Source organism: Mauremys mutica, chromosome 7, assembly GCF_020497125.1.
Source record: "Mauremys mutica isolate MM-2020 ecotype Southern chromosome 7, ASM2049712v1, whole genome shotgun sequence".
Lineage (NCBI taxonomy): Eukaryota > Metazoa > Chordata > Testudines > Geoemydidae > Mauremys > Mauremys mutica.
The window spans coordinates 128,041,092-128,152,811 of NC_059078.1; the positions used below are offsets into that span (position 1 = coordinate 128,041,092).

At 55.9% G+C, this 111,720-nt stretch overlaps 3 protein-coding genes across 6 annotated transcripts; all 3 read right to left on the reverse strand.

Moving 5' to 3' along the window:
* Positions 1-203: 203 nt before the first annotated feature.
* On the reverse strand, positions 204-58,218 carry ARHGAP19 (Rho GTPase activating protein 19). 4 transcript variants are annotated; one of them, XM_045025678.1, is made up of 12 exons: positions 58,133-58,218; positions 25,819-26,084; positions 8,303-8,383; positions 7,761-7,970; positions 7,157-7,383; positions 6,526-6,612; positions 5,459-5,524; positions 4,471-4,659; positions 4,153-4,251; positions 2,435-2,527; positions 1,072-1,146; positions 204-270 (listed from the first exon to the last, which is right to left on the reverse strand). In XM_045025678.1, the coding sequence occupies exons 1-12, from the start codon at positions 58,201-58,203 to the stop codon at positions 214-216; spliced, it is 1,521 nt and encodes a 506-aa protein (XP_044881613.1). In that variant the 5' UTR covers positions 58,204-58,218; the 3' UTR covers positions 204-213. The 4 variants fall into 4 exon arrangements, with proteins under 4 accessions (XP_044881613.1, XP_044881614.1, XP_044881615.1 ...); XM_045025679.1 differs by lacking the exon at positions 58,133-58,218 and adding an exon at positions 38,875-38,941 and having other exon boundaries at positions 208-270; XM_045025680.1 differs by lacking the exon at positions 58,133-58,218 and adding an exon at positions 32,265-32,299 and having other exon boundaries at positions 208-270.
* Positions 58,219-62,779: 4,561 nt separating this feature from the next.
* LOC123374545 (neurotensin receptor type 1-like) lies at positions 62,780-71,428 on the reverse strand. The gene is made up of 3 exons (XM_045024614.1): positions 71,411-71,428; positions 67,622-68,747; positions 62,780-63,186 (listed from the first exon to the last, which is right to left on the reverse strand). The coding sequence occupies exons 2-3, from the start codon at positions 68,550-68,552 to the stop codon at positions 62,780-62,782; spliced, it is 1,338 nt and encodes a 445-aa protein (XP_044880549.1). The 5' UTR covers positions 68,553-68,747; positions 71,411-71,428.
* Positions 71,429-97,711: 26,283 nt separating this feature from the next.
* Positions 97,712-108,695, reverse strand: RRP12 (ribosomal RNA processing 12 homolog). Its single transcript, XM_045022676.1, has 20 exons — positions 108,293-108,695; positions 107,590-107,654; positions 107,293-107,455; positions 106,783-106,937; positions 106,234-106,301; positions 105,837-105,930; positions 105,328-105,486; positions 105,084-105,164; positions 104,781-104,886; positions 104,330-104,437; positions 103,739-103,896; positions 102,623-102,714; positions 102,305-102,457; positions 101,858-102,027; positions 101,318-101,434; positions 100,773-100,822; positions 100,504-100,582; positions 100,082-100,149; positions 99,394-99,476; positions 97,712-98,171 (listed from the first exon to the last, which is right to left on the reverse strand). Exons 3-20 carry the CDS (start codon positions 107,444-107,446, stop codon positions 98,069-98,071), a joined length of 1,998 nt encoding a protein of 665 aa, XP_044878611.1. The 5' UTR covers positions 107,447-107,455; positions 107,590-107,654; positions 108,293-108,695; the 3' UTR covers positions 97,712-98,068.
* Positions 108,696-111,720: the final 3,025 nt, after the last annotated feature.

The following is a 111,720-nucleotide window of genomic DNA, read 5'->3' on the forward strand; positions in this document are numbered from 1 at the left end:
TGGATAGTGGTTTGCCCATATTAACATAAGGAAGTCAGAGTCCTCACTATGCTCGCAGCAGGCCCCGTTGCCAGCCAAGCCTGTGAGCTGAGTTAGAGGGATCGCCGGAGGCTGCAGCACTCAGTCCTCTCCCAGCTGGAGATGCAGCAGGCATTATTCACAGCTTACAAGTCCAGACGTCTGCCGCACACACGGGCTGGTGGGCCTGGCTGCTCAGATGGTTGGCTCCTTGGTGGAAGGCGCAAGGGCCTGCAGATGTTTACGGGAGTCCTAGGCCAGAGGAATTACAGCGGTTAATACGCCCGAAACGCTGAGTAGAACTGAGCGTGAAGAGGTCGTGTTTCTCTCCCCACAAGCCCAGGTCTCAGGGCAGCCCCAGGGGTGGGTCTCTCAGCTATTCAGGGTCTCCTGCAAGCTGCACACTGTATGAACAATCCCTACAGGGTTAGTGACTGGTCATCCTCCTTTCTCCTCCCCTAGGACCCGCCAAGCCAGCACCCATCTCCTAGCAGGCCCCATCTCTACCACCACCATGCTGCTGCTGCGTGTCACTCTGCGCCTCCCTCTGACACCCGCTGCCAGCCCAGCATGTTCAGACAGTGTGTGCTTTCTGACAGCCCCCGCCTGGGAAGCGCCTGGCTGGGGCTGACATTCAGCCCTGGGAGCTGGGATGAGCTCCCTTCCCAGGGGCCTTTTCACCAGGCCCCGACTTTACCCACACCAGCTGCACCTGGTCAATGTGTTCAATCCTCCCCACTCATTCTGGGGGACGACATTTGGAAGCCCAGTGTGAGACAGTCCCGCCCTGACGTCCAAAGGGGCCACGCACCCAGCAGACTGCAGCAACCCTCATCTTTAATTCAGAGAGAAAGCCCCAGGGCACTGCAGCTCCCAGTACGCAACAATCCAGGCCACTTAACTGGAGATGGAGCATTGCATGCTGGGATCTGTCATCCTGCAGGCCTCATGCCCATAGGCAAGATGAAGATGGGCTGCAGGGGTTTACACGTGCTGGAGTGGTGTGGAGGACAACATGTGTGTATGGTACCTGGTGTGTGCAGAATTTCTCACCTCTTTCCTGCCCTCAGACAATTTCAGCTTTGCTCGGGTGCCATGACTTGCTGGAGAATCAGGCAGTCTCTGTAACTGGACACGGTTTAAATAGTGAGGCAGAGGCAGAAGGGTCAGAGGGAGCAGGGACTGGCTGGGGGAGGAACTGACACTCCAAGATCTTCCTTGCAGGCAGACCATGCTAAGTACATGGTTAGTCTCCTACCCAAGTCCAAATTCACCCCGACGGGCACTGGACATGGTGTTACCGCACAAAGGACAACGATCTCCTCTACAGGGAGCAGATGCCTTTGCCTTTAGCTGCTGGTTAGTCTAGATTAACCCACCAAACTGACCTGGGCCTGGCACTGATGGAGTGAGAGGAAAGATGCAGGGCTGGTCTGGAGGCCAATATGAAAATAATCTGAATTCAAATTGGAACGGTGCAGAGAAGGGCTCCTAGGATGATCAGAGGAACGGAGAGCGAGCGTCCAAGAGGAGACTGGAAGACGGTGGCTTGTTCAGCCTAGCACAGTGCAGGCTGAGAGGGGATCAGTTGCTCTCCATAAATACCCTGGGTGGGAGAAGAGCTGCTGCAGCTAAAGGACACTGCTGGCACCAGAACAAATGGAGCTAAGGCTGGAAATGAGAAGGTGGTTTCTAACCCTCACAGGGAAGCCATCTGGAGCAGCCTCCCAGTAGGAGCAGTGGAGCAAACAACCTACTAGTTTGAAGATGGAGCTTGATAAGTCAATGATGGGGACAATCTGTCAGGGTCTTCCCTGCGATATCAGGGACTGGACTCCATGGCCAGGAGGTCCTGTGCTCCTAACATGAATCTTAAGCTCAGTCCCTCAGAGGGAGGGATAGCTCAGTGGTTTGAGCATTGGCCTGCTAAACCCAGGGTTGTGAGTTCAATCCTTGAGGGGGCCACTTAGGGCAAAAATTGGTCCTGCTAGTGAAGGCAGGGGCTGGACTTGATGACCTTTCAAGGTCCCTTCCAGTTCTAGGAGATTGGTATATCTCCAATTATTACCTTAGAGCGCCATGGCAAAGATCCAGGGGAAGTGGGAGAAGCAGCTTTAGGAGGAGTGAGAGAGTGAGGCTGATATAATGGGATAAACCGGAGGGCAGAGAAGCCAGGAGAGAACTTCCACAGCACGACTGGAGCCAGAGGAGCACCGCCCAGGCGAGAACCAGCACTGAACTCCACGGCTGTCTCCATTCCTCAGAATGGCATCTTCTGGCCTCGTGTCTGATTGCAGACAGATCGTCCACAGGCCCAGACTCCAGCAGAGCGCAGCCAACACTCCCCCGGAGAAGTGAAGTCCCATGTACCACCTCCCCTCCAGGAAGCACACGCGGCCCCAGGCACAGCTCTTACCAGGTGGAGGTTCTCTTTGCTGGCTCCCTCCGATTCCGGTGTGGAGTCCCTGCTTTTCCTTTCCAAGATCAGTGGGTTCCCCAGCATCCTCCGCTGAGTTAGAAAGAAGAGAGGGTTGTTGGTAAGTGCGGAGAGAGGCCTTAACGGGGGAAGGGAGCGCTGGGACAGGATGAGGATTCTGGGCTGAAGTCACAGCCTCACATGGCCAGCAGCTGGATGTTGGGAAAAAAAGCAAAGGATTCCCCGCAAACAGGACCTGCCTGAAATCCGACCCGACGAGGAAGGTGTGGCAGGGCACCTCCTCCCAGCCCTTCCCCCTCTGGCCGTGGCAGGGCCTGGGGAAAGCAGCCACACTCCGGTCCGCTGGGTTTCCTTATCAGGATTTTGGAGGTAGGCCTCGGGGCCGGCCCTAGAAGTGCTCCTCCACCAAACAAAGAGAAACCAATTCCCAAACCCAAACCTCCCCCTGCCCCCTGGCTGGGGGGTGTCAGGCCTTCAGCTCTCCTCTCCCTCTCTCCAGCAGCCCTGAATAGGACTCAGGTGTCCTGAACTGACCTGAGTAACCCCTTCTCAACTGGTAGGGAAAAGGGTCTTTATCATTTTAGGGCTAACAGGTCTGTCTTCCATGCAGCCATCAGACGGCCTGCGTCGCAGAAGGATGAAAGACACTCACTTCACTTTGCATGGGCACAAACACTGGGCCTGAGACCGGAATGGGCCCATTTAGCCCGATCTCCTGCCTCGGACAGTGGCTGACACAAGCTGTCCAGAGGAAGGTGTGAAACACCCCCGAGGGAACTGGGGACTTGCCCACCACGAGGGAAGTTTCTTTCCCCAGCTGTCAGGTGGTGGCTGCCTCATGCCCTGGTGCAGGATGTTTCTAGCCTCACACTGATACTATTGTTACCCTTTCTAATGTGCCTGCATTGGAGAAGCAGCTAATCCCATATCTTACTAGCTAGGACAGCCTGGGGCAGTGAGTTCCCCAGCTCGTTATGCGTGGTGTAGAAAGGTCTTAGCAGTTTTACATTTAAATTAAAGCTCAGAAAGAACTTTAAGAGCAGTAGACCAATGGCACAGCCTGCCTAGGGAGGTCGTAGAAGCCGCTTCATTGGAGGTTTTCAAAAGGAGGCTAGATAGCCAGCTCTCTGGGATGGCTTAGACACAAGAAATCTTGAATCTCAGCTAGGGCTTAGACTAACTCAGTGTTTCTCAACGACCAGTCTGTGGACCGGCACCGCTCCCTGAGATTCCCTGACACAGGTTAGGAAGGCAGCAAGCCAGTCCCTGGTATCAAAAAGGTTGAGAAACACTGAACTAGATGATCCTGGCAGTCCCCTCTAACCCTATGATTTACATGGGTTGTCTCCAATATCATTGCTCTGCCGTTCTGCAGGGTAACTAGAGCACAGTCTGTTTTCTCTGCACCATTCAGTATTTCATATCCCTCTCCTGGCCCCTCCTCCAACAAACTGTCCCAGGCTTTCCAGTCCCTCCAGAGCTTGTCGCCTGTTCCTGGGCCCCTTTCAGGGCTGTTCTGGAGCCGAGTGACCTGTACACACACGCGTACGCCCCGGGGCTGATGCAGAGGTTTGGAATAGTCTCCATTTTGTTCTCTACCCCTTTCCTCAGGCACCTCAACTCTTGGTTTACTCTTCTGACCACTGCACATGAGCAGGGGGCTTCAGCAGACAGCTTCTGAGGGGAGCTGCAGTTACCTTAATGAGGCCGCTGAAGGAGCGGGAGCGGGTGCGCCTCTGTACCGGGGGTGTCGGTGCATCGGGCCCAGGAGTGAGAGTGCCGGGATGCTTATGGAACTAGAGAGAACACGCAGGGCACCATGTTAGGTGTTAAACCAACAACTCCACTATCTTCCAGTCACCCCCGCCAGCTACCCGGCTCAGCTCCAGGGCACAGCACCCCAACCCCCACACGTGCTCAGGATCTGTGGGTGGCTTTGTGGGTGAGCCCTGCCTCTGGGAGTCTGCAGCCAGTGGCGTGCTCCCTCGGACTAGCCCCTGCTCCCTGAACACTACCTGCCGGATGAGCTTTTTCTTCTTAGCAGAGTCTGGCATGCTGTGGATGTGGTGGAAGAGCTCCTTCAGCGCCTCCTCCGTGTGCTGCTGCGTCTCCTCTCGGTGGGACGGATCCAGCCTGCTCCGCTTCTGAGACTTCAGGGGCTGGAGTTCCTTGGACCCGGCAGATGTCAGCAAATCCAGGTCGTCCTGGGAAAGTTCAGAGGGGCACACTCATGTTCCCACGTCACTCCCTGCCCTAGTGCCAGCCCGCTGCACTCCACAGGGTGGGCATGCTGGCAATGCCAGGAGCAACGCGACTCGTTACAAAACCCAAACCAGCCATTGCATCTCGGGGCCCGCAGGAACAGCTGTGCCAGCTCCCGTGCAAGACCCATTGCTGTGCAGCAACAGTCCCCTAACAAACCCATGGGGGCGGGGGCGGCAGTGAGAAGGTGACCGGACACCACAGGGCAGCAGCTCCCCCAGGCTGACATGGGCTTGGTGCAGCGTTCCCTCCAGTGCATCACGGGGAAGAGCTGGCTTGCTGGAGAGCAAGGGGAGAAATTCTCTTTCCCCATCTAGTGGAGGGTCTGATCTCCAAGCCCCCCTTGCTGCGGCAGCTTGTGCAGCCCCCAGACCAAGAACAGCCTGACCGCAGTGGCTAATGTGAATGGCTCAGGTCGGTTTGAACACGGCAGCCCAGCCAAGAAGTATCTAGTCACTACACGTACTGTGCCTGGGGACAGAGAATAGGCCTAGTGTTAGACCTGGGGCTGCCATGGTGTCCATGCTCCAGCTCCTCCCTCCAGTGCCATCATCCGGGTGATCCTGAATCATGGTCCCATGGCGGCTCCCCCTCCGGTCTCTGGGCAGAGCCTGTTCTTGGCACTGTTTCAGTTTTCAGCTTCTCTCACTTGTAAAACCCTCCGAACAGCACCAGAGCGACACACCTTCCTCCCAGCACCTGCCCCTTCCCCGTGGGCAGCCACTCATCTGCTGTCCTCACCTTTGACGCGTGCACTCGGGACCCCAGGTAGTGCAGCCTGGCACATTCGCGAATGTATGCCGGAGCCTGGGCAGGGAGGGAAGGCAGGCAGTGAGCACAGACGAGAGCTGGCGTTTCCCATGGGCCCTGAACCACACTGCACACCCCACCAGCCCCTCTGCACTCAAGGAGCCGGTGGCTTCACAAGCGCTTTTCTCTGGCCAATGCAGTGACAGTGATTGTGGTACAATGAGTTTCTGCTGAGACACAAAACCAAGCCCAGTGGAACAGAGAGAGTACAGCCAGCCCAACATATCCTGAAAAGGGTCTAAGTGCTTTCTCCATTTGCAAACAATTCAGCCAGCCGCGGACCCCGAGCCGGAGCCTGACTAAGAGAGGAGGAAATGCTCATCTAGAGACGGTGAGGCCTTGCAGAGAGAAAATGGGCATGCTGAGAACTGCTTTCCTGAAAACGGCAGCTCCAGGCCTTGGAGACCCTTAGCATGACTGGCGAGCGTGCTGGATGGCCAAGACGCTACTCTGCAAATGAAATCTGTCCTCCCCGAGAGGCCCTGGACTGGGACAGAGAGCCCCTCAGCAATGTCCCACCAACCCACCCTGCACCTGGAGTATGCAGTGCTGGGCCTCTCCTCTGGTCACAGCCTACCAGCTCAGCCCCAGCCCTGGGAGAGGCTTCGCCATGTGCACGAATATCTATGAGACCGAGGGCATCCCACTTGCACACAGATTCAACTCCTATCAGCACTCCCCACGGGAGAGCCCCAGGAGATGTTCTCCCGCACATAGGGACCCTCAGTTCCCCAGAAATGGCCCTTGTGAACGTCCCCTATGAAACAAACATGCTTTGGAGCCTGCCAAAGCCAGTGCCTGAACTGGCCTGCAGAGGGTGCTGTCAACCAGCCAAAGGAGGAAGCGCCAAGTTCAGGCATCGCAGACCTGTGCCCTTCGCTTCTGCTGGGTCACTGGCGTGGCACTTCTCAGGCAGTGCCACCAGCCAGCCGCAGCACCCTGCGAGCCCCTGCAGGAAGGGAGAGCTGGGGTACGAGGCCCCCATGGGGCGCACTGACCTTGAAGAGTTTCTGCGAGTGTTTGATCATGAAGGCCACGCTGTCATTCAGCTTTGTGATATTCTCCTGCAGGTCGTTTGCTGTCACCTGGGGAGGGGACGAAGGCCAAGCACGAGCATCAGAAGGGGAGGAGGCTGGGTGTGCTGCCCGACTCCCCGGGGAGTTCCTGTCCCTCTGCTCAGGCCTCTATTGCACTGGACACACAGCACGCCCATAGGCAGGCTGCACAGATCCACAGCCTGCGCCAGGACAGCCCACGCTCTCTGCACCTGCACCTCAGAGCAGACGTTTAGCAGCAGGCTCGGGTGGCCTGCACAGAAAGGGCTGCGGTGCGTCCCCCAGGCCTCGTGCATCGCTCACAAGGCAATTCTTAGAAACAGCAGGAGTTTGGTCACTTTTCAGATGCATTGAAAAAGAGGAAGCAATATACACGGCTGTCACTCCTATGGCAGGCAGCAGCCTCCCCCAACACAGCTCTGCCAAGGCCCCTGAATCTTGACTGTCAGCCCCACCCTCTCCCACTCCTGTGTTCCCCACTCAGCCTGGCCAGCACCCTCCTGTCCTGGCCCACGGCCCCAGTCCCACTGTTCTGCCCTGCAGTATAACCCAGCTGCTGCGAAGCGTTGCTTACATTTCTGGGCCACAGGATGTGGGGTGCAAACATGAGAGCCAGGTTGTGGGCAGACATCTTGTTCTTGTCCTGTTTCTTGGCCGTTTGGTAGAGCAGGTCCAGCAGCAGCTTGAGCAGGTTGCGATTGGGCGGGGGGAGGATCAGGAAGAGCAGCTGCAGGGCTTCAATCTGCCGCTCCTTATCCGGCGTGCTGGTCTTGTTCCCCTTGTCATCAAACTGCATCAGGCCTGCAAGCCAGAGGGCGCAGGAGCTGAAGCCACCTGGAGCCCCTCAGGTCTCCGTAACCAGGAAGCTAGGTCCATACTGGCCAATCCTCCCCCCCATATATTGTACTTCTCCAGACATGCCTACCCTGGCTCCATCACCCCCGGGAACCCTCCACCTCCCCCAGGTGGGTATGGTTAACTCCTGCCCCCAGGGCTGAAACGTACACAAGAAAAACATCCTCAGGGTCATTCACCTTTTGGGTCCCTCCCCTGTCACAAGACCCAGGTCCCGAAAGAGACGAACATCCCAGTGTGTGGCCAGTTGACATAAGCTGCCCTCGAGGAGGCTCGCTCAGCTCCCATCCCTTGTGTCTATCACTGCCCTGTTGCCTACTCACCTGCAATTTTGAGGTGGGCTTGGAAGTGCTTGTGTGTCAGCAGGGGCTCAGGTAATTCACCCAGGAACATCTTCAGCAGAGAGGCCACATCGTTGGAGTGAAACTCGCCCGATTCCAGGTCAATATCGGCCCCGCTGTTCAGGGCATCCTTCAGGATCTGCTGCCTGAGACTGTTCCCTGGCACTCGAAACAAGCCCTCCATTCGCAGATCTGCTCGGCAGGGAGTAGAGAGAGATCACTCATCGTCAGGAGGGGGCTCCCGACCTTTGACACAAGGAGCCCTCTCCCAATTTCCCTTCTAGCCACCTGCATGGGATCCCATAGAGAAAACCTTACTCAGCAGGCTATATACAACCCCAAGGCCCAGCATGCGCCCTACGGCTCTGTCAGAAGGAATGCCTGCAAAATCAGAGAGGTGAGAGAAGGGCTAGAAGCTGCCACAGGTGACTCTGGGTCACAGCACCAGCACACAATCCAAGCAAAACATTCAGGTTTGGAGCCCTGGGAATGGCAAGCTGGCAAGAGAGCTGAGAGTCACTTACGCTTGTGCAAGTATTCGATGAGCTGCGAGACCTGGGCGATGCCCTCCTCGGTCAGCGGGGAGCCAAACACCACCCCTTTATCTGGGGAACAAAGCGATCCAGTCAGCACACATGGGACAGGAGCAACTCAGGCCTGGCACCTCTGGGTGCAGGAGCCACAGAGCTTAGCAGGCATTTTCCTACTGTGAGACCAGGATTTCCAGCAGGGGGTTCTGTTGCTGGGAAATCAGTGACCAGGAGAGTTGGGGTAAAGGTCAGAGGAGAACCCTACTGCTCTGACATCACAAGCACCCCAAACCAATACTTTTACCTTGCAATGGCCATGCTCCAAGGGGCTTTCATCAATTTGCTGTTTATAGCAATGCAACTGCAGAGTCTTTCTCACCAATGTTCTAAATAAACCATATTACTGTGGAGGCAGGGAAAGAATTAATAAGGATTTGAAGGGGATTTTAATGCATGTCAGTCAGTTAGCAAGAGTTAGGCCAGCTGTGACCCTAATGACGTGAGCTTTATAGAAGCAGGATAGTGTGAGGCAGAGGACAAGAACTGTGTAAAAAGTTATTACGACCTTGCAACTTGATAACCAAATATGCAGGCTGGCGTCTTTTAGGAGTGAGACAAATAAGATAGCAGAAAGGCTTATGTATAAACAAAATGTATTTGTTGCTTTTTACCGTCTGTATTATTGCTAGAAATTGTCTGTAACAAAGGTATAAAGCTTGCTGTAATTGTTTACCAGTTGAGAGACCTGTCCGGGACTGGAGCGACCCTGTGTCCTAGGGCTCTCTCTCCCTCCATTGTAATTACTGGAGAAATAATAAAGTATTTGATTTTGCTGCACCCAAACAAAAAGCGAGAACTGAGTTTTTCTCCGACATTACTGAACCCCCGTAAGAAAAGCCATGTCAGGGCAGGGACACCTCAGCCTTACAAGATGTGCTAGCTACAGCCCAGACCCATTGGGAGCAGGCTCCCTAGTGGAGCGGGAAAGTTAAGACACAGTTTCCCCTCCAATTCCATGTGGAGCTTTAGAGCAGAGGTTCATTTTTAGAAATCCCCAATTTTGGAATATACCATGGAGAATCTGAGAGTCTAGCTCCCATTCATAATCCTGGGAGAACGCCTGCTGAGAGTATCGGCTGGAGGGCTCTGAACGCCAGGGAGGTAGATGGCTGAAATTTGGATCTGATGGGCTATACACCAGATTCACAACATTATTGCTTTGGTGCACAGGGATACAGAACATGCAGGCCATGTTGTCAGTCATCAGCCTGATAGATTTGCCCCTGAGGAGGGGTAAGAAATGAAGGCAAATTCACAGCTCTGAATCCCAAGCAGAGGTAAATGCCTCCCGCCAGCCCTGAGTTAGGAACCTAATTACACCTCTACCCGCTATAACGCGGGTTCGCATACAACACGGTAAAGCTCTGATACCCTGCTCTGAGCAGCATGTTAAGGGTGCCAGGCCGGGGTCAGGGGGTTGGATAAGGGGCAGAGGGTCTCGGGAGCAGTCAGGGGCTCCCCTCCCAGGGTCTGGGAGGCAGGAGCTGTGGGGGGATACCTTTGGGGACCCCGCAGTCCCAGAGTGGCCCTGGGAATTAGCAGGGAGCTGGTAGCAGCCCACTCTGCTTCCCTCGCCCCAGCCCCAACCATGTCACTCGGGGGAGGGGGCTTGGGGGAAGGGATCCCCCCCACACTCACCAGCAGCGGTGGAAGCGGAGCAGCCTGGCCCCAGCCAGCTCCACTCCGCCAGCTCCCAGCCACAGCACTCCGCTTCCCGCTGCAGGTGAGTACGGGGGAAGGGGCGTCCTTTCCCCAACCTCCCCGCACTCACCTGCGGCAGGAAGCGGAGCAACCCAGCCCCAACCAGCTCCACTCCGCCAGCTCCCAGCCACAGTGCTCTGCTTCCCGCTGCAGGTGAGTGCGGGGGGCATCCTTTCCCCAACCTCCCCGCACTCACCTGCGGCAGGAAGCGGAGCAGCCCAGCCCCAGCCAGCTCCACTCCGCCAGCTCCCAGCCACAGGGCTCCGCTTCCTGCTGCAGGTGAGTGCGGGGGGCGTCCTTTCCCCAACCTCCCCGCACTCACCTGCGGCAGCAAGCAGAGCAGCCCAGCCCCAGCCAGCTCCACTCCGTCAGCTCCCAGCCACAGCGCTCAGCTTCCCGCTGCAGGTGAGTGCGGGGGGCGTCCTTTCCCCAACCTCCTCGCACTCACCTGCGGCAGGAAGTGGAGCGCTGCGGCTGGGAGGTGGCAAAGTGGAGCGGGCTGGGGCCGGGCTGCTCCATGTTAGGGGGCTTATTCCTTCACCCTCTCACTTCCCTGGGCCTTCTCGCATGAACAGAGAGCAACAATACCCAAAGTCCAAAGGCGCAAACAATTCGATGTTTATTGGGGTGAACTTCCAGCAAGCAGGATTCCAGTTTCCTTCCTCAGTGTCTCCCTTCCCAGCTCTGACACCACAGAGCCTTGCCTGTGTCCCTGTTCCTGTTTCCATCCCCCGTTCCCATTCCCCCCTTTAGCAAAACATGATCCCAATTCCCCCACCCCCAGTCCCTGTTCCCAACCCACCCCCCTTACTTCCTGATTGACTGCAGACTATATAGTAAAAGTTGAATTCTGCTTAGCTATACCTTCACCAATCATTTTACTGAAATTTAACTAACCAATCCTAACATCCTGTAACATGGTTATTTAACCAATTATATCCCACCACTTTAACTGGTTTACACCCAACAAAATTAATTACACAGCAGACAAACACACTCAGAACCAGACGAGATTATACAGCCAACCAATAGGGAAGTGAGACTGCAGCGACAGAACAACACAGAAATGAGGATTTCACATCCCAGCTATTGATAAGTGAGTTCTTGCCTGGCAGGATGCTATCAAACTAAGTTTCCTTTTACATCTTCTAGGCTCTTCCCTTTCTCTGGAGGTGATAGATCGGCTCACCTTCCTAGCAGCCCCAGATTGCCTGATTTCAATATGACTAAACCGGGCCTCAGACTGTCACAGTGAGAGAAGGCCCTTACACCGGCAGACAGTGATTTTCATTCTTTCTTTTATATCTCTATAACTAGCTAAGTGATAAGAATACACCTAAATTCTTAAAGTATAGGCCTTTGCAGATAGGCCTGAATATCTATATCCTAACACTCCACTTCCCGCCGCTGCCGGTGAGTACCTGTCAGGGCACGGGGAGGGGTGGATAGGGGTCGGAGCAGTCAGGGAACAGGGGGGTTGGGTAGGCAGTGGGGTCCTGGGGGTGATTAGGGACAGGGGTCTCTGGAGGGGGCGGTCAGGGAACAAGGAACAGAGAGGGCTAAAGCAAGTTTGGGCGGGAGGGATAGCTCAGTGGTTTGAGCATTGGCCTGCTAAACCCAGCATTGTGAGTTCAATCCTTGAGGAGGCCACTTAGGGATCTGGGGCAAAAATTGGTCCTGCTAGTGAAGGCAGGGGCTGGACTCAATGACCTTTCAAGGTCCCTTCCAGTTCTAGGAGATTGGTATATCTCCAATTATTACCTTAAGTTCAATATAACGCAGTCTCACCTATAACACAGTGAGATTTTTTTGTCTCCCGAGGACCGCATTCTATCGGGGTAGAGGTGCACCTTGTCAGGGTGGGATTGAGGCTTCACCCCTCTCCTGGGCATTCCCTAGTGGCTAGGGTAGGCTGAGGTCCTCAGCTTGCTGGCGTCTGTGAATCCCATTCTTAGGCACTGATATCTCCCCATGCATTGTATAAGTGCAAAGTAATGCACACTGGAAAACATAATCCCAACTCTACATGCAAAATGATGGGGTCTAAATCAGCTGTTACCATTCAAGAAAGATCTTGGAGTCATTGTGGATCGTTCTCTAAAAACATCTGCTCAGTGTGCAGTTTCAGTCCAAAAAAACCTAACAGAATGTTAGAAACCATTAGGAAAGGGATAAATAATAAAACAGAAAATATCACAATGCCTCTGTATAAATCCCTGGTACGCGCACCCCTTGAATACTGCAGTTCTGGTCGCCCTATCTCAAAGAAGATAGGAGGAGCAGAGGAGCGTGTGGATCAGACACAGACTTCTCTTATGGGAGAGTCTGATGATAGAGAATCTCCAGGTTATAGTCAGGAGCAGAGGAATGAGAAGTATAATGTAAGGGCCGGATCAGATGATAAACAGTCACATAAAAAAGAATCTGGCACATCAGAAAAAGGCAGGCTAATAAACAGGGACAAGTTTTTAAAGTGCTTGTACACAAATGCCAGAAGTCTAAATAATAAGATGGGTGAACTAGAGTGCCTTGTGATAAAGGAGGATATTGATATAATAGGCATCACAGAAACCTGGTGGACTGAGAGCAATAAATGGGACACAATCATTCTGGGGTACAAAATATATCGGAAGGACAGAACAGATCATGCAGGGGGAGGAGTGGCACTATATATGATAGAAAATGTAGATTCAAATGAAGTAAAAATCTTAAGCGAATCCACATGTTCCATAGAATCTCTATGGATAGAAATTTCATGCTCTAATAAGAATATAACATTAGGGATCTATTATCGACCACCTGACCAGGATAGTAATAGTGATGATGAAATGCTAAGGGAAATTAGAGAGGCTATCAAAATTAAGGACCCAATAATAGTGGGGGATTTCAATTATCCCCATATTGACTGGGAACATTTCACTTCAAGACAAAATGCAGAGATAAAATTTCTCGATACTTTAAATGACTGCTTCATGGAGCAGCTTGTACGGGAACCCACAAGGGGAGAGGCAACTCTAGATTTAATCCTGAGTGGAGCGCAGGAGCTGGTCCAAGAGGTAACTATAGCAGGACCGGTTGCAAATAGTGACCATAATACAGTAGCATTCAACATCCCTGTGGTGAGAAGAACATCTCAACTGCCCAACACTGTGGCATTTAATTTCAAAAGGGGGAACTATACAAAAATGAGGGGGTTAGTTAAACAAAAGTTAAAAGGTACAGTGACTAAAGTGAAATCCCTGCAAGCTGCATGGGTGCTTTTTAAAGACACCATAATAGAGGCCAAACTTCAATGTATACCTCAAATTAAGAAACACAGTAAAAGAACTAAAAAAGAGCCACCGTGGCTTAATAACCATGTAAAAGAAGCAGTGAGGGATAAAAAGACTTCCTTTAAAAAGTGGAAGTCAAATCCTAGTGAGGCAAATAGAAAGGAGCACAAACACTGCCAACTTAAGTGCAAGAGTGTAATAAGAAAAGCCAAAGAGGAGTTTGAAGAACGGCTAGCCAAAAACTCCAAAGGTAATAACAAAATGTTTTTTAAGTACATCAGAAGCAGGAAGCCTGCTAAACAACCAGTGGGGCCCCTTGATGATCAAAATTCAAAAGGAGCGCTTAAAGATGATAAAGTCATTGCGGAGAAACTAAATGGATTCTTTGCTTCAGTCTTCACGGCTGAGGATGTTAGGGAGATTCCCAAACCTGAGCTGGCTTTTGTAGGTGACAAATCTGAGGAACTGTCACAGATTGAAGTATCACTAGAGGAGGTTTTGGAATTAATTGATAAACTCAACATTAACAAGTCACCGGGACCAGATGGCATTCACCCAAGAGTTCTGAAAGAACTCAAATGTGAAGTTGCGGAACTATTAACTAAGGTTTGTAACCTGTCCTTTAAATCGGCTTCGGTACCCAATGACTGGAAGTTAGCTAATGTAACGCCAATATTTAAAAAGGGCTCTAGGGGTGATCCCGGCAATTACAGACCGGTAAGTCTAACGTCGGTACCGGGCAAATTAGTTGAAACAATAGTAAAGAATAAAATTGTCAGACACATAGAAAAACATAAACTCTTGAGCAATAGTCAACATGGTTTCTGTAAAGGGAAATCGTGTCTTACTAATCTATTAGAGTTCTTTGAAGGGGTCAACAAACATGTGGACAAGGGGGATCCGGTGGACATAGTGTACTTAGATTTCCAGAAAGCCTTTGACAAGGTCCCTCACCAAAGGCTCTTACGTAAATTAAGCTGTCATGGGATAAGAGGGAAGGTCCTTTCATGGATTGAGAACTGGTTAAAGGACAGGGAACAAAGGGTAGGAATTAATGGTAAATTCTCAGAATGGAGAGGGGTAACTAGTGGTGTTCCCCAAGGGTCAGTCCTAGGACCAATCCTATTCAATTTATTCATAAATGATCTGGAGAAAGGGGTAAACAGTGAGGTGGCAAAGTTTGCAGATGATACTAAACTACTCAAGATAGTTAAGACCAAAGCAGATTGTGAAGAACTTCAAAAAGATCTCACAAAACTAAGTGATTGGGCAACAAAATGGCAAATGAAATTTAATGTGGATAAATGTAAAGTAATGCACATTGGAAAAAATAACCCCAACTATACATACAACATGATGGGGGCTAATTTAGCTACAACGAGTCAGGAAAAAGATCTTGGAGTTATCGTGGATAGTTCTCTGAAGATGTCCACGCAGTGTGCAGAGGCGGTCAAAAAAGCAAACAGGATGTTAGGAATCATTAAAAAGGGGATAGAGAATAAGACTGAGAATATATTATTGCCCTTATATAAATCCATGGTACGCCCACATCTCGAATACTGTGTACAGATGTGGTCTCCTCACCTCAAAAAAGATATTCTAGCACTAGAAAAGGTTCAGAAAAGAGCAACTAAAATGATTAGGGGTTTAGAGAGGGTCCCATATGAGGAAAGATTAAAGAGGCTAGGACTCTTCAGTTTGGAAAAGAGAAGACTAAGGGGGGACATGATAGAGGTATATAAAATCATGAGTGATGTTGAGAAAGTGGATAAGGAAAAGTTATTTACTTATTCCCATAATACAAGTACTATGGGTCACCAAATGAAATTAATAGGCAGCAGGTTTAAAACAAATAAAAGGAAGTTCTTCTTCACGCAGCGCACAGTCAACTTGTGGAACTCCTTACCTGAGGAGGTTGTGAAGGCTAGGACTATAACAATGTTTAAAAGGGGACTGGATAAATTCATGGTGGCTAAGTCCATAAATGGCTATTAGCCAGGATGGGTAAGAATGGTGTCCCTAGCCTCTGTTCGTCAGAGGATGGAGAAGGATGGCAGGAGAGAGATCACTTGATCATTGCCTGTTAGGTTCACTCCCTCAGGGGCACCTGGCATTGGCCACTGTCGGTAGACAGATACTGGGCTAGATGGACCTTTGGTCTGACCCGGTACGGCCTTTCTTATGTTCTTATGTTAAGACATTTTAGAACTGGAAAAGGTTTGGAGAGGGGCAACAAAGATGATTAGGGGACGGAATAGCTGCCATCTGAGAGATTAAAAAGGCTGGGACTGTTCAGCTTAGAAAAGAGACGACTAAGGGTGTCGATATGATAGAGGTCTATAAAATCATGGCTGGTGTGTTATTGTCCTATTCATATAATTCAAGAACTGGGGGTCACCTAACTAATGACATGAATAGGCAGCAGGTTTAAAACAAACACAAGGGAGTATTTCTTCACATCACACACAGTCAGCCTGTGGAATTTGTTGCCAGAGGATGTTGGGAAGGTCAAAAATATAACTGGGCTCAAAAAGAATTAGATACATTCATGGAGGACAGGTCCATCAAGGGCTATTAGCCAAAAAGGTCAGGGAGGGAACCCTATGCACCAGGTGTCCCTAAACCTCTGACTGCCAGAAGCTGGGACTGGGCAACAGGGGATGGATCACTTGAAATTTCCCTGTTCTGTTCATTCCCTCTGAAGCACCTGGCACTGGCCACTGCCAGAAGACAGGATACTGGGCTAGATGGACCATTGGTCTGACCCAGTATGGCCGTTCTTATGCTCTTCTTGTATAAGTAGCCTGGGCACCTAACTCAGAACCGAGTTTTCCCAGAGAGGTGCTTGCTAGTGTCGGGAAAGGCTAGATATCTTAACATGATGAGAGACTTCTCCTCTAGCCTAGAATTGCAGCTCTGAAACACCTGCCTACACAGCTGTAGTATGGATGTGAAAACACTTCTAGATTGCATCAAGAGAGGTCAAGCTCTCTGAGCTATTCTTAATGGAACCTGGGCTGGTGGAGACATCACTTCTGAAAGCTATTAAAAAAACGGTTACCTACCTTTCGTAATGGTTGTTCCTTGAGATATGTTGCTCATGTCCATTCCAGTTAGGTGTGCACGCGCTACGTGCATGGCAGCTGGAAGGTTTTTCCCCTAGCAGTACCCGTTGGGTCAGTCCAAGCGCCCCCTGGAGTCACGCCTCCATGGCGCCAAATATAGGGCCCGCCAACCCGCGACCACCTCAGTTCCTTCTTGGCAGTTTGCTCTGACAGAGGGGTAGGTGGGTGGGTACTGGAAAGGTAGGTAACTGTTTTTTCTTCTTTGAGTGATTGCTCATGGCAATTCCAATTAGGTGATTACCGAGCCTAAATTTTGGAGGTGGGGTTGGAGCTCAGAGGTTTGCTGACTGTAGCACGGCTCTGCCAAAGGCTGCATCATTTCTAGCTTGCTGGGTAATGGCGTAATGCGAGGTGAAAGTGTGGATTAAGGACCATGTCGCAGCTCTGCAGATTTCCTGGGTCAGAACCTGGGCCAGGAATGCCCTTGTGGAGCATGCTGTAAGTGGAGGGGCAGGTATCTTCGTCCGATTGTAATATGCCCAGATACAGGATGTGATCCATGGCGAAATTCTTTGGGAGGAGACTAGAAGCCCTTTCATTCCATCTGCTACTGCGACAGACAGCTGAATGGACTTCCAGAGTGGTTTCATCCGTTTGATATAGAAGACTAATGCGCGGCGAACGTCCAATGAGTGAAGTTTTTGCTCCACGCTGCTTGTGTGCAGCTTAGGATAGAAAACTGGAAGATATGCTGGTTAACATGAAACCGGGAGACAACCGTAGGCAGAAAAGCCAGATGTAGTCTAGGTTGAACCTTGTCCTTATTGATGTGAAATGAGAACTCCGCTTAGGACCAGAGGCCCTGAGACCTGTGGTCTCCCAGGTGCGCGCCCCAACCCAACACTGATGTGTCTGTCACCAGCGAAAGCAATGGCTGTGGTCTGGCAAAGGGGACACCCGCACACACCACCTGCGGATCGAGCCACCATAGGAGGGACTTGAGGACCGGTCGAGGTAAAGTGATGATTTTGTCTAGACTGTCCTGAATAGGCCGATACACTGAAGCCAGCCATGCCTGAAGAGGTCAGAGTCTCAGTCTGGCGTGCTATACTTGTAGCAGGGTGGACCCCTGCTCCTGGTTTTGAAGAAGTTTAAAAGCGGCCTGGCAGGGTTTGAGAGCTGCTGCTCTCAAGCTGGGCTGATTGGGGGAAGTGGCTGCAGCTGGGCCACACCCCAATCAGGCCACAGCTGGCCCTTATAAAGGCTGTAAGCCAGAAGCCCAGACAGTCTCTCTCTGTTTCTAGAGGGAGATGGGCCTGGCTGCAGGGAACTGAGACAAGGTACCTAGGGTGAAGCAGGGCTGGGGAAAGGCTGAGGAGCTGGGGAAGCTCCAGCCTAGAAAACCCCAGGCTGCGGCCTAGCACAGGGCAAAAGGTACTGGCAGGTTGCAGGGGGCAACCTAGAGGTAGGCCAAGGCAGCAGGTCCAAACCCCCTTTGCCGATGATGAGTGCTGGCTACTGCAGTCTGCCCCAGCGAACGGGGGCTAGATAGCGACTGAGCAATAGCCACTACTGAGGCGAAGTGGGGATAGTAGGGTGGGGGATCCCCTGGGAAGGGGAAACCCAGGGGATTAAAGGTTAAAGGGGCACCGGGGTCCTGGGAGGGACACGGGGGCCAGGAGATGACAGGGGGATCACCGGCCTGCAGAGGGCGCTCCGAACGCTGGAAAGAGCTAATTCCCCAGAGTCACCAGCAGGAGGCGCCACAGGGGTGAGTCAGACCCGTTACAATACTACATAGGTATAAGCAGCTAAGTGGTCCAGAAGCTTTAGGCAATTCCTTGCTGTGATGGTAGGGAACTGCCTGAGACTTCGTATGATGTCACACAGGGACCGGAAACACGACTCCGGGAGGTATGCCCTCGCCTGTGTAGAGTCCAATACTGCCCCTATGAACTCCGTCCACTGAACGGGGGGGTACGGTTGACTTCTGTACATTCAGTAGAAGGCCCAGGTTGTCAAAAGTAGCCCTTATGAAGGTCACTTGCACCTCCACTTGCGCCCTGGAGCCGCCGTTGATTAGCCAGTCATCGAGGTACGGGAACACCTGCACCTGATGCTAGCGTAAGAACACAGCCACAACTGCCATACACTTAGTATCAGAGGGGTAGCCGTGTTAGTCTGGTTCTGTAGAAGCAGCAAAGAATCCTGTGGCACCTTATAGACTAACACTTAGTAAACATTCAAGGAGCTGCTGACAGGCTGAATGGAAGGACTGTGAACTGATAACGACTGTGGTTCACCACGAACCTGAGGTACCTCCTGTGGGATGAAATTACTGAAATCTGAAAGTAAGCATCCTTCAAGTCAAGGGTGGCGTACCAGTGCCCCAGATCCAAGGGATAATGGAGGCTAAAGAGACCATGCAGAACTTCAGTTTCTTTATGAACTTGTTGAGCTCTTGCAGGTCTAGGATGGGCCTGAGGCCACATTTGGCTTTCGGTATTAGGAAATACTGGGAATAGAAGTCCCTGCCCTTCAGCTCCTGAGGAACCTCTTCCACTGTCCCCAGCGCTAGGAATGTGCACCTCCTGCGTGAGGAGTTGTGCGTGAGAAGGGTCCCTGAACAGGGGTGGGAGGGAGGGAGAACTGGAGGGAGTATCCCCTTTCTACTGTGCGGAGTACCCAGTGATCCGATGTAATCTGCGCGCACGCAGGACAGTCGGCACAAAAAGGTAAGGGGGGAATGGACCCAGAGTCCAGACTGGTGTGTCGCCCCCGGGCGCACCTTCAGAAGTTCTGCTTCTGGCCTGAGGATGTTTTGCCTGCCCAGAGCTGACGAAAGGGGAGGCCTCTTTCTGTTGTTTCTATTATGCCGCTGAGAAAAATCCTGCCTGTTTTGTGGGTGGTAAAAACGAGGCGGGGGTTGCGACTTAAAGTGCCTCCATTGTGTAGCCAGAGCGTGCAGGCCCAGGGACTTGAGGGTGGCCCTCGAATCCTTGAGGCTATGAAACTGAGAGTCAGTCTTTTCTGAAAAGAGGGCCGAGCCCTCAAAGGGGAGGTCCTGTATAGTCTGCTGGACCTCATATGAGAGCCCTGAGACTTGCAGCCAGGAGCTCCTCCTCATGGCTACCCCAGAGGCCATGGTGTCGAGGGCTGCTTGGAGCAAGGTGCGGGCAATGAGCTTACCCTCCTCTACCAAGGAGAACTCTGCCCTGGAGTCCTCCGGGAGAAGCACCATAAACTTCACCATCGCTCCGCACGAGCTGTGACTATACCTACTGAGGACAGCCTGATGGTTAGAAATTCAGAGCTGGAGCCCCCCGTGGAATAAATTTTCCTCCTAAAGAGGTCCAGCTTTTTAGCCTCCCATTTTTTTGTGGAAGGGCCCTGATATCCTTGGTGCTCCCGCTCATTCGCCGCGGCTACTGCTAGAGACTCTGGCGAGGGATGGGTGTACAAATGCTTGAACCCCTTAGAGGAAACAAAGTATTTTCGTTCATTCCTCTTCACTGTGGGTGGTAAGGAGGCAGGGGTCTGCCACAGTGTCTTAGTGGTGTCCTGTATGGTCTTAATAAGTGGCAGGGTGATACGGGAGGGACCAGAGGGGGCGAGAATGTCCACCACGGAATCTGATGTCTCAGCGACCTCCTCCGCCTGGATCCCCAGGTTCTGCGCCACCCTGCTGTCCTCCACAGCCGGGGTCATCGACATTCCTGCCATCGCCTCATCAGGCGAGGATGAGGACGAGGACCTAGATGGGAGCAGGTCCTGTTCTCTGCCCTCGGCAACAAGGGGATCCCGCAGTGCCTGGTCTTCCGGCGCATTCAGTCCCGGCATGGCAAATGATTGGTCCTGCCCCGGGTGAGGTGTCAGAGGCACGTATGATGCTGAGGCCACCGACGCTGACCTCGAATGGGACCTCTGGCTCTGGCAGAACACCCAGGGGGTCCAGAAAGACCACTGGGCGGGAGCCTGCCACTGACCAGGCTCCAGCCCTGGATGAAGCTGCTGCCTGCGTCTATCAGACCTGGACCGCCTGCTTTTCCTGGACCTATAGAACTCCACTTCCGACTCCGAGGACTCACTGTAAGATGACCATGGAGAAGCAGTGCCCAGCGGTGCCTGGAACTCGGGGACCAGTGCGGCTCCCCTATCCGTCCACTGGTGGATGGTACCAGTGATTGGTGCCATGGGGATGGCGACTGGCGCAGTACAATCACGGCTTGCCTCTGGATGGCACTGAGGGTCTCACAGGTGCTGCTGAGACGGAGCTCGCCTAGGAGGGGAAGGCGGTGACGGGAAGGTGATGAGGTCCTTGGCAGTCTCGAACGCCTCCAGCGTGGAAGGTAACTGTAGATCGCAGCCTTCTCGGAGAGGGGAGTGTTGGGGGCCCAGACTCAACTGGTCCTGTGCTGGGGCAGGAGTCGATGGGACCCTAGCTGGAGGACTCAAACTCACGTGGCCTGCCATGGTTCTCACGGCGGCGGACTTCTGCGCTGGTTTGGGCATGGGAGCAGCCCCTTTTAGGTCTCCTCTTCTTGTGGGGCACTGAGGATTGCGAACGGTGCTGCCCACTGCCCTGCATGGATCCCCTTTGTGGGGAACTGTGCTGGTGCCGAGGGTCTCTGGCAGAGTCCTACCTCGATGCCAACTCACGTATCGGTGGTGCCAGCACACTGCGCACCAACATCGAGGTGCTCAGCGTCGGCTTAGCTGACCCAGGGCCCAAGTGGGGACGGAAGGCAGCCTCCATCAGAAGGATCTTGAGGCGCTGATCCCTCTCCTTCTGAGTCCTAGGACGAAATCCCCTGCAGATCTTGCAGCGTTCCTTTTGGTGGCTCTCCCCCAAACGCTTCAAGCAGGAAGTGTGGGGGTCACTCCTGGGCACAGACTTGCCACATGCTGCACAGGGTTCAAACCCTGGGGAGAGGGGGGGCGTACCCCCAAACCAAAACTACAACAACTAACACTAACTATTTACAGAAAAAGTTCAAGACTGCTAAAGAAGCGCTTGCCGAAGCAAGAGATAACGAGCGCTCCGGCTAACCGTCACAGGCGGTAAGAAGGAGCTGAGGTGGCGGTGGGTCGGCAGGGCCCTGTATTCGGCAGCGTGTCTCCAGGGGGCACCTGGACTGACCCGATGGGTACTGCTAGGGGAAAAGCCTTCCGGCTGCCATGCACACAGCACACGTACGCCTAGTGAGCAATCACTCGAAGAACCAATGCTCCAGACCAGGCATGGCCAAGCTGTGGCTCATGAGCCACATGCGGCTCTTTTACAGCTCCCAGTGCCCCCCACGTATTCCCCCCTCCTACTCTCTGCTTACAAGACTGGGCAGGGGGAGCTCAGGGCTTCTGCCCTGCAGCGGGGTGCTGGGACTAGGGGCTTCTGCACTGCAGGGAGGGGGGCCTCAGGGCTTTAGACCAGCAGTTGGGCATTGGGGCAGAAGCCCCACGCCCCAGCAGGCACCACCCTACGGGGCAGGTTGTGTGTGTCTTGCGGCTCTCGAACATCTGAAGATTATTGTATGCAGCTCAGAGGGTCAGTAAGTTTGCCCACTCCTGCTCTAGGTGAACACAATGAATAAAACCACCAAACAAAAGAAGGAGGCAGCCTCATAAAACCTCCTTAAAAGGCTGACAACTCTTCTCTCAAGAGAGCATCATAAGAGCTTTAAAGAGGCAGCACTGCCTTCAAAGGCAGGTTAATTCAAATCAATTAGGCACAGCTACAGCTGCAGCTACTTGAGAGCAGCAGCCCACAGCTATGCCTTTTCAGTAGGCAGCTGGTCTAAATGGGATGCCATGGCTGATGGTAAGTGGGTATCAGGGGTGCACAGATTGAGTTCATTAGTTTCTGCCCAGCTGGGTGGAGAGAGAAAACTTAGGAGGAATGTCTGGACCTGCCTTGATGCGTGGGAGGGTGACGTGGGCAACAGAGAAATACTTCTGGAAAGGCTGGCAAGTCCAGTAGGACATAGTGCCAAGACCGTGCTGTGGGTGCCAAGTGGCAATGGGAAGAAAAGGCAGAGCATTTAAATAGATCTCAGAACATTTGAAGACTAAGGGCTAGATTCACAAAGGGACTTGGGCACCTACCTGCCTCTCAGGCATATAAGTCCAACATTTTAGCACTACTGGAATTCACAAAACCCCAGCTCTGCTGCCACTTAACCTGTAGGCCCCTCTTTTTCCCAGGCACCTATGTTTCTGCCAGTAAAGTACCCTACATGCCTAAGTTTCCACTGCTGGGCACGAGCAAAGCCGGCTAAGTCCTGATGCTGCCGAGCTGCCCAGAGCCCTAGCTCACGCCTAAGCCGTGATGGGATTCTCAAAGCAGACATTCCCCCACCTGTGGCCTGATACAATAGGTGTGCTCTGAGCAGGACTAACCCCCCCAGAAGACAGCATGGATGAGAGCCTGGGGAGCAGGCATGTATTTCTCCCCCTTTGAGTCAACAGTACAGTGGTTAGGGCACTCACCTCAGATGTAACCCCCCCAGGTCTGTAATCTCCACTCTGCCTGACTTGGAGCAGGGACTCAAACCTGGCTTACCCCAACCCAGCAATCAGTCCCCTGACCATGGGATACGGGGTCAATCTCTCTCCCCCAACGAATGTTTAATTATGTACACAAAGTGGACCAGCATCAACAGGAGAGCTCCAGCCCAGAATGCTCAATAGCCAGATGGTTAGGGCCCTTTCCTGGGGCGTGAGAGAGCTGGCTTCAAGTCCCTGCAGCTACTGGTTATAAAGGGATGGTCTCTCTTTCACTCTGGTTGGTTGTGTTCTGCCAGAAAGGGCTGATCTGGCTTAGGTGCCTAACTCCAGGAATCCTGAGCGGAAACGGGCCCTTCCCTCCAGCCCAGAGTTTGGCACCTGGTGAGCGTGAGAATTATTGTTTCTCGACAAAGCTGGTCCTCTGGCTTTCTATTTCTCAGCCTTTAGTAACGAGCCTCCTGCACCTGGGAAACCAAGGAAAACTCTGCAAGTTCTGAATGGAAGCTCAGAACCCTGAGAGGCAGAAGGAAGGCGCTTGGACCCCTTCAATTTGACTGAATGCGTAGACCTGCCCAAGTCTGATATAACCCACCCAGTTAGAGACTGACCTCGTTCATTCTCAGCCTGCCACTGTGACGTTCCCCTGGTGTTATCTGGACTGGTGATCTGCTAAGCCACTCCAACCCTTAACTCTGGGAGCCAGCCTGACCCTGCTCTGCTGGGAGAACCCCCACCCCTGGGCTGGTCACGCACAGCCTTTGGCGTGTAAACTGCTCCCAGCTACTTGCAACCAAGTGACACTAGCCAATATCTCCGGTCCCAGACACAACCCTAGGAACCTCCATCTTGCAGTGTCCTGTTATGCCCACTGGACGCTGCAAGCTTATATGAGTTCGTCAATTTAACAAAGAAATTGATATGTACCAGGCTTGTTATCCCAAGGGGAGGCTCTGACAGGCTTCATACCAAATGCACTGCTTCAGGTAAAATAAACAGATTTATTAACTACAGAAGATAGATTTAGGAATTATAAGTCAAAGCACAACAAGTCCAATTTGGTCAAATGAAATAAAAGCAGAACACATTCTAAGCTGCTCTTAACACTTTCAGTGCCCTTACAAACAGAAGTTTCTAACCACAGGCTGCCTGGTTGCCCTTCAGCCAGGCTCCCCCCTTTGATCAGCGCTTCAGTCGCTTGGTGGTGGTGTCTGTAGATGGAGGTGGGAGAGAGAGGAGGAGCCTGGCAAATGTGTCTCCCTTTTATCACGTTCTTTCTTCAATCTTGGCTTTGCCCCCGCCCCCCTTTCAGGGTCAGGTGAGCATCACCTCATCGTAGCCCACAACTGACCAATAGCTCAGTGGTTTGAGCGTTGGCCTGCTAAACCCAGGGGTGTGAGCTCAATCCTTGAGAGGGCTACTTAGGGATCTGGGGCAAAAATTGGTCCTGCTAGTGAAGGCAGGGGGCTGGACTCGCTGACCCTTCAAGGTCCCTTCCAGCTCTAGGCGATAGGGAAGGGGGGTGACTCACTCCAGAGCCCAACAGATCCTTTGTTGCTGCCTAGGGGGTAGTCTGCCGTGGCAGCGCTTTATCATGCCGTGTGTGGTTGCAGCTCCCAGCGCTCTAAAAAAACCATCTCAACAAGGGGCGTAGCTCCCAGCGCTGGGGCACTGTTTACACTGGTGCTTTACAGCTCTGCAACTTGCTGCCCTCAGGGGGGTGTTTTTTCACACCCTTGAGCAAGAAAGATGCAGCGCTGTAAAGTGCCAGTGTAGACAAGCCCTAGGCCAGTGTCCTTTGTTCCTGTGAGGCTGGGCTGGGTTTGCCCCGTACATGCCCTGATGAGGTGTGAACTGCCTCTCTGCTCCTGGAGAGTTTTTGCCTGGGCTTGTTTTAAGCCAGGAGGATATATTTTCAGCCTCGTAATTTTATATATGAAATTACAACCTATAACATTACTAACACATTGCCGTAACAACAATTACTATAACAACAATGCACAGTGCATCACGAGCCTTCCGAAGACACCCGACCTGACAAACTTTGCATTGGACACCACACAATCATATTATAAAGATGAACATGGGGGTGCAGGGTATTCCCCCGAGGTCCACAACGTCACACTGGTCCTCTGGCTTTCTATTTTCTCAGCCTTTAGTAATGCCTGGTTGTCAATATGAAAGGCCTCCTGCGCCTGGGAAACTAAACCAAGGAAAACTCTACAAGTTCTGAACGGAAGCTCAGAACCCTGAGAGGCAGAAGGAAGGCGCTTGGACCCCTTCAATTTGACTGAATGCGTAGACCTGCCCAAGTCTGATATAAACCACCCAGTTAGAGACTGACCATGCTCAGCCTGCCAGCTCTTCAGGGCAGGGAGCACGTCTTCCCACGTTTGTACGGACTCTGGCACAAGGGGGCTGCCTTCTCACGGGGGCTTGGGGGAGCAACAGGAATCTGAACACTCAATAAGACGACTTCCCCAAGGCAGGCTGCTGCTTTGGGAAGGACGAGAACAGATGCAGCGATCTCCCTGCAGCTACCCCTGGGGTCAGACACCACAAATCAAGCAGAAACAAAAGAAAGGGTGACCTTGTATTCACTGACTGCTAATTAGATGCACTCTTGGTTTGGCTTCTTCCTTCAGGCTAGGGGCCCTCGTCTGGGATTACAGCCCCAGGGTGCCAGGCAATGAATGAACACAGAGAGACAGGCCCTGTCCTGAAGAGCTTACAATCTAAACAGAAGAGGTGACAACAGCTGGATGCAACAAGGAGCACATGCAAGGTGCCTGGCTCCCAAGAGTGCTTCGAGAGAGGGTGGTACGTGGTATAGCTAATGGAATCTGATCCAGGACCTCGGTGGTCCACATCAGACTATGACGACAGCTGCCAGGCAGAGCACAGTGCCTACCTTTACGCTTCAGAGACATTAGGGACCGAAAGAATCCAGAGGCTGTGCCAATGCCACCAGGCAGCTTGGGGTCCTCCTCCCCCATCAGCTGGGCCAACTCTGCTCCCGGCAGGTCGATGAGCCTGGTGATGCTGCTGACCACCAGCTCTGTGAAGACTTCGGGCTTCTCATGCCGCAACTTCTCCACAAAGAAGTCAGGGTTGAAGATGACTGTTTGTCCACGGAGGGAGGAGTCATTGCAGATGACAAACCTGCAGATGGCATCACTGGGAAATAAAAGGAGACAGGTTGTAAAGCATTTCTTCCAGAATTCACTCGTACAGCCAGTGTCCCCCCCAAATCCCAGATCACAGGCCTCCGGACCAACCTCACTCTGGAAAAGACATCTACTCGCACTGGAGGTGCCAGTGTGTTCTTCAGAACCACTCCTGTCCCATGCTTGCTATGAATCAACAGCATGCGTAGCTTCAGCAGAGCTGGGACAACAGCTCTTCTCGGTTTTGTTTTTTAACATTATAATTAACAACTGTACTCAAGACAAGATGCACAAAACAGTACAACTGTCTCACAACTCTGTCTAATAAACCTTGCCAGCAAGATTTCAGATCACTAAATCTCAGAGAAAGGGGAAAACACCCCAAAGCAGCTATTTTAATCATTAACCAAACTTTAAACCTGAAGGCTCTAGTCACACTACCAGAGCAACTATTACTTGTGTGACAGTGAGCATATCCCCAGCGAACATACACCAGGTAACAGAAGCACAGCCACACATGGAATGCTACAATGTAGCCTGCAACTACCTTTATCTTTAACAGAAAGAAAGGCCCGCAGAAACTGCAGGCCCCAAGTGCACTCAGATCAAGATTAGGAGTGGATTCTCCACTAGCTGCACCTCTTACCAAAGACAAGGGCAGTTGGAATTGGCTTGATTTTATCTCAGGCACTACCTACATGCTCATGGCAAATTCCTAGCGGGGCCCTACATTTAGGCAAAGGCGGGGTGTCTGGGATGTACACACACACCACTGACAGTCAGCATCCAGACAAATATCCACACTTTCCTCTAGCTCTCACAAAGGTTCACACTGGTAGCACAGCGCCAAATGTGCGCAGACATTTAACTCCCCAGTGGGGAGTGTTAAACATATTTTTTCTGCTGTAAACCAATAATTACAAATAGCAACGAATGGAGAAGACAGAAAAAAATCCCATACCACGCATAGAAAGGTAACCTCAATCTACAATCTATTGTCTCCCTGTTATTTGTGAGCTTCAATAACTATGTGAACAACTATATGCATCTGTGACGTTACTGACTTGAACTGTGACCGTAGAGATCATTGTTACAACCAAGGTCCCAGAGTGGCACCAAGTCTTGTACAAAGGAGGTCACGTAAGGTGTCTATGGGAAGGTTATGATTTGCTGGTTATGATGATGCTATCTGTATGTAGGTATCATTTTGTATTTAATGTTATAAGTATTGGCTCTATACTCTCTATATTTCAAACTTGTGCTATGCTTCCGGGTGACACCCCAGACCATTTGGCATCAGCACTGCCTCACCTGCTTGATAGTCCATTAAGAACCATCAGCTATACAACTGACCTATTGAGAGAAGGCAGATACACCTTATGACTCAGCAAGGCAGGCAGGGACATGCCTATGGACAGAACTCGGAGGCTTTCAAGCCATGTGCTGGGCAGCTTGTGTTTGAAACACAGGCCACATGGCAAGAGACTATAAAAGGCAGCTGCATCTTCTCCATTTTGTCTTCAATCCTGCTTCTGACCTCTGGAGGAATTATGCTTGAAACTGAAGCTTTGAACAAAGGACTGAATGACCCATCCCAGCTGGGATGTTTATACTCCAGAGACTTAATTGGTTTAAAATCAACAGTAATCCCATCAAGCCTGAAACAAGTCTGAACTAAGAACTTGGCAATTGTTGTATGTATTTGATTCCATTTAACCAGTTTTAACTCTCATCTATATTTCTTTCTTTTTCTGAATAAACCTTTAGGTTTTAGATTCTAAATTGGCAACAGCGTGATTTGTGGGTAAGATCTGACTTGTATATTGGTCTGGGGCTTGGTCCTCTGGGATCGAGAGAACCATTTTTCTTTTACTGGGGTATTGGTTTTCATAACCATTCATCCCCACAAGGAGTGGTGCTGGTGGTGATACTGGGTAACTGGAGGGTCTAAGGGAATTGCATGCATGACTTCTGGTTAGCCAGGGGGGTGAGACCAAAGTCCTCTCTGTTTGGCTGGTTTGATGTGCCTCAGCTAGTAAAGGAACCTCAGCCTGGGGCTGTGACTGCCCTGGTCTAAGCAATTTGTCCTGAATTGATACTCTCAGAAGTGTCCCGCCAAAGGCAGTTTCGTTACAGCATTTTTGACCTAAAAGGCAGAAAAAACAGTTACCTACCTTTTCAATAACTGTTGTTCTTCGAGATGTCTTGCTCATGTCCATTCCATTCTAGGTGTGTGTGCGCCCACGTGTGGTCATTGGAGATTTTTGCCTTAGCGATATCTGTAGGGCCAGCCATGGCACCCCCATGAGTGCCGCTCTCACGTGCTGGTATATCAGGCACCGCCGGCCCTATGCCCTCTCGGTTCCTTCTTGTTGACAACCCCGACAGAGGGGCAAGAGAGTGGGTAATGGAATGGACATGAGCAACACATCTCGAACAACAGTTATAAAAGGCAGGTAACCGTTTTTTCTTTGAGAGCTTGCTCATGTTGATTCCATTTTAGGCAACTCACAAGCAGCATCAACAGAGGTGGGCTCAGAGTTCACAGGCTTGCAGCTCTGCCAAAGCTAGCGTCGTCTCGAGCTTGCTGGGTCAGTGCATAATGAGACGCGAATGTGTGGACGGACAACCAGGTAGCGTCTCGACAGATCTCTTGGCTCGGTACCTGTGCCAGGAAGGCTGCCAATGATGCCTGTGCCCTAGTTGAGCGTGCCGTTACTATCGCTGGCGGATGCAGGCTGGAACTCGTGATCCAGGATGAGATCCTCTGAGCAGGCATTGGGCAACTCTTCATCTTGTCTGCCACTGCAATGAACAACTGCATTGACTTATGAAATGGCTTTGTTCTATCTATGTAGAAGGCCAGCACCCTCCGGATGTCCAGGGTATGTAGCCTGCATTCCTCATCTGATGCATGAGGCTTTGGAATTAAGACTGGTAAATATATGTCCTGGCCAGTATGAAATTGGGAAATTACCTTGGTCAGAAATGCCAGGTGCGGGCACAGCTGAACCTTGTCCTTGTAGAAGACCATACAGCAGGCGCGTCCTGGCCGGCGGTTGAGCATCCGCTGAAATGCTGCCGAAATTCGGCGGCATTTCAGCGGCACCACCTCTGGATGACGCCACTTGCCGCCGACAAGCAGCATCATCCAGAGGCGTCGCTGCCGAATTTCGGCGGCATTTCAGTGGATGCTCGACCACCGCCACGGTCCTTTGTCTGGCGCCCGCCAGACGAAAAAGGTTGAGGACCACTGCCATACAGGGTGGCTCCGAGGCAAGGACCCTGATCTCAGACACCATACGGGCCGACGTTATCGTGACCAGGAATGAAACCTTCCAGGAGAGAAGCAGGAGAGAGCAGGAAGCCAAAGGCTCAAAGGGAGATCCCATGAGCCTTGACAGCACAAGATTCAGGCTGTGAAGATAGAGGCACTACAGACCCTTCAAAAACCACGCTGTCATATGGTGGGCGAAGATAGACCTGCCTTGGAACAGAGGATGGAATGCTGAAATGGCAGCCAGGTGGACCTTGATCGAAGAGAGGGACACGCCTTGGAGCTTGAGGTGCAGCAAATAATCCAGGATATCCTGCAGCGGGGCCTCCGAGGCCAGAATACGCCACTCCAAGGTCCAACATGTGAACCTTTTCCACTTCTCCAGGTAGGTTGCCCTGGTGGAGGGTTTCCTGATGCCTAGCAAGACCTGCTGAACACGAGCCGAGCATGCCCGTTCGTCCATGCTTAGCCACGCAGTAGCCAAGCCGTCAAGTGCAGCGCTGTCAGGTTTGGGTGCAACAGACTGCCGTGGTTCTGGGACAGCAGATCCGGCCAAAGTGGCAGTTGTAGCGGGGCAGCTGCCGAAGTGGGTATTCACCCACGAAAGCTCATGCTCCAATACGTCTGTTAGTCTATAAGGTGCCACAGGACTCTTTGCCGCTTTTACAGATCCAGACTAACACGGCTACCCCTCTGATACTGAACTATGAACATGTAACAGCTATTGAACACTAACTACTAAAGAATGAACTATTTACAAGGCCCAAAGGCACGAAGTCCGAAGACGAAAACTGCTAGCCCTTGCTAAGCAAGGAAAGGCGCTCTGACTAACCACCATGGGCAGTAACAAAGAACTGAGAGGGCATAGGGCTGGCGGGCCTGATATACTGACGCATGAGCATGGCACTCAAGGGGGCATCACAGCAGGCCCTACGAATACCACTAGAGGCAAAAATCTCCGATGACTGCACACACTTGGAATGGAATTGACATGAGCAAGCACTCGAAGGACTGTGGTGTCATTTCTAGGATATGTGACCAGAATAAGCGACAAGAGAATCATAGAAGATTAGGGTTGGAACGGACCTCAGAAGGTCATCTAGTCCAAACCCCTACTCAAAGCAGGACCAATCCCCACTTGGGACTTAAGACTCCGCAGTGGAAAACACTTGCTGGAATCACTGTAAACCACGGACTTGCAGCCAGCACTCTGCAATTTGTGCTGAGTGAGAATCCCAACAGAAACCCTCTCTGCTGTCACTACTACACAGGCATGATGAGAGCTATTTTGAGAGAATAGTGGAGACTGAAAGGATTCAAGGCAGATGAGACTGGCAGAATCATCTCAAGAGTAACAAGCTGTAAGGAGTTCACAGCTGCATCCTGTAGGGTAGCATAGGCAGCATGCTACTGATTCCAGTATCACCTGATGGGTTTCTCAGACGTTTGTTGCACCTAAGGACTTAAGACCAAGATGGAGCAATTCAGTACCAACTGCCAAAGACACCTGCTGATTGATCTCCCCATACTCACAATGTTACAAGAGTTTAAAACCACACACAAGTGCCAATTCTTCCCAACAATGACAGAGCTCTGTCCTGAAATCCGTAACAACCCACTTTGATCCAACACAAGTCCTCCTACTGAGTGTGAAGAGTTACAAAGGGATCTCACAAAACTGGGTGACTGGGCAACAAAACGGCAGAGGAAATTCAATGTTGATAAATGCAAAGCGATGCACATTGGAAAACATAATCCCAACTATACATCCAAAATGGTAGGATCTAAATTAGCTGTTACCACTTAAGAAAGAGATCTTGGAATCATCATGGATTGTTCTCTGAAAACATCTACTCAATTTGCAGCAGCAGTCAAAAAAGCTAAGAGAATGGTAGGAACCATTAGGAAAAAAGATAGATAATAAGACAGAAAATGCCACTATATAAATCCATGGTACGCCCACATCTTGAATACTGCATGCAGTTCTGGTCACCCCATCTCAAAACATATATTAGAATTGGAAAAAGTACAGAGAAAGGCAACAAAAATGATCAGGGTATGGAACAGCTTCCATAGGAGGAGAGATTAAAAAGATTGGGACTGTTAAGTTTGGAAAAGAGAGGACTGGGGGGGGGATATGATAGTGGTCTATAAAATCATGAATGAGGTGGAGAAAATGTGTTATTTACCCCTTCACATAACACAAGAACTGGGAATCAACCAATGAAATTAATAGGCAGCAGGTTTAAAGATAAACATAAGGAAGTACTTCTTCACACAACACAGTCAACCTGGGGAACTCATTACCAAGGGATGTTAAAGACCAAAAGTGTAAGTGGGTTCACAAAAGAATTAGATAAGTTAATGGAGGATTGATCCATCAATTGCTATTAGCCAAGATGGTCAGGGATGCAAACCCACGCTCTGGGTGTCCTCAAACCTCTGGCTACCAGAAGATGGGACTGGATGACAGGGGATACATAATTCAAATGTCCTGTTTTGTTCATTCCCTCTGAAGCGTCTGGCACTAGCCACTGTTGGAAGACAGGATGTTGGGCTAACTGGACCATTGATCTGACCCAGTCCTGCCATCCTTATGAGATGGTTTCATATTTAGACCCAGCTACCCTGCCTGCAGTGACCCTTGCTCTGTTATTCGCTCACTAGCAGTTTTTGTTCCCCACACAGTAGATATGCAAATACTTTCTAACAACTACATCAAGCAGCACAAACTATCTGCTCCCTCCACTGCTAATTACATCTCTAGATTCGCAAAGAGAAAACCCACTGCGCTAAAATCAAATCTCTCCAACCTAGAGCAACCGACAGGCTCACTAGGCATGTTCCAGAGGTTAGTTTCAGTAAATTCAATAATCCCTAATGCAAAAACAGATAGAAAACCAAATCTCTTACATGAATGCCGAGAGCTTTTGGAGAGGCATTGGGAAGCAAAGACACTGAGAAAAGAACTTGCTCCTTGTTTCCAACAACAAAGACACCCGCCTGCCCCAGCACAGCCTATGCAAATTCCACGCATGCTACAAGACACAAGGGTGCATTATTGGGTCCGAAGGGCCCCCTTGGCACACACTGGGCATCAGCCGTCACACAGAGACAAAAGTGAAAAGAAAAGCTGGACAAACTGATTATGTCACTTCCCAAAGGTCAGTGTAGCTGGAGTCTCATGGCAAACAATTCCATCTGCATGGAAACCAGGGATATGAATTAGGGACACTTTGGGCTTAAGTAATGTAACTAACAGGAACCTACCAAATGGGCCCCAGTTTAACTCATCTACACGACAAGTGAAGCCATGTCACTAGGTCTCCTGTCTGGGCTGAAGCATGGTTCCATTTTGTCGTGATTACAGAGCCGTCACCATGTCTCTCAATCATGCTAAAGCCATATCCTTGGACCAGTGGTGGGCATCCTGCACGCCGCATGCAGCCCGTCAGGGTCATCTGCAGGTGGGGCACGAGACAGTTTGTTTACATTGGCCGTCCGCAGGCACAGCCACCCGCAACTCCAAGTGGCCGCGGTTCGCCCCTTACAAATGTAGATTTTTTTTGTTACATAACTGCTCTCAAAAACAAAACAATGTAAAACTTTAGAGCCTACAAATCCACTCAGTCCTACTTCTTGTTCAGCCAATTGCTAAGACAAACAAGTTTGCTTACATTTACGTGAGATAATGCTGCCCTCTTCTTATTTACAATGTCACCAGAGGGTGAGAACAGGCATTTGCATGGCACTTTCGTAGCTGGCATTGCAAGGTATTCATGTGCCAGATACACTAAACATTCAGTAGGTCCCTTCATGCTTCGGCCACCATTCCAGAGGACATGCTTCCATGCTGACGACACATGTTAACTCTGTTAATTCAATAGTAATTTTATTAAAAACGTTAATGCCAAAGGTAAATTATAGAGTAATTTCTAATGTCTCCATAATAAATGTTCATTAGGGCTTCCCTAACCCTCTCTTAAACAGAGGAGATATATTTAGGTACCAAAGGACTAGAAGATAATGTACTTCACATCATTTCACTACAGGTTCCTCCTTTTCGTTTTGTCCCTCTTTCCCACCCCCCCGAAATCTGGGATGAATCCTGTCTGACCCTGGAACTTTGTCTCCGGACATTCTCATTGATTTTCCTTGATTTTTGTTCTGGCACAATCTCAGTTTTCTGAGATAAAGGTAAAGGTAATAATTGGAGATATACCAATCTCCTAGAACTGGAAGGGACCTCGAAAGGTCATTGAGTCCAGCCCCCTGCCTTCACTAGCAGGACCAATTTTTGCCCCAGATCCCTAAGTGGCCCCCTCAAGGATTGAACTCACAACCCTGGGTTTAGCAGGCCAATGCTCAAACTTCTTAGTCCCTGAAAAATATGCCTTTGTGGCATCTGTGTCCCCATCTTCCTTTGTGAGGACCCAGGCAAAGAATCCATTACATTTTTCTATTTAGTACTGTCTGCGTCTCCCTCAACCCTTGATATCTCCTAGTGACCTCACCGTTTCCTTCATTAACCTTTGTCTCCTATGTTCTAAACATTTCTAATTTATTATTACGTGTGGAGTCTTTCTTCCATTTTCTGCCTAATTGTGTCATAAACGTTAACCCTTTTACTGCTGAATGTTAGGGCGTTCCCACTGTGCAATGACTCTGATGGAACACTGGCACTTCATTAAGAACCTAGGTAGGAGGTACACAGCATAGCACTGGAGATGAACTTTTCCCCATCTGCCAGGTACATCAGAGAGCACTCAAGTGGTTAACTTCCTTCTGGCCTTCCAGCATCCCAGTTTTTACCCCTCCCCCAGCCAGGAGGGTCTGTGCTCCATCACTGCTTGCAAATGGTTCCTCTCACTCAGTTCCTGATTTACCCCCGTTGATGTTCTGCTCTGGCTTTACATTGTCTGGGCTTGCTTCTAACTTCACAAACAAAGATTTTACACTCATGTAACTCCATTAAGTCAATAGAACTTACTTCTCATGTATCCCACTATAATGGCAATGCTCAGTTACACATCCCATCTCTTTCCTGAAGACATTTTCCATTCACTTCCTTACTACATTATCCCATTTGTTTGCTTCCCAAACTTTCTTTCCACAAACTCAGGAACCATAGTTTGCTAGTTGAGGTCTCACTTTAGTCCTGATCTTCAAAGACCTCCATAGGACTGACTCAGGCTACACAAGGGATCAACTCATCTTGCATGATTGTGACCTCTGACAACAGCTGCTCTCCACTGAAATAATGGAACTGTTACCCCTAGAGTGAGCCTTGTGTGCCTGATAGCTTTTTCTGCAGCTTGTCCCTCACTGTGGAACTCACTCCCAGAAGGTGCTAGGCTCACCATGAATCTTCTGAGTAAAATTAGAGCCCACTGCTTTGTCCAAGCTTTCTCCATAACAACAAAACCACCCCCAACCAAACATTAAAACCTTGGGCTAATTAGGGGGAGGGGAGTGGGAAAGGAGAACAAGCCATTTGTTCCTTTGTTGTGTACTTTGATATGATGTAAGGCACTCAGATACCATGGTGATGAGTGGTCTATAAAAGCAGAGATGAAAGAAATCCTAATTAAAAACAAGGCAGAAAATAGAAATAACATGTCTGAGCAAATGCCTGTCTCCCCTTTGCTGCTGTTCTGTGAACTGTGTGTCGGTGGGGCACATCCATTCGCTCTGTTTACCCTGGGTATAGCAGGCAGGAAGACTGGGCTTTGTCTGAAGGTTACACACTCTGCGGTGTTGCAGATTAACAGGATTATTGTGTGAAATGCCTGTGAGGGCTTTATTTCTGTGCAGAAATGGGGTCCTGCTTTACATTTGCATTTTGATTAGCAATAACGATACCTAGGCACCTTTGTGTGCGAGGAAGGGTCACTAATAAAGTTACCTTTATAAATTAAAAGGCCTATTGAAGTGCAGGAATAGGAGACTGGAGGCTGTTTCCAGCTGTGTCAGTCAGAGATGGCCAGGCATCCAGGGAAACATGGAACGGGGAACAGAAAATGGAAGAACTGCAGATGGGTTCATAGGAATAGGTAATAGGATACCGCAAGGGTGTTTTGGGAAGGCCTCAAAAATATGCTGTGATGGGGTATGCAAACCCCACACTGGCCAACAAAGGGTTAAGGAGCTGCTCTGGGCTCAGCCAGCCCTGCCCCACATGCAAGAGATGCTCAGGGAGCAGAGCAGCTCAGCTGGGGGTAGGTCTGGAAACAGAGCCCACCTGCAACTCGCAGCCCCTGAGGGAAGGGGGCACCTTCTTGAGAGACCCCCTGGGAGGGAGGCATTTCCTTCACTCTTTCTCACATTAATTCCCCTTGTGTTGTTTATGGACAACGCTGGATCACTAGGCCAGGCTCCACACGAGCGCAAGCCGCCACCTATCCCAAAAGCCCAACTGGCCACTCTGAAAGCTGGCACTAGGGGAGTCCACTTGCAAAGTCCAAGGCCACACGCAGCCCGTCAGGGTAATCCGCTGGCGGGGCCCGAGACAGTTTGTTTACATTGATCATCCGCAGGCACGGCCGCCCACCCGCAGCTACACTTCTATGATTCTATAGAGCAGGGGTGGCCAACCTGTGGCTCCGGAGCCACATGCGGCTCTTCAGAAGTTAACATGCGGCTCCTTGTACAGGCACCGACTCCGGGGCTGGAGCTACAGATGCCAACTTTCCAATGTGCTGGGGGGGGGGGGGGGGGCTCACTGCTCAACCCCTGGCTCTGCCACAGGCCCAGCCCCCACTCCACCCCTTTCCGCCCCAACCCCTGGGCCTGCCGTGCCCTCGCTCCTCCCCCTCCAGAACCTCCTGCACACAACCAAACAGCTGATCGGGAGGGGTGGGGGGTGCGTGAGGCGCTGGGAGCAGGGGGGAAGCTGATGGGGGGGTTGCTGATGTATTTCTGTGTCTCTTTGGCAATGTACACTGGTACATTCTGGCTCCTTCTCCGACTCAGGTTGGCCACCCCTGCTATAGAATAACTTATTTTTCTATATACATTTAAAATATAAATATTTAGTAATGTTTACATAGATTATATTTATAAGTTCCTTGGGACAGGAACAAGCTTTCTGTTGTGGCCCCCAGATGCCTTGCACAATGGGGTGCCAATCCCTGACTCGTATTTCTAGAGTCTACCACAATATAAATAATACATCATAACGGAAAATGCTTCCTTGCCCTGCTTTCCTCACATTTATTTAGGATACTCTAATTTAAAAGATAAAATGTTGTACAGGCTTCAGATTCACCAGTAACTCATCTTAGCCAACACCCGAAAGTTTACAAAGTCCCAGAATTCAGAATATTCAAGTTATTGCTATAATCACTCATAATCAAATTGAGTTTCATCAATTAAAGCAAACAGACCTGACAAGCATCATCAACCACACTCTGCTGTGGATCTAGAGATGTAAAGAAAAGTGCCCTTACTTGGGAAAGTCAAATTGTCTGTTGCTTTAATCTGCTCTTTAACTACACCACCACGGGGTATCAACTAACACTGCAATGGCAAGACTGGTTATGGCTGACCTCTGCTATTCAGGTGCTTAGAACTTTCTGAAAGAAATTTACATTTTAGAGTGAAGTTGCTCAGGTTTGGTCTGAGCCCAGAAGTTAACTAGTTCTTGAAAAATGTTAATAAAAGTCCATTTGTCCCCAGTGGGAAAAGGCAGCTGCGTTACATCAATAAAGTCTAAGGAAAAGGACAAAACAAGAACATTGGAGGGAACTGCACAGTGCACTGTACTGCTCCTCCAGCCAGACTGACCAGTGAATAATCTGTTTAATGCTTAAACGCTCCCTTTCTATGTAACCTGATGCAGTTCACACAGCACATGCATGTGCTATAATCAGATAATTAAAAACCTTATTGTAACGTAGCCATGCGATGGGGCAAAAATAATGCTACCAGGGGAACCTTAACTCTGACTCCCTAGATTGTTGTGCAATTACAGTCTCACCCTTCATACCACAGTGGTGCAACATTGTGCATTTAAAAATGAAAAACAACAGCATCAATTTCCTCAGCTTTCAGGGCTGCACAATCTTTGTAACTGCCTCTAATTATTTTTATTTAAAACCCTTAGAGAGGCAGAGCTGGGAGGCAGGCTTGGGCCCAATCCTGCTTTCACAGACATCCATCCAAATGTCTCTTTCCATGGAACAGTAGCATTCGCTCCCTCTCACTGTCTAATTGCAAGCTCCAAATGATGTGGAGACACACTGCCTCCTTCAGAAGGGAGCGGCAGGCAGCCAGAGCACTGGGACATGCATCACACACAAGAACCCTGGCTGTTTTCATCAGTCCCAGGATTTAATCTCTCACCTTAGAGAGGCCATTCCTAGGAGGAACAGGATTTCCATAGCTTCAGTGCTGCAACCGCTATGAATAATTCAAGTGGTGAGTTTTTAAAGAAAATATGGTTTGTTCTAGCACTCTCGGGGTGTGTCTACACTCGTGGTGGCACATCGAGTACAGATATTGCATGCCCAACTAGCACGGGTATAAAGAGCAGCGTAGACAGCGAGGCACGGCTTAGGCAAGTAGGGTGTGCTACATGTCTGAACCCACAGGATAAGTTTGTGGAGGGGATCGTATGATTGGATAGCCTAATTTTGGCAATTAATTGATCTTTGACTATTAGCGGTAAATATGCCCAATGGCCTGTGATGGGACACTAGATGGGGTGGGATCTGAGTTACTACAGAGAATTCTATCCTGGGTGTCTGGCTGGTGAGTCTTGCCCACATGCTCAGGGTTTAGCTGATCCCCATATTTGGGGTCAGGAAGAAATTTTCCTCCAGGGCAGATTGGCAGAGGCCCTGAGGGGGGTTTCACCTTCCTCTGCAGCATGGGGCACGGGTCACTTGCTGGAGGATTCTCTGCACCTTGACGTCTTTAAACCACAAGTTGAGGACTTCAGTAGCTCAGACATAGGTCAGGGGTTTGTTACAGGAGTGGGTGGGTGAGAGTCTATGGCCTGCGTTGTGGAGGAGCTCAGACTAGAAGATCATAATGGTCCCTTCTGACCTTAAAGTCTATGAATCTATGAGTCTATACCCTATCCAGCTTTCTACACCTCCAAGCAGCGCCTCCCTCATCTACACTGCTATTTTTAGTAATGTGGTAGTCCGCTACCAGAGCCTGCCATCTCCACCCTGGCAGAGCCTTTCCTCGCCGCAGGGACAGGCTCCGGCAGCTATGTAGACATAGCCTTTGAAAGAAAATGGTGACTGCTCACAGCTCCCCTTCAGGCTCAGAGCTTGAAAACGCTTTCTCATGCAGACAATACAGTATTGTAGGTTTTTCTGCTATAACTATCCTGAAACTACACTTCCACCACTTTGTTTATGCTGGTTTAAGCTACTTCTCATGTGAATAACTGCGTCCACATCATTCTGCACTGCTTCTGAAATAGCCAGTCAGATATCCCATGGTGTAATGTTCCAGTGCTAGAGTCTATGCATTCTGGGATTTTTCTTGCAGTGTATTGTGAGATACCTACCAGAACCTACAGGAATTCTGGCACTCAAACTCCCATGATTCCTTTCTTAGTATCCCATATTTCATCTGGTTTTGGTAGGCCAGCACCATTTTCAAACTTGTCAGACAGCATGGAGGAAGCACTGCAATCCTGCTCCAGATGTATTGGCGGTCATGCAGCCAGATGGCTTTGGACGAGTTGGGAGACAGCCATTGCATAATGTTGCGCAGATATTGCTAGAGAAGAAACCAAGTAGTTACGTCTGCATGACATTTTCCTAGAGCAGCTTCACTCCACTGAGCGCCACTTTTGTGTTTGGCCACCCAGCACCAACTGGTGGGACAGGACATTGCCACAGAACTGGGATGACCACCAATGGGGCAGAACTTCAGGATTTGGAATGCTACTGTCCTTGAGATCTGTGCAGAGCTGAAGCTGCAGGACACCAACATGCCAGTTCCCATCAGTATGGAGAAGTGCGTGGCCATCATTCTCTGGACATTAACATACACCCACACCCCTCTTGTTATTGATCCGTAGGCTAAACAGTTTGGTGTTGGCAGATCAACTTCTGGGGGTGCTGTCAAGGAGGTTTGCACTGGTGCTAAGAGGGTGCTGCTGCCTTAGTTACAAAGCTGGGAAATGCACTGGAGTTGATGGATTTATATGGCTAGGGCTCCCAGATTATGTAGGGGCTATTGATAGGATCCATATGCCTGTAATTTCCTACCCCTTCAAAAAAGACCAAATACACCTCATCGGGCCTGGGCATTCACCAACAGAAAGGGGTATTTCTCCAATGGTGCAGACAGACTGTTTGATCACCATGGCAGCTTGATGTCTAGCTGGCTGTGGATATCAAGTGGAGTGCTCCAGGAGTTGGTCCTGGGGCCAGTTTTGTTCAACATCTTTACTAATGATCTGGATGATGGGATGGATTGCACCCTCAGCAAGTTCACGGATGACACTAAACTGGGGGGAGAGGCAGATACGCTGGAGAGTAGGGATAGGCTCCAGAGTGACCTAGACAAATTGGAGGATCGAGCCAAAAGAAATCTGATGAGGTTCAACAAGGACAAGTGCAGAGTCCTGCACTTAGGACGGAAGAATCCCATGCACTGCTACAGACTGGGGACTGACTGGCTAAGCAGCAGTTCTGCAGAAAAGGACCTGGGGATTACTGTGGATGAGAAGCTGGATATGAGTCAGCAGTGTGCCCTTGTTGCTAAGAAGGCTAATGGCATTTTGGGCTGTATAAGTAGGAGCATTGCCAGCAGATCGAGGGAAGTGATTATTCCCGTCTATTCAGCACTGGTGAGGCCACATCTGGAGTAATGCATCCAATTTTGGGTCCCCCACTACAGAAAGGATGTGGACAAACTGGAGAGTCCAGCGGAGGGCAACAAAAATGATTAAGGGGCTGGGGCACATGACTTATGAGGAGAGGCTGAGGGAACTGGGCTTATTTAGTCTGCAGAAGAGGGGGGATTTGATAGCAGCCTTCAACTACCTGAAGGGGGGTTCCAAAGAGGATGGAGTTCAGCTGTTCTCAGTGGTGGCAGATGACAGAACAAGGAGTAATGGTCTCAAGTTGCAGTGGGGAAGGTCTAGGTTGGATATTAGGAAAAACTATTTCACTAGGAGGGTGGTAAAGCACTGGAATGGGTTATCTAGGGAGGTGGTGGAATCTCCATCTTTATTGGTTTTTAAGGCCCAGCTTGACAAAGCCCTTGCTGGGATGATTTAGTTGGGGTTGGACTAGATGATCTCCTGAGGTCTATTCCAACCCTAATCTTCTATGAACTTAACCAATAATAAAGTGGGGTGGTCTGGAAAGGTCCATGGTACCAGGATCTTTATGAAAAATGGAACTTTGCTTCCATCATCACCAATGGACATTGGTGGTGGTAGAGATGTGCTTCCTCCAGTCACTGTGACACACCCAACTTACCCTCTGCTCCCCTGGTTTATAAAGCTTTTGAGTGGACACTTTGATAGGGGAAAGGAACTGTTTGACTCTCCCCTGAGTAGCTGCAGAATGACAATGGAGGGTGCATTTGGAAGACTGAAGGGAAGATGGAGGTGCCTGACATCAAGGGCAGAGGGCATCTGAGAAATATAACACAAGGCAGGTAAGTGCTATGATTTGCACAACCTCTGTGCGAGTGAGAGAGCCTCCCTAAGGACAGGGGGGCAGAAGGACTTGTGGAATTTTGTGAACGCCAGAGAAGCTGCCTCTTCAAAATCCCCCAACTAGTCAGGGAAGTGCTGTGCTCCCACTCTGAGGTGTAGGGGAGGGAAACGAATGTAATGTAACCAAGGACATTAATATGCTTTGTGTAACGATAGTAGTAGGAGTGGATGTTCTTAGGTACAGCAGGACCTAGCTGAATTTCTTTTCAGCCAAGTTGTAATAAAAACCATGTATTGACATTGCAAAAGTTAAAACCAATAGAAAAGGGGCAGACCTGCCCAAAGTGCTGAGAATACATCAATACAGGCACAAAACATTTCAGGGAAATAATCTTTGTGCATAAACTTGTCAGTGCAGACACTGTTCTGAATCATTAGCGGGCGAGTGACATAAAAGCCCAATGAACAGAGAACTAGGGCCATGTTTCCATCCTCTCACATCTCAATATGCTTCCCTGGCAACAGGTGAGGAGGAATCACCTCCAAAGGTGGAGGAGGAAAAGCCATGTACCCCCAATGCTGGAAAGATCACAGACACCACTCCCAGGAGAAAACGTAGGGTAGTAGTGGTTGGAGACTCTCTTCTGAGGGGGACAGAGGCACCTGTTACCCTGACATGGCATCCCGGAAGGTATGCTGCCTGCTAGGGGCCCGTATCAGAGACATGATGGAGGGACTGTCAGTGATCTGGCCCTCTGACTACTACCCCATGCAGGCACTAATGATACTGTGAGGTATGAACCTCAGCAGATCAGAAGTGACTACAGGGCTCGAGAAGTAAGAGTGAAGGGGTTGGGAGTGAAAGTGGTGCTCTCTTTGATCCTTCTGGTCAAAGGTAGGGTCCCAAGCAGAGAGATACATCCTGGAGGTGAATGCCTGTCTGCAAGGATGGTGTCTCCAGGAGGGCTTCGGCTTCCTTGACCATGGGATGCTGTTCCAGGAAGAAGGATTGCTAAGCAGATAGGGGGCCCACCTATCGAGGAAGGTGTCACGGAGTCCCCGGGCGATGCTTTGGAACTGCTCCCCACAAAGCCAGTCAGGACTTTGGGGAGCCTCCTCTCCCTTGGAGCAGACTGTCTTCAGAGCAAGAAGCTCACATGTCTTCACCTTTCTGGGTCTCTCCTTGGAGCATTCAGCATCCTCTGCCGCTCCGTGTGCTTCCCACAGCGAGTCCGCCCAGGCGAGATCCTGGGGAAGCCACAGGGTCCTGCCCCCCCACTTCGCAGTCAGACGTGACTCTCAGCCAGCCAGTAAAACAGAGGTTTATTTGATGACAGGAACATGGTCTAAAACAGAGCTTGTAGGTACAGAGAACCGGACCCCTCAGCCGGGTCCATTCTGGGCGGCAGTGAGCCAGACAACCCCATCTGCCCTCACTTCCCGTGCCCAGCCAGCTCCAGACTGAAAACCCCTCCAGCCCCTCCTTTCTGGCCTTTGTCTCTTTCCCGGGCCAGCAGGCCACCTGACCTCTTTGTCTCCAACACCTTCAGTTGGCACCTTGCAGGGGAGGGGCCCAGGCCAGCAGTTGCTAGGAGACAGTGTCAGGCATTTATGTTCACTGGCCCTTTGCTCTACAGTAACCATACACCCTTATCCCACCACCTAGATACTTAAGAACTGCATTGGGGACACTGAGGCACCAACACAGTATTCAGAGAAAGCATTAAGAACATTCCCAGTTCGTCACAGAAGGGGAAGGGCATATTTGGATACAGACTTGCTAACCTAGTGAGGAGGGCTTTAAACCAGGTTCAAAGGGGGTAGGTGACCAAAGACCACCAGTCTATGAAGAACATGGAGACCTGGGAAAAGGTTCGCAATTTGGGGGGGGGGGGGGAGCATGGGCTGTTATAGCAGGGATAAAGGAGAAACAAGACAGAACTCAGGGGGAAATCAAATCAGTATCTTGGATGTCTGTATACTAATGTGAGAAGTATGGGGAATAAGCAGGAAGAACGCGAAATGCCAATAAACAAACACAACTATGACATAGTTGGCATCACAGAGACCTGGTGGGATAATTCATGTGACTGGAATATTGGGATAGAAGGGTACAGCTTGCTCAGGAAGGACAGCCAGGGAAAAAAGGGAGGAGGTGTTGCCTTAGATATTAAAAATGTACACACTTGGACTGAGGTTGAGATTGAAGTAGGAGGGGTCATGGTAGGGTCTACTACAGACCACCTAACCAGGAAGAAGAGGTGGATGAGCTTTTTTTAAACAACTAACACAATCATCCAAAGCACAAGACTTGGTGGTGATGGGGGACGTCAACTCCCCAGACATCTGTTGGGAAAATAACACAGCAGGGCACAGATTCTCCAAGAAGTTCTTGGAATGTATTGGAGGCAATTTTTTATTTCAGAAGGTGGAGAAAGCTACTGGGGGGAGGCTGTTCTAGATCTGATTTTGACAAATAGGGAGGAACTGGTTGAGAATTTGAAAGTGGAAGGCAGGCTGGGTGAAAGTGATCATGAAATGGTAGAGTTTATGATTCTAAGGAATGGTGGGAGGGAGAACAGCACAATAAAGACAATGGATTTCAAGGCGGCAGACGTTAGCAAACTCAGGGAGTTGGTAGGTCAGATCCCATGGGAAGGAAGTCTAAGGGGAAAAACAATAGCAGTTTTTCAGACACACATTATTAAGGGCACAAGAGCAAACTATCCCACTGCGTAGGAAGTCTGGCAAGAGACCACCCTGGCTTAACCAAGAGATCTTCAATGATCTAAAAATCAAGAAATTGTCCTACAAAAAGTGGAAACTCGGTCAAATTACAAAGGATGAATATAAACAAATAACACAAGTACGTGGGGACAAAATTGGAAAGGCCAAGGCACAAAACGAGATCAAACTAGCTAGAGACATAAAAGGTAACAAGAAAACATCCTACGAATACATTAGAAGCAAGAGGAAGACCAAGGACAGGATAGGAATGTTACTCAATGAAGGGGGAAAAACAGTAACAGAAAATATGGAAATGGCAGAGGTGCTTAATGACTTCTTTGTTTCAGTTTTCACCAAGAAGGTCGGAGGCAATTGGACGTCTAACATAGTGAATGCCGGTGAAAATGAGGTAGGATCAGAAGAGGCTAAAACAGGGAAAGAACAAGTTAAAAAATACTTTGACAAATTAGATGTCTTCACATGATCTGTGCCTGATGAAATGCATCCTAGAATACTCAAGGAGCTGACCGAGGAGATATCTGAGCCATTGCCAATTATCTTTGAAAAGTCATGGAAGACGGGAGAGATTCCAAAATACCAGAAAAGGGAAAATATAGTGCCCATCTACAAAAAGGGTAATAAATCCAACCCAGGGAATTACAGACCGGTCAACTTAACTTCTGTACCTGGAAAGATAATGGAACAAATACTTAAGCAATCAATTTGCCAACATCTAGAAGATAATAAGGTGATAAGTAACAATCAGCATGGATTTGTCAAGAACAAATCATGTCAAACCAACCTGATAGCTTTCTTTGAAGGGTAACAAGCCGGGGGGAGGGAGTGGTAGCCATGGTATATTTTGACTTTAATAAAGCTTTTGATACTGTCTCGTATGACCTTCTCATAAACAAACTAGGGAAATGCAACCTAGATGGAGCTACTATAAGGTGGGTGCAAAACTGGTTGGAAAGCTGTTCCCAGAGAGTAATGAGTGACTCACAATCATGCTGGTAGGGCATAAAGAGTGGGGTCCTGCGGGGATCGGTTCTGAGTCCAGTTCTGTTCAATATCTTTATCAGTGATTTAGATAATGGCATAGAGTACACAATACCAAGCTGGGAGGGGCTGCAAGTGCTTTGGAGGACAGAGTTAAAATTCAAAATGATCTGGACAAAACTGGATGAAATTCAATAAGGACAAATGCATTTAGGAAGGAACAATCAGTTGCACACATACTGAATGGGACATGACTGCCTAGGAAGGAGTATTGCGGAAAGGGATCTGGGGCTCATAGTGGATCACAAGTTAATACAAGTCAACAGTGTGACGCTGTTGCAAAAAAAGCAAATATCACTCTGGGCTGTATTAGCAGGAGTATTGTAAGCAAGACATGAGAAGTAATTCTTCCGCTCTACTCTGCGCTGATTAAAAATAAATAATAATATATGGAGATACACCTATCTCCTAGAACTGGAAGGGACCTTGAAAGGTCATTGAGTCCAGTCCCCTGCCTTCACTAGCAGGACCAAGTACTGTACCTGATTTTTTTCCCCCCAGTTCCCTAGGTGGCCCCCTCAAGGATTGAACTCACAATGCTGGGTTTAGCAGGCCAATGCTCAAACCACTGAGCTATCCCTCCCCCCAGATGTAAGCGGGGGAATGGTCCCGCTGTTATGGGAACTTTCCTGGCGGTGAAGCAGGCTAGCGAAAGGATCTGAGTCCTCGCTCCCACTTCCTTTACCCAGAGGCCACCCTGCCCACGAGGACTCCCCTTCCACTCTCCTGTCTGGCAGAGTCCTCGTAACCCCAACAAGGCTGGGCCCAGAATTCCTGGGGGCTCGACAGGGGCTAGGGTGTCCCCACTCCGGGGTACTCTCTCTGCACTGGGCACCTTCCTGACACACTGATCATTTCATACAATTTAAAGGAAATACAAGTTGTTTAACAACTAATTTAAAAAAAAAGAATAAGGAAAAATGGGAACGGTTAAAGGAAAACAGAACACCCTGCTCTGTGGCAAGGACCATCACAAACAGTGTCTCTGGGATGTCAGGGCAGTTCACAGTCTGTTCCTTGTAGGTCCCAGGCCTCCTTCTCAGGCCCTGGCTGTGCTGCAGGGATGCTGCGGGTTGGACACTTGCTCTGGCGGTGGCCACACGCTCCCAGGCTCTGGGTGGCGGGACCCTTCTTCCCAGCATCACCCCCGCCCTGTCAGGGTTACAATCCCCCCCAAGTCTGGCCTGCAGAGCCTCTTGGCCAGGGGTCTCAAACTCAAATGACCCCGAGGGCCGCATGAGGACTAGTGCATTGGCCCGAGGGCCGCATCACTGACACGCCCCCTTGCTGCCCCTGGCCCCACCCCCAATCCACCCCTTCCATGAGGCCCCGCCCCTGCCCTGTCTCTTCTCCACCTCCTCCCCTAAGCGCGCGGCTCCCCGCTCCTCCCCCCTCCCTCCTGGAAAGTGCTAAGCGCCACCAACAGCTGTTTGGTGGCTTGGCGGCGGGGCACTTAGGCGGCGGGTCCCGGAACAGAAGGGGCCCCCCACCGCCGAAGACCGGGCTGCGCTTCGGCGGCGGCGGGTCCCTCTTTTCCCCACCCCGGCCGGTCCCGCTTCCCACCCCGGCCCCGGCCGGTCCCGCTTCCCTCCCCCACCCCACCCCCCCGGCCCGGCCCGGCAGGTCTCGCTTCCCTTCCCCTCCCCCCGGCCCGGCCCCGGCGGGTCCCGCTTCCCTTCCCCCCCCCCGGCCCGGCCCCGGCGGGTCCCGCTTCCTTCCCCCCCCCCCCGGCCCGGCCCGGGCGGGTCCCGCTTCCCGTCCCCCCCCCCCGGCCCGGCCCGGCGGGTCCCGCTTCCCTTCCCCCCCCCCGGCCCGGCGGGTCCCGCTTCCCTTCCCCCCCCCCCGGCCCGGCGGGTCCCGCTTCCCTCCCCCCCCCCCGGCCCCGGCCCAGCGAGTCTCGCTTCCCTTCCCCCCCCCCACGGCCCGGCCCCAGCCCCGGCGGGTCCCGCTTCCCACCCAGGCCCCGGCGGCTCCCGCTTTCCCCCCCCCTTACCCGAGCTCGTCTCCGGCGAGGGCTGAGCTTCGTCCCGCTCAGAGCCGCGGGGTGAGGGGGCGGGGCTGGGAGCTCCACGCCGAGCGCAGCGCTCAGCCCAGAGCTCCCAGCCCCGCCCCCTCCCCACGCGGCTCGGATCGGGGCGGGGCTCAGGCGCTCGGACGGAGACGCGCTCGGGTAAGGGGGGGGGGGGAAAAGGCTCCAGGAGAGGGGCGGAGGCGGGAGCCTCCGCTTCTCTCTTGGGGGCCCCTGCGGAGCCCGGGGCCTGGGGCAAATTGCCCCCTTTGCCCCCCCCTCTGGGCGGCCCTGGGGAGCTCCGCGGGCCGCAGGGAAGAGCTCCGCGGGCCGCATGCGGCCCACGGGCCGCATGTTTGAGATCCCTGCTCTTGGCTGAGGCGTCTCCCTGTGCTGGGCCCACTGCCCAGGGTCCCCCTCGCTCTCCCCAGCTGCTCACCACACCCGGCTCTGGACTGCTCCAGCCCCCGCTCCAGCCCCCTGGGCTGCCTCTCTGGCCCCTCTGGCTCTGGTTGCTGCAGCTCTGCTCCCAGGGCAGGTCTGTCTGCAGGCTGCTTCTGTGACTCTGCTCCCAGCTCTGACCTGCTCCCTGGGCTGCCCCTCTGGCTCTGGTTGCTGCAGCTCTGCTCCCAGGGCAGCTTTGTCTGCAGGCTGCTTCTGTGACTCTGCTCCCAGCTCTGACCTGCTTCCTGGGCTGCCCCTCTGGCTCTGGTTGCTGCAGCTCTGCTCCCAGGGCAGGGCTGCTCTCTCTGGGCTGTGCCTTGGCTTTGGGGCTGCAGCTCTGCTCCCATCAGCTTAGCTTGGGGCCCGGCTCTCTCCTTAGCTCGGCCCCACTAGTCTGACCCAGGCAGCTCCAGCTCACATGGAGGAGGGAACCCCCCTGGCCTCCTGACTCCCTGATTAGCCTGCCCGCCCTGTCAATCAGGCTGACCTGGAGCATTGGCCTCTCCCCATTGCCCCTGGGGACTGTCAGTCTCAGGCTCCTGATTTCCCATCAACCTCTCCCCTTTTAGTGCTGGGAGCTAGCAACCAAACACCCCCACTGAATGTTAGTAAGGGGGCAACAGTCCCCTTACACAAAATTAATTCAAAATGGGGATGTATCTATGTGAACCATATAGCAGAATATATACTCATCCCAGACTAGTGTTATGCTGCTTGCAAAGAGGATGAAAGCAGATTAGGCCTCAACTGAAGTATTGTGTCCAGTTCTGGGCACATTTCAGGAAAGATGTGGACAAATTGGAGAGTCCAGAGAAGAGCAACAAAAATGATTAAAGATCTCGAAAACATGAGCTATGAGGGAAGATGGAAAAAACTGGGAGATCAATGTGGCTACAACACCACTGCAAACAGCATTTAAATTGGAAGGTGACATCCAGACAAGAGGACCCTGGAGCAGTGGAGGGCAGACAGGCAAACAGACAGGCCAGTCTAGGTATAAAGTAGTACAGAGTGGGATAGCAGTAGGAGGACTGCTTGAAGCGATGTAGTTAATTCAAAATGGGGATCTATCCACGTGAACCATATAGCAGAATATATACTCATCCCAGACTAGTGTTATGCTGCTTGCAAAGAGGATGAAAGCAGGATAAGACAAGAGAAATCAAAAAAGAACTTGTATGGACACAAGGCAGTTGATGTGGGGGCAGGGGGAGTTCCTCAGAATCTGGAAATTGGTGGGGGGTTCCCCCACTCTGAAACATGCATTTCCTGACTGAGCCACGACCAGAGGGATGCATCAGATTTCTCTTCCATGTACTCAACCAAGCCCAGGGAGCACTGACAGACTGAGATTCCTGCACTACCATTAATCCCCTCAGCACTTTTACAAAAGTAAGTTACACACATTAAATCAAACATGTTCAAAAAGTTCCAGACAGAAGTGAGTCTAAGGAGGGTCATCCTCAAAGGGCCTCTCCCACCCTAAAGCACATGAGCCAGACCATAATCCAGCTGTCCCCTGCAGGATACCAACTCCACCCGCAAAACGTTGAGAAGTCTCCACAACAAAGCAGAATAATGTCAGGATCAAATCTGAGCTCTGGCAATCCCAGGGGAGGAGCTAGGTCCAGAGCCACCCAGAACTTCCTGCCTCAGAGGATCACAGCTGCCATGTCATTACACAGGGAGAGAGGGGAGGTCTTGCTAGGAAGCCAAGGCAAACACATTAAAACATCTTTTGGGAGACAGCTGGCAGCCAATTACACCTGTGCTGTGCTCTCAGCGAGCGGCTTGCCTCATTCTGCACAAACGGCAGTTTCTGAATGGTGTGAGGAGGAAGCCCCCATCCAACCAGGAAGTGGGGAAGGCCAGGAGTACTGGAGTGAGGGCTCTGCATCGGGAAGAGAGGATGCAATTTTCTTGCCAAGTGCAGATAATAAAATAATGTCATTGTGACAAAAGCTGCAACCTACAGAGGCTGAGGATCCTGTCAGGCTATAAGCCTTTGAAACAAACAGTTGGGGAAACCCATCACATGGATGGGCTGCTACAACCGCCATCATTCTCCCACTTACTTCCCCCACACTGATTCATACAGACAGCTTGGATTCTGGAGAACAGAACACTGTATGGAACAGAGAAGGTGCCTTGTGAACAGTTTAGGCAAGTTTGGTCCAGTTCTGCAATGTAACCAGGATGTGTGCTTGCTGGCTGTGATGATGCTGTCTGCGGGAGCCAGCTGAGGTCACTCAATTAGGGTGAACTGCAAACAGAACGGGGCAGACAAACCCCAAACACTGGTGGATCTTCCAGTCCTTAGATTTACCAACCAGCACAAAACAACTTCTATAGCACCTCACTGGTTACTCAGAAGTCCAAACAATGAAGTTCCCTTAAAGTGCCCAGCCTCCGGCCTCCATCCAGACACACGTCAGATATGATGATGGTTACTGAAAATCTCATCATATAAAAGAAAAGGTTCTCCTGATCCCAAAGGACCAAGCCCCTGACCCAGGTCAAATGATAACTTAGATCTCGCCCAAAATTACACACTTATAGCCAATTCTTATTAACTAAGCTAAAGTTTATTAAAAAAAGAAAAGAGAGTTGGTTAAAAGATCAATCTACAGACAGACTTGAATTCAACTCTTGAGGTTCAGACACAGCAGAGATGAGCTTGTAGTTGCCAAAAGTCCTTTTAGAAATAGTCCATAGGTTAAAGTCCAATGTCCATATTCAGGGTGGCTCCAGCCAATGACTGGGGATCTCAATCCTTATGGCTTAAGGTTTCCCCCTGTTGAAACCCAAAGCAGATCTGAGGGTACGTCTTCACTACCCGCCGGATCGGCGGGTAGCAATCGATTTCTCGGAGTTCGATATATCACGTCTCATCTAGACGCGATATATCGAACCCCGAACGTGCTCCTGTCGACTCCGGAACTCCACCAACGCGAATGGCGGTACGGAGTCGACATGGGGAGCCGCGGACGTCGATCCCGCGCCGTGAGGACGGTAAGTAATTCGAGCTAAGGTACTTCGACTTCAGCTACGCTATTCACGTAGCTGAAGTTGCGTACCTTAGATCGAACCCCCCCCCCCCCCCCAGCGTAGACCAGGCCTAAGATGAAGCAGAATCGTGTTCCAGGGTTTTTATACATTTCCTGCAGCCTTTTGGCCTGAAAAAACAATAGGCTTAACTTTCCTTCTCCTAAGCATCCTGGCAATTAGAACAGGGTAATTTAGCCATTAAACAGTTCAGATACAGGTTACCACAACCTTCAAAGAGACACACAGACAATAATACTATTTCACTCAAGTGTCTTCCTAAATGTTAATATTCCTTTGTTGATCTTTGAATCAAAGCTCTAGCAATAGACAAGACTTGTTTGCTGACATCCCAAGCCCTGAGCAAACCCCTCCCCTTCTACCTCTAACAATGCCGGCTGCATTTCAAAGCTCTGTTCATTTACAGATCTTCCTAACCAGTCTCTAAAGTTCGGCCCTGGGGCAGGTCAGTCTGGGAGGTAATTAACTCCTTCTGGCCCTGTCACCTTTCAATGAAATATTATATTACACTCATAACATCACACTGGCTCTATGCAAGGGCATCACAGAAAGGACAATGCCTGAAAGCAACAGAATGGGAGTGACAGGCAAAGAGACCCATCTCCTGAAGCCAAAGTCAGAGGTGAGAGAAGGAACCAAATGAGAATAGGTTCCAAAGTAACTAAGAGAAAGCTGCCTGAACCCGCTAAAAAAAAAAAAAATCCAGGGCTATTTGCTAAGGAGGGAGAAGTGTCTGACACCCAGCTACAGCCAGGAATGGAGCAATGGGGGCCAAATGTGTCACATCACCAAGCCTTGGTGGACTTCAGTGTGACTGCTACTTAAAACATCAAAGAGCCATTTCAGTGCTGCCCTGCCCGCCCCCCATTTGTTTCCCCCACTGGATATATGCTTAGATCAGCTGTCCTAAAAACTCCCTCTGCCACTTATTCATCCGGTTTCAGAGTAGCGGCCGTGTCAGTCTGTATCCGCAAAAAGCACAGGAGTGCTTGGGGCACCTTAGAGACTAACACATTTATTTATTCGCCCCTGTCCCCACAGCAGGGGCTGCAGCTCGAGGTGGGGGGGGGGGAAGAGGAGAAGGAGGAACAGAGGTAAAGTGGCCGAGGCTCCTGTGGGCGAGGCTGGAGCAGGAGTGGGAGCAGAGCTGCAGCCAGGTGTGGCTCCGGTCCCTGCTTTGCCCCCAGCATTGGTCCCAGGCCAGGAATAGAGCCACCAGCAGCAGCTGAGGCTGGTGTGGGGACAGGAGCAGAACCACACCAAGGCCAGGACTGGGGACACAGCTGGGGGCAGGACCAGAGCAGAGCAGGGAGGGCTTTGTGGTGCCCCCTCCCTGCCTCTGGGCAGGGTTGCCTGGGCTCCGCTGCACCCCCCAGACATTCCTCCATGCCCCCCTAGAGGGTGCACCCCACACTTTGGGGACCCTCTAGCTTAGACTGTAAGCTTTTTGGGGTAGAGGCTTGTTATTTCCTGCACACATAGTGCCCAGCCCAATGCGGATTCAATTCCCGACTGGCACCTCTGGACGGACGGATGGACACACACACACACACACAAGTTCAAAGACAACATGAACAACATGGGGTGACATTTTACACACTGCCACGGACATGATCACTGGAACAAGGACACTGGCTAGGCTGGTAAACAGAGGCACCTAGATGCTGCTTTGGATTGTGTGGGCAAGTAATGCTCCCCCACCCCCTCTTGTGAGCAGACAATGTACTGGAGTGTAGAAGAACAAGGATCCTACTGTCCGAGCCCAACAAAGCCCTGGATAAGAGCAGGAGGGGGCGTAACATGCCATCGTATAAATAACTGCAGAAAGAACCCTGCTGGGGCTTGGCTCTGGAGGGTTGCCCAACAGGACAGGAATATGTTGTGGGGTTTTTTGAAGTAAGTCTGTCTCCATACTAGATTTTAAGTAAAAAGCAACAAAGGGTCCTGTGGCACCTTATAGACTAACAGAGGTATTGGAGCATGAGCTTTCGTGGGTGCATCCGACGAAGTGGGGATTCACCCACGAAAGCTCATGCTCCAATACGTCTGTTAGTCTATAAGGTGCCACAGGCCCCTTTGTTGCTTTGTACAGATCCAGACTAACACGGCTCCCCTCGGATACTAGATTTTAAGTAAGTGTCACTGCCCGGGGGGGGGGGGGGGGGGAGAATGATATCATGATTGCCCTCAGATAAGGCATTTTCAGAGACACAAGATGCACTGGGCAGGAGGCAGGAGCTCTGCCACAAGCTTCCAGCAGACCCACATGCCACTCACCTAAATGCCCCTTGCCTCACTTTCCCCTCAGATAGGCATAGCGATTGCACTTCCCTCCTTTGGCTTGGCTGTTTAGAGCAGTGGTCTCCAAAGTGGGGTGCGCGCATGGTGTGCAAGACGATCCATTGGGGGCGCGGCGGGAGGAGCGCCACCGGAGGGAAAAAGAAAAAAGGGCGGCCGGAGGAGGGAGCGAGCGAGCGGGGAAGCTGCCCCCACCCCGGGCCAGGCAGGGCCACCCAGAACGCAGGGGCTTTAGGAGCTGCAAGGCCCTGGGCTAAGGGGGCCCCAGGGCCCTGGCCTGCAGCTCTAAAGCCCCTTTTGGAATGCGGCCCTGAGTCCTCCGGCCCGTGGAGGAGCAGGGGCAGTGGTGCAGCCAGCAGCGGCGCTTTCCCCTTCAAAGCCGGCTGGAGAGAAGCTTGGAAGGGGAAAGCGGAGCTTTGACACTTCTCTCTGCCAGCTGGCTGCCCCTGCTCCTCCTGAGTGCTCCAGCCCATACTCCAGGGCCATAAGAACATAAGAATGGCCGTACCAGGTCAGACCAAAGGTCCATCTAGCCCAGTATCTGTCTACCGACAGTGGCCAATGCCAGGTGCCCCAGAGGGAGTGAACCTAACAGGCAATGATCAAGTGATCTCTCTCCTGCCATCCATCTCCATCCTCTGACGAACAGAGGCTAGGGACACCATTCCTTACCCATCCTGGCTAATAGCCATTTGTGGACTTAGGCACCATGAATTTATCCAGTCCCCTTTTAAACATTGTTATAGTCCTAGCCTTCACAACCTCCTCAGGTAAGGAGTTCCACAAGTTGACTGTGCGCTGCGTGAAGAAGAACTTCCTTTTATTTGTTTTAAACCTGCTGCCTATTAATTTCATTTGGTGACCCCTAGTTCTTGTATTATGGGAATAAGTAAATAACTTTTCCTTATCCACTTTCTCAACATCACTCATGATTTTATATACCTCTATCATGTCCCCCCTTAGTCTTCTCTTTTCCAAGCTGAAGAGTCCTAGCCTCTTTAATCTTTCCTCGTATGGGACCCTCTCTAAATCCCTAATCATTTTAGTTGCCCTTTTCTGAACCTTTTCTAGTGCTAGAATATCTTTTTTGAGGTGAGGAGACCACATCTGTACACAGTATTCGAGATGTGGGCGTACCATGGATTTATATAAGGGCAATAATATATTCTCAGTCTTATTCTCTATCCCCTTTTTAATGATTCCTAACATCCTATTTGCTTTTTTGACCGCCTCTGCACACTGCGTGGACATCTTCAGAGAACTATCCACAATGACGCCAAGATCTTTTTCTTGACTCGTTGTAGCTAAATTAGCCCCCATCATTTGTATGTATAGTTGGGGTTATTTTTTCCAATGTGCATTACTTTACATTTATCCACATTAAATTTCATTTGCCATTTTGTTGCCCAATCACTTAGTTTTGTGAGATTTTTGAAGTTCTTCACAATCTGCTTTGGTCTTAACTATCTTGAGAAGTTTAGTATCATCTGCAAACTTGGCCACCTCACTGTTTACCCCTTTCTCCAGATCATTTATGAATAAATTGAATAGGATTGGTCCTAGGACTGACCCTTGGGGAACACCACTAGTTACCCCTCTCCATTCTGAGAATTTACCATTAATTCCTACCCTTTGTTCCCTCTCTTTTAACCAGTTCTTAATCCATGAAAGGACCTTCCCTTTTATCCCATGACAGCTTAATTTGCATAAGAGCCTTTGGTGAGGGACCTTGTCAAAGGCTTTCTGGAAATCCAAGTACACTATGTCCACCGGATCCCCCTTGTCCACATGTTTGTTGACCCCTTCAAAGAACTCTAATAGATTAGTAAGACACGATTTCCCTTTACAGAAACCATGTTGACTATTGCTCAAGAGTTTATGTTTTTCTATGTGTCTGACAATTTTATTCTTTACTATTGTTTCAACTAATTTGCCCGGTACCGACGTTAGACTTACCGGTCTGTAATTGCCGGGATCACCTCTAGAGCCCTTTTTAAATATTGGCGTTACATTAGCTAACTTCCAGTCATTGGGTACCGAAGCCGATTTAAAGGACAGGTTACAAACCTTAGTTAATAGTTCCGCAACTTCACATTTGAGTTCTTTCAGAACTCTTGGCTGAATGCCATCTGGTCCCGGTGACTTGTTAATGTTGAGTTTATCAATTAATTCCAAAACCTCCTCTAGTGACACTTCAATCTGTGACAGTTCCTCAGATTTGTCACCTACAAAAGCCAGCTCAGGTTTGGGAATCTCCCTAACATCCTCAGCCGTGAAGACTGAAGCAAAGAATCCATTTAGTTTCTCCGCAATGACTTTATCGTCTTTAAGCGCTCCTTTTGTATTTTGATCATCAAGGGGCCCCACTGGTTGTTTAGCAGGCTTCCTGCTTCTGATGTACTTAAAAAACATTTTGTTATTACCTTTGGAGTTTTTGGCTAGCCGTTCTTCAAACTCCTCTTTGGCTTTTCTTATTACACTCTTGCATTTAAGTTGGCAGTGTTTGTGCTCCTTTCTATTTGCCTCACTATGATTTGACTTCCACTTTTTAAAGGAAGTCTTTTTATCTCTCACTGCTTCTTTTACATGGTTGTTAAGCCACGGTGGCTCTTTTTTAGTTCTTTTACTGTTTTTCTTAATTTGGGGTATACATTAAAGTTGGGCCTCTATTATGGTGTCTTTAAAAAGGGCCCACGCAACTTGCAGGGATTTCACTTTAGTCACTGTACCTTTTAACTTTTGTCTAACTAACCCCCTCATTTTTGTATAGTTCCCCCTTTTGAAATTAAAGGTCACAGTGTTGGGTAGTTGTGTTCTTCCCACCACAGGGATGTTGAATGCTATTGTATTATGGTCACTATTTCCAAGCGGTCCTGCTATAGTTACCTCTTGGACAGCTCCTGCGCTCCACTCAGGATTAAATCTAGAGTTGCCTCTCCCCTTGTGGGTTCCCGTACCAGCTGCTCCATGAAGCAGTCATTTAAAGTATCGAGAAATTTTATCTCTGCATTTCGTCTTGAAGTGAAATGTTCCCAGTCAATATGGGGATAATTGAAATCCCCCACTATTATTGGGTTCTTAATTTTGATAGCCTCCCTAATTTCCCTTAGCATTTCATCATCACTATTACTGTCCTGGTCAGGTGGTCGATAATAGATCCCTACTGTTATATTTTTACTAGAGCATGAAATTTCTATCCATAGAGACTCTATGGAACATGTGGATTCGCTTACGATTTTTACTTCATTTGAATCTACACTTTCTTTCACATATAGTGCCACTCCTCCCCCTGCACGGCCTGTTCTGTCCTTCCGATATATTTTGTACCCCGGAATGATTGTGTCCCATTGGTTGCTCTCAGTCCACCAGGTTTCTGTGATGCCTATTATATCTATATCCTCCTTTATCACAAGGCACTCTAGTTCACCCATCTTATTATTTAGACTTCTGGCATTTGTGTACAAGCACTTTAAAAACTTGTCCCTGTTTATTAGCCTGCCTTTTTCTGATGTGCCAGATTCTTTTTTATGTGACTGTTTATCATCTGATCCGGCCCTTACATTATACTTTTCAGTCCTCTGCTCCTGACTATAACCTGGAGATTCTCTATCATCAGACTCTCCCCTAAGAGAAGTCTGTGTCCGATCCACACGCTCCTCTGCAGCAGTCGGCTTTCCCCCATCTCCTAGTTTAAAAACTGCTCTACAACCTTTTTAATGTTTAGCGCCAGCAGTCTGGTTCCACTTTGGTTTAGGTGGAGCCCATCTCTCCTGTATAGGCTCCTCCCATCCCAGAAGTTTCCCCAGTTCCTAATGAACGTGAACCCCTCCTCTCTACACCATCGTCTCATCCACGCATTGAGACTCTGAAGCTGTGCCTGCCTACCTGGCCCTGCGCGTGGAACTGGGAGCATTTCTGAAAATGCCACCATAGAGGTCCTGGATTTCAGTCTCTCCCCTAGCAGCCTAAATTGCGAAAGGGGCTTTAGAGCTGCAGGCCAGGGCCCTGCAGCCCCTGCTTTAATAATTTTTTTGTGAGAGCAAAAAGGTTTTTTGTACCATTAATAAAACATTTTTTTTTTTAAAGTTTCTCATCTTTATCTCATCTTTTTTATTTCTATTTTTGTGTGTTTTATAATGTGCATAATATATTAGTACATGTATATAATTTATACATAAATACATATACATATATTGGGGGTGCGTGCTCAAATTTTACTGACAGGGGTGCACGATCAAAATAGTTGGAGACCACTGGTTTAGCCTATGAGCTCTCTGGGACAGGGGCTGTCTCTTAGTAAGCATGTGTACACAGGGTTAGTGAAACCGTATTGGTCTCAGGATATTAGAGAGACCAGGTGGGTGAATGAATGAATCTTTTATTGCAGTGGTTCTCAGCCCTTCCAGACTACTGTACCCACGTGAGGAGTCTGATTTGTCTTGCATACCTAAAGTGTCACCCCACTTAAAAACTACTTGCTTACAATATCAGACCCTGAAACACAGAAGTGGCACAGTATCAGAGGGGTAGCCGTGTTAGTCTGGTTCTGTAGAAGCAGCAAAGAATCCTGTGGCACCTTATAGACTAACAGACGTTTTGTAGCATGAGCTTTCGTGGGTGAATACCCACTTCTTCCGAAAGCTCATGCTACAAAACGTCTGTTAGTCTATAAGGTGCCACAGGATTCTTTGCTGCTTCTACAGAAGTGGCACAGCACACCCTTACTGAACCATGGCTGAGTCTCATTTTTACCATGCAATTATAAACCAAGTTGTTTGGACTATAAATACTGTGCTTCCATTTCAGTATATAGAAGAGTATAAACAAGCTATTGTCAGTATGAAGTTTCAGTTTGTACTGACTTCGCTAGTGTTTTATGTAGCCTGTTGTAACACTAGGCAAATCCCTGATGAGCTGAGGTACCCCTGGAAGCGCTCTCGGGCTCCTGGCTGAAGCGCTGCTTTCCTGGAGGAAGGTGCTGGCCAGAGACAAGCCCCGCAGAGCTCCTCCTGGGGTGCGGGGAAAGCGCTCAGAGGCCTGGCCGCACCACCCAGCTTTAGCAGCAGGGCTGTGCCGGTGCGGACACGCTCTTTGCCGCACTGCTGCCGGCAACACCCTCCCAGCCCCGAGCGGCCGCTCGCTGGGCCGCAGGAGCGAGCCCCCTGCGCTGCTCTCTTGCGGGGCGAGGCTCGGCTCGGCGGACAGCTCGCAGCGCAGCCGCTGCAGAGTCACCGCTCAGCGCAGGCTGCGGGCCGGGTCCCCCCAGGGCCGAGCAGGGCGCGGCGGCCTGCGAACACCCCTCCGGGGGGGGACTAGGGCACCCAGCCCCGCCCGCCCGTCCAGCCCCGGGGCCGGTGTCCGGCCAGGCCGCGCTGTAGGCCCCGGAGCACCGGGGCTCGGCCGAGTCCCCGCGCGGGCGGCGATGGCCGGTTCTGGGGAGCGGCCCCGGCGGCCATTGGGGGGGGTGAAGAGTCTGTCCCCCGCGGAGACAGGCAGCCCGGGGCGCGGGGGTTTGACCGGACCGGGCCCCGGGCTCGCACCTACCTGCCGCCCCGCCGCTCAGCGGCTCCTCGGCTCCCCGCCGCCATCTCATACCGGCCGCTCCGCCTCCCCATTGGCCTTCCGGACCCCAGCCCTTGCAACCCGATTGGCTGAACCGAGCGCCGGCCCGGGGCGGGGCCACCCAAGGGCGGGGCCGCCATTGGCCTGTTCGAATAATCAACAGACGACCCGCGCGCTGGCCGGGCGGGGCCGCCGGGTGCGCAAAGGATCCTGGGGGCTGTAGTTTTCCTGGGTGGGAGGGGATCCGGAGGCCCCGCCCCCCAGGCTGAGGACACGCCCCGGGGTGGGGTAGCCGGGGTTGGGGGGCGGAGCAGCCCCGCCTGAGGAGTGGGTGGGGGAAGGCAGCAGTGCGGGGAGGGGTCAGGGGTTAACAGCTGCCCAGGCTGAGGCAGTGGGGAGGTGGCCAGGGGCAGGGGGGTACCTCAGGGCCCCCCCCCTCAGTCGCTGGGCAGGCCAGGGCCCCTCCAAAGGGGGTCGGGGTCCTTATCCCCATTGCACAGCCAGGGGCCGGGCGCAGGGCTTGCCCAAACCACAGGGGGGAACAGGCCCCGTCAGAGCCAGATCTCAGACACTGCTCGTACCCCCGGCCTCCTGGGGAGCCAACCCCCACCCCCCGCTTCCCACCCCCTGCTGTTACACCCACATAACTGCAGAGCTGACACCCACAGAACTGACCTCAAGGCAGTTCTTCCAGATTTACACGGGTGTAACAGAGCCCAGCATGGCCTGACTTCATTCCCAGTTCACTTAGTAACTGAAAGGAGAGTCTGGCTGGGGAGGATGACGACTGTAAAACCAGGGGATCAGCAGTAAGAGGAGAAGTCACTGTGGGACCCATTCTCCCATTAGCCTGAGTCAGAGGTTCTTAAACTGTGGTCCGCGAGCTCCATTCAGGTGGTCCGCGGAGAGTTCCCTCTAAGGTGCGCGCCCCAGGGAATGAAGGGCCACCCACGTAGTAAGTGGAGCTGTGCAGGCGTGGCTCCATTAATTAGGTGCCTGGACCCTGGAGAAGATACACATGTAAGGTGAGGTGGTGGCCTTGGGGGAATAGAGGGGTAGGTGGGAGGGGGCAGTGGGGTGAGAAGAGGGGGTGGAGGAATTTTGGGACATGCAGGGCTCCAGCAGCCAGAGAAAGAGGCGACTTTCCCCAGCGCCAGGGCTGTGGCTGCTGGGGAGAGAGACCCCCCCTCTCCTTCCCAGCCTCTGCTCTGTGGCTGCTGTGGTGGGGGAGGAACCCCGCTCCTTCTCAGCCCCAGCTCGGGAGCTGCCACTGCAGGGGAGAGACAGAGAGACCCCCCGCATCCTTCCCAGCCCCAGCTGTGGGGCTGCCGTGGAGGGGGAGAGAGGGCACATCCATCCCATTAGAAAGGTAAGACTGTGTGCTTTTATTTGTAGAACAAAAAAATGTTAATTATTATTACGGTTTTTTTATATAGCGCTTTTATCCAAAGCATTTTACAACAGGTAGCTAACGGTACAAACAACATTTGGAAAGATTGTTAAGTGGTCCGCCAAGACCCTCAGCAATTTTCAAGTGGTCTGTGGAAAAAAAAAGTTTGAGAACCACTGGCCTAGGTGATGCAGGGGAGAGCAGCGAGGGAGCTGGAATTCACTGAGTGCCTTTAGCATTCCTGCCGAGGTGGCTTGGTTCCCCTGCTGCGGAAACTGGGCCCTTCGCTCCGGGGTCCCCTTAGCTCATGTTGGTTACCTCCATGACTGGCCCAGCCAGAATCCACTCCCTCCCAACCTGCACAGCTCCATTGCAGGAGAAAGGGAGGAACATGTGTCAGAGAGTTTGGGAGGAGACAAGGCCCTGCACCCCTGGCTTCCCGCAAGTCACCGTGACTCTCAGCCAGACAGCAGAACAGAAGGTTTATTAGACAACAGGAACGCAGTCCAAACTAGAGCTTGTAGGCATAAACAGGACCCGTTAGTCAGGTCCTTCTGGGGGGTTGGGATCTTAGACCCCAGCCTTGGGGTTCCCTCCGATTCCCCAGCCAGCCCAAAACTGAAACTCCGCTGCAGCCGTCTCATTCCCCCCTCTCCCCGGCTCCTCCTCCAGCCTTTGTCCAGTTTCCCAGGCTAAGGTGTCACCTGGCCCCGTGCCCCTCCCAGCTCAGGTTACAGGCTCAGGTATTATCCCTCAAGTAAAGTCTCCCCCTGCCCTCCCATCCCCCATGCAGACAGTCCCAGTAAAACCAGAGGACATTCCCAGGTCAGTCCACCCCGCTCCCTACTGCGTCACAACATGCCACAGAGACAACACACATACAAACGTCCACCTAAGCAGGCAGAGGTCTGCATGTGGGGAGACCCCGCTATGCAGTTTTCAAGGGGATAATCTGGCTTGCAACATTTAAGCCCTGGTTTTCAGTGGTGCTGAACACCCACATCACCAGTTGGATTCAGTGATCCGTAAACCTCACCACCTTTGCAAAGCGGGCTCCTAGAGCCTGACAGAACATGAGCAATAAACAACACTGGGGGTGTAGGAAGGACAAGTCATGCCAAAAACCTGGGTTGTTTTTTTTTTGACAGAATGGACAATCTTTGGACAAAGGACACAGCAGGTGTCATGTTTCTGGCCTTAATAAAGCACCTGATATGGTGATTCACAAAATCATATTAAAGTAAATAATTCCAGCTGTCTCGGATAGGAGCATAGTCACATAGACTAGAAACTGCTCGACAAATAACGAACAACAATAAAGCCATAATATGATCATGGCAATGGACTGACTTGGAGGTGAGTCTAGTGAGGTGCCCCATGCCGGGGTGGTAGGTCTCATCTTATCTTATTTAAATGAGCTGAAAAAGGGAGCGAGTCGTGATAAAATCTCCAGATGATGCAAAACTGAGAGAAGCTGCATCCGCCATGGAGGACAGAGTAATTGTACGAAAGGTCACATATGTTAGAAACATTGGCAGGGAATTACAGATGAGATTCAACTTGGATAAATGCAGCTGATGCATCTGGGAAAATAAAACCATCTGGGAAAGAGAAATGAGTGAATGAGGAGAGTGGGCAGAGGATTAAGCAGCAGTTTGCAATGCATTGTGCCAGAAAGAAACGAACCTGATTTTGGGCTGCCGAAGCAGAAGCGTGACATGCAACAAGAAGCTGCTATTCTGACTTACAGCCCTCAATACAGACAGACACAACTCTTTTATTAGGCCAGATCCTGATAAGATCCTGCGTTTTTTCTCAGACCTCACTCAGGGAAACCCCCATTGAAGTCTAACCGCTGACCCTAGTAAGCTGAAATATTAAGAAAAAAAAATCATGTGGATATGACCTTGTATTCTGTGCCCATGGGATTTGCCACAGGGTCCATCCCTGCCACAGAACTGTGTTCCTCAATCTCAGCCTCCACTTCAAACAACAATGTCTCGAGCTCTCTTCTGGTTGTACAGGTAACCTTGAAATCATGAGCCAGGTGAAGTGAAGCCGCGTTTTGGTCAAGAAGCAGCAGGCCGAGAAAGGCAGGCTGCTCCATCATCATCGCACGGGGTGTTAATGCCAAAGACTATTTAAATGTCAATATCTGTAACTATTTCACTGCCGATCGTTTAGCTAATGTGCAGTCTCACCATCTCCAGCTGCCTCTTCACTATCCTCAAAAGCCCCAAAAGCCCCAGTGTTTGTGCGTCTCTCAAATGCGCATGCAGCTCCCCTGGCCACTCCGATGAGTTACGCGTTCTCACTGCAAACGTGTGTGGGACAGCATCAAATAAATGGCATGTAATATCAGAATAACTCAGAGGACACTGCTGATTGGATTGTGCACTTTCAGATTTAATTTAAAAACTCTATTTTTAATTAAAATTAAGCTCCTGCCAAATTTCCCACCTGCTGCCTCAGAGCCATGCAGAATCCAGGGACCGTGCCGGAGACTCCAGGCCCAGCTTGTCATTGTGTAGCCGGGGTTTTGGCTTCGGGATCCATTCTCTCCTACATGGAAATACCGGCTCCAGGCTCCAGTGGGAGTTGTGTCTGAGTAAGGACTGGGAGGTAGCAGCATAAGGAGCTCAGGGTTTGCTCTGGGATTCTGTGCTATTTTGTGGAGTTGACTCCATGTCCCAAAGGATTTTGGGATTCGTATCCGTATCTTGCATCCGTTCTTGGAACGAAGGAAACCTGATCAAACTGAGGTTGGGGGACACCCTAACTGGAGAAGGAGGGAGGGAGCCCTAGCCCTCCACAAAGTCTGTTCCTTTCTCCTGTTGCAAAGGCCCTCCAAAATATTAGCCCGCCCAGCACCAAGAGAATACACAACTAGACTTCAAGCAGGTACAAAGCCTACACTGTGCCACACAGACTGAGCCATGCACCACAATAGTGACCGAAGCGCCTCACCACAGCAAACACGCCACAAACAACTCAGCAACGGATTTCCACACAAGAGCAACAACTGAACAGCGGAACTGCTAGCTAGTCAGCTGTTACACCAGCTGCAATCCCTGCTGCAGTAAGCCTCCACTTGGTCCCCTAGCACCCACAGGGAGGGGAAAGTGTGCAAGCACGAATGCATGTGCCCCAGGCTGTCTCTCACACGATTGTGCCAGGACATTGTGAATAGTGCACAGCTTTCTCTGTTGTGCACAGGCTGGGTTTGCACCGGGTGAGGCTCATGGGCCCGCTCTCTTCCCACAGGAGAGGAGCTGTGGCTCACTGGGCTGAGAGTCTCTGGAGGATTTGCTTGGCTCCCCTTTGGTGGAATTTAAGGTCCACAAAGATCTTCCAGCCCTGGGCGCTTGCCCTCCCGACCTGACACAGGAGCCTTGCAGTTTCTTGCTGATCCAGGGCAGGAATGGGGGGAGACTTTCGCGGCAGGCGGTGCGGAAGGAGGCTGAGGAGATGCAGAAGAGGAGGGGGTCCAGGGCACTGTTGAGGTACCAGAGAGGCAGTGAGAGGTAGGTCTTCAGCCAGGTGTAGAGCACCAGGATGCTGGTGCTCCAGCTGTGAATGTAAATGTGCATCAGGGATGACGCCGTGTCGGGGAAGTTGCAAAAGAAAAACGCAGCCACCACAGCACCTGCATGGAAGAGAGGAGAGAGATTCATGCCCAGCCGCATTGCACAGGGCTCCTTGCTGAATGGGATTCTGCAGCCATGGAATGACCATAGCACTGTCCCTCTTTTAGAACCTGATGCACAGCTGCACCCCCAAAGTCAGATTTCATTTTAAAAAAGTCTATTTCTGCCCTTTTGGTTTCAAAGAAAACTTTCAAAAGGGACCCAACTGTGACCAACACAGTGACACCTGCCTGAGTCTGCAAAGAGCCTGAAACCACAGCTCTGGAAGAGAAAAATTACACCTTGTTCATCACGATGAACTTCAAAATCACATCTCCACTTGAATATTTGTAACCTGCTCTAGTCGCAGTTAACACCTCAGCTTGCTGTAACAGAGAGATCAGAAAGATGGTTTAATTTCCCTGTTTTTTCAGTATTTCTTTTGTACATGTGACAATGCTTTCTGTATAGGTATTGTCACTATGTCATGTAGAAACAGGGAAGAGAAAAACATTTTAGAAGTAGGAAAATGGGATGTAAATCGACAGAAATCAGCCAAGTGCTAATGGGCAGAGAGATTACTCTGAAAATGTTTTTTATGTTTACTGGATTTCATCTTGAGGGCTTCCTGGAGATGTTAAGCCTCCACACTCAACCATCTTGCTGGTGATTGTTAGAAAAATATGAAGTAAATAAAACAAAAACTAAACAATAATAATCTTGCTTCTGGCCTTGCTTTTAAACAAGCTAAATAAGCAAGCAAGAGAATGTAAGTGAAAGCACAAGGCTGCATGCCCTGCCCTCCAGCAGGTAGCCTGGCCTTTCAGTAACAAGAGAAGATGAGGGGCTAATGGAGCAGCAGGAAGGCGTTAAAAGGAGATGCCAAGTCTGAAAAAAAGTGACCACGCCACTCCTTGCCCCTCCCACCAGGTACAAAAGAGGTGGTCTCATCACCCCCAGGCTCCCAGAACGGAACATCCCCATGCATTGGAAGGGGTGGTACCAGGGGACGGGCCCTACAAGTCTCATTCAGTTTGCCTGGAAGAGGGAGCTCCACTGGCGTGTGGCGAAGGAGGGGGTTCTAGTGGCGTATAGAACAGTAGTTGGGGGATGGAAAGAGGAAACTCTCCCGGCGTATAGCGATAGCCCGACTGTGTAAAGAGCTTCGAAATATGCTTGATTGTTTAGCCCCAATAAACCCATCCAGTTGCCGGCAGACTGGACTCTGGACTGTTATGTTAAGTAAGGGTGGCAATACCATACCAGGCCACCCTGACTTCTGCGCTGCTGCTGGCGGTGGCTGATCCTGGCCAGCAGCAGCCGCCGCTCTCCAGCTGCCCAGCTCTGAAGGCAGCGCCACCGCCAGCAGCAGCACAGAAGTAAGGGTGGCAATACCTCAACTCTCCCTGCAATAACCTTGCGACCCCTCCCACAATTCCTTTTTGGGTCAGGCCGCCTGCAATTACAACACCATGAAATTTCGGATGTAAATAGCTGAAATCATGACATTTATGACTTTTTAAATCCTATGACCGTGAAATTGACAAAATGGACCGTGAATTTGGTAGGGCCCTAGGTATAGTAGACTTTCAGAAAACCTTTGGCAAGATCCCTCACCAAAGGCGCTTAAGCAAGGTAAGTAGTCATGGGATAAGAGGGAAGGTACCTCTCACGGATCAGTGACTGGTTAAAAGATAGGAAACAAAGGGTAGGAATAAATGGTCAGTTTTCACAGTGGACAAATGGGGGGAAAGGATTCCCCAAGGATCTGTTCAGGGACCAGAGCTGTTCCACCTATTCATAAATGATCTGGAAAAGGGGATGAACAGAGAGGTGACAAAATTTGCAGATGATACAAAATTACTCATATAGTTAAGCCCCAAACTGACTGTGAAGAGTTACAAAGGGATCTCGCAAAACTGGGTGACTGGGCAACAAAATGACAGTTGAAATTCAAATTGATAAGTGCCAAGTAATGCACATTGGAAAACATCATCCCAACTATACATACGATACGATGGGGTCTAAATTAGCTGTTACCACTCAAGAAAGAGATCGTGGAGTTGCTGTGGATATGTCTCTGAAAACATCTGCTAATGTGCAGTGGCAGTCAAACAACTGAACCGAATGTTAGGAGCCATTAGGAAAGAGAGAGATAATAACAAAGAAAATATCACAATGTCTCTCTATAAATCTATGACACGCTCACACCGTGAATGCAGTTCTGGTGGCTCTATCTCTAAAAAGATATATTAGAATTGGGAAAAGTACAGAAAAGGGGAACAGACATGGTCAGGGGGATGGAACAGCTTCCGTACAAGAAAAGATTAAAAAGACTGGGACTGTTCATCATGAGTGGTGTGGAGGAAGCGAGTAGGGAAGTGTTATTTACACCTCCACATAACATGACCCAAGATCACCCCAGGAAATGAACAGGTAGCAGGTCTAAAGCAAACACACGCAGAGTATTTCTTCACACAAAGCACAGTCGGCCTGGGGCACTCCTTGCCAGGGGTGTTGTGAAGGCCAAAAGTGTAACTAGGTTCAGAAAAGAACTAGATCAGTTCCTGGAGGCAAGGTCCATCAATGGCTATTAGCAAAGATGGCCAGGGCCACAACCCCAGTGTGTCTGACTGCCAGAAGCTGGAAGTGGACGACAGGAGATGGATCACCTGATCATTGGCCTGTTCTGTTCATTTCCTCTGAAGTGTCTGGCACTGAGCACCTTGAAGCAGGACACTGGGCTAGATGGACCATTGGCCTGACCCAGGCTGGCTGTTCTGATGTTCTGATACGGGCTCAGGGGCCGTGAGTTGCAGTCAGTTTCCTGGGATGGGGAATGAGGAAGTCAGCCTTCCTCCTCCACATTTAACGTCACCTCTTGCCCTGCCCAGCTGAGGGCAGGATGGGGAGATGCAACCCCTCCCAGCACTGCGATCCTCAGCTGCCTCCTGTACGCCAACCCCCCAAATCAACTCTCACACCTTCCCTCGGTGCCAAATGCCCCCACAGCCTTGCCCAGATACCCCAGATCTCCGCCGGCCCCTCCCTGTTGCTTACCACCACACAGAAACCTGCAGCGCAGTGAAAATCCTGGGGCAGCGTACAATGAATGGATTGATTAACCAGCTGATCGGGCTTGCACTGGGCTGGGCAGTAAGGGAGAGAGGGCTGGGGGAGCAGAGCCCCTTCATTCTGGTTCCAGGGTCCCTATTGAATCATTTAGGTCTAACATGCTGCACGGGCCACGGGGCTGTGGTTATGGATGGGCTGGGCAAGGCCATGCGGGAAGTAGACAGGGCTGGGAGGGGACTGGACCGTGTGGTTTGGCTCAGCTCCGGCCTCCAGCCTCCAGGAGGGATGAGCCCACCGACAAGGGAGCGTTCACATAGAGAGTGTTCCCTGTGCTCGGCACAGAGGCTGCTGCCGGACCCGACTCCTTTCGTGGCTGCAGGAATTCCTGCCTGCAAAGGGAGCTCGGGGGAATTGGCAATCCCCAGTAGCGGGCAGGGCGCTGAGTGCGCCAGCCACCTGCAGAGCAGAACCCAGGAATGGAGCGTGTGGATGGAAGGAGTCAGAGACATCTGCTCAGCCTTCTGGAGGGGTCTGACTAACCGCGTAGCCAGGACGGTCTGTTTGTTCCGGAGGCGCTGGTACGTTGGGCTTTGCACGTGGACTGTGAGCTCCTGGGGCAGGGAGCACGGCTCCCTGTGTCTGTACAGAGCCGGGTCCAATGGGCCTGATCCCGACGGAGGCCTGCGCCGTTCATGCCACAGCACTAAGAATAGCAGTGTCAGGACTGCACTTCCTGCTGGGCAGATGGGAACGGCGCGTCAGCGGCTGAAGCTGTCAGGATGACTCTGCTAGGATCATGTATGGGGCTGGCGTTCTCTCCCCATGCTGGGGTTGCTTAACTCCTAGGTGCACCCTGGATATTGGATGTGGCAGTCGGATTTATGCAGCTTTTCACTCCTCCAGTTCGTTAATACAAATTATTTATTTTACTGATTAAAACGAGTCTCAAAACCAGTTTAGATTTTCAAAGGGGCTGGAGGAGGTGCAGGATACCCTCCCAGGCCCCCACATTGTCCCAGGCCCACCAGACTGTCCCAGCCTCGCTGGACTGCCCCAGCCGCACCGGCGCATCCCAGGCCCACCAGACCGGTGGCCTCTGAGTTTGGGGCTCGGCCTGAGCCAGCTGGGGCCTGGCTTTCAGAGGTGCCGAGCATTCACGGTGACCGGGGGCTCCCAGCGTGCAGCAGCTCTGAGAATCAGGCCCCAGGTGTTCAGAGATGGCCTCTTAGAACTGGGGATGAGAGGCCATGTCTGGAAGCGTGGGGTCTTCCCCCTTCCACCTCCCCACCTGTGAAATGGGCTGAAGACCCTGCCCTGCCTCAGGGAAATGCTGCAGGGCCCTGGGACAGCGCTGAGTGCCGTTCAGAGGCTGTCGCTCACCCATGAGGTGCCGGGCCTTCCTCTCTGCCGGAGGCATGCTCCCGGGGGGCTGGTTGACCTGCACGGAGAAGCCCCCTGAGCAGGGCTGGGTCAGCCCCATCTCCTCCCGCTGCCGGCGGGTCTGGCTGAGGTGGCGGAAGATGAGGAGGTGGAAGGTGATGATGGCAGCCAGGGGGAGCAGGAAGCAGAGGAGACTGCGCGCTTCGATGATGCTCTTGTAGATGGCGTAGGGCTCGGGCTCCAGCATCTCGCAGACGGTGGAGAGGAAGACACTCTTCTCCCGGCGGGTGGAGGTGTAGTCCAGGATGCAGGCCGACGCCTGCCCGTAGACCACGGTGAGGGGCGCCGAGCTCACGAGGGCCAGCAGCCAAATGAGCGCCAGCAGGTGGGCCATGCGCGACTGCCGCAGGCCGGTGATGGCCCACAGGGGGTGGCAGATGGCCACGTAGCGCTCCGTGGTGAAGGCGACGATGGTCCAGCTGGTGGTGGCGCAGCACAGCTGGCGGGCCATGAAGTAGAGTTTGCAGACGGCGTCGCTCAGCGCCCAGGGGTAGTACTGCCAGAAGTAGCGGTACAGGGTCACCGGCACGGTGAGCAGCATCAGCACGTCGGCTGTGGCCAGGCTCAGCAGGTAGAAGCGCACGGCGCTTGCCCTCATGCGCCCGCTCCGCAGCAGCGTCAGCACGCTCAGCCCGTTGGCCAGGAGCCCGAAGACGAAGAGCAGGCTGTAGAAGACGGTGACGGGGATGGCCACGTAGGCGGGCTCCTGCTGCTGGGCGCTGATCAGGAGGGGCTGGGGGTCTGGCTGGGTCACGTGGGCCCCCGCCATGCTGTTCCGGGCCGACCGGTTCTGAGCAGTCAGGTACCCCAGGCACTCACTGGCCCCAGCCCCCAGGGGCTCAGAGCCGTTCGGGCTGGAGCTCGGGGCCATCCAGGCTGCCGGGGGGCCTCACCAAGGGGCTGGGTTCACTCTCCAGGGCCAAGAGAACTGCCGGGGCAGCTTCAGAGTCCGACCCCCTCAGCCGAGCGCTGAGTCCTGCCTCTGCGAAGGGGGTAGCGCAGGGACTGCTGGGAAGGCGCGGGATTCGGGGCAGGTTTCTCCTGGTTCAGCCTGACTCCTCGGCCCCTGGAGGGAAAGCAATGAGCTGTCATGGTTTGTCTCCCCCCCTGCAGAGGGGCCCCAAGGGGTCCCGGGGGGGGGGTTAGGTGGCTTCACCCCACCCACCACCCCGTCCCAGCCCTCCCAGACACTGGCCGCTCCCCCTGCTGAGGGAGGCAGTGGCAGGCCTGGGAAGAGGACTCAGGGCCCCAGCTCTGCCCATTAGCCCTCGCTGTCTCTCAGTGTCGGGGGGCGGGCGGCAGGCGCCATCCACTCGCCCGTCTGGGTGCCCCGCAGAAGGCGGCTGTGGCAGGATCCCGAGGGGAAGGGCGTCAGAGCAGCAGCAGCTCCGAGTGATCAGCCCTAGAGCCAGGCAGCCGGGACAAAACCCGACCGGGAGGTGGGAACAAAGGGGGAGAGGGAGGCTGCAGGGCTGCACCCCCTGGCGTCGCCATGGCCGGGGGAGGAGCAGCTGGGTGAGGACACTGGGGCGCGGGCTCAGTTCAGCCAGGCATAGCAGACGCCTGCACAACCCACTCGCTGGGGCAGACACCAGCTGGAGGGGCAGGTCTGACCGCCCAGCTCCCGTCAGCGGGCTCAGCCCCAGGTCCCAGTGCACGGCACAGCCCCGCGGCGAGCGGCTCCCCTGGCAGCTTCCCCAGCAGGGAGTGCTCTCCCTGGGCCCTGGCTCAGCCCCACAGTGCCATCCACGCCGTGTCCTCGCTGGGGGCAGGAAGTGTCCGGGAAACACAGCGACCCCCCCTTGGCTGCAGCTGCTCCCAGGGCGAGGGGGCAGAGGCCTGCCCGGCCACGCTAACGCCAGGCGTGTGCTTGGCACGGGGCAGCTAACGCGGCATCTGGGTTTGTGACGCGGGTTAGCGGCCCCAATCCACCCCTGGCTGCCCTGCAGGCTTGGCCTTGTGCCCCACCGGCTGCAGGCCGCGCTGCTGGGTCTGCGCTGCTAGCGGGGCCAGAACACACCTGGGTTCCAGAGCAGCCCTACCCTGAGCTGCTGGAGGTGGGGCTGAGCACAGGTCCCCAGGGCCGCCCACGGAGCCAGCTCTGCCCCTTTCCTGCTGCAGGGAGGGCACAGGCCATGTTGTCCCTTGGCACATCCCGACGGGGGGAGCCTGGATACTCAGGGCTCCCTGCACGGCCAAGCGGGGACCCCGCAGCACCTCCACGGGCTAGCGGGGGGAAGGACTTCCTAGGAAGCTGCTCCGCAAGGAGCTGCCTGGGGCAGAGGGCCCTTCCCCATGGGGCAGACGGAGGGGCTGCTGGGGCACCCCCCCTCCTCTCCCTCCATTTCCCCCTACTGCCAGCATTCACCCCCCACACACACACCCCAGCCCCCTGTGCTTCTGTGGCGCACCCCCCTCCCCCCAACCCCCCTACTGCCAGCATTCACCCCCACACACACACAGCCCCAGCCCCCTGTGCTTCTGGGGCACACCCCCCTCCCTCCAAACCCCCTACTGCCAGCGTTCACCCCACACACACAGCCCCAGCCCCCTGTGCTTCTGGGGCACCCCCCTCCTCTCCCTCCATTTCCCCCTACTGCCAGCATTCACCCCCCACACACACACCCCAGCCCCCTGTGCTTCTGTGGCGCACCCCCCTCCCCCCAACCCCCCTACTGCCAGCATTCACCCCCACACACACACAGCCCCAGCCCCCGGTGCTTCTGGGGTGCACCCTCCGCCCCCCTACCCCCCTACTGCCAGCGTTCACCCCCCCCACACACACCCCAGCCCCCTGTGCTTCTGTGGCGCACCCCCCTCCCCCCAACCCCCCTACTGCCAGCATTCACCCCACACACACAGCCCCAGCCCCCCACCCCTCCTACTGCCAGCGTTCACCCCACACACACAGCCCCAGCCCCCTGTGCTTCTGGGGCACCCCCCTACTGCCAGCATTCACCCCACACACACAGCCCCAGCCCCCTGTGCTTCTGGGGCACCCCCCCCTCCCCCCAACCCCCCTACTGCCAGCGTTCACCCCCCCACCCAGCCCCAGGCCCCTGTGCTTCTGGGGTGCACCCCCCTCCCTCCAACCCCCCTACTGCCAGCGTTCACCCCACACACACAGCCCCAGCCCCCTGTGCTTCTGGGGCACACCCCCCTCCCTCCAACCCCCCTACTGCCAGCGTTCACCCCACACACACAGCCCCAGCCCCCTGTGCTTCTGGGGTGCACCGCCCCCCCTCCCCCCAACCCCCCTACTGCCAGCGTTCACTCCACACACACAGCCCCAGCCCCCTGTGCTTCTGGGGTGCACCCCCCTCCCTCCCCCCAACCCCCCTACTTGCAGCGTTCTCCCCACACACCCAGCCCCAGCCCCCCATCCCTCCTCCTGCCAGCATTCACCCCCCCCATTCTCCAGCCCCCCTGTGCTTCTGGGGCACCCCCTCTCCCTCCAACCCCCCTACTGCCAGCGTTCACCCCACACACACAGCCCCAGCCCCCTGTGCTTCTGGGGCGCACCCCCCTCCATCCCCCCAACCCCCCTACTGCCAGCGTTCACCCCCCGCACACAGCCCCAGCCCCCCTGTGCTGCTGGGGTGAGCCCCCGACCCCCGCACCTATCGAGGTGCCCCGTGCACCCCACCTGCCTGTGCCGCGTGCTGGGGGGCGCCCCCCTCCCCGGTCTATCCGGCACCCCCAGCCCGGGGCGCCGGGTCCCGCACTCACCTGCGCGGAGCCTCGCGGCGCTGCCGGGAGCCGGGCTGGGGGCTGCGGCGCTGCCGGGCGGCCCCGGGGGGCGGCTCCAGCCCAGGGACCTGCCCCACGCCGGGCACTGGCCGCCGCGCTCCCGGGGCGCAGCCCGACCCCCTGCCCGGCTCAGCGCTCGGGGCGCGGCGACCTGGGCTCGGGAGTCGGGACCACCGGGCCGGGGCTCGTGGTGCTGGGGGCAGCCCAGGGCACACGGGCTGCGGCCCCCCCGGGCATGGGCCCCGCCCAGTCAGCGCCCCGGCCCCCCCGGGCATGGGACCCCCCCAGTCAGCGCCCCGACCCCCCGGGCATGGGACCCCCCCAGTCAGCGCCCCGACCCCCCGGGCATGGGACCCCCCCCAGCCAGCACTCCGACCCCCGGGCAGCGCCCCGACCCCCCTGGGCATGGGACCCCCCCAGTCAGCGCCCCGACCCCCCGGGCATGGGACCCCCCCAGTCAGCGCCCCGACCCCCCGGGCATGGGACCCCCCCCAGCCAGCTCTCCGACCCCCGGGCAGCGCCCCGACCCCCCGGGCATGGGACCCCCCCAGCCAGCACTCCGACCCCCGGGCAGCGCCCCGATCCCCTGGGCATGGGCCCCGCTCAGTCAGCGCCCCGGCCTCCCCGGGCATGGGAACCCCGGCCAGCACCCCGATCCCCAGCCAGCACCCCCACCCCCCGGGCATGGGACCCCCCCAGTCAGCGCCCCGACCCTCCTGGGCATGGGACCCCCCAGGGACCCCCCTGGGCATGGGACCCCCGGCCAGCACCCCGGCCCCTGGGCAGCGCCCCGACCCCCCGGGCATGGGACCCCCCCCAGTCAGCGCCCCGGCCCCCCCAGGCATGGGACCCCCCCAGTCAGCGCCCCGACCCTCCTGGGCATGGGACCCCCCAGGGACCCCCCTGGGCATGGGACCCCCGGCCAGCACCCCGATCCCCAGCCAGCACCCCCCCCCCCCGGGCATGGGACCCCCCCCGTCAGCGCCCCGGCCCCCGGACAGCACCCCGACCCCCCTGGGCATGGGACCCCCCCCGTCAGCGCCCCGGCCCCCGGACAGCACCCCGACCCCCCTGGGCATGGGACCCCCCCAGTCAGCGTCCCGGCCCCCGGGCAGCGCCCCGACCCCCCGGGCATGGGACCCCCCCCAGTCAGCGCCCCGACCCCTGGGCATGGGACCCCCCCCAGTCAGTGCCACCGTGCCACGACCCCCGGGCATGGGACCCCCTGGCCAGAGAGCCCCAACCCCCAGCCAGAGCCCCAACCCTCCTGGGCATGAGACTCCTCCCCCATCAGCACCCTGACCCCTGGGCACGGGACCCCCCAGTCAGCGCCCCGACCCCCCTGGGCACGGGACCCCGGCCAGCACCCCGACCCCCCAGCCAGCGCCCTGATCCCCCAGCCAGCGCCCTGATCCCCCTGGGCATGGGACCCTGGACAGTGCTCTGACCCCCCCGGTAATGTAGTACAATAGCCCCCTGCCCGCTCCCGTGCACTGGTGGCCACAACTGCCCTGCAGCCAGAGAGGTGCAGAAACTGCACCTGGGAGCACCCGGGCGGCAGCAGGGGGAGTTGGGCCGCACCCCGGGCTGGCGCGGTTACTTAGCCAAGGGGAGCCGCGTTCACATGAGGGACCCTTGGATTTGGCTGCGCACCCGCCGCTCAGGCCAGCCCTGCCCCAGTGCTGGTGTAATGGGCCAGATCCCCACTGGTGTAACGCTGCATCGCTCCATTGGAGTCAATGGGCCAGATCCCCACTGGTGTAAAGCTGCATCGCCCCATTGGAGTCAATGGGCCAGATCCCCACCGGTGTAAAGCTGCATTGCCCCATTGGAGTCAATGGGCCAGATCCCCACTGGTGTAAAGCTGCATCGCCCCATTGGAGTCAATGGGCCAGATCCCCACCGGTGTAAAGCTGCATTGCCCCATTGGAGTCAATGGGCCAGATCCCCACTGGTGTAAAGCTGCATCGCCCCATTGGCGTTAATGGGCCTGACCCCACTGGTGTAACGCTGCATCGCCCCATTGGCGTTAATGGGCCAGACCCCACCGGTGTAACGCTGCATCGCCCCATTGGAGTCAATGGGCCAGATCCCCACTGGTGTAAAGCTGCATCGCCCCATTGGTGTAACGGGCCAGATCCCCACTGGTGTAAGGCTGCATCGCCCCATTGGCGTCAATGGGCCAGACCCCACCGGTGTAAAGCTGCATCACCCCACTGGTGTAACGCTGCATCGCTCCATTGGAGTCAATGGGCCAGATCCCCACTGGTGTAAAGCTGCATCGCTCCATTGGAGTCAATGGGCCAGATCCCCACTGGTGTAAAGCTGCATCGCCCCATTGGAGTCAATGGGCCAGATCCCCACCGGTGTAAAGCTGCATCGCCCCATTGGCGTTAATGGGCCTGACCCCACTGGTGTAACGCTGCATCGCCCCATTGGTGTCAATGGGCCAGATCCCCCTGGTGTAAAGCTGCATCGCCCCATTGGTGTAATGGGCCAGATCCCCCTGGTGTAAAGCTGCATTGCCCCATTGGAGTCAATGGGCCAGATCCCCACCGGTGTAAATCTGCATCGACCCATTGGCGTTAATGGGCCTGACCCCACTGGTGTAACGCTGCATCACCCCATTGGAGTCAATGGGCCAGATCCCCACTGGTGTAAAGCTGCATTGCCCCATTGGAGTCAATGGCCCAGATCCCCACTGGTGTAAAGCTGCATCGCCCCATTGGAGTCAATGGGCCAGACCCCAGCGGTGTAAAGCTGCATCGCCCCATTGGAGTCAATGGGCCAGATCCCCACTGGTGTAAAGCTGCATTGCTCCATTGGAGTCAATGGGCCAGACCCCAGCGGTGTAAAGCTGCATTGCCCCATTGGAGTCAATGGCCCAGATCCCCCTGGTGTAAAGCTGCATCACCCCATTGGAGTCAATGGGCCAGATCCCCACTGGTGTAAAGCTGCATTGCTCCATTGGAGTCAATGGGCCAGACCCCAGCGGTGTAAAGCTGCATCGCTCCATTGGAGTCAATGGGCCAGATCCCCACTGGTGTAAAGCTGCATCACCCCATTGGAGTCAATGGGCCAGACCCCACCGGTGTAAAGCTGCATCGCCCCATTGGAGTCAATGGGCCAGATCCCCACTGGTGTAAAGCTGCATCGCCCCATTGGTGTAACGGGCCAGATCCCCACTGGTGTAAGGCTGCATCGCCCCATTGGCGTCAATGGGCCAGACCCCACCGGTGTAAAGCTGCATCACCCCACTGGTGTAACGGGCCAGATCCCCACCGGTGTAAGGCTGCATCGCCCCCTGGGCTCTGCGCGAGGAAGGAGCGGGGCTCAGGCAGGGAGCAGGCGGCCCTGGGACCGGACCCGGGACACACACTCTCACTTCTCGGTGAGTGTGGGGGGTGACGGTGCCCTCGGGGTCCCTCTCCCGGGCCGGGCCGGGCCTGAGCAGGACATTCCAGGCTAGCCAAGGCCCAGGAGATGATGGAGGCAGCAGCGCCGCTGCTGGGGAAGCTCCCTTCAGCACCATTTGGCTCCCCAGCGGGGAGTGGGGGCAGAGCAGCCACATGGAGGGGGGCTGAGTCAGAGGCAACCCAGAAAATCCCATCGCCCATCAGGCCAGAGCCTGTTCCTGGCCCAGGGACGGAGACGAGCCAAGGGATTGGCCAGGAACCGAAGGAACTTGGTGCAAACTCGAGGCGGGAGGAAGGCAGCAGGCCTGGAGCTGCGGAGAAATGCCCCTGGGCACCTGTGGGTGGGCGGCCTGGGGCCCAGGAGAGCCAGATCCTGTGCCGTGCTCTGCCGGAGCCTTACCCCGTGACCGCGGGCATGGCCCTTAGTCTCTCGGCCCGTCTGCCCACCTCGAACCGGGGAGGAGGACGTGGGGCCCTGCACCTGAGCGGCGGTGGCACAGTGGAGCTGCGGCTGCTACCTGCAGGTCTGGAAGGCAAGATGTGGCTTGAAATGGCTGAATGGGGACCAGAGGCCCCTAAGGCAGAGCCCCCCCCAGCCTGAAACTGATGCCCCTGCCTCCGGTTCCTCAGAGAAAGCTGCATCGCCTGCCAGCAGAGCCAGTGACGGGCAAACGCGGCTCCAGGTCCTGAACGAACAAGGCTCTTCGCTGCCAAGGACTCCGCACTGAGCCGACCGGACGTTTCCTTCCTCTGGCACAACGAGCGGCCGCTGCGCAGGTCAGAGGGAGTCAAAGGGGCTCGTGCCTCCCTGCGCTTCTCTCTGACAGATGAAGGCAGCTGGTTATTTTTTCTGCCAATAGCTGGGATCAGACGACGGGGTCTGGATCACCCCAAAGTGCCCTGTTCTGTTCATTCCCATGGAAGCAGCAAGCCCAGGCAGGAGAAGACCGGACACAGGGCTGGATGGACCGTTGGTCTGACCCAGCAGGGCCATTCCTATTAGCGCTCCCCTTCCCCAGCAGCGCAGCCCCCACTGGGGGAATGGAGTGGGGAGGGGGGGTTTCTCCCAGAGCTGAGTAGCTGCAGGGCTCCCCCCCGGGAAGGCTGAGACCCACAGGCAGCAGCCATGTGCATTCATTCCCTCTACCTCTCAGGTAGGCAGCAGGCTGAGCATGGGCTCCAGGCACTGCCCTGAGCTCGGGCGCGATGCCTTGGGAGCAGGAGCAGGGCCCTGGGGACATGTGCCTGTATTTGTGTTTGCCTGGCACTGTCAGGCTGCTGCCTCGTGCTGCACGGTGCAGGTGCTCAGCGCTGTACATTGAATCCTCCATTGCCGGTTCATCAGCCACATCCCCCCAGGCTGGGGAGCTGATGGCGGCCAGGTCACAGCAGGGTACAGGGGAATCCCCCAGTGCCAATGGTACCTCTGGAGCTCAGAGCAGTGCAGACAGCACCACTGCAGGGCTGGACAGAAACAAGCAGGGAGGTGTCTGGCAGCCTGTTCTTCTCACCTTTGCAGAGAGGTCCTCGCTCTCTGGGCCTGGCGCATCCTCCACCACAGCTCCCCCGTCACTGGGTGCTTGGCACAGGGAAAAGCAGCAGAGCCGAGGGCACCCACGAGCGGTCACTGAAAACCCCAGTGCAGCAGGAAATCTTCCCACGCTGGGACACCCAGACACAGGAATTGGAAATGTCCGAGGTTTTGTCGGAGAGCAGGGCAGGACGGGTGGTCAGCCGCAGACACGTCCCTCAGTTCCTGATGCCAGTGTCCCCAGTCTGCCTTCCCTGCAGCCCCCCAGTGCAGCCCCCCAGTGTGGGGAAAACAAGGCAGAAGAGGCCAAGATCATTTTAATTGTGCTGCTCGGCCCAGCAGGGATCTGCCCGACACGGCTGGCTCAGCAGGACAGCTGGGGGAGTCCATCCTCCACCCCAAACCCTCCCCACCGCACCGCCCGGCGATGGCGCTCTGGTGGACCCAGAGCTCCTTTCCCTGCTGCCGGGAATGCTAGAAAACTCTCCTGGGAAAAGGCCCGTTTTAAAGGGGACGCAGTTCACCACGTGGCGGATGACAATACGAAATCCCCCACGAGGCCCTGCTCCAGCTCAAAGGCGCAGGCCTGGTGCTTTCTTCCATGAAGGTCCATCTTTCAGCCACGTCCTCAGCCTCCCACTCTCCCTGACAACACGGGTTTAAGAGCCTAAGAACATTTACCCTCCTCGTAAAGGCCCAGCACCCTCTTGGGAGCGTACGTTAGTGCACCCCCGTTTAATGACGCAGCCGTGGGAGCCAAGGGGCTAACGTGCTGCATGCGTCACCGCAGCCTTTCCATCGCAGCGGCACTGCGAGGTGTGAGAGGGGTTATGGGCATTAGGGCAGAGCCCCTCTGCACAGGGAGTTTCTCCTGCAGTACTTACAGATTTCCCCATCACCCAGACTAGAGAAGCTTTCCTGTGTGTTCCGCTAAGCGTCACGCACCCAAAGGGGCAGCTAAACTGCTTCCCCGGGACATGTGACCTGGGACTGAGCATTCAGCCAGGCACGAGAACGACTGGTCTCTCACGCAGCGCACAGCGGCGGTCAAAAAAGCAAACAGGATGTTAGGAATTGTTAAAAAGGGGATAGAGAATAAGACGGAGAATATCTTATTGCCCTTATATAAATCAATAGTACGCCCACATCTCGAATACTGTGTACAGATGTGGTCTCCTCACCTCAAAGAAGATATACTGGTATTAGAAAAGGTTCAGAGAAGGGCAACTAAAATGATGAGGGGTTTGGCGAGGGTCCCATATGAGGAGAGATTAAAGAGGCTGGGACTCTTCAGCTTGGAAAAGAGGAGACTAAGGGGGGATATGATAGAGGTCTATAAAATCATGAGTGATGTGGAGAAAGTGGATAAGGAAAAGTTATTTACTTGTTCCCATCAGGGGCGGCTCTAGGAATTTGGCCGCCCCAAGCACGGCGGCATGCCGCAGGGGGGCGCTCTGGCAGTCGCCGGTCCTCCGGCTCCGGTGGACCTCCTGCAGACGTGCCTGCAGAGGGTGCGCTGGTCCCGCGGCTCTGGTGGAGCATCCGCAGGCACGCCTGCGGGAGGTCCACCCGAGCTGCGGGACCAGCGAACCCTCCGCAGTCATGCCTGCAGGAGGTCCACCGGAGCCGGAGGACCGGCGACTGGCAAAATGCCGTCCCAAGCGCGCACTTGGCGCGCTGGGGTCTGGAGCCAGCCCTGGTTCCCATAATACAAGAACTAGGGGTCACCAAATGAAATTAATAGGCAGCAGGTTTAAAACAAATAAAAGGAAGTTCTTCTTCACGCAGCGCACAGTCAACTTGTGGAACTCCTTGCCTGAGGAGGTTGTGAAGGCTAGGACTATAACAATGTTTAAAAGGGGACTGGATAAATTCATGGTGGCTAAGTCCACAAATGGCTATTAGCCAGGCTGGGTAAGGAATGGTGTCCCTAGCCTCTGTTTGTCAGAGGATGGAGATGGATGGCAGGAGAGAGATCACTTGATCATTGCCTGTTAGGTTCACTCCCTCTGGGGCACCTGGCATTGGCCACTGTCGGCAGACAGGACACTGGGCTGGATGGACCTTTGGCCTGACCCAGTCTGGCCGTTCTTATGTTCTTAGGTTCGCATGCTGAGACTGAGAAGGGGCAGGACCCCAGGGACTATGGACAAAGGGGTTCACATTAGCGGCCATCCCCCTTCCCCAGGGCTCAGACACCCCCCTCGCATTGGGGTGGGGTCAGTAGAGCCAGGCCTCTCGGGGGGGGGGGGATCTGTCACACCCCGAGAGACGGCGCTATGCCGGTGTACGCTCCCAGCGGAGACCAGCCCTCAGGCAGCACCTTCCACAGCAGCACCGGGGGCTGGTTCCCCTGGGCAAAGGCTGACTTGGGGGGTCTGCACCCCTCACATAGCTGTGAGCCTTGGGAATGGAGGTTTCTGAAGCGCACCCCCAAAGCCCTGAGGAAGGCAACATGGAGTCTGGGGCTGACGGAAGCGCCAGGCTGGTTCCCCCCCTCCCCGGTATTTGCTAACATGCAAATTAATCTGTTCCCGCCCTCTCCAAGCCAATGACTGGCCACCTGGCATGCGATTGCCACTGGGCTGCGATGCCGCCTGGCTGGAGGCGCTGGCTCGGCCTTTGGGCGAAACCTGCTTCCCGCTCCCAGCCCGGCTGGTGAAACACAGGTTAGTTCCAGGTTTCCTTTATATTTGCATGGGCCCGCGGGGGGGGTATCGTCCCGACACCAGGGTATTAACGAGCAGCAGGTCATTAGCTCTCAAGCGATTAATGAGCTGGGCTACACTGGACTGGTCAGACCGGCCGAACCTCACTGCAGCTGCCAGTGAGCCCATTGGGGACGGGGTTCACCGCCCTGCCTTTGCCAGAGCCGGGATTCTAAGCAGGCCCTGAGGAGGTGGTGGTGACCCAGGGTGGTGTCAATACGGGGCCACGTGAGGAAATTGCTGGTTTCCGGCTGCTTTTTCAACACATACAAAAGTCCATACAAAACACTCCACTGAAAGACCGTTACGATGGTCACAAAGTCAAACACTCAACACTTACGAAAGGGCACAATGAAGGTTGCCTGTGCAGCCTTAACCTGTGTCCCGTGTGCACCTGTGTCATGACAGTCCACAATGACATGGTCACACGCTGTTCTCCCCCAGAGCCCGCCTCTGGCAGGGCACAGGCTGGGCCTGCTCCGGGGCAGGCCTGTAGGACCTGCCTCGTTTGCTGCAGCCACTGGCTGTGCCGTGAGTGAGGCAGGGACTGCAGGAGGAGGAAGGACGATCCCGCAGTCGAATGCTGCCCTGGAGCCTGTCCCTGCCTCTGCCACAGAGTTCCTGTGAGACGCTGGGCACGTCACTTAATCAAGCTTTCCCCTGGGAGTTACTAACTGTGTGCGCCCCTGGGCTCTGAAACACGCTGCGGATGTGCTGCAGCTGAAATCAATAGCGCTGGGCTTTGTATAACGAACGTGCTGCAAGGCGACAGATTCGGAAGAAGTCAGGTACTCGGTGCCTCAGGGGCACCCAAACTTAGTGGATATTTTTGGCTGGAAGCTCCAGGTCTCAGGCCTCCGTCTCTACAATGGAACTTACCCCCCACCCCCCCATCTCATCTCACGGGGGCTGTGACAATAAATCAGAGCGTGGGCACTGCTGGGATCCCACCGTGGTAAGCACCACAGAGGAAAGAGTATTTCTGTCTTCGGAGCAGGGTTCAGACAGGGGACAAGACGTAAGGCGGGCGGGCGGGGGGGGGGCAGACTGAACAACGAGGGGAAAACAGCCCCGAGTAGCTGTTCATTCAGTGAGACCGTCCCTCCTGCGCACGGAACGAGACGGCGAGTGGCAGAAAACCGGTGCGTGCTCGTGTCCTTGCAGGCAGTGATAACGCTAATGCGCCAGGGGACGCGTGCGAGGGCTGCACAGGCAGGCTTCATCCCAACATTTCCTGACTTGTGAGCACCGGAATTTGCAACCTCACTAACGTGCTTTTAACACAGTCTGTGTTTCGATCTCTCACGTCTCACACCATGGGGACTGTTCCCACAGAGAGGTGACAAGCCCGAGGGGACCCTCCGGGGCGGGCTAGAGGCGGGAGATGAGGAGAACAGAAGCTCGCAGAGTCACAGCACGGGAACAAGGGGATACTCCATTAAATTAAAAGGGGGCAATTCAAAATGGATATAAGGAAGCCCTGTGGAACTCACTGCCACAGGAAGTCACCACCATCAAGAATTTAGCAAGATTCAGAGAGGACTGGGCAGCCCCAATCTCCAGAGCGCTCAGATGGGTAACACAATTTGGGCAGGGATATTAACCTCCTGCTCCAGGGCTCGAGCCGATCTCTATCGATTCGAGACCAGGATCAGACCTAACGGGGTGAAGGGCTGATTATTCCACTGCTGGGCTCTTGCCCCCTCCTCTGAAGTGGCTAGTGGTGGCCACTGGAAAAGACAGGGCTGGGCGAGATGGACCTCGGCTCTGATCCCGACCCGCAGTCCCTGTGTTCCTGCGGGCCCCCGACGAGACAGACAGAGAGGGGCCCTGAACTCCCAGATGCTCCTTGCCCTGCGCACAGCACTGATCCATAACGATGAGACTCAAGAACCTTCTCCTTTTTCTCCCTTTGAGTTAAGGAGGCTCCGTTCCCTTCTGGACCCTCCTCGTCGGGGGTTACGTCAGTCCCCCCGGTATGGCAGAACCCCCCTTCCCAGTCCCCTGCTCACTGGTATGGGACGTTCCTCCTGTCCAGTCGCGGATCAGCGTCCCCAGGGAGGGGCATGAGCTCAGAGCCCTCAGAACAGGAGCCCTGCCGACAGGGCTGGCTCCAGGGTTTCTGCCGGACTGAGAGACCCGACGCCAAATAGCCCGATGTGCCGCCCCTTCCCCTTGGCCGCCCCAAGCACCTGCTTGCTGAGCTGGTGCCTGGAGCTGGCCCTGCCTACTGAGCCAGGCCTCCCCCCGCCCCCAGCACTATCCCAGACTGCCTGCAGCATGGGCCGAGCAGTGCTGCTTGTGTTCCTTTCCTGTGCCCAGACCTGCCGGGCACAAGCTGGGGGTAAGAGCCCAACAGATTCGAGGCCTCATCTTTAGCATGCACCTTTCCAAACTGCTCGTCAGCTCGCGGGACACCCCAGCAATAACCATCTAACGCCTCCCTCCTCGTGAGCCCTTCTCAGGGCGTCTGGAACTCACCTGCACAGCCCGGAGTCCAGCCCACAAAATCCCGCGGGTGAGCAGGTCTTCACAATCCGCCCTCCTCGCGTGCGGTGCGGCTCCCTGGCAGCCTTCCGCCCGTCAGGCCAGCCCCAGGCTCCAGCAAAACATCCTCTTCCTCTTGCCCTTCCTCTGTCCCCTTCTCCCACCTCGGGCTCAGGCCGCTCCCACCGGAGACCCCGCTGGGCGTGGGCCGTACTGGCCTCAGAGGTTTGGCTTCTTTTCCTGAGGTGCCCGAGGCGTCGCCTCACTGTCTGGTGTGACGGGCAAGGCCAGATGGTGTGACAAAGTGGGGGAGTTTCTTGTTTTTCCTTGTTTCCTATGGGGGATTTTCTTGGTTTTCCTATGGTTTGCGGGCACAGGGGGTGGGACTCACTTTCCCTAGGTGCTACAGGTTTAACGAGGTGATGGGAGAGGGAGTTGGTTGTTACAGAGGACCGGGGAGGGAACTTGGGACCCCAACCACTGGTGTTACAGCTCAGAGAGATGCAGCTCCAGGAGGTGGAGGCATGTGATGTTGTGAGTGTAATACAATATCTCCTTGAAAGGTGACAGGGCCAGAAGGAGTTAATTACCTCCCAGGCTGACCTGCCCCAGGGCCGAACTGCAGAGACTGGTTAGGAAGATCTGTAAATGACCAGAGCTTTGAAATGCAGCCGGCATTGTTAGAGGTAGAAGGGGAGGGGTTTGCTCAGGGCTTGGGATGTCAGCAAACAAGTCTTGTCTATTGCTAGAGCTTTGATTCAAAGATCAAAACAGGAATATTAACATTTAGGAAGACACTTGAGGGAAATAGTGTTTTAGTCTATATGCAGGGCCAGTGCAAGGAAGTTTCGTGCCCTAGGCCCCCCCCAGGTTCCCCACCCCCCCATCAAGGGAGGCCCCCCCGCAGCAGCTATCCCCCCCCCCCCGGCAGCTAACCGCGCCCGGGGAGACTCCCCCCGACCCTTCCGGCTTGGGAAACCAACACAGCCCAGGCCTTCGGGGGGGGGGGGGGAGGGTCAGCTGCCACCCCAGAAGTGAGGTCGTCAGTGGCAGGGAGACCCGGGCCTCCTCTACTCCACTGGGTCCCAGCCCTGGGCCTTAACAGTGGAGGGGAATCCTGCCAAAACACGCTGACTCACTCTCCGGCAGGAAAACCACTGAAGTCTAGTTCTTCAGGACTATTTCCTACCAGTCTGGGTGTAGGGCTCTGTATCCAAAAGTCATTGGTCTCCCTGGGGCACTCGTCTGAGGGCGGGTCCCGGCCGCTCCGTCCGCGGGGCGCTCGCCTGACGGCTGGTCCCGGCCGCTCCGTCCGCGGGGTGCTCGCCTGACGGCCGGTCCCGGCCGCTCCGTCCCCGGGGCGCTCGCCTGACGGCTGGTCCCGGCAACTCCGTCCGCGGGACGCTCGTCGGACGACAGTCCCGGGTGCTCCGTCCTCAGGGCGCTCGCCTGACAGTGGTTCCCGGCAGCCCCGTCCCCGGGATGCTCGCCTGACGGCAGTCCCGGCAACTCCGTCCGCGGGGCGCTCGCCTGACAGTGGTTCCCGGCCGCTCCGGCCGCGGGGTGCTCGCCTGACGGCTGGTCCCGGCCGCTCCGTCCGCGGGGCGCTCGCCTGACGGCTGGTCCCGGCCGCTCCGTCCGCGGGGTGCTCGCCTGACAGTGGTTCCCGGCCGCTCCGTCCGCGGGGTGCTCGCCTGACAGTGGTTCCCGGCCGCTCCGTCCGCGGAGTGCTCGCCTGACAGTGGTTCCCGGCCGCTCCGTCCGCGGGGTGCTCGCCTGACGGCTGGTCCCGGCCGCTCCGTCCGCGGGGTGCTCGCCTGACGGCTGGTCCCGGCCGCTCCGTCCGCGGGGTGCTCGCCTGACGGCTGGTCCCGGCCGCTCCGTCCGCGGGGTGCTCGCCTGACGGCCGGTCCCGGCCGCTCCGTCCACGGGGTGCTCGCCTGACGGCTGGTCCCGGCCGCTCTGTCCGCGGGGCGCTTGCCTGACGGCCGGTCCCGGCCGCTCCGTCCCCGGGGTGCTCGCCTGACGGCTGGTCCCGGCCGCTCCGTCCGCGGGGTGCTCGCCTGACGGCTGGTCCCGGCCGCTCCGTCCGCGGGGTGCTCGCCTGACGGCTGGTCCCGGCCGCTCCGTCCGCGGGGTGCTCGCCTGACGGCTGGTCCCGGCCGCTCTGTCCGCGGGGCGCTTGCCTGACGGCCGGTCCCGGCCGCTCCGTCCGCGGGGTGCTCGCCTGACGGCTGGTCCCGGCCGCTCCGGCCGCGGGGTGCTCGCCTGACGGCAGTCCCGGCAACTCCGTCCGCGGGGCGCTTGTCGGACGACAGTCCCGGGTGCTCCGTCCTCAGGGCGCTCGCCTGACAGTGGTTCCCGGCAGCCCCGTCCGCGGGGCGCTCGCCTGACGGCTGGTCCCGGCCGCTCCGGCCGCGGGGTGCTCGCCTGACAGTGGTTCCCGGCCGCTCCGGCCGCGGGGTGCTCGCCTGACGGCAGTCCCGGCAACTCCGTCCGCGGGACGCTCGTCGGACGACAGTCCCGGGTGCTCCGTCCTCAGGGCGCTCGCCTGACGGCCGGTCCCGGCCGCTCCGTCCCCGGGGCGCTTGCCTGACGGCCGGTCCCGGCCGCTCCGTCCCCGGGGCGCTCATCGGACGACAGTCCCGGGAGCTCCTCAGGGCACTCATCGGACGGCAGTCCCGGCAGCTCCGTCCTCAGGGCGCTCGTCTGATGGCCGTTCCCGGCAGCTCTGTCCGCGGGGCGCTCGCCTGACGGCCGTTCCTGGCAGCTCCTCGGGGCACTCGTCGGACAGCGGTTCCTGGCAGCTCCATCCTCGGGGCACTCGTCGGACGGCGGTTCCTGGCAGCTCCTCGGGACACTCGTGTGTCTCCTCCAGCTGCAGGGCACAGCTCCATTCGGGGGCAAGTCCAGGATCCTATTGAGATCCCAGCTCCCTTGAAGAGACGTCTGCTCCCTCCAGGGCTCTCCTTTTACACTGCCTGTCCCGCGCCGGTGTGGGGGTGCATTTAGCTCTGCCCAGGGGGAGCGTAGTGGTCCCTCACTCTCCAGTCTGGAGGGAAGCCACTTCGCCTCACTACAGCCAGGAACACACAAATACATGTCCCCTGGGCTGATGCAACAGGCTAGGGCCATTCTACAGCTCCCACGGTCTGGCCCATCTCAGTGTAACACCTTTCTGAGGTTTCCGTTTTAAACACAAAATATAACTTGATCCCCCAAAGATGCCACATGCAGTTGCAATATCTGTCCCAGCAACTGCTACAGAAAATGCCTGAGTCTGAGCTGGCTGGGAGCTGGAGCAGGGTAAGGAAGGGGCAGAGGCTGGAGGTGGGTGAGGGTGGCTCAGGCCTCCCCCTTTCATCCCTTCCAGGTCCCAGTGCTGCCGTCATTCCCAGGCACAGGGGAGTAGACAGGATGTTTGCCAGGCTATTTTCAGTGGCATTGATTTGGAGACGCCAGTTGCAGTAATGGATGCAGCCCTGTCTGAGCAAAGATTCTGTTCCCACCCAGCCACCGCCGGGGAAACACACTCGAGGGGCTGCTTCCCCCCGGGCGGTTAGAGAGCCTGCACCATGGGGTTTGCCCCCGCCACCCTGGACAGCGCTGTGTGTTCCAGCAGGTAGCTAGGGAGTTCCCGGCCCCCAGGAGTTCCCATATCCCTAGGAACTGGTTCAGGGTGTTCCCATGGCTCTGGCTGCAGTATCTTCTTTCATTCCCATTCCTCTTTGTGGTGGATTGAGGACTGTGCCAGAATTTAAGCTGTTGCTTTAAGAGCTGGGTTCCCCCACCCCAACCTTTCCAGATCCTGCCTGCAGGCTTGCGTGCTCTATAGCAAAGCATTCGATTGGAATCAGTCTGAAAAGAGCCAGTTCAAAGCAGGGAGGAGGGGGTGAGCTGTGCCTCTCTGTAGGGAGCAGCCTGTTTTGTTTCTCTCTGCTTTAGGGTTCTTGTGCGTTTTGACTTATAAGAAATAGGGTCACATTGCAACCGTCCAGCACAAGTATTTTGTGTTTGTAAGCTATTTTTTCTAGTTGTACACTCATTTCACCGTCATCCCAGTTCCCCCTCCCTGGCTGCATCAGGCTGTCTGACACATGGTGACTTCTCTCCTATAGATCATGCCCTTCGGCAGTGATGTTCCCCCTAGGAGAACCATCCCATCAGGCATCAGTTGGGTCCCTGAAGGATGAGCTGCCGGTCAGTATCAGCATTTGAGCCTTGTGTCCATCTCCTGACGCTCGTGTATAAATTCATGCCCATTTTTAATTCCGACTACTGCTTTCCAGAACGTCGGCACTCTCCCCCCAGGGCAGGGTCTGTGAGCCCTCAGCCAACACGATGGCCTCCATGGGACACCGCCAACTCAGGAACCTCTGGCACGAATGGCTGGCGCGTGGTCAATTAGCACCTACCACTGTTAGTTCTTCCTTGAATTTATTTTTAATTATCCCTTGTCCTATTAGCATCATTGGGAAGCGGAGGCCCTGACTCCGGGAGGAGAGGCACACGGAAAGGGAGGGAATGCCACCCCCCCCGAGGGTAATGCTCCACAAGGGCAGAGTTTGGAGTTTAATGTACCTACCCCACATCATTCGGAAGCTTAGTTGCTGGGCCTTTAGCTGAGCTATGATGTGGAGCTGCCAACTGGTGCTGTAGGTCTGTTGCTGAGGAGAAACACTGGTCCCCCAATGAGCAAGTGTCAGGGTTGTACAGTTCCAGAACCTCACTGCAACACGACTCTGACGGCAGTTTTCACTGTTTAAGTTCATTTCACCCCCTCTTGTGGTGTTTATTAGTCATAGCTACCCCCAGCGATGCATTACGAGATTGGGGTTGGGTTTGCATGGGCAAGTTTGTGTTGTTTTCCAGAAATCCTGAAGCTGTTTAGCATGCAGCAAAAATGGCAAATAGCAACATGTTGCAATATACTAACATGAAATGTTTTCACATCCCATATTCTGAATTGTCATCAGCGTGTCTCACAAGGGAGCAATAGTTTTTTATATTTTCAATTGAAATTTGCTGACCGGCTCTCTCAGTGAAACGTGCCCCAGGGCCCGGCAATCGCTGCGCAGTGGTAGATATGAATTGCTCCTGTAATGCTTCTGTACAGACAATCTAGCTGCCTGGTAGAACGTTTCAATGTGTAATTGCCTAGCATGCAATAACAGCCTTTGAAATAGTCTAAAAACTGGCTTTTGAATTCCGTGACATGCACAGTTCAGTGTTAGAGACAACACTGTGCAGCTTCGATCAAAGTGCTCACTACGAAAAAATGGCAGTTTGGATACTAACATATCGAGCTAACGTAGCACAAGTCTGGTGTGACGTTATTGATATAAATTGGGACCATATAGAACATGGGTTGCAACCAAGGTCCTGTAGTGGCACCAAATCTTAAGTAAAGGGGGTCATATAAGGTGTCTAAGACCAGGTTCTGGGTTGCTGGTTAGGATTATGCTGTCTGTATGTCTGTGTATCATTTTGTAGTTGAAGTTATAAGTATTGGCTCTGTACTGTCTGTATTTTGTATTATGCTCTGCTTCTGGGAAATATCCCAGACAAGCTGGTGTTAGCCCTGCCTAGCTGGCTTGATGGCCCATTAAGGACCATCAGCTACACAATTGACCCATGGAGAGAAGGCAGACACGCCTTGTGACTCAGCAAAGTGCAGGGACTTGTCCATGTGACTCCAGACTCCATTTTGCTGTAATTTTCCACAGTGAGGACAAAGAGATTCTTACACCTGGAAAAGTCTATATAAGGCTGATGCATCATCTCCATCTGGTCTTCAATCCTGCTTCTGCCCTCTGGAGGGACTTTGCTACAAACTGAAGCTCTACACAAGGGACTGAATGACCCATCCCAGCGGGGGATGTTCCAGAGACTTAATTTGAACCTGCAGTTTACTCCATCACTGCTGCAAGCCTGAACTAAGAACTTTGCCATCACTGTATGTAATTGATTCCATTTAACCAATTCTACCTCTCATCTCTACCTTTTTCCCTTTGTAAATAAACCTTTAGATTTTAGATTCTAAAGGATTGGCAACAGCGTGATTTGTGGGTAAGATCTGATGTGTATAGAACCTTTTCCTTTTATTGGGGTGAACCTTTTCCTTTTATTGGGGTGTTGGTTTTCATAACCATTCATCCCCAGGACGAGTGCACTGGTGGTGATGCTGGGAGACTGGAGTGTCTAAGGAAATTGCTTGTGTGACTTGTGGTTAGCCAGTGGGGTGAGACCAAAGTCCTTTTTGTCTGGCTGGTTTGGTTTGCCTTAGAGGTGGAAAAACCCCAGCCTAGGGCTGTGACTGCCCAGTTTAAGCAATTGGTCCTGAATTGGCACTCTCAGTTGGGTCCCGCCAGAATCGCTCCGTCACGGAGACTTGTACACAGTGAAAAATGGCGGTAGTGATGGTGGTAACGTTAGCAACATACGTTGGGAACTCCACCCCGCAGGGAAGTTACGGTCTATGAAGACATGGAGGATACAAGCTCCTTAGAGCTTAGACTCTCCACAAACTTTGAAAAATGTGTTCTTTTGTCAAGAAAATCCAAAGAATGCCAAACACCACCAGTGCTGGGCAGAATTCGGTGCTGCTGGCAGCAGAAGGCAGGAGAGATGAAGTGTACTGATGGCTATTGGATGAGTTGTCTAGGTCAGAGGATTTGCCATCAATGCTCCCGCATGAGAGCTGTGTCCAGAAACACACACACACGTCGAAGTTGGTGCATTTCAGAGTTGTCTTGAACCCAGGAAAGAAAAAGACACTAAATCAGAGACTGTGTTTATCTGCTTCTCTAGCTACCCCAGCAAGCCCGTCCTCCCAAGCCTGGGCCGGTTGCATTGTTTGCTTGAGAAAAACAAAACAGACAAGAAACTTCCTAAAATAGAAACCATTGAGACAGCACCAATCGAGAGAAGGCAGCACTCAGAAGAGATGATGTCACGTTGCGCAGAAGATCTGTGAAGACTTGATTGCTAAGGATGCAGTTTATCACTCATTTGCCTTTCTTCCCACTTGAGTAAAAGTAATCAAAGCAAAACCAGCTAGTTACAGTACAATGGTCACCTTATGACACTGCATATTGTCAGCTGATTGAAGAGCTAGACAATGATCTTATGTACACCACCACGAAGGCTCTTCTCCTGTCCAAGGGGCTACACAGATGGGAAGCCCTGCACTGGCCTCAGCTGCACACAGCACAAGCTATTCCAGGCAAGATTAGAAAAACACGGTGGTTCTGCAATTTCGTTCCATGCACAGCATGGACAAGGCAAGTCTACCTTTGCTCTAGGCAGCACAGTAACATCATCGGATCCTATCCTAGCCGCTAGCAAACTGAACCTGGCACGTAAGTCATCCAGGAGTTTGGTGGATGTTCTGGTGAGGGAGCCAGATGAGCCACTTTCAAATGACCAAGTGGTTTGTATAACCCCGCTTCCATCCTTCAGGCTGAAAGAGCCAAAATGAAGCCTCTGTATATTATTCAAAGCAGGTATTTGTAGTTTACTACTTTTGTCTCCAGCTGGTGCAGGAGTCAGTCCTTTGGTTGGTAGATAAAGGGGCACAACGGTCAGCCAGCAACGAGTACCAGGCTTCAGGAGACAGTCAGAGAAGGTGTCTCAAGTGCGGAGCACCTCCCATCAACAGTTCCAGAAAAATCGCCCCACTGCACAGGCGCCTTGCTGCTCAGCCCCCCAGGAGTTTGGGCCTCGCAGTTTAATTGACAGACTGCACGTCCATGGGTCTGCATCAGTTATGATGAGCTGAGATAGTTCATCAGCAGGGCTGCAAAAACTGCAGTGGACAGACTCCAGGGAGGTGTGTGTCACAGGGCACGTTGCTCACCGCCAGACGGGTGCCCCCTGTCCACGGCTTGCACACGGTCACTGCATCTGCCTGCAGTCCCTCTCGCACCCTCTTTGCAACTCAGCCCTCCAGCCGTGTCACCATCTGTGCTCCTGCCTTCTGGGGAATAGCACTGCAGTCCAGCCGTCCAGCCACTTCCCCAGTGACACGTTGGGGGAGACACCCAGGCCCATCCACTCCTCTGGGTCCCAGCCCAGGGACCCTGTAGATGGCCGCCACATGCTGTGTCCCTTCCAATTGCTGCAGCCCCAGCACCTTCTTCACTCTGGCCTCAGGTCCTCAGCCTGCCAGCCCTAGCCACCAGCCAGGAGCTCCCTCTCGCTCCCCAGGTCCCTGCCAGCAGCTGCTCTGTCCATGGTGCTGCACAACTCTCAGCCTGCTAGAGACAGTCCTGACTCCTTCAGCTCCCAGCAGCCACTGACCACCTCTGGCCCAGCAGCTTCTTTTATGTGAGTCCACTGAGCCCTGATTGCTTGCTCCCGGCAGCCCTTTCCTGATAGGCTCCGCCCAACACAGCCTCTCTAGGCTTGGAGGACTCACCTCCACTGCTCCCACCCAGGATTAACCCCTTTTACACTTATGTGGGGGAGACATCCCATCTCAGCGTGTTCATTCCAAATGGAATTGTCCAACGTCCTGCTGGCATCAAGCTCACCCAGGAAGGAGACGCTAGCGCTCATGGACAGCAAGAACGGCTTCCATTCAATGGCCAGAGCAGCATGTCCAGAGCAGCCTGCAACGTTAGCCCAGCCTCATGGGAACCACTGAGGCACTGCCTCTTCCCAGCCAATCAGAGGCGCTTGTGCGGGGTGCAGCGGGTGAAGCTGGGGCATCCCCCGCGCTCTCAGCAGAGATCGGAATAATGAACAAGATGCCGATAACGATGTTGACTAGAAATGTCACCAGTGCGATCACATTTCAATGATCCCCCTACACACCCGCAGTTTGTTTTGTTTGACTGTTGCTGTGATGCTTTGAGGTCACAAAGAAATCCAGTTGTGTGTCTCATCATAAACAGTCATTAAAAGTAACAGAAACAAAGGGAAACATTTCAAAGTGGTAATTTTAACATGTTGATGGGTCACCGTTGATCCCTGTTTCTATGGTAACGACACCCCTTGACAGCTCCACATCCCTCATCGTAAAGTAGACGTAATGAACTTTCGAGTGACATGAGGTGGGTGTAGGGAGGGGGTGCACTATGTCACCCGAATCGGTGGAGTCTGCTCGTCCCATCCCAATGGCATCAGAACTGGCAGCCGGCGACAGTCACTCATTTTCCTCCAGGCCTGTGCTGGGCTGTCACGGGGGCCTGTACTCACCGCTGGGGCTCCTCCGGGGAGTAGCGCCGCTCGGTCTGATTCCCCCAGCTGGCTCTCGTTCGCACTGTGGGGCCCCCTCTCGGGTGATCTGTCTCAGGCCATCTTCCGTTCTGCTGCCCAGATTGCACCACTTCCCCTGGCCTGCTGCTCTGGGTTCCAGCTCCGGGACCCTCAAATCAGCAGCCAGGGTCGGCTCCATCCCAAACCTCCTTTTCCTACTCGCCTACCAGGCTTCCTCCTCCACCATGGCCTGGGTGCCCCCTGCCCTCAGGGCCCGGATCCCAGGGCTTTGGCTCTCCCCCGGGTGTTCTCCTTTCCCTCTCTGCAAGTTCCCCCCGCATCCCCCTTCTGCTGCCAGCGCCCGGCTTTACCTCAGTCCCGCCTGCTCCATCGTCAAGCAGGGCTGCTTAGGCCAGTTCCCCTCAGGTGTGGCCTGTTTGCAGCCCATGAACCCCTTTCTAGGCTAGTGGGGTGAACACCCCAGCACAGGGGTGTCCAAGGCTGGTGGGGTGCACTAGCAGATGGGCCCAGCATTCCCACCCCGCTAATGATCGCCGACCTCCTCCTCTCCCCTCACCGGTTCACCGAGCCTGGATCAGAGGCTTGTGCTGGCTGACTCTGCCTAGTCCTGGGTCCCGCTGCCCAGAGAAGAAACAATCTCTCATCCCGATGGCACGTTTGTGCCTCACAATTCCAGTAACGGCGACCAGGATATTACTGTGGCTCCTGCATACCGGCACCTGAGCATCACTCCCTCTAACGGGACAGACTCTCCAAGAGCCGTTTAAATCCCTCCCAGCACGTCCGGGCACATGGGGCGCAGGGTCCGGCTGCCACTCACCACGGGGTTCTGCGTTCACGGGGCTGGGAGAATGGCTGTTGCAGGTCACTCCAGTGCCTGAGCACGGGACTGGGGCTCTCCCCGGTGGGAAAGGCAGCCAGGGAGGGCTACAGCTGGGGCCATTAACTGACCCTGGTGTTGTGGGGCTGCAAAGCTGGTTTAATGGGCCAGTGAGAAGCGTGGAGGAGGCCGGAGCACGTCACACTGTCCGTGCAGGGCGGCAGGACTCTAAACGGGCAGCCAGAGGCACCAGCAGGTGCAAACGGAGCCATTTCCAGCGCAGCAGGTCGTGCTGCAGCCTGAGGAGAGGAGAATACAGTGCAGGCCGTCAGAGCAGCCCGGCTGAGCTGTGAGGCCAGCGGGTCACTGCCTGCTGCTCTCAGCTGTCACACAGGGTCTGAACATCGCCCATTGGCCTCCCTGGGCAGCGAGGACACGGGCACACGAAGGGTGAGTTGATGGGATGCTCGTGAGCTAGGGTCCCCACACGCCAACAGGTCTGGGAACACGGTCTGGTCTGACCTGCCACCCGTTAGCTAAATAGGGTGCAGTTAACAGGGCCTGGAGAGAGGAACCCGGCTACTGATGGGGCAGGGAGGGGTACCACCGCCCAAGGCTGTACCCAGTGAGGGATTACAGCCCATCACGGTGCTGGGGGAGACTGGGCCACAGAGAGCGAGCAGTGGCAGAGCGGGACGGAGCCACCTGCCCAACCCAGCCCTGGGTGTCCACTACAGAGCCGGGCTGGGCCTGGGGGTGACAATTTATACAGCACATTTCCCCAGCCTCAGAGCACTGAGCAGGTCAAAAATGATGCGAGTGACCATCTCCCCACCTCTGCAATGCAACTGCCTCTGGGGGGGGGAGACACAACAGCTCTTTACACAGCACACAGCACCACTCAGAAAGCAAAGACTAATCCCACCGCCGAGTAGCAGGGGCTGTTGGAGGCAGAACACCACTATGTGCCCGGCCATCGACAAGGACATTGGGGTGAACTCCCCTCTGCTGACAGAATGGGCCCTGGGGACCTCAGCGATCATAGGTGGAGACATTGCAACTTAGCTGAAAGGCAGCACCGCCTGCAGCTCCCCCGGTCCCTGCCGGCCCATCAGCTCTGTGGGCCAGAGAAACCAACCACAGCCCAGTCACGCCCCTTGCTTCCTGCAGCACCAGCGTTTGCCCATTCAAGTGCTGACCAGCCCCATCCCTGCTTCGGGTGAGAGCCCAGACAAGCTCCGATGCTGCTGATCTGGGCCCGGGGCAGAGGGGCACTGCAGGGCCCTGGCCAGGAAGAGTCGGTGTCCAGCGGTCCAGGCAGGAGATGATGGCAGAAGCTGCAGAAGTCTCTCCCCAGGGACAGGCTGGACACCCCCCCGCTTGGGCCACGTACAGCCAGACGGGGCGAGACATTGCATCACAAGATGTCACAGAGGCCCAGAGTTCACGTGTCAGAAGCATAAGTGGCAAATGTGCCTCAAACATGAGCTAACATCTGCAGTCCTCCCTTGCCCCCTAACTGCCTGTGGCACCTGGGATTGCACCACTCACCCGCTGGCTTCCTCGCAGAGCTGGAGATGAGTGGCGAGAGGTGCATCCCAATGGGAATCCTGGATAGGGAGCCTTAACTAAGCTAAAGTTAAAATACAAATTCCCAGCAAAGCTCAGATGCTCAGTAAGGAACCTTCCAACCTTGCTCGCCCTTGAGCCCAAAGCTGCTCAGAATTTACGTGTGGCTAAGCCGCCCACCTCTCTGTCTAACGAAAGAGAACGCCTGCTGGGCCAGACCCCCGAACGATGGCTCCAGTCCGGTGCCAGGGCTCCATTTTCTCCTCTAGGTTAACCAAGGCCCAGAACTGACTACAGAAAAAAGCAGCTTAAACCAGCTAACAGCAGCTTGCTGTGTGACCCAAACAGGCTGGAATTTCCACAGCTCACCCCCCTGAGGGCTGCAGAAGTCCAATCTGTGTCTTTCACCCAAACTTAGAAACTGTACATCCGTGTGCTGTACGACCAGCCACCTCTCTGTACGGCTTGTTCCACCAACACATCTCCCAGCCCAGGATAAAACCTGGACGAGAGAAAATGAGAAGCGCTGGATATAATCAAAGAACATACGGCTCCTGCCCACTCGATTCCAAGGAGCCAGCAGGGATTTCCTGCTGCACTCTATGAGCACTAGCACTGCCCAGCACAAGCAGGAACAGGGGCTGCTGGGAGAGATGTGCTGCTAAGCCAGGGAGAGCTGGGAACCGCTGGACACATTGCTTTAGAAAGGGGAGACCACTCGATAGTCTGGGCTGATACCGAAATCCAGCCAGGCTTGGGCTGATCCCGTTAGTTGTTGGTAAAGGTTGATTTCACCTGACACATGGAAATCGAGGGGAAAAAAAAGATCCATGGGGGTGCAGGAGGGTCCCCGCTTGGCCCCTGGGCTGTAACAGGATGAGGGGCCCTCCTCGCTGCTCTACCCAGGGTCTCTGCCTGCCCTGCACCTGCCAAGATCAGGCACCACTAATAGGGTGACCAGACAGCAAATGTGAAAAACCAAGACAGGGGGTAGGAGAGTAATAGGAGCCTATATAAGAAAAAGACCCCAAATTCAGGACAGTCCCTATAAAAGCGGGACATCTGGTCACCCTACTACTAAATAATTGTCTGTCCCTCGTCACCTCCCCCCCCCCCCCCCCGGCAGTGTCCCACAGCTGTGGAAATTCAAAAAACAAAAACAAGACAAACCCCATAATTCCACCTCGCCCCCAGAACATACAAACTGATTCCAACCGAAAAAAAATGCTTAAAAAGAACCGTTCCTATTATCTGTCCAAATGGCGAGCTCGCAGTCGGCCAGGGTTAACCCCAACCCAGGAACGGAATCTCACAACTCCACAGAGGAAAAGGAGCACGAAAAGGGTGTTGGCAGCGTTGGCTCCCGGGGTGGTAGCGACATGGTGGGGGAAGAAATACCTTCGATTGGACCCAGTTCGGTGGGTGAGACAGGCCGAGCTCCTGTGTTTCCCCAGAGCCCGGAGCTCTGTGCACACTGGGACGTGCCTGTCTCTGGGCCCGTAAGATATTCCTCACCCGCCAGGTCTCATTGAAAAGCGTCACACATCGGGCCCTCTCCTGGCCGCTGCAGGAAGCAGTGCAGAACCCAGAGCTACGAGCCCCTGGGAAAGTCCCCAACAGAAATCAGAGGGTGGCTGCCTCCAGCAGGGTATGGACAGGGTCTACACACCTGAGGCCACAGCGAGGGACCCCAGGGCTTGCTGAACCCCCCCCACTCCCCCCCATCCTCGCCCCTGGTTTGGTGTGACGAAGTGGGACTGGTCTTACTGGGGGCTGGGTACAGAAACTAAGTTCCAGCAGCACAAATGCCTGACACTCTGTCTCCTAGCAACTGATGGCCGGGCCCCTCCCTGCAAAGGTGCATCTAAAGGTGTGGGAGACAAAGGGGTCAGGTGACCTCCTGGCCCAGGAAATAAGCGGAGGGGAGAGGAGGGGCCGGAGGGGGTGGGGCAGACTGTGGTTGGCTGGGGAAACAGGGGAGCAGGGGGAAAGGGCTCTGATCCCCGAGGGGGGCTGCAAGGCCCCCAAAATGGACCTAACCGGGGGGATCCTGTTATCTGTGCCTGCAAAACCTGTGTTGGACAGTGTTCCTGTCGTCTAAATAAACCTTCTGCTTTACTGGCTGGCTGAGAGTCCTGGGGAATCGGCAGGGAGCCCGGGGGTGCAGGGCCTGACTCCCCCACACTCCGTGACATTTGGATTCTCACTCACTCATCTTTCCACACTCCCCGGCCCCAGCCAACTGGCCTAGGAAAGTTAAAACAGTAACTTTAAACAGGGGCGTTGGAGGTTGCAAACGGGCCCCTTTCAGACCAAGCCAGACACAGCAGGGCCTACGCTCCTGAAAGCTCCGGCAGGTCAGGCCATGCACATCCTTGCTCTTGGGGAAAGCCTGGGGACGGCCCGGGTGCTAGGGAGCTGATGCTGGAGTGATCACGGGGATTGGCACTGCTCCTCCCTGCAGAGCCCCGGCCTTAGTCCAGGAGACCCGTGTGCCTGACTGTCGGGGTGTGCTCGGGTCACCCCTCGAGCCCAGGCCGGGGAACCCATCGCCCAGGCCGAGTTAATAAACTGCTGGTTGGTTAATAACCAAGTGTCCTGATGGGAGACGTGCTGCCCAAGGTAAAATGGAGGCCACCAAAGCTCCCTGGCCTCAGTGAAAGGGGTAACCCGAGTCGATTCCATCCCAGCACTTACCAACTGGGCACGGCCAGTTTGTTCGATTTCAGCTTTAAACACCACACCGCCCCCCCCGGCAAATGCAGCCCATTGCCCCGGTTCACACCCCCAGCAGATCCCAGCAGCCCGGACATTTCTCTCTACCAAGAAGAGCCGAGTTACCAGGGGACATAGTCAGGGTTAGGTGGGCGACAGCCTCTGCTGCTTCGGGGCTTGAGCCAACCTGACCCACGGGGACCTCCTGCAGCAGCTGGCACTGGCTCAGGGATGGGATGCCAGGCACGGGGGGCCCCCGTCTCAGCCATGGTGGCGATCCCTGTGCACCCCCCAGCCAATGCCCAGGCCAGGGGAACAGACAGAGGGGCAGCGGGGGGTGTAGAGGGTGCACAGGAATTGGGTAATGTGAACCCACTGGGGGTGCTCCCTGTGTTCAGCTTGAGATGTCGTCAGAGCAGCAGTGTGGCTGGAGCAGGCCTGGCCGGGGGGCAGTTAGAAACAGGGCGATTTAGTGCCCCCCGGGCCACGTGGCTCCATACAGCACGTTTGCTGGGTACAGAAGACACGACGGGGGCTCCGCGCTGGCCAAGACCCACTGCACAATTAGCTGGGTCCTGGCTGGATTTGTTTGTTTCTCCTTCCTCTGAAGCATCAGAGCTGGTGAGAGCTGGACACAGCCAGGCCTCTGAGGCTCCCCAGAGAATCCCTGCTCAGGGGCACGGCCCATGGGCCTTGCTCCCCTGCACAGGGGCTAACTGGTCCCCTTAGGAATCTCCCCCCACGAGACTGGCAGCAACCCTGGGGGGGGGGTTGCCTCCCTCCACAGGCAGCATGAGGTGCAGGCCCCGCACTGAGATCACCTGCCCGCCTGCCCATCTCACTTCCCGGTCATGGGTCTCAGCCCGGGGGGCCCCCGTTCCCTGCCTGTCACCACAGTGGTTTAGGCTCCTGCGGGCCCAGGGCTTGGGCCCAGGGCTGGTCCTGGGTTGGGATGGGGGACCCGTTGGCTCCTTTGCTTTGGCACAGCAGGCTGGCGAGGCTGCTGCGGGGCGGCGCTGCCGCTGGGCGCCTGAGCTGGGTGAAGCAGAAGCAGCGAGCGGCCCAGTTGACCCAGACCCGCTCTGGTCCCTGGTGCACTGAGCGGCTCGGCTCCCCGGCGAGACCTGCCTGGGGGCACCTGCGGCTCATGGCTGGGCTGCGAGGCCTTTCGGAGACATTCCTCAGCTCTCCCCACCCAGCGGTGTCTCCTGCCCGCTTCAGAGGGCGAGGTGCCACCAAACCACATGGGCTCGGAGCATCGGCTGGGGCAGCCACAGGGTGGGCCAATGCCCGGTTAGAGCGCCCCCGGCAGGGTGCGGACAGACACTGGCTCTGCTGCGAGGCGAACGCTGGCACCCGCACAGTGCCCATCAGCCCTGCCGCCAGCCCAGCCCAGCGCCCCACAGGCCCCGGGGCCTGGCGCAGGGATGGGACACACCGTGCCCTAGCCGCGCCAGCTGGGACAGGCAGGGGGGTGGGGACTGGCCAGCAGCCGGGCTCTTGGCCCCACGAGGCAGCGGGCGGGAACGGAGTGAGTATACAGTGCCCCAGGGCTGCTCTCTGCCCAGCCACGCCCCAGTGCCAGGGCAGGTCACCTCCCGTTTCCAGGGCCCATGGGCGCAGGGCACCAGACGAACCCGCCAGGGGTCTGAGCACAGCATGGGACAGGGGGCAGCAGGAGGCTGACCCCAGCCGCAAGGGCGAGGGTTAATGGGCAGAGTGCAGGGAGAAGTGACGGGGCCTGGCCGTGCCCCGGGCACTGTCCCTGCACAGCAGGGCCCTGCTGGCGGGGCGAATGGCGAGGGAGCAGCGTGAGGTGGGCACCGTGTTTATTTCTCACCATGCTAGTCCAATGCAGCCAGTCACTGGCTCGCCCAGGTCCCCAGCCTGGCTCCGTGCCCAGGCAGCCTCCTCCTCCCCAAAACGGAGGCCCAGCTGCCGCTGCGAGCCCACCAGTGTCCGGAACAAGGGGGGCGCCGGTGGCTCTCAACAAACCTCACACAGCCAGTGTCCATCTCCTGCTGCCAGGGCCACGCTGAGCCCCCACCCTGCCCCACAACCACCAGCCCCAGGACGGGCCGACGGGACTCTGGGCGGGCAGGAAACAGGGTCCGGCCTGGGAGGGTCTTCAGGGCTGGTGGGGGCGGAGGGGAAGGGGCGTTCAAAACCTCAGACGCGACGCTCCTTCTGGCGGTGTCTGCGGCCGGTCTGAGCACCCCGCTGGGCCCCCTTCATCAGCCCCTTGAACTGTCCCTGCATCTTCGCCTTCTTCCTGGGGAGGGGAAGGAGCAGAGGGCACAGGTTAGAGCGGGCACTGCCCGAAGTCAGCGTCACAGAGCCACCGAGCCGGGGAGCCCTGGCCTGTCCCAGCAGGGGGCGCTGTGGGGAGAGGGGCAGGAGCTGGCTGGGGGGGAGCTCACAGCCTCTCCCAGCAGGGGGCGCTGTGGGGGACAGGAGCAGGCTGGGGGGTGGAGCTCCCGGTGACTCCAGCCTGTCCCAGCAGGGGGCGCTGTGGGGAGCGGGGCAGGAGCTGGCTGGGGGGGAGCTCACAGCCTCTCCCAGCAGGGGGCGCTGTGGGGGACAGGAGCTGGCTGGGGGGTGGAGCTCCCGGTGACTCCAGCCTGGCCCAGCAGGGGGCGCTGTGGGGAGCGGGGCAGGAGCTGGCTGGGGGGGAGCTCACAGCCTCTCCCAGCAGGGGGCGCTGTGGGGGACAGGAGCTGGCTGGGGGGTGGAGCTCCCAGTGACTCCAGCCTGTCCCAGCAGGGGGCGCTGTGGGGAGCGGGGCAGGAGCTGGCTGGGGGGGAGCTCACAGCCTCTCCCAGCAGGGGGCGCTGTGGGGGACAGGAGCTGGCTGGGGGGTGGAGCTCCCGGTGACTCCAGCCTGGCCCAGCAGGGGGCACTGTGGGGAGGGGGCAGGAGCTGGCTAGGGGGGGAGCTCCCAGCCTCTCCCAGCAGGGGGTGCTGTGGGGAGGGGGCAGGAGCTGGCTGGGGGGGAGCTCCCAGTGACTCCAGCCCCGACCTCTCCCAGCAGGGGGCGCTGTGGGGAGGTGGGCAGGAGCTGGCTGGGGTGGGGGAGCGCCCGGTGACTCCAGCCCCGACCTTTCCCAGCAGGGGGCGCTGTGGGAGCGGGGCAGGAGCTGGCTGGGGGGGAGCTCCCAGTGACTCCAGCCCCGACCTCTCCCAACAGGGGGCGCTGTGGGGAGGTGGGCAGGAGCTGGCTGCAGGGGAGCGCCCGGTGACTCCAGCCCCGACCTCTCCCAGCAGGGGGCGCTGTGGGGAGCGGGGCAGGAGCTGGCTGGGGCGGGGAGCTCCCGGTGACTCCAGCCCCGACCTCTCCCAGCAGGGGGCGCTGGCGGGAACTCCCAGCTCCCTGCCGTGCGCAGCCGTTGGCCTGGAGCGAGCCCAGGACTGGCATCCAGGGATCTGCTCCTGGCTTCGCTCCAGTTCCACCCCGGCCTCAGAGTCGTCCCGCCCCGGGTGACCCCCAGCCGCACCTTCGGTTGAGCTTGGCTCTGTTCAGCGGGATGTAGGCGTAGGGGTCCAGCCGGCCTTTCTTCTTCACGTCACCGCGGCCTGTCTGGGGAGCACACGGGAGGATGAGGAACCAGCCCGCCCCATGCTGACAGCCCTGGGCAGGGGGCCCCGAAGCGGGAGCAGGTGACATGGCCCCAATGAAGCCAGGAGGCCACTGGGGGCCCTGCCCCACCCCTCTCACTGCGCCCCGGGCTCAGTCTGACCTCCAGGACCAGGCACAGGGCTGCAGACCCAGCCTCGGCTCAGGGGCGGCTGCTGGGCGGTGCCAGCACTGCCGAGACCTGCTCCAGGGAGGGAGCCAGGCTAGGAGACTGCGAGGGCAGCACGAATCCCAGGGAATGCGCCCCAGGGCCCCCCCCAGGCAGGGCCCCCTGCACCCATGGCCAGGGACACGCTGGCATCCATGCAAGCTGCAGCTCCAGGCTGGGAAACCGCCTCCCAGGCAACTCTGCCTGCCACGTGCGGGGCCTCGGGCAGCACCACAGCCGTGCGCCAGCCCCACACGCTGCGAACAGCGCTGCCCTGCCAGGGCAGACCCCAATGCCCCTGACATGGGGCCTGCAGCTGTGGGGGACGACACCCTCCCATCCCCGCCAGGATCTGTTTCGCTCCACCCCCCCCGAGAACCCATGGAAAGCGACTCCTTACCTTGGCCTTGTAGTCTGCCCCAAGTGCCGGCCCTGCGCCCAGTCGCCGGTGGATGCCGGAGCCTCCAGCTAAAAACAGCAGCAAACCTGCATCAGATGCAGCTCCAGGGATCGGGGGGGTTTCCATGCTCCCTGCCCAGGGGAGGGTGAGAGGCAGGAACCAGCACAGAGCTGGGCATCCCACACCCCTGAGTTCTGCCCCAGGCCGTGGGCAATGCCCGGGGCTGCCAGGGTGTGTCAGTAACTGAGCCCAGCGCTCCCGAGGGTCCAGAACCCACCCAGGACCCAGCTCCAGGAGCGGGGAGCAGAGGCTGATGCCTGGGGCATGCCCCGCCCTCTGGGAGCCGGCCGGCCGTGTGGGTGTTGGGGGAGCCGGCCGGCCCCCACGCCCGCTGGAGGCAGCACCGCGCAGCCTGGGGTCACCTTTGTAGGGCGCCTGAGTCCCATCCTCCGGCTCCTCGTCCTCCGCCTCCTCCCGGAACCGGCGCTTCTGAGCCTTCCTCTGTGGAGAGAGGGCAGCTCAGCCAGGAGCAGCTGGGACCCCCCAGTTCCCCCTGCCCCCCATGGGTATCTGCTTTGCTGGCGAGACCCAGCAGGCCCTGCCCTGGAACGTGCCCCCGCTGGGACCGCAGGGCGTGACTGGCCCCAGCCCTACCCGGCCCTGGGGGCAAGCGCTCAGCGCCGCTACTCACGCTCTGGATCCCCACTTCCTGCATCAGGTCGGCCATCTCCTCATCCACTCCTGGAACAAAGACCAGCCGGGTCAGAGCCGGGAGCCGGGGCTGGGACCTCCTGCCTCCTGGCCAGGGCCAGCCAGACGGAGAGTGGCTCAGGGACCGACACGGCTCCCCTCCTGCCACCCCAGCAGCATGTGCCCAGCAGGGGTGTGGGGGCCCCAGGGCGCCTTTGCCAGGAGGGGAGACCTGCCTGCTATGGCTGCCCCACGTCACCAGGTGGGTGTGGCCAGGCAGCCCCACAGCCCGGCCTGAGGCTGTCCCAGCACTGCCCAGGCTGCAACGTGCCCAGCAGAGGGGTGACACCAGACCCCACACCCAGGGCCAGGAGACATTCCGGGGCCCAGGGCCCATCACACAGCTTGCCAGCTGCAGGCACTGGGGCAGGGAGCGGGTGGCCTGACGTGGAGCACTGGGTGGGAGGAGGAGAACCCGGAGCAGGCTGCTGAGCCTCCGGAGGTGTGGGGGAGCCAGGTCCCTGCGTGCCCCATCCCGGTCGGTACCTTTGGCTCCCTCGTCGTCCTCATCCTCGGGGCCCTCGCGGATAATCAGGCGCCCGTCCGCCGACACCTTGAAGTCATGGCTCGCTCCCCTGGCCCTGCCGCGGCCCGGCTTCGTAGCTGGTTCAGCGAGAGACGGAGGGGTGAGCGAGCCCGGGGCCGAGGGGTGAGCGAGCCCGGGGCCGAGGGGTGAGCGAGCCCGGGGCCGAGGGGTGAGCGAGCCCGGGGCCGAGGGGTGAGCGAGCCCGGGGCCGAGGGGTGAGCGAGCCCGGGGCCGAGGGGTGAGCGAGCCCGGGGCCGAGGGGTGAGCGAGCCCGGGGCCGAGGGGTGAGCGAGCCGAGAGGTGCCCTGGCTGGGAACATGGCCAGCCACCCAACTCACCCCCAGCTCTGGCCTGGCCATGGCTAACCCCACCGCGCACATCCCCTCAAAGCCCAGCCTGCGTGCACAGGCCCCGACAGCAGGGGCAACGGCCCAAGTCCCCCAGCCGACGCAGCCACGTCCTGCCGCGGGCACTGCTGGGTCCCGAGAGCCGCTCCTTACCCAGCACCCTCTGGGCCACGTTGGGGTCCAGGAAGTTGAGGGGCTCGTCCCCTTCGCCCTCCTTCAGCCAGGCCTGGCTCTTCTGCCGCGCCTGCTTCCTCTGCTCTCTGCCGCCACGCCTCTCGTCCTCCTCCTGCTGCGAGTCTGAGTCGGCCAGGAGCTCCTCCACGCTGGGACGGGGAGAGAGCAGGCCAAGGGTGCTGTGCCAGGCCGATGCAGAGCGCCCAGCGCCGGCCCAGGGCCCGAGACGAGACACCCCCCCAGCCCGGCGCCACCCCCCAGCCCAGGCCCCGAAACGAGACACCCCCCCAGCCCGGCGCCACCCCCCAACAACCCCCCAGCACAGGTCCCAGGGTGTAACCCCTCCCAGCCCCATGCCACCCCCAGGACAGGCCATGGGGCGAGACCGCCCCCCCCCCCGGCATGATTCACCCCCATCCCCAGTACCTGTCTCCCCTGGGCTGCACCGGCGCCTCCTCCTCGCTCGCGGCCACCGCCTGCTTCAGGGCTCGCTGCTTGCGGCTCCGGGCCTCGGCCTTGCGGATGTTCAGCAGCACCTTGTGGTACTCGGCGGGCAGCAGCCCCCGCACCAGCTCGAAGCTGGGGGTAGAGAGCACTCAGCAACCCCCGGCCTGGCACAGCCCCCCCGACATACACCCCCTGCCCCAGCCCACGTGCTGGAGACACCCCGGGGGCCTGAGGCTCAGCAGTGGGCAGCGCCCCCGGAGCGAGAGCTCCGCCACCCCGCCACTCCCCGGCCCTCACCCGAACTTCCGGATGAACTTGGTGAAGAGGTTTCTCAGCTTCATGCGGAAGTGACGCCTCATGTCGTCCGTCAGGCGCCCCACGGCCTCCAGCTGCCGGGACAGAGCGCGTCAACCCCCGTGCCCGGGACGGCGCCCCCCCATCCCCCACGGGACAGAGCGCGTCACCCCCGTGCCCGGGACAGCGCCCCCCCATCCCCTTCCCTCCACCACCCTGAGACAGAGCGCGTCAGCCCCCGTGCCCGGAACAGCGCCAGCCCCCATCCCCTTCCCTCCACCCCCCTGAGACAGAGCGCGTCAGCCCCCGTGCCCGGGACAGCGCCAGCCCCCATCCCCTTCCCTCCACCCCCACGGGACAGAGCGCGTCACCCCCGTGCCCGGGACAGCGCCCCCCCCATCCCCTTCCCTCCACCACCCTGAGACAGAGCGCGTCACCCCCCGTGCCCGGGACAGCAGCCCCCCATCCCCTTCCCCCATCCCCCAGGACAGAGCGTGTCACCCCCAGTGCCCGGGACAGCGGCCCCACATCCCCCAAGGGACAGCACGCCCCCCACTCCCCTAGGATATAGCGCGTCACCCCCAGTGCCCGGGACAGCAGCCCCCCATCCCCTTCCCCCATCCCCCAGGACGGCCCCCCCAGCGAGTACGTGGGCCCCACTGTGATCTCCAGGGACAGGGTGCATGTTCCCCCCCCACAATACGCGTCACTCCTGCCCATGGGCCCCACCCCTCAGACATTGCTCAGCACCCCCCAGCTGGGCCCTCCCCACCCCCGCACTGTCACCCCCGCCCCCCGAGCAATCTCAGTCCTGCCACCCTCCCCCGCCAGCTGGCGCTGGGTGGGGGCCTGGCAGCGGGTGCTCTCCCCGGGCACTCAGCGCCCAGGCACCGGGCAGGCGGCCGGAGCGCAGCCACCCCGGCAGGTGTTGGGGGCAAGGAGCCTCGTGCGGGCCCCCTCGCGGGGGTCACCAGGGATTGGCAGCATCCACCTCAGGGCCAGGACTGGGCCCCAATGGCCCTACACGGAGCTGGCAGCCAGAGCAAGGGAAGGGCCCCTCCCTGTACCCCCAGCTTGTGGGCAGGGACCCTGTTCTGAGGGCCCTCCCCCCCGACTCACCATGGTCTGGACGTGCTTGGCCAGCAGCTGGGCGTCCGCCAGCAGCAGCGCCACCTTCAGGAAGCCCAGCGCCGCCTTGACCACGTCCCGCGTGCGCGAGCCCAGCAGCAGGCAGACGTTCTGCAGCAGCTGCTCCACCACCGCCAGCCCCATGTGATCTGCAAGAGGCACAGGGCTCAGGCCGGGCAGCGGGGTCCCCCCGGCCACCCTAGGCTGGGGCAGCAGCAGCACCGGGGGGTGGAGCCGAGGGAGAAAGCTGGAGAGAGTCTGGCTCAGGACACGCTCGCCCATCACCCCCTGGGCTCAGCCGCAGCCCCCGTAGCCATGGGGCAGGGCCTTCCCTCTAACCCCCCCTTCTGACCGGCCTCAGCCCCCCAGCCTCTGGCCAGGGGTGCAGCAGGCACTGACTGTGCCCCCCATGTGCACACAGCGCCCCCCATGGCAGCTGCTGGGGCACTTCCCACCCCCAGGCCCAGCCGGAGGTGCCCGGGGGGCTGCCCCAGCGGCAGGGGGTCAGACACCCCTTGCTCAGCCCTGCATCGAGGGGAGCAGCTGGGGCTCCAGCCCCCCCCCTCCCCCCGAGTCCCTCACCTTTGAACTGGAAGAGGAGGCGGGTGAGCGCCAGCAAGGTGCAGCTGATCATGGTGACCGAGCCCGTCAGGCCCGCGTAGACCAGGGGCAGGAACCGCTGCATGGCCCCTGTGCGGGAAGGGACGGCCCCGGGTTAGCTCAGTCCACCCCCGCAGCAGCTCCAAGACCTCCCGGCTCAGCCGGGGCCTCTGCCAGGCCAGCCCTGGTGCCCGGCCCGGGCAGGCGCCACTGCAGCACGGGCAGGGGACTGGAAGACGTGCTGGCCAGCCGGGCTGTGCAGGACAGGCCCCTGCGCCCCACAGGGCCGGGACAGGGGGGCAGGCAGGGCCTCCCGCAGAGGGGGCTGCAAGCGGCTGTGTGGCTGGTGTGGTGGATTTAGCACCGAGAGGCCTCGGCATGGATGGGGGCGGAAATCAGAGGGCGCAGAGCAGGCCCGGCAGGGACACCTTACCTTGCGGCGTGGGGCCGAAGCGGAGGAAGGCCTCCCCCATCTCCACCAGCAGCAGGAAGGCGTTCTTCCGGGCCCCCACCGACACCTCCTTGGTGCAGAGAATCACCTGGCGGTGCAAACCCCATCAGAACCAGCGCCTGCCCCCATCCCCAGCACCCACCTCTCCCCCCGCCCAGCGCCTGCCCCGGAGCAACCCCCCCCGCACTTGCACTCTGCAGGGAGCCTGCTCCCACAGAACAGCCCGGCAGCATGTGCCATCCTGCCTGGAACCCCCCCAGGGGCCGAGCCGTGCTCCCCGCTCACCTCTGGGACCAGGGCCACCACGAAGTCCTCGTGTTCGGCCGTCAGCTGCTTCACAATGTGGAACAGGCACTTTAGCCGCGGCTGGGGGAGGGGAGCAGGCAGCACCGTCAGATCCAGAGAGACACCCCTGTGCACCCTCTGCCCCACGCCCAGCGGTTCCCCTCCCCCAGCCCGTCCTGGGCGCTCTGCTCCCCCCCGCCCCAAGCCTGCCCCCGGGCGCTCTGCCCCCACCCCCCGGGCTCACCCTCTTGGCGGGGGAGGCGGCGCTCTGCAGGGAGCCCAGCAGATCTCTCTTCAGCTCCTCCAGGTGGCTGCGGACGAAGGCCTGGCAGGGGGGCCGGGGGGCCGCGCACACCTCCTCCAGCACGCGGTACGCCTTCTTCTGCACCCCGTGCTCCTTGCTCTGCAGGGAGACGGCGTCAGCCAAGCCCCCGCCCGCACCTCTCCCCCCCACTCCGAGCGAGCCTCAGCCAGAGACCCCCATGCCTGCCCTGGGGGCACCCGGCTGCAGAGCCTCTCCGCGCCCCGGATCCGGGGAGAGGCGTCAGGAGCCTGGCCCCCTCCAGTGAGCCTGCCTCCATCCCAGCCTCGTGCAGGGCTCATCAGGCGACTGCAGCGAGGAATGGAGGGGCCGGGGAGCCGGAAGCGCCTCCATCCGTACCGGTGCCCTCGCAGGGCGCCCTGTCCCCTCCCGCCTCAGCACGCGGGAGGCATCAGAGCCCCGGCCCCGTGGCCCCAGCCTGGGCGACTCACCTGCAGGGAGGGCTGGATGGTGCGGTACAGGGTGCCCAGGGAAGGCTCGTCGGCATAGGGCGCCATGGCCACTATCAGGTCCAGGATGGAGAGCCTGCAGCAGAGCGGGGTTAGCGGAGGGGAGGTGGGATGCCCAGGACTCTGTCCGGCTCCCTGCTGGGGTGGGGGATCTCAGCCCCCTGAACGAATGGGCACACACTGGCCAGGGCCACACCGCCGCCGCGAGTGAGATGTTCCTAGCCACCAGCAGAGGCAGCCCCCCAACCCCAGCCGGGCAAACAACCCACCCAGTGGAAAGCGGGAGCAGGGAAGTCTGCGGCGGGGAGGTCCCTTCCAGCCCCCCCCAGCCCCCAGCAGCTCGGCTGTGTCCAGCCAGCACCCTAACCCGCGGCGTTACCTGGTGAACTCCGTGCTCTCGGGGCCGGTCAGTTTCTCGCTGGCTTTCTCCAGGAACCCGCACACCATCTGCAGGAGGGGACGAGCCGCGGCCCGGGGTCAGTTCAGGCGCCGGGCCCCCACCCGCGTACCCCCCGCTCGGCGCGGCTCTGCTCACTGGCCCACAGGCAGCCTCCGAGCAAGGCCGACAGCTCAGGCAGCGGAGCCAGGGGTCAAGCCCCACTGCCGGCAGCCCCCCAGGGTCCTCACCGAGCCCCCCGCCAGCCAGGGGCCCAGCTAGAGAGCGGCTGCCTGGGATCGGGGGCTCCCAGCTCTCTGGGGTGGGCTCCTCCCCAGCACGGCATCCCTGCGAGGCCCCGGCAGGGGGAACGACCCCCAGCCAGGCTCACTCAGCGCCCCGAGGCCTGGGCTCCGCAGTGCCGAGACGCCAGCAGCTGGATCTGCGGCAGGGCCCGTGGGGAGGTGTTTCCATCGGGTCCCCCGGCAGAGGGGGCCGTGCCAGCGTTACAGCTGCCCCACAGGGCTCGTCCGGGCCCCTGCCCCGCCTCACCTGCTGCTCAGTGATAGTCAGGTAGGTGCGGATGGTGTCCAGCACGGCGCGGCGATCGGCGGCGCTGCCCCCAGCATCCCCCGGCTGGCTGTACACGTTGAACAGGATGGGCAGGAAGTTCTTGGAGAAGCGGCCGACCTCCGCCCGCTCGGCGTCTGGGGAGGGGCACAGAGCAGGGAGGGTCTGCGCCCGGGGCCCTGGGACTCACCCACCGCCCCACACGCAGCCAGAGGGATCCAGGTGCTCACGCCTGGCACCTTCACAGCAGGAGGCGCTGGGCCTCCCACAACCCTGGGATCGGGGGGCGGGGGGGTCCCCCAGCCAGGATGGGCAAGACCTTCGGGCATCCAGGGCCCTGTGGGGCTCAGGGCTGACTGAAGGCGCTGGAGACTTGGCCGCACTGCGGCTCCCAGGCCGCCGAAGGATGCGCCCCTGCCCCAGCAAGGCGCCCCTCCACCTGCCGAGTGGCCCAGTCCCCCGGCAGGGGTCCCCCCAGGGCCCGGCCCTTACCCGTCTCGCAGCCCTTGCTGATGAGCGTGCGCAGGGCCTGGCAGACGGTGAGCCGCAGGTCTGCCCGCTCGCTGACGGCCGTGCCCAGCGTCCGCGCCAGCCCTTTGAAGGAGGCCGCCACGTCCGTGGGCCTGGTGCAGAAGCCAGGCAGCATGGTCCAGATCTGAAAGGTAACGGAGGCGCGTGAAGGGGCGGAGGGGACACCAGCTTGACACGGCAGAGCCGCCCCTTGCGAGGATCCAGCCAGCCTAGCTGCAGGCCCCTGCGCCCGGGAGCCGCACGGCCTGAGCCTCTCACCTGCCACTGCAGCGTGTCATAGATCTTGGACTCCAGACTCTTCCCGGCCTGGGCCAGCTCCGCGGCTGCAGCAAAGAGACAAGGGAGACTGAGGGCTGCAGCGGATTCCTAGACCCTGTGGCCAGAAGGACCCATTGGGATCCTCTCGTCTGACCCCCAGATAGCTCAGGCCAGAAACCAGCCCTGCAATGACCCAGAGCCGATCACCTGGATTTAAACATCGCCAGCGATGGAGCATCCACCCGCCCTGGGGCGACGTTCCAGGGTTAATTCCCTGCCCTGGCACTCATCCACGCCTGATTTCCGGCCTCGTGTGTCTCGCTCCGGCTTCCAGCCCTGGGTCGCGTTAGACCTTCCTCGGCTTGACGGCAGCGTCCACCCTCCAGTACCCGTTCCCTATGTGGGTACTTACAGACTGCAACCCCCGAGGCAACCCACGGAGGGGCTTCCCTGGGAGCGTCCCGGGGCCACCTGCCAGCAGGGTCTGAGAGCGCAACGGCACCACCCTGATCTCAGGGCCCCTGGGGAGCAGAGCACCCACACCACAGCCTCTGAATCCGCAGCAGGAGATGGGCCGGGGTGCAGCTTATTCAGCCAGCGCTCCCCATCTGCCTGCCCTGCCCCGCCCCGCAGGGGCCATGCTGGCTCTGTGCCCCATGACCTCCTGGGGACAGGCCCCGCATTCCCCACCCCCGCTAGTTACCTCTGCTTTTCAGGGTGGCCGCCAGGGGCAGGAAATAGCTGGTGAAGAAGCTGAGCCGCGTGCCCTGGACGTGGTCCCGGATCACCGGCAGGAGCCAGCTGCGGGGGAAATCCAGCGTCTCCCTGTGGAGGGGAACACACGGGTGAGGTGCAGCAGGGGGCGCTCCTGCCGCCGTCACAGATCGGCAGGATCGGTGCTTCGCCGCCAGCTCTGGAGCAGCCACCGGGAGAACCAGCCACCAGCTCAAACAAACCAAACCGACCGTGGGGGAAAGCAGCGTCCGGGCAGACAAGCCAGTCGCAGAGAAACTCACTGAATTCTTTGCTTTGGGGAGATTCCCACGCCTGTAGAGGAGGTTTTGGAACAAACCGATAAACTAAACAGTAACAAGTCACCATTTTCAGACTGGAGAGAGGTAAATGGTGGTGTCCCCAGGGGTCTGTACCGGGCCCAGCCCTATTCAGCATATTCAGAAATGATCTGGGAAAAGGGGGAAACAGTTTGTGGACGATACAAAATGACTCAAGATAGCCCAAAGCTGACTGCAAAGGGATCTCTCAAGCCTGGGTGACTGGACAAGAAAATGGCAGATGAAATTCAGTGTTGATAAATGCAAAGTAACACACATTGGAAAACAATCCCAACTACCCATCCAGAATGATTCAATCTGAATTAGCTGTTCCCACTCAAGAAAAGATCTTGGGGTCATCGTGGATAGTTCTCTGAAAACATCCACTCAATGTGCAGCGGCCATCAGAAAAGCGAACAACGTTAGGAACCATTAGGAAAAGGACAGATAATTAGACAGTAACTGTCATAACACCACTATGTAAATCCAGGGCAGGCTCACGCCATGAATACGGCCTGCAGTTCTGGCTGCCCCCTCTCCGAAAAGATCTATTCAAACCTAAGTTCTCTGTAAGCTGCACAGCCGTGCAACCTATTGAGCACCGCACAGGTGCCCAGCGAACCCGCCATGGCCAGGAGAGGGGCACCCCTCCCCCAGACCCCACCTAGCCTGGCCCCCAACCTGCCGCGCCCTTCCCCCGGGGGCGGCCCCAGTCCCCAAATGTGGCCAGGGCGGCCCTCCCCCAGCCCAGACTTGCTGGGGCCAGGGAAGGGACACCTATCCTGCAGCCCCAGAGCTGCCACCTCTCCCCCCAGCCCAGGTGCTGCTCTGGGGAGAGAGAGGTGGGGGGAGTCCCCTCTCCGCACTGTAGCCCCGGAGCACCCTTCTGCACCCCAAAGCCTCACCCCCTGCACTCAACTCTCTGCCCCAGCCGGAGCCCCTCATCCCCGGCCCCACCCCGGAGGCCACAGCCCCAGCCGGAGCCCCTCATCCCCGGCCCCACCCCAGAGGTCGCACCCTCCCACACTCCATACCCCTTGGCCCCATGCCTGCCACATGAATTTTGTGATGTGCACCAATATGGAGGTGATGTGTCACGGGTCACTTCCACATTGGTGCACATCAAATTCATTCCACACATGGGTGGGAACCTGATTAGAACTGGGAGAGGTGCAGAGAAAGGCCACACAAGGGAGGAAGGGATTGGAACAGCTTCCGTACGAGGGATTAAAAAGGCTGGGACTGTTCAGCTTGGCAAAGAGACGACTAAGGGGGAGGTGATGGAGCTCCATACAATCGTGACTGGGCTGGAGAGGGCGAATGAGTGTTATTTACTCCTTCACTTCACAGCACCGACTCTGGGTACTCCGGGGCTGGAGCACCCACGGATCAGCACCACCCCCAGCTCCTCCCGCCCACTGGGGATCAGCTGTTCCCAAGTGTGCAGGAGGCACTGGGGGGCGGAACAATGGGGTGGGAAGAGGCAGGGAGGGGCTGGGGCCTTGTGGGAAGGGGTGGGAGTGGGGGCGGGGCCTGGGGCAGAGCGGGGGTTGAACCCGCCCCCCCAGCACAGTAGGAAGTTGGCACCTCTGCTTCGCATTCACACACAAACCGGGGTCACTGAATGACATGAGTAGGCAGGAGGGTTAGAACAAAACACACGGAGCACTTCACCCCACACAGCCAGCCTGTTTCTCCTTGCCGGGGTGCTGAAAAGGCGAGAAGTACACTGTGGATTCAAAAAGGAAACTAGCTAAGTTCCTGGGAGGAACAGGTCCAGCGATGGCCATCAGGCAGGATGGACCATTCGTCTGACCCAGGATGGCCGTTCTCATGGTCTGAGGGACCCTTTCAGCGGGCCAGGCCCCCGCGGGGTCTCACTCTTCGTCCTGGGCCGCGGCACTGCCCCTGGGGCTCCGTGACACCTGGGAACTGGCTCAGGTCAGAGACAGCCTGACCGTGGGGGTCCACTGCAGCGCGGCTGGGCTGCCAGGAAAGGGGCTGGGCCGTAACCTTCCCCTTGGGCGAGGCGACGGCTTCCAGCCCCCGTGGCCAGGGGACTAATAGCCAGTTCCCTGCCTGCATCTCCCGGAAACACTCAAAGCTACAGCACGAGCCTCCAGCCGGAGCCCGGCCTGGCTGCATTCGCTGCAGGGAGCCCCAGGGACCGCTGGTGCCGGAGGCTGGTCAGGAGTCCTGCCCCTGCGGTGCTGTGCGAGGCCCTGGGTGCGGCCCCTGGACCTGTCCGGCTGTTTGTTTGCAGGAGGGTGAGGCCCAGCCGCGCGGGGGCAGGGGTCGTACTCACTCTGTGCCGTCTATCTCCAGGCCACCGCCTGCAGCAGCACCTCGGGGCCCATGCTGGCCACGGCAGCCCCCACGGCCCGGTCCAGCTCGCCGGTGTGCGGGAAGTGTGGGGAGTGGCGCAGGTCGCACAGGGACTGGAGACACTGCAGAGGAGACGGGGTGGTCACACGGAATCCTCCCAGAGGCCCCTGGGCGGGGAGCAGCCCACGCCCCCGAGCAGGTGTCCCCCCCCCGCCCGACTCGCACGCCTGGCCACAGTCCCAAGACCTTCTCAGAGCAGATCCCGTCCCCCGAGCGCCAATGCAGCCACCTCCGAGGAGGAGCGCAGCCTGCATCCAAGCCTGGGGTGGGACTAAGGAGGCAGGATCAAGCCAAACCCAGAGATCCTCTGGCCCCAAGGACAGTGCTTGGAACCTCCCTTCTACCTCCGGGGGGTGGAAGGGCAGAGCCGGCCCATGGGGAACACGCGCTTGCCCTCTCCAGGCCACAGCAACAACGGGCTGTCCGGGCAGCCATGGTGCCACGCACACACCTCCCACTCTCTGGGCCAGCTGATGCAGTGGAAGGCCAGCCCGGGTCTGGGAAGCCGCTGCTGGACTCACCGCTCCCGATACGTCCCCTTTAGGATGCCCAGGACGGGGCTTTAAGCATCTCCGCATCGCACACCCAAATGCGGCGTCTGGGAAGGTCCAGCGCAACCGACCAGCTTCTCAGCAGGGAAGCATTTTGCAAGGGCCCAGCCCCGGAGCCCAGGCCCCTGCCCCCCAGGGCTCTC

Coding starts and splice junctions, on each gene's coding strand:
- ARHGAP19 (XM_045025678.1), bottom strand. CDS start 58,203: ATGGGGAGGCGGAGCGGCCGGTATGAGATGGCGGCGGGGAGCCGAGGA. Junction 2,528..4,152: donor CCTTCAGCGGCCTCATTAAG/GTAACTGCAGCT, acceptor TTTCTAACTCAG/CGGAGGATGCTGGGGAACCC. Junction 1,147..2,434: donor GCAAAGAGAACCTCCACCTG/GTAAGAGCTGTG, acceptor AACCGTGTCCAG/TTACAGAGACTGCCTGATTC.
- LOC123374545 (XM_045024614.1), bottom strand. CDS start 68,552: ATGGCCCCGAGCTCCAGCCCGAACGGCTCTGAGCCCCTGGGGGCTGGG. Junction 63,187..67,621: donor GAAGGCCCGGCACCTCATGG/GTGAGCGACAGC, acceptor TCTTCCATGCAG/GTGCTGTGGTGGCTGCGTTT.
- RRP12 (XM_045022676.1), bottom strand. CDS start 107,446: ATGCTGCCTGGCTTCTGCACCAGGCCCACGGACGTGGCGGCCTCCTTC. Junction 106,938..107,292: donor CAGCAAGGGCTGCGAGACGG/GTAAGGGCCGGG, acceptor GCCCCTCCCCAG/ACGCCGAGCGGGCGGAGGTC. Junction 98,172..99,393: donor AGAGCCAAGCTCAACCGAAG/GTGCGGCTGGGG, acceptor TCCCCTCCCCAG/GAAGAAGGCGAAGATGCAGG.